We start from the raw sequence: 142,634 nt of genomic DNA, 5'->3' as shown, positions 1-142,634 counted from the left end.
ATTAACATACCTTGGGAAGAGAAGATGAATTAGAGTGAATCGGTGTGAAGAAAGGATGAGAGAATTTAGGGTTAAAGATGAATTGATTGTGACACATATGATTGCTCCAGCTGTCACCAAATCTACTGCAATGACACATTCAGAAGTCAGTAAAATAACTGCCAAAGGAATTCGTGTTGCACTTCAAAGCTATAATATTGCGACAGGTGGCAAGTCAATCAATGTCTTGCAATTTCCTTCTATTAAATATATACGTGCTTCTTATAAAAGCACAATTTTTACCTACATGTGACTAAAAATTATCAATATTAATGAGTCATAAGTGAAATCATCAAATAATAGACATAAAACTATATAAGTCTTAAAAACATTTTAATCTATAGTAGAACTATATATTAAAAATATATTAAAAAGGTAAAGGAAAACAGCTCAGACTAGCCAAAACTTACAATTTAGTACACTGATAAAGTGTTTGATTCAAATGCACAAAATTGACTCAACAAACTATTTATAGAATAAAAAATATGTGAATGAAAAAAAAATCACGACGGATTAATGAAATATTTAATGTTATAGTATTTGTTTTTTAATAAAAATGAAAATGAATATAGAGTATTTACAATATTTTATTCTTAAATATAAATTTATTATATATTTTTACTACCAGATTGAAACTTTAGACCTAAGTCATATATATATAATTTGGTGTGGACTTTCCTTGTTATTTGAAAATCTAGATTATGAATTTATTAATGATATTTTTGGTATTGTTTTTAATTATTATGTTAGTTAATATCAATTCGTCTAGTTGAATCATCAAAGGATTAACGAGTTTCGTAATAAGTTGAATCAATATGTCAGTTTTAACAATTTTAGTAAACATTTCTTTTCTAGCATGATTATTAATTTATATACAATTAATAATTCCTTTTAATAGATTTAATTTTCCATACATAAAAAAACTGTAAATAAATTTAGTAATTTTTAATAAATTGTAACAAAATTATTATCATAAAGATTAAACAAATTAATACTTTTCATTACCTTTCAAAAAAAAGAGAGCTAAAACAAAAATATTTTTTATCAATATAAATTAAAACAATTGAAGTAACAACACATCATTTCTAGAAAATTTGTGTGCTTAGTTTCCCATAGAAAAGTAGTTTTATTCTAAAACACATGACAAAAAAATAATTAAAAAAAGGTATATTATGCCTTCAAAATTTAATAGAATTTACTGTTAAGCTATATGGTAATTTTCAACAGATTTTTATTTAAAATAATAAAAAAAATTGCATAATTTTTTAAATACATTCAAATTACCACTTTATCTTATATATCTAACATAAATAGAAAACTAACTTTCCAACACATGTTTATTAAATAAATTCTTATTCTTAAAAAAATGCAAAGAAAAATGTGTCGTGGTGTTAAGGTATTAAACTATCTACTAAAACTAAAATTATTTGTTTCATTAGAATTTGAAAATGTTCTTATTTAAAAATAAAAATTGCCAAAGGGTTTAGGCATTAAATTATTTATTAATAACTACATAATTTATACATTTCTTATTTATGAGTGTACTGCCCACAGAAATTCTTCAAAACATCTTCCATGGAGAATCTATTCATCTTAATTTACTTTCAGTAAACAATTAACAGTTGGTTTAAATTTAAGAATTATAACAATTTTTCATTTCAAGAATAAATTTCTTTAAGTTCATACAATTTTTTCACACTGTACCTACATTTATATATATATATATATATATATATATATTCTTTTTTGTTAATTCTGAAAATAAGTTAATTTTTAAAAGTTTAAGAATTCATTTCTTATTTAAATAAGAATCTAATTTTTTATTATTATTAGAACTGTTTTATGTCATCAAATTAGAGGGGTGGAAACTCAAAAAACCAAAAGTTATAATAAGATTTTTCAGACCTTTTTTATTTTAAAATAATAAAGCTTAACCAAAAGAATAAAAAATAAAAAAATTATGAGTTCCATTTTATTATAAAATTGTTTTTCTGGTATGATTTCTTATCATCTCGTCCACACACGAACAAGATGTATATCGTGAGAAAGTAATTTTATAGTGAACGATATTGTAAAACAAATTTAGATTGTATTATACATTATCAAAATTAAAAAAACAATTACACGATAACATAATCAATTTAACTTCTTCAAAATTTAACCGAGTTATGTGTAAGAGAGAGATGGGAGGAGGATTGATTAATTTAACTTCTTCAAAATTGCCTATTTTTTTTGTATCCATATTTTCTATATTATTTGAAATTTTTAATTGGAATACAATGATGGTGTACACAAAATTTACATTTCAATCAAATCGTGAACTGTGACATAGTTAAAAAAATATTAGTTTATGTAATGTTTAAGTTAAAAACTAATTTGTGTCATACTATAAAATTTATACCAAAAGTATATAAAGCTAAATATAAGATGCATAAAAAAAATTCTGTTGTATATAATACCAATATGACTAAGGAATATTCTGTGCTTAATCGGCACAATAACCTGTGCTAAAGTTGAACGAAGAAAATAGTAACCAAAAGATAAACATAAGCAACTTGGTATTTTAATCAAAATGCTATTGAAACTTTATGAAAGAAAACTTAAACTATCCAAATTTGGAAACATGAATATCAACACAAAACCAAAACAGGCAACGAAGAGTTTCAGACGAACAAATGTTAGAATCATGAGCTCCATGAAATTTAAATATTGTATGTTTTCACAGTGAAACGATTCCTGCAATTAGTTTATGCAATAAGCAGTCTATATATTCCACTTTCTTTCAAATCATGATTTAGAAGAAGGAATATAAAACCAAAGTCTGGTAAATTAATTATACGTACGAAGCAATGGCACCACCAATTAGGGTTTATTTTTTTAGCCGGAACTAGAATATGTGATCAAACCCATTTCCCCAGCAAAAGAATTCAAAGAGGATTTGAATAACATGAGGAAAATGGTTTCTACAATAAGAAGGTCGACCTTCTCTTTTACCATTCTTGGAACTTGGTATGAATCTTAGTGAGAGTTAAATTTTATTCTGAAAAGACCTCATAGGCACTCACACATGATAGTCCCATAGGCATGTGTAGCCTCGAGCATTTATGGTGGAGCTCCTTTAATTATGCTCTCTTCCTCAAGAATCTTCCAACAAAATTTAAAGAAAGAACCAAAAATGGAGAATCATCACTCACACACCCACAAAAATAAATTTCTATTTTGTGTGCATGCAATTAAGGAAGGTTCTCTACGCAAGGCATACTGCAAAAACTTCTGCAAAAGTTCATGGAACTAATGCTAAAAATGCGGGTGTTGTTCAAGAAACTCAGAATTTTTCCTTTTTATGCTTTTAGTTTAATAATAGGGAAGAAGCTTGTCAACTTGCGAGGAAAAGGACCCACACACAGGATTACACATGATGCTTTTTCTGACTTGATCGAACTAGGAAGGGAAAAAAAATAACAGGAATTTTCTTTCTTTCGTATTTTTAACAACTGAGATATAGACAAGAAAGAGAAGAAAAATGCTTTATTGAGTGAGAAATCCATGCATCTGTGTACAGCCAATCAATTAAGAACCTATTCGAAGGGACCCATCTTCTGTGTTTATGAGCAGGGAAGAGAGAGAGTGAGAGAGGAAAAGGCAAAGGATAATTTGTCACGTTCATGAGTAATGTGATTTTTCAGCACAAATTATGAAATGTGCCAAATTAATATATGTTAAGAGTGATGCACGGATGCACCTGATTTATTAATAACCTTCTTTATTTTAGCTTTTTGTATTTTTCCTCTAAATTTAAATTGTGTATTGCAGCATATTTTAAAGGAGGGGGAAACACTCTAACCTTGGAAGACATTATAAATATGGAGCTAAGACTTGCTTTCTGAGCAGGACTATCAGCTTGTATTCCTCAGTTTCACTCTCTAAACTTTGTTCTCTTACCCTTATTTGTAATGGCAAGAATGCCTTTGGAACCTCTTATTGTGGGGAGAGTCATAGGAGAGGTTCTTGACTCTTTTACCACAACCACAAAAATGACTGTGAGTTATAACAAAAAGCAAGTCTACAATGGCCATGAGTTTTTCCCTTCATCTATCAACATCAAACCCAAGGTTGAGATTGAGGGTGATGATATGAGATCCTTTTTCACACTGGTATCTGTTTCTCTTCCTCTCTTCTTCTTCCTCTTTTTCTTTAAATCAGTTAAAAAATTAAAATGCTTCAGCTGTTATTTGTTGTTATATATATATATATATATCTTCAATCACGCTCACGCATTATGTCTCTTTTAATGAAAGTGTGCCCTTTACAAACACTGAATCATTAAACTAATGTCTCCCTTTTTACGCGCAGATCATGACAGACCCTGATGTTCCAGGCCCTAGTGACCCTTATCTGAGAGAACACTTGCACTGGTACTTAACAGAAAGATAAACTTTGTTTAAATACTTAGACTACCCAAATGGAAATTTTATGACATTTAACACTTTGAAAGTAAGGAACCGGTTTAACACCCGACATTCATCACATCAAACTACAGAGGTAACAAACATAAGTATACATACCTTTGTATTCTGTAAAAGTGGTAAGAAGTTGTCTGTTCTAGCTACCATCTTCGTCCACCCACCCTAAAACAAAAAACAGTCTTAAAGGGTGAATAAATCTCGATGTCTCAACAACAAACATAACAGAACTGCATACACACATATAAGGTAAAGTAGCCATTCTTAGGTATCTAACAGTCAATAATTTTGTTGTAAATATTCTTTTTGCAGGATAGTGACAGACATTCCAGGCACAACAGATGCTACATTTGGTAGGTTCATGTAAATGATTGATCTACTAGGAAAAATGTGTGTATATTATATATGTATATATATATGTGTGGGAACTTACTTGCTGTGTGTGCTGATCGATCGGATGATGAGAGAGACTGACAAACGAAAAATGATGTTTTTTTTGTAGGGAAAGAGTTGGTGAGCTATGAGATCCCAAAACCTAATATTGGGATCCATAGGTTTGTGTTTGTCCTGTTCAAGCAAAAGCGTAGGCAGTGTGTTACTCCACCAACTTCAAGGGATCAGTTCAACACACGCAATTTCGCAGCACAGAACGAGCTTGGGCTCCCAGTGGCTGCTGTCTACTTCAATGCACAGAGGGAAACGGCTGCAAGAAGACGCTAGCTAGCTTCCTAGCTATAGCTTCCTGCTCCTGCTTAGTCTTATTTACCACTGCAACCAAAGTAGTGTAGTATTGAATAAAGCGATGATAAGTACAAAGGAGTTTCAGTACTGCAGCTTAATCCTCCTCACATGTGCCTCAAATAACTCGCTGAACCAAGTTAATCATTTTCTAGTTTGACTAGTTTGTATGCTATGTTTTTACTTTCCCATCCAATGTGTACCTTCTGTATTATACTGTACTACGTGTATTATTATTACCTCCTGGATAATCCTATGAGGTCATCTTATATAAACCAATAAGAGGTTTGGTACACCATCTCGTTTCCTTTCCTTTATTAGTTTAGGGTTTCTCTTCCTTTCTTCTCACTTTCTCTTTCACAGGTGCCAAAACTTTCATCTTATTCTCACTTTGCTCCTCTTTTACATCTGCTTTTTCCTAACTTGATGGATTGACCCTTCACCAATACAGTGATTTTTACACCATCTCTATTCTTTTAAATGCTGATTAAACCTTCCAGAGTCTACTAAACACAGGGCGAGTTTCGATTAAACTTAAAAAATATAAATTTGAATTCAACTTTCAGTTCTATAAAACACAACTCAAGTCTCATTTCTCACAAGGTATTTTTTAAAATCATCAAATGTATATATATCAGAAAACCAAACCTGTCTTCTAAGTTGAGTTTGAAGGATTCCAAGACAGAAATCTAAGAAAGCCTTAAACCTACGAAGGATTAAATGACGCTACTTTGAAATAAATTAACATTAATTTACACACAAAAAATACATTTGTAAACACATTCATATATGTTTTGGGTTATCCATTAGCTATAATAAAAACAGAAATTATACTTTAAAATACATCTGTCAACACACTCATTTATACATTGGTTTATCCATTCATAATAATAAAACTGATAATTTTACATGCATAAGTTTTTTATATTCATTTAATATTATTTTTATTTTTATTTTTTATTTTTTTAAAATATAAAAATTTACTTTTTTTGTAATGATTTTATTCTTATAATATGTATAAATAAATATAAATATATGTACAAAATATACCCTACCATTACTCTAATAAAAATATTTGCACCATGTTAACTTGAAAGTAGTAATTGATATTAAAAAATATATATCTAATATCCGTATACTATGGTATGATAGGAGTAACGTCGTACTAAAATTAATTTTCGTGGTAATACATTAATTAAGAATATTTATATAATAGTGTTTTATTTTATGAAAATATTATATTAATGTATATGAGGTTTTCTTTATTATTGCTTAATTTTTTTCCTGAGTAAAGTAAGGTATCATCACTGGGGAGTTATCCTTAATCCTGAACTATGAAATGGAAAGAAATAAATACATAGAAGATATACATATGTTTGCTATCAAGAAGTGTATTGCATACGTATGTTATGCTGCAGTTCATGCATTCAGGTTGATTAAGTCAAAATCTGCGGCATAATTAAAAATCATTGTGCCACGGAATTGATTCAAATGGGTGATCTTTGAAAAACATGTTAATAAAACTAGATTATAAAAAGAAAGGGAAAAACCACAATAAGTTGCAAATATAATAGATTTTTTATAACTAAAAGAGATATCGGAGATTTTCTATTATTACTTAATTTGTCTCTTTATATGTTGAATCCGTTTATTTGAGATATATAAAAGTTATTTCTAATGGTGGCCCTATTTTCAAGTAAAATATTTTAGATAAACAAGTGAACTGTGTCAACAATTTTTGACATAAAAATCATATTTTAATTGGATGTGAGAAGGGATGCCTTGATTACACTTAAGCTGATTCTGAAGGAAAACATTTTATAGCTATACTGATCAAATAATACAAATCATAAAATTGAACCAAAAGCAATATTGGAACTGTTAGAAACATTGTAACTTGAATTTTTCGATTGGATTTAATTATATTTTTATATGATTTTGGAAACAATCTAATCCAAAAATGAATTTATGTGAATAATATAATTTTATTTACGGAATTGGAATATTATACATATTCGTACAAATATATATTTATAAAATTGTACTCTCAGTTTATTCTTCTATGTTATCGAAATTACCACATATTATTTAATGTATTTAATTATAAATTAATAAATATGATACAAAATGCATCATGTCTCGTTCTCTTACCCACTAGTACAAAAATATCTTATAACGTCGTTGGAGTAGGTTGACGTCATATCAGGAGACGTTAAATTAACGTCGAATTTAAAAAATTTGACGTTAATCAAATTGACATCGAATTTTGTTAATATTCGACATTAAGACATTTTTTTGCTTTTTTTAATTAATTGTAATTCTTTTTTACCATTCTATGAGACCTAAAAAGTATAAAAATAACAAATTTCAGTTTTTGGTATTTTATAAAGCATGAACTATGAATGTGTAGCATAGTATCAATAACAAACAACAAACAATAAAAAAGTTCAATCAAACAACAACAACAAAACAACAAATAAGTTCAACAACAAAACAACACCAAACAAGTTTAACAAATAAGTTCAACAAAACGAAAATGAAAACTAACCTTCAAAAGGTAGGTTCGCCGGAATAAAGTCACTAGTGCAGCGAGGGGCTTTTACCGCGGTTGATTTTCACTATACGTCGCGGTTCTCGAACCGCGGCATATTCAGCCGCGGTAGTAAGTCAGACACTTTATGCCGCGGTTCTAACCGCGGTATATAGGCTGCGGAATATGCCGCGGTTGTCTAGGGAACCGCTGCCTAAATTCATTTTTTTTAAAAAAAAAAATTAAAAAAAAAAATTAAAAAATGCACTATATGCCGCGGTTCAACCGCGGCATATAGGCCGACGAGTATGCCGCGGTTAGTGTCAAAACCGCGGCCATATGTCTCGTTTTTAAAAAAAAAAAGAAGCACTATATGCCGCGGTTGTGGTTAGAACCGCGGCATATTCCCCTGCAATTTTTTAAAATTGCAGGTCTGTTTTTGTGATATCCACTACCACAAAAACAGACCTGCATATAAAAACATTTACAGAAATTCAATTTCAACATAACAAACACATGTTCAAATGTATTTCAACATCAAATAAAGTAGAGAGTCTAAGAAAATTCTATCTAATCAAATGCATTGTTTAAATCTAAATCTAAGAGCTATTGTATAATCTAACTATATACTTCGCAGCAGCGTTCCTAATGAATAGTAGTGACTTCTCAGGAACTGGTGTAGTAGTCTTGAATCTCTGCAAAAGACAATTCATTTTAATTAGTGTATATGGATTCAACATTTGTTAAAAAATCAAAATTTGTTAAAGTTAAATATTACCGTTTCCCAGCTTGTTGTGATGTGAGAACGAACAATATGGGTCATCCAATACATTACATAGTATCCACACTGATATGACCCATTTTGTCTGTTACACTACAATATATCATCACAGTTGATAATAGTTAGTAAATAACATTTGTTATAAAACAATTATAACAAAGTATGACTTTAGCATATGTCAAACCTTGAGAGAAATCCAAGCAATCTTTCTACTCTTAACAATTGATCTCCCGTCCATCATCATACTTGCTGGAATAGAACTGTATATAAAAAAATGTTTTAGCATTCAGTTATATAACAAAGAAAGTCCAAACATTGAGGTTCTTACCAATCAATTGCTTGTCTGAGTTGTGTGGGAGGAGGCCTGTGCAATGAGCAGAACCACAAAGCATAGTTGTCTTGCACAGACATAACAAGAAGTTGCCAATGGCGCCTGAAATTCATAATAACGTAACTATTAAATATTAAAATCACATATGGAACATTATTATGTTAACAAAGTTCACTTACCCGGATATATAAGGCAAAAAGTATATTTTCTTGCCCCTTCGAAAACTGCTTATCATTCTCATGTTGATATGATCAAAATCATTTGATTCATGAATGTCTTGGGGATCAATGAATCCATAATCATCAGAACGCCCCAACTTATTAGTGACCCCAGACATATACCTGAAATCAAAAATTAACTTTGATATAAGGATACTTGATATATAAATCAATTTTATATATAAATAATTGGTCATAGACTTACATCGTCCATAGTTGAATAATTGAAATATTCAACTCTTGTGTTCCCGACGCAAGCTCACGGACATCTTGGCTATTAAGGTATATTGGGACCTCAGAGCCATGCCCAAATACATTAGCATCATACTGAACCTCCAAAGGCTTATCATCAAGGATGTCAGCAAGTAGATGCAATGAAGAAAGAGGGTCATCCTCAGATAGAGGAATCTTCTGTTGTTCCTGCGTCTGTTGTTACATGAAAAGATAAGATAAGTTTTGACATCAAAAACCTTTAAAATTGAGAAGTGTAAAGAAGAATTTCATACCGAGGGGTCAGAAACTGGTTTAACCAAAAATTTAGGCCAAGTGATAAACGACTTATATGCTTGTTCCACAGTGAAAATCTCTTCCGTGGACAGTGGAACCGAGGCATCTGGCATGATCATTTCATCCACTGAGACCTTCACCTCATCCTCTAATAGTTGCATACCATGACATACAGTCGCTGACCTAAACTCTGTTCCACGAGCTACCAGCACCATCTCATCTTCTTCTAAAATGTATAGCAGACATGGACTACCATCGTCCATGTCATCCTCTGGGATGGCTGATGCGGAACAACTTCCTTTGCCGCTTCTCCCTGTCAGAGTAAATGTTAGATTATACAAGAGATAGAAATAATTGCACATAAATGTTTATTAAGTTTACCTGTGGGAGGGGGAGGGACCACATGTTCCTCTATAGGAGACTGCATCGGGCGCATGCTCTGAAACTGCTCCTGGTAGAGCATCTGGAATTCAGCCCTCACCTCGGCCCTGATCTCCTGCATAAGGTCTTGTCGGACCTTTTTTGTGATCTCTTCTGTCATCCTTTGTGTATCGCTGTACGAATATGAAGGCTGACGAGAAGAGCTCCCAAAATAATCCGTAATGCCCACTCCAGGACCTGCAGCACGTACACGTCCAGGGTGCTCAGGTCGTCCAATTGCAGCAGCAAGAATATCCTGGCGACCCTCTGGAGTGAATTGGCCTTGGGAGCTCTGCTCAACCAAGGCGTCCTGTAACATTACAAAACACCATTATTCTTTAAATAGTTTAATGTAGTATGTATAATGACAATATTCATTATTTTAGGAACAGTGATAACTTACAATTTTTTCAGAAATCTCTCGTGCAGTGTCGGAAGAGTAGGTGCCCGATGGTCGCATACGGGCCAACTTCCATTTCTCATGTCTAGACGGTGGAGAAGGAGGCTGAGGAGGGCTACCACTCTGAGATGGTGGTATAGCATCTGCCTTTTGCTTGAGGATTTTCTCCTCAAGCTTCCTATACCCACCACGAGATAATAGGTGGGGGTTTTTGTTCTTAGCACTTGTTCCTTGTGCTTTGCTTCTAATTGCCTGTCACATACACATTAATTAATGAGTTCATATGATATATATTTGTTAATGAGGAATTGAATAATATGAACTACACTAACCTGCCATTCCTCTGTCATCCGACTCTCTTTAAAAACCCGCCAAGTCTCCTCATCAATGGACTTATATGCATTACATGGAGTTTTATGTTTAAGGTGTCCAAAGATGTACCTTGATGTCAACTTGCTTTTAAAGTTTCTGAAATTTTCTGCAACAATTGACAAACACTTATTTCTAAGTGTTGGGACATTTGGAATGTCAAATGTCATCTGAAAAAAACATAATAAAGTTGTATTAGTACAAAATTATCAATATAAACAAATTATAATTCAAATGCTATTAACTAACTTACCAATATATCTTGCCAAATAATGTTCCGATCACCCTCGGACACATGATCAAAAGATGGAATGAGAATGCTAATCTTATTACGTGCCACTACTCCAAGGTATGATCGGAAGTCATCTGCATGGGGGCCAGTTGCCACACCCGTGGTGACATTCACATTCACCGGAGTTCTTTCACCACTATTTTTCCTGATTAATAGTTGTTTCATCCTAGTGGGTCCTCTAATGGATCTGGGTGGGGGAGCCTCATCCCCTGAAGAATGTGGATGATCAGCCATATATCTGTCAAAATAAATAACAACATTAAATTTTCTTTCAAGACTTATGTAATATCATATAAATTAACAAAACATGTAATAGTACAGAAATTGAAAATTCATACATAAAGATATGGATTCATCATATGTATATTCCCTCATCATGATCTGACCGAATTGCATGTACATCATCGTCAACTACAGATTGGTCATCCAACTTTGTTGTAGTTTGAAATGAATGGTTGTCAGCAATATCAATATTAATTAGATTGTCTTCGTTAACTTCAATTTGTTTTTTGCCTTGAAGAGCAACATACCAATGGTCAGACGAAGGATCTTTGACATAAAAAACTTGAGATGGTTGATGTACCATGATAAACGGTTCGTCTCGATAACCCACCTTGCGAAAATCAACCAGTGTCATACCCGAGTCATCTATTTTCACACCACTCTTATTGTCAAACCACTTACACTTGAACAATGGAACGGAAAACTTGGTGTAATCAACCTCCCATATCTCTTCTATTATACCATAATATCTCATTGATCCAAGTACAGGAGATTGATCTTTTGATGTGGAAAATTGAAGTGACTCAGCTTCTAAACTGACTCCACTATTTTGTACTGTGCTTTTATCATCCAAAGTCTTCGTATAGAATGTGCAATTATTGACTTCATAACCTGTACAACACACGACATCAAACTTCAAACCATTTGCAAGCCACAATAAAGTTTCAGAAGAATGTGGCTCTTTGTCAATTTCAGATTTGAACCAAGACATAAATGTTTTGTTATGCTCCATCAATTGCCATTTCTCTGATTGTCTTGGATTTTTATTCTTAACAATGGCTTTGTGTGCTTCCAAAAAAGGGATCACCTCATCTGTGTTGTTCAATATATAAAGATGCGCTTGCAACAATTCTTCGCGATCTTTTGTCACCACATTGACACCTCGGATGCTTTTACTTGTAGAAAATTTATTCAACCATGCTGTGCGAGGAACTCCTATTGGATTCGTTGATGTCATGTAATCTGAACAAAACTCGATACTTTCTTCAGCAATATACCTTTCAATCATCGAACCTTCAGGATGATATGGATTTTTAACGTACCCTTTCAAAATCTTCATATAACGCTCAATAGGATACATCCATCTTAAGTATACCGGTCCGCACAACTTGATTTCTCTAACCAAATGAACAAGTAAATGTACCATGATGTCAAAAAAAGATGGAGGGAAAAACATCTCTAGTTGACACAAGATGATAACAATCTCGCCTTGAAGTTCATCTAACTTTGTAGGATCGATGGCTTTACTACATATTGACGAGAAAAATGAACACAACCTGTTTATGGTGTGCCTAACATTTTTGGGCAAAATTCCACGAATAGCCACCGGTAACAACTGTTGCATTAAGACGTGACAATCGTGAGACTTCATGCCAACAAGCTTTAAGTCCTGCATTGACACTAAACTCTTCATATTTGAAGAGTATACTTGTGGTACTTTGATACTCTTTAAACATACACAAAAACTTATCTTCTCTTGTCTAGACATTGTGTAACATGCAGGGGGCAAATAAGTACGTTTACCAATCTCCTTCGGTGCCAACTCTTCTCGGATATTCATGTCAACCAAATCCAAACGAGCATTCACTCCATCTTTTGTCTTTCCCTGAATGTTGAGTAATGTACCAATCAAGCTATCACACACATTCTTTTCTACATGCATCACATCTATGCAATGTCGAACATCTAACTTTGACCAATATGGAAGATCAAAGAATATTGATTTCTTCTTCCAAGGGGTCGTTACAGATGACTTCTTCGATGTTTTCCCAAATACATGATGTATTTTATTAACTTTTTGAAGAACTTCAAGGCCAGTAAGTGGATTTGGTGCTTCGTCCCTCTCTTGATCTCCATTGAATGCTTTTTTTAACCTTCGATATGGATGATTACGTTTTAGAAATCTCCGATGACGCAGATACACCGTCTTTCTTCCATGTTTCAATTGATGAGCTGCAGTGTTTTCTTCACATATAGGACACGCTTTATGACCCTTGACACTGTATCCTGACAAATTACCATAAGCAGGAAAGTCATTAATGGTGCAAAATAACATTGCACGCATCATAAAAGTCTCTGAAGCGAATGCATCAAATATTTCAACCCCGTCAACCCACAAAACCTTCAAGTCTTCAACTAGTGGGCTTAGATAAACATCTATGTCATTTCCAGGCTGCTTTGGACCAGATATCATCATAGACAACATCATGTACTTCCTCTTCATGCACAATGCAGGAGATAAGTTGTAAATTATCAATATAACTGGCCAACAACTGTGATTGGTACTCAGATTACCAAATGGGTTCATTCCATCAGTGGCTAAAGCAAGCCTAAGATGTTCCTGCATCAGTCGACATCGTCTCATACACATGAGCTTTGGCAAAATTTTCTGCTCCAACATCGCGGATCATGTCCTCCAATTTGTCTTCATCCGATCGATCTTCTTCCATGGTGGAATCAGTAACATTTACACTTTGAGAGTCAGTGGGAAAATCCATTTCTTCGCCGTGCCAGATCCATGTTGTATAGCATCTTAGAAAACCATCACATATAAGATGTTCTCTAATTTGAGTTGCGTTCAACTTTCTCCCATTCAAACAGTTCACACAAGGACATCTAAACTTCACTTCATCATCAGTTCTCCCCTCATTACGTTGCGCAAATTGTATAAATTTCTCTACACCTCTCTCGTACTCAGCACTAATACGTGGTAAATTAATCCAATTTCGATCCATATTCCTAAATATTACATAAATAATATTTTAAGGTTTATAAATAATACAAGAACTACAACACACATTACCAAAACTATAGCAAAAACCATATCATACATTACCAAAACTATAACAATTTCATGCACTATCAAAATTAAAGCAAAAATTATACCAAAACTATAGAAACTTCATACATTACCAAAACTATAGCATTATGCAAAAATTAATGAAGCAATCACGTTAAAAATGCAAATGGACATAAATACCTGGAAGAGGAACGGCGGCGGAGAGGGTGAAAAACGCAACACAACGGCGGCGGAGAGGGTGAAAAACGCCAGGAAATCACGATTTTGAACGGCTAAAACTCGTTTTTATCGTCAAAAACGAATAATGACCGAACAATTTTGAGTTTAAACGGTTAAAAACGCAAAATCTGAGATGAAGGGTGGTTCGGAGGAAGAAGAAACGCGAAAACAGAGAGAACGCGCGAGGAAGACGATGCACTGTTCCAAGTTTTGTTTTTTAACTCTGAACGGGGGAATCTACCGCGGTTCACTACTTAACCGCGGTATAAAAGGGTTATATGCCGCGGTTTAACCCCAACCGCGGCATATACTAATTTAAAAAATTATCAGAAATGGCATTTTTGAAATTATATTCAAACTATATGCCGCGGTTCAGCGGGCAACCGCGGCATATACCTCGAAATATTTCAAATGAACATTAAATTAATTTCATATAGGAGAATATGCCGCGGTTCCCCAGAGAACCGCGGCATATACCCCTGAAACGTGTTCAACACAACTGTCTCCCCAACTGCCTTTCAGAGAATTTGAAAAGTTGCAGGGGGTATATGCCGCGGTTCTCTGGGGAACCGCGGCATATACCCCCTGTAACTTCTGAAATTCTCTGACTGGCAGAGAAGTTGAGACGTTACAGGGGTATATGCCGCGGTTCCCCAGAGCACCACGGCATATACCCCCTGCAACTTTTCAAATTCTCTGACCCAGTCAGCACCTGCAATAAATTGGCAGGGTATATGCCGCGGTTGTGCAGAGAACCGCGGCATATACTCTGTTATTTAATTTTTTATTCCCAGTAGAACCGCGGCATATATGTTCGTTTTATTTACAAAACTGCCACCGCGCACCATTATGCTGCGGTTTTCGTTGAACCGTGGCATAATGTGCGCTGTAAAAACCCGATTTTTTACTAGTGAGTGTTTCCACTAGTGAGAGAGAAAGCATGACGCGCCTATGAAGGACAAGAACACAAAAATAATCGGTCAAAACAAACAAAAATTATACATAAAGTAGTTAATTAACATGCATTTATGTGATGGTCGTCAAACTTCGTTCGAGAAAAGTTTTAGAAGAGAAGAGGGTATCGCACGCTAAGATAAAGTGAATGAATTTTCAATCTCCCGCTCAAATTAAAAAGGAGAAACTTTTGACTGACAAATAATAGGTCGAAGCTCCTACAAAATTCGACGTATTATATGTGGTTTAAAAGAAAAAAAAAATTAAAAAGAGATTACTTTTTGGCTTCTGGCTGACAAACAATACTCGAAGCCCTTTCGGGGCGTATTATTTGTTGTTTAAAAGAAAAAAGCTCGAAGCGCTATAGAATTCAAGGTACTATTGGTGGTTTAAAAGAAAAAAGAAAGAGAATGGCGCGCTGATTTAAATAATTATCATCATAGAACGTCGAATTGAATGGAGCTTCGACGTTCTACAATTGCTTTTATTTACAAAAATGACATTGGTCGTTTTTAACGTCGGCTATTCAGTGGTTGGTGACGTTATACGTTGTTTTTACCCTAATGTTGTAATCTTTAATGTTTTAATTGAAGATAAATTCTATTATCACCCAATGAAAGATTGTTTAAGAAAAACTAATATCTTAAACTAAAAATTATAAAATTACTTAAATTTATTATTCTTATTATATGTTACGTACGACTATATTTACATTATGGATCATACCATTAATATTAACATTAATTAACTTAAGATAAAATGTTATTATTAGTAGTTGGGTTGTGAGTATGTCAATATTAATATAAAGTTCATTCCGAAAATATAAATACAAGTTTGAGATAGATAATTATAACGATTAAATTATCACAAACTTTGATATCAGAATACCTATTGTATAACTTCCAGCTTGACTAAACGAACATTCAAGACTAAAGACCACAAAGATTAAGACTTTGACGTAAAGATATATAATAAAACAGATAATCTCAACTTATAACCGAAATAATTTGTATTAGTCCTTCTTATTCATCAAGGTAAAATTTTCAATGTAATATTTAAACAGTGATAATCATCTAAAACTTTTTGCCAGTATTTATTTTACAATATACTTCTACTTAGACTATTTTTCTTATAGTATCTAGTATGTTGACTTGTTTAGACTCATTTTTTATAAGCTGTAGTCTGTGCATGTCAATAACAAGATAGGATGAACTAGTGTGTATAACCCCACAAAAATATACTATATTTTAATTTCTAAATAAAAAAAAACTCATTTATTTTATTTTGTTATTCTTTTACTTCATTTTATTTTGTTATTCCTTTACTTAATGAGTTTGAATCCTAGTTCTCTTGTTTGTATTTAACATTTATTAATTAATATAGTTTTTTTTAAAGCTAATAATTTATTTTTATAGTTCTTTATTCATAAAATGTTTGACTTTAACATATTTATTTGATATAGATTTTAATTTTATATTTAAATAGTTTATTTCAATTTTTTTGTCAACGATGCACTCATGGATACAACAGAAAAGTCAAACATTAAAACAAAATTATTATTACTATATTTGTATAAATTATTATTATAAAATTTTGTTCTTGCAAACTAGCTCGTAGAACACGTCAATTACTGTGTGGACGAGTCAAATGAAATTAGCTCATTATTCTTATACGACGCGGGGAAGTTCGATTTGTGTGGGCTAAAAATGCTAGATGGACAAAAATGAAGTGAGCCAACCGGCATTGTCATATTACAATGCCATATAGATTTAACTAGATGAGTGCTTAAATTAATTTTTCTTGTTTTTGCTTCATTAGGAATATATACACTCCTTCTCATAGGCAACAACTTTCATTTTCCTATTCTTCCTTACTCATACTTCTCTCTTTGTTTCTTTCCTAAACCTTTACACCCTTCATCAGACTCACATAGTGTTACCACCCATTGTTTTGTATTGGTAGCTATACTAATTCACTTTTGTTTTTTTTTCTATGCCTCTTTACATTTCTCTTTGTATCACTATATTCCAAAAACAACCTTTTTCAACTAATTTTAAAATTCGTTGAATTTTTTTAAAAAATTCTTTGACAAATTTCAATACATGTTAAAAAATTTTGAAATATATTGAAAGCTTTTTTTAAAAATTTCAACAAATTTCGAAATCTATAAAAAAAAAAGTGAGGTATGAGGTTTTTTGAGATACAGGAGATAGTTTTTGAAATTTTAAAAAAATAGAAATACTCTCCTTTCTATAGAGTTGCTCCCTCCACCATCCAACAACACCTGCACCTCTATCTTTTTATCAAAACCCTAAATCTTAACTTCATTTTCACTCACAGTGGCACAATCCCACCCCCTCCCTCCACCCTCCTCCACAAACTCTCACTTTCAAACTTTTCTCCTCCCCAGATTCGATTCTTCCAAATTCCTTTTCTCTTCTAGTTCTATTTTTTTTCAACCCTTTTTTTCTATAGCAGTTTTCATTTCATTTGTTATTTCTTCTTCGTTTCAATCTCCTGGTTGTGAGGTGGTGCTTCAATGTTGGTGCTTCGTGTGTGCGTCTACTGTACACATTTTTTCTTTGGTCCACGAGAGAGGTTGATCATGATAGACATTTGATTTTGATTTTAATGTAATGGAATATGTTGTGTGTTGGATATTTGGTAGTTGCCTATGCGTTTTCTATGTTTGGTAGTTGTGCGTTTGGCCTTGAACAGATATTGATATCCGTGTTTTAGGATGTTGACATCCATTTAAGACTCCAGCGAATATCTACATCCTTCTCCAGCAAATACCCACATCCATTACAGTGATAGGTTTATATATTCAAAAAATTTGTGAAAAACGTGGACCACCTTCAACTACAAGAACCTTCTTGCACCTTTTTTTTCTTGCATCACTCCAAAGCTTTTTTGCTACTTCCTCTAATCACTAGAGAACCTTCTTGTACAATCAATGCTATCTCCAACCAAACACATCACAATATCCCACGCTACACCACCACATTTTCAGCAAACAAAAATTAGAGGGAAAAAAGATCCAAAAGAATTTCATTTAGTGGAATCAGTGGAATGTTGTGGAAGTACATTGATACAGGAACATTAATGAAAGTGAATGGTTGTTGGGTAAAAAGATAAAACATAAATTAAATATAACTGAGGGCAAAAAGGAAATTGGGAGGTGGAGGGAGTGATGCGTGGTGGTGGTGATGGAGGGAGCAACTCCCTCCTTTCCAAGGCATACTGTAAATGGTTGGGCCCTTGCCTTCCTCTTTGGCCCACACAGCACACTTCTACGTATCATTGCATTAGGCTCCAACTCCAATTCTCTCGTACTCTTTTCTAAATCAAAGCTATGCATGTTAACTCCCTTCTTTCCTTTGTCAGTTGTGTCTTGCTCTTAACTTTCCAGCATCCCGTTATGTGCTTCAATTTTCTCAGATTCTTATTCACCAATATTCTTGCCAATTCCAATCTTGTCCCCTCCACTCTTCCTCCTCCTTTCTCTTTAGATACAACAACATAATTGAACATCCTACAAGGTTCGGAATACGTCGAATGTTCAAATCCTAAATTGCCTCTTGTTTAGATCAAGAATGACTCCGAAATTATCGAACATCCTTCTAAAGTCTGAATTTGATTTCATGTTAATTATAAGTGTTCATGGGCATCATGAATTCAAATTAATCCAACTAAAATAAGTTTAGATATTTTGAATGCTTAGGGTAAATTTAAACCAATTAAATCACACAAATTGCTGATTAGGTTTTTGTTTCAAATCAATGAACTCAATCCCACTCGCCTATTCTATAACACTTTATTTTAATTTATGATCTGTATGTTTTACAAAAAATAAGAATTGAGAACAATCATTTAGTTAAACATCATTTTCCTAGTCTCCTACCTAAATATCTAAAATCTTTAATGAAAATTTCACCAACGAACAACATTTTGTAAATTCTACGCTTTTATGTTATAATTAAGAATTAATCCATTTTTACTCTAATAATAAACTTAGTATAAACTCAACTTTCTTTCTAATTTATTATTTTTATAAAAAGAAAAAAATATATTAGTAAGAACATGTTCTAACAAACAATTCCTATAATCTGACAATCAGCCGCAAATGTTATAAACAAGTTTTTAGCTTACAGACTAAGTTTGATGCTCTTCCATCTTCTCACCTTTACATCAGTTTTTATTCTAATGTAAGATTCAATTTAGATTATATAAATACATTATTTAATCAAAATACATCTACATAGATTAGCAAAGGAAAATCCTTTTTAGGCACCCAATCCAACCCATTGATTACATTAATCAGCTTAGTTTGGTTTGGATTTGATAGAAAAGGGCCACAAATTCAACCCAACCTAAACTATTTTGACTCGATTGGATAACGGTTTTAATTAAACTATTTCAACTCTATCTATCAACATCCATGAAGTTAATCCACCATAGGTCCAAACAAGAGACAGTTCCAGTCCTATATCGCAGCACGTTAGTCATATAGATCTTAACTCCTTCTCGTTCTGATTCTGTGAACATTTTATGTTCCCAGAGGGAGGCCTTACACAATACAAATAAATGAGTGTTTTAATTAATTTATTCTAGAGAATAAAAACATATTTTAGCAATTCCCTGAATTTTTTAAGGGAAAAAACTATCTTTTATCTCTGGATTAAACTATAACGAAAAATAGCCTAAGAGCATTACAGTCTTGGATACTTTTTCCTACACCCTATAAAATTCTTGAAACACTTGTCATTTATTTCAAAATGTACTTTCCTGAAATGTAAAATACATTCGGGAAAGCATGTTGAGAAATGGATGGAGGTACCCATAGATTTTAAGGGTGTGTAGGAGGATTAATCCTACAATCTGTGGGAAAAAACAAACACTCAATAGGCTCGATTCTGAAGGAGTAACAGTTCAATAGGATTAACCAAAATCGTGACACAGTCAACGCGAAAATCATCAACTTCAACAGAATAGAAAAAGTTGCAGCGTCTCAACATGATAATGAAGGAACCCACTAGAAGAGGTTTATAAGAATTACCAAAACTTGGTGAAACTGGAATAAAGTAATAATCAAATATTCATTGTAATAAAAAATCAATAGTTCATATAAAAAATTCAGTCTACATATCTAATAAGCAGACTAATACGTAATGACTAAACTCAATTACAACTAAACCGGCAAAATCATCATTCTACTCGGTAATAACTCTGATTATTAATTACATCCATGAAATTAATCTCTCAGTCTGTATTATTAGTATTTAGGAATTTTAATTCAAAGCACGGAATCCAAATTCTAGATCAAATATGTGCTACTAAATAAGGGGGAAAGTATGGAAATCCACCTCAATTGCAGTTACACCTCCACCACCTTACCAGTGACCTCCTTTGGGGAGTTGTCTTAATTGCATCCTCAAGGGCGGTGAGTATTGATTAGATATATAACTTAATTAAAACTCAAAGTTTGGAGATTCCTCGTCTCAATTCTCAAAAGTCAATTTTACCATACTGAATTAAACTTTAAACCTAAATTCTAACATGATATTAAGAGCCAAACTTACAATTGGCACGCTACATACGAATAGCCCTAAACATGAGGAAGGTGTTGGAAAGTTTAGGTAGTCCTCTTGTAACAAGTTAGCTTTTTAAAATTGAACTATTTCTTAAACGAAATTCTAAGAGCTAAAAATGTGATATCCATGCTGCAAACAATTAAGTTTCATAGATAACATCCCAATCAAATTTGCTACCGGATTACAAAACATTGAGAACAAGATTTCAGTATGTTTCCGCAAGCTGGCAAATGAACATCAAAATGGAATTCGCACCTAAAGGTCACTTTGCACATGGAAAACTTTGATAGTGAAAGATTTATGACAATCCAAGTCTCAAGCTGCATTACCATACTCAAAGCTCCTTCAACACAATGGAAACACTCTACAGCGTTTCCAGATGCTACTTACGAAGTATATTCCATCCATCATAATCATGGCGAATTTTAAGGTATGTTGTCATAAATATTAATGTTGTCAAAACAATCTCTCAACGTAACAAGCCAATATCACCATCAAAGGAAAGAACTATATACCCCAGTTAAATAACGATAAGAAACACCAATACCCTATAGAGCAGTGTGCAGCGTGTCTGGCATGTTGTTAGACATGTCTTTGACAGACGCCTGACACCCATCAACATTGTCACGATTAAAATTATTCTTTTAGACCCAAACACTCAATACAACGCGGACACATTTCTAACATGGCTTGAGAATGAGTGAAACTAATACCTATTGTTGGGGGCTAAAGACTTTCGAGACACTCTTATCATAAAAATATCAACTTGCATTATAAATATTGCAGGCATAGCATTTTATAGTCAAGCTTGTTTTCACAGAACTTAATTAACTCTTGTAACTATTAAGAGATATGTTTTTTGGTATTTCATCTGAGAGTCGTCATTATATGAAAATTATAAAGCTTAACAACTATGTTTTTAGAATATGAATTATATAAATATAACTCCTAATATTAATTAGGATTTTTTTCATGTTAATTATATGTATGTATACATAGAGGTGTTGCCGTATCCTATATTTTGGACATTAGTAATTTCCTGTTGTCTGTGTCAAAGTTGATGTTTCATAGGTAATAAGCCCAAAAGATAAACATCGCAAGAATCAAAGCATTTTATAGTCAAGCTCATTTTCATAGAACTTAATTACTTCTTGTAACTATCAAGAGATATGTTTGGTTTGGTACTTTATCTGAGAGAGTCATCACTATATGAAAATTATAAAGCTTAATAACTTTGTTTTTAGAATGTGAGTTATATAAATATAAATATAAATCCTAATTCTTAATTAAGGTTTTTGCCGAGTTGATTATATGTATGTATACATAGATGTGTTCCCGTATCCTCTATTTTGGACATTAGCCATGTCTTGTTGTCTGTGTCAAAGCTGATATTTCATAGGTGATAACCAATGAAGGTGAGTCTTAGTAGAGAATGAAATAAAGGGTATCACTTCACAACAGCCAAGAAACACCCTTCCAAGGAAAATGCCCCTTAAAACTAAATACGGTTTTCTATTACAATACAATTGTCCCTTTGTCCAATATCTCCCTCGTATTTATACCCAACTTTCAATCAACTAATAGCTATCTTGTTCCTTCTAGTGTATACATTTATAACAGCCTCTTCCTGCTCCCAAACAAATAGTCATAACTCCAGCACACAAAATCATCTTACTTATTAGTTGAAATCCCCTTAGCCCAGCGGCATTGCTAGAAGCTACGGTCACTAAGCATTCATACTGAATCTCTAATTAAGGTAAATTGAAGAGCCCAAACTGTTTGACTAAGATGCACTTGTAAGAGTTTATTTACAGCTTATCTAGCTAGATTTATATTATAATAACATTAGTTGTGTAAGTATGTGAAAAAGGTTACAAAATCAGATCATAACATGTCTATAAGCTATTTTTTCAACTTACTGCAGTAAGTTCTTCAACTTTAAATTGTGAAACAGCTTACAACCTGAATGAAAAAAATTTGACCCTATTTCCTCTTTACAAAAATTAACTTATAAACAAGTACAAGTTGTTTACACCAAACAGCTCAACAGCTGCTGATTAAGCTATTTACCTAAAAGACAAAACTTAGATGTAGTACTATAGTATGGATAGTATCTTTATCTAGTTCAATTTGGAGTGTCACCTCGGTACAAAATCCTTTATTACGTGGATTACTTAAGCGAAACTCCAACTCTAATTCTAATTGGAGAATAATACTAGTAATATTGTATGAGTTTATCATTTACCTAAGCACACCCACCTCTAATTTAGATAAGCACACGATTCGCTTGCTAATAACTTGTGAGCTTCGTTCTAGCACCACTCAGTCACATACAAACACCGTGATTGCAAGAAGATTTACCAATAACCTTGCAAAATCAGAACAAAAAGGTAAATTAAATATATATTTATATATATGGCTCCACAACACGCACGCATGTAACCTAGGAAAACTTTTCAAACACAGACAATCAATCAAACTAATAATTCCATTTTCTATACCATAATACGACTGTACCAAAACAACTACAAGGTTCATAATGCAGGAAGAACTAAAATCATGGGAACAGGGATCCAAAAATCTCAGTGCCATCGACATCCCTAGAATATGACAAGCAACGAAAACAGAGTGTAAATCAAGAAAGACGCGTACGCAATCAATCCTCGATGTTCATCACCGCCATCAGCGAGCGACACGACGAGACCCGTGGAAGCCCTCGTGGCCCACAGCACGAAAATCGCAGCGACCGAAAGGCGAATGACCCCGTCGACCGGTAAGAAGAGCGAGAGCGCGGAGAAAATAACCACCGGCAACATACAGTAACCGACGACACTGGTGCAGGTGTGCAGGTCGAGATTACCTGTTCGACCGGCTAGCATATTGAAAACGAAATAAAGGAAAATGGAAGAGACAACGATCCAGCCCAGGATCACGCCAAATTGGATCTTTCCCGCGAGCAATTGGAAGAGGCAAAATGACATGTAGAGGAGGATTGGACCTGATAGATCCGAGTCTTTGTGAACCGTGTGGTTGACGCGAAACGGATTCAGAACAGATCTGATTTTGCTCCAGATTTGGTCCGGGTGGATCCCGAGCTCGTCGAGAAGGGGCTCCTCATCGTCGAAGTTGGCGGAGCCACCGCCCCCAATAGAGGGGCCGGTGTAGATTGGTCCCGAGGAGGTGGACGCCGTGGCGGAGCCTATGTCGAAGGACATGAATGGAATGCCGGAGTTCGGTTGGAAGGGCGGCGCGGGCATGCGCCGCTGCTGGATGTTTGGTGCCGCGCCGCCGGGATTTCCGGCGGAGGGGAAAGCCACCGGCGGGACTTTGAACTCTTTATTGGCCATGGGATTGAGATCTGGTTGAAGGAAAATAATTTCGCGGTGGAATTAGGGTTTTGAGAAGGTTCGATCTATGAATTTGGGGTTTGTCGTTGTTCTATTCTGAGTGCAGAAGCGACCACGGCGATATTGGAACCTTTTTCGTGGCTTCTTTCGATTCGGTGACGTTTACTTGATGGGATGGACCCTAAACGCTTAAAGGAATTGAAAACGTTAATGTTTAACTTAATCTACAAGAAAAATGTTACAATTATTAAGACCTGTTATCTGATTTTAAAATTTAATTTCTATATGAAAATGAGAATTCCTTTTCTTTACTTTAATTCCAATAAACGTTCATTTTTCAATGTAATACTGTTCAATAGAAAAAATCAAATCATTTCAACGAAATGAACAAAATTTGTTTCATGTGAGTTACCTATAAAATGAAATATTTTTTTATAAAATTTAAAAATAGTTAGTGAGTAGAGAAAGATAAAGGTTGAATTATTCCAAAAGAAATGAGTTATTCGTGAAAAAAATTGAATTGTACATATTTAAGGGTATTGAAATCAAAGACAACTAAAAATTAGAGATTTTAGTTTTTTTTCAACTTTTTATATTTGTACATCTTTATTTTTGTTCAATATAATTCAATTTGTATCCTAAGTTAGTTTACAAACTCTTCTATAATTTAGGTTTAATTATTTTTGTAGTTTACTTATGATGAGTTTTTTCAAATAAGATCATTTTTTTTTCAATTGGAAAATCTTAGTACCTACCATTAAATTACATTAAATGTGAAATCAAAAGATTACCAAATTAGGGTTCATTAAAAGAAAATTGGGAACGAAAGTATTCGAGATTGGAGACCCAACAGATTTAGGATTCATAGAGAGTTCAAGATTGGATAGGGTTTTAGCGAGGTTGTTTGTATTGTTCTTGTATGATGTTCTCGCGAAATTAGAGTTTCTAATAGACGTTGTATTGTTCATTTTTTTTTTCTAGTGTTGTGGTGTGAGTTGTTGAAGTATGTCTATGAGCCATTCTTGTTCCTCTTCTACATGTAATGAGTATCGAAAGTAATATTGTAGTGTCAATTATCGCGGTGATGGAGGATGGAAGAGTTTCAACATATCACTGATTTGTCATTGTGGAGAGAAATCTGTCTTGAGAACTGCAAAAACAAATAAGAATCAAGGTAAACAATTTTGGGGTTACCCTAACTAGAAGGTAAATTTGATGGAACTTTTTGTATTACTGATTGATTATGCTTGGTTGGTTGAAAATGGAGTACTAATTGGTTGTTCTTGAAAATTGAGTATTGATTGGTTGTTTTTTATGATTTTTTTAAATAGAATGAAAGTGAAAATGTTGGATTCAACTACTTCAGATGGTACAATGATTGTGCATTTGACGAAAGTGGTAGTTATGAGAAGTTGGAAGCAAAGAATTAGAGGTTGGTGAAGACTGAAGAAAATGAAGGTTATAAGAAGATCAAACTTTATTTGGAGAAAGTTGTGTTAGGTCTTCAAACGTGGACAAAATGGTTGATAAGAGTTGTTTTTGATGTATGTGTAATGAACATTATTGTAGTTGCAATGTTGATGGGAAGGGCATGAAATGTTGTAGGTCTAATGCAGACAAGTTGAATGTATTGTTGTTGAATGTAATTAAGATGTGTTGCAATGTATTGTAGGTGTTGCAGGTGTTTAATTAAATTAAAATTTGCATATGTTTAATGAAACTAAGATTTGCAAGCAATAAGATCAAATGCTCTCTTTGATTTGCTACATTATGCTTTTGTATTTTGAACAAGAAGTTGAAGCAATTTGCATTGCTTTTGTTAGTAATAAATACCTTGTTTTTTTTCCAGCCAATTCAAATTTAATAAAAGATCCAATTCAATCTCTATAACACTTAGTGGGTCATTTTTCTCATGTGTGAAAGACTTGTTTAGTCCTTGAGATAATAATACACAAAAGCATTCATGAACTGTTTTCTTTATGTGTAAAAGACTTATGCAATATCTAATATAACTGGAAAACTTGTAGATCTTTTTTCTCATGTGTATGTGATATTCAATATTGTTTTGAGTGCCTACATTTGTGTGTTAGTTATAAGTTTATAAAAAAATTTATTGACACATTATAAATCTTAAACACTACAAAAATTTATAAAATTATTGATGGAATTTCACCAACAAAAATAATTTTGTTGGTAAATATAAATTAAGATGGATTTTGCCCACGAATCTATTTTCAACGGAATTTTTTTGTTGGCAATTTTGTCAGTAATACATATTTCATTTATCGACTAAAAAATTTATTGATAAATCGTCGATAATTCATATTTTATTCATTCACAAAAAAAAAATCATCGATAATTCATATTTCATTTATTGACGAAAAAATCATTCGATAAATCTATTGGTAAAAAGAACGACAAATTTGTCGTCTAAATATCAAAATTGTATAACCTTACAATTCCTATGCTTCTTGGAAGTAGAACGCCAAAAAATAGGCCAAGAAAAACAAAGAAGCAACCTATTCGTCTCCATTGTAGCTTTATTAGAGCAAAACAAAGAGATATGAATGTGCCGAAAAAAATGCATATATTAGTGGAGAAGAAGAAGCAGCACGCCTTCACTGTCAACAATGCAGTCCACCACCACTCACTACCAAGGCTCTCCACCGTGACGACCACAAGTGTCAAATTTAGCCTTTGCATCATGCAAAAGGGTCAGAGAACCAGTCAGACCAATGTTGGACGCCATCATCTCTTTCGTCAATGCAGTCCACCACCGCTCACTACCAAGACTCTCCACTGTGACGACCACAAGCGTTAAATTTAGTCTTTGCATCATGCAAAAGGGCCAGAGAACCGGTCAGACCAATTGGACGTCATCATATCTTTCGTCAAGCACATAAAACCACCGCATGTGATAGAGGGAGAACATCTTTGTTGCGAAACACACAAGGAACTGCTTGGGAATGACAAAGGAGTAGCACATATCCTATATTACAACGTCCCTGGTTTTTGTAGAAATTGGGATTTTCCCAATTATTATGTAGCGTTTTGTCATGATCATGGTTTCGAAACTTGCAACGAAGAAGAAAAACCCATGACTGGAATTCTCTTGATTGGCATGACCGTGGTGTGATGTGCTGTTGGAGATGAAGAAAGAGTGGCAGTTTGAAAAACAAATTCAGAATTTTTCACAATTTTACGATTTTTAAAATAATTAGGATTTTTAGGTCGAGTTTTTCGCATTGGTTTTGGAATAAAGAATGGCACTAATAAAAAATGAAAAGCTAAGAAAGAAGATGAATGAAAGAAGAGAAAAAACATAAACTAGATCGCGATATTTACCAATAGAATTTATCAACGATTTTTTTCCGATAATTATCAAAAAAAATTTCTTTCAATAATTATCAATGAATTTTTCCTATGGATTATCGATGGATTTTTTCTTTTGATAATTTTCAACAAAATTTTTATAATTATCGATAATTTTTTTTATAATTAGTGATATATTTTTTATTGATAATTATCAACAAATATTAACTTATAAAAAATTTATTAAAAAATGTTATTATCAATAAATTTATGACGTTATTGATAGATTTGACAGTTAATATATATTTTTTTTAAATATGTAATGCTACAAACCAGAAAGTGTTCAATAGAAAAAAAAAATAATTGAAATTTAGTATAGTAAAAATGTAAGTTTGTTCTATCCTTGGCTTTTGGAATGATCCCTATCAAACATCTACCCACGATATTCTCCCTTTTGCAAATTGAATGGGGAACATAAATTCATTTGAATATTCTTTATTGAAGTTAGATAAGAACGATAACTAGTACATGTTGCTAAAGAAAAGCTGGTGACATACAAAAATGTATATGGACAGAACACCACATAAAAAATTATATTTATCATTTTTATTGACTATTTATTTATAATTTAGTGTCACATATATTTTTTAATAAAGAAATAGACTTTACAAATTCTTGAATGAAAGAAAAATAATTTAAATATTTTTATTTTATGATTTTTCAATTACATTTTATAATAAATGTCTATATTTAAACAGATTAATTATTAAGTGAAGATAACAAACATAAATAACTAAGAGAACAAACATTTATTTTGAAATTTGAGAATAAACTCTTTCCGTAATTTTTTTTATTGGAATAGTATTTATTAGAATATAGCACCGATTGCCTTTCATTACATAAGTATTTCAGTCTGATTATAATAAAATTCTATTTTTGTTGTTGTTGATATTTGCATCCTATATTTAGTTTTCCAGGATTAAATAGCTGGAAATCCTATTAGCATGATTGTTTGATCACTGTTTACAAGAAGGATTGGAGGAGAAACTCGTAAGCCAGATAGTATCACTAACAACAGCTTCATCGTTATCGTTCTTATGCCATGTCCACCGTGCGTGAGATGCATTAAATACTTCCAATATACCATGTCCAAAGCTAGCCTCCCTGAACATTGATATCGCTGGCTTAGGATCTATGTACCTGTTCAAGCAAAAAACACAGCGAATTGATTCATTGTAAATCAAACATCATGAATTTACACAAATTAATTATGGTGAAACATGAATTACTTATTAGCAAGGCCTTCACGGTTACCCCCGTCCCCGATTGTGATATGCACTGGACCACAATTGTTAGCTTTGTCTTTATAAACCCGTGTCTGATAAAACAAACAAATAGGTTAAATAAAACAAGAGAAACAAACAGATCAAATAGTAACAACAGTATGAGTAATAATATATTGTACTCACAAAGCGTTCATAAGCATGAACATGGCCTGCAAAAACAACATCCACACGGGCTTGGAAGAGCAAGTCTTCCATGGAAGCTTTCATTTCAAGGGATTCAGGCTCACCCTGATGAGCAGTGTTGGAGTTGTACCAAGGGGCGTGAATGAGCACCAGAACCCAGGGAGTTTTTCCCCTGTTAACCTTTTGCAGGTCAGATTTAAGCCAATTGTATTGCGGAGAAGAAGGTTGAAATTTGGCGTAGGAGCCAAGCATGATGACATGAACGCCAGCGACATTGAAAGAATAGTAGAGGTTAGAGTCTGATCCACTTTCTTCGAAGGGCATGTGCCATCTGGCGTTGTATGCCGTGAATGGCTCTGAGTGAACGAGAGGAATCTTCTCCTTTTCGTGGTTGCCTTGGGTGACCATCCAAGGACGCTGGCTAGCTAAAGGTTCTACCAATCGACCAAAGGAGTCCCATAGAGGTTGAATAAAGTCTGCGTAGGATAGGTCACCGGGTAGAATCAACATGTCGTAGTTTGATTTAGCTACATGCTGCAAGGTCGAAGTCGTCCAATCCGTTTGTCCAAGATCTCCTGCGACATCATTCGAAAACATTTACACATGTTGTAAGGAAAACACAGTGTAATTAACATTCTTCATTCACTAGGATATATATGAGGGGATACCAACTACTGCAAACTTGATGGGAAGTTGAGAAGGTGGAGTCTTGAAGTTGTATGTTAGGGAAGAGGGTGGATCACCCAAACGGTAGTAGTAGACAGTGTTGGGGTTGAGGGGACCAATTACAACGTCATGAATTTCACCGGACTTGTAAAAGAGATAACGGTAGGACGAGGTAGTCCCTGTGACAGATAATGCATTTGCTGAAGGAGATGGACCGTAGGAAACCTTTGGTGAAGTTGGGCTGTCTGTGATCCACGATATCCTCATCTTGTTTTCTCCCACTTGAGATATGTGTACCTGAGACAGAAAGATCCACCCATTGCCAACACATTCATTATTAAGACTTCGTCGGAGAAACTTGTTTAGAATAATTTATGAGAGAATAACCTGTGCCAACACTTTAGTTTAAGAATTTTCTCTTAGATAAACTAATAATTTAATTAGTGTTTCGATCAGACCTATGTAACCACTTGCATAAAATTACACGATTATCTATATTTTTCTAAAATTACAATAAATGTATATAAATTAAATCATTCAAATATTTAAATTAAACTGTGTTCTTAGTTGTCAAGATTTACAAAGAGAAAGAAATCAAATAGCTTTTTTTAGAGATACTAAACACAGAATCTATTGCAACACGTACATCTTTTTTAAATATTTATAAGTTATTTAAATTTTAAAAGTAATAATTAAAAGAGTAAAATTTAAAAAAATGTATACAATTATAGATATATAGTTATAAATATAATTATAAATAAAATAGATTCTAGTTATTGAAATAAAAATATTATAAGTAATATTATGTTACTAAAATATTAAAAATAATTAATTTTTAAATTTTAAAAAATAGTTTCTAAAACGATAAATAATTTTTTATAACGTGTAACTATTTAAATTAAAAAAAATAGTTATTAAAATTATAAAATTGGAAAATAGATTTTTTTATTATGAATATTTATTTAAGTTTAAAAAATAATAACTAAGAGAGTAAAATTAAAAAAAAAATAGACAAAAAAAAGCGTATTTTCGTAGATTATAGATAATAATTTTTTATTAAATATTTAAAAGAAATAAAATAAAAAATAGCAAATTCATCCCTTCTCTTCGATTCGCGAGAAGAGGAGTGAGAGGGAAAAAATATGAAAAAATGTGCAAAGATAAAAAGAAAATGAAAAAAAAAGGAAAAACAGTCTATATATTAGTATTTAAATTAGTTTTAAATTCAGAATACTATTTCAAGAAAAACAATCGTGATAATTTAATTTCGTACAAAGTTTCGTTAAAAATAAAATTGTAGGCAAGTTAAACAAATTTGAGGTCGTTATCTTATTTCTTTGATCGATGCAAGATGCCAAAAAGATGAGAAGACACACGCAACAACAAAGCGTTTGGTTTAACCATTTCGCGGTTTGGTACCAGATTAAGCCAATCCTCTCCTTCTGGTAATCAAACATGTTGCCTTCTTCACCCGACTATTCACATGAATTGAAAAACATAAATACTTAAAAATTGATGAAGATTACGGTAACATAATAATTTTTCAGTTAAAAATATATATATAAGGCCACAATAAAACAATCGCACACTCAATTTATCGATGAGAAATCTGAACCTCAAACATATGTTGTCAATAAGATGTTGATATATGTGTTGGCTGGCTCCAGTGTTCAGGAACATTAAATGCGCCATGAATGTGAATTTCAAAATTCAAGCAGTTACTCTATTGAATATCCACAAAATCAATAAGAAAACTCGAGTTTCTTGAACAGTTTTTCTTTCTCACTTCGCTAACTGGAAATGCAAATAAAGCATCGATGCAGAAAATCAAAAGTCAAATTTGCATAAGCGTAGTAGTTTGTTGTTACCTGTTGTGGCAAGTCGGAGTGATCCAAGTTTGGAATAAAGAGGTTTTGACGAGGTGGTGGTCGATTGTAACCATAAACGGCGTCGAGTTCGAAGATTCCGACGATTAGCAAGAACCCTAGCATGCACATTCTTTGCACCAACATCGTTTTGAAATTTCGGTGCTGAAAATGTTGTCACTAGAATCAAAGAAATTTGAGATTGAAAATGAAGAAAGAGGAGAAGGTGGTTGATGAAAATCAGTGAATGTGTGTATATATATATTTATTGCGTGATTTGAATATTCTACGACCCACAAGTTTCCTTGTGCGTTCACACTTCACAATTTGTAACCAATCCATATGTGTCGACATGTCTTGGAACTCCAGCTGTTGTATTCATACTTTAATTTCGATTATGGGATATTCTGATATTCCCTTTTTCAAAAAAATATTTAACCTTGTTGCAGTTACGGAACAGAATCAACGATGAGAAGACAGAAAATATTATATTTTTCTCTCCAGTTATTAAAAAAATCTAAAAAACCTGTTTGTTTGTTTTAGCCTGAGTTATGCCTTTTTTTGGTGAGTTTTAGGATAAAAGGAAAGAAACAATTCAAAAAATTGGAAAGGGAAAAAAAATATGTAAATGGAAAACCTTCAAAAGGTTAATGTATACAAAGGAAAATTAATTTCAGTAATAATAATAGTTTTACGATAAAATGAAAGGACACAATTCGAAAAATTGGAAAAGGAAAAAAAAATATATAAATGGAACAACTTCAAAAGGTTAATTTATACAAAGGAAAATCAATTTCAATAATAATAATAATAGTTAACAATGCAATTGGACGAGAGAAATTAATATTTATATTAAAAAAATTATTAAAACCTGACACATTTACTAAAGTATTTTTTGTCTAATTACATAAATTATTTGTGTGAGTTTTGGAAAATATAACGTTATTTGACAATAAAAGTGGCGTTTTATCTTTTTTGAAAAATTAGAGGCGGTCATAACAAAGAAGTCAATTTACTCATTATTACCGTTCTTTTGTTTCTAAATATAAAAATGATTTGTTATTAAAATATATCTATGAGATGACACTTTTTAAATGACATTTCTTGTAACAAACCAAAAATGGAAATTACTAGTGATTGATTTCCAGAGCTCCCAATTAAATATTGAATCGTAAAAAAAAATCCTAAAACAAAAGTGGCTTAATTAAGAGTTTGCACGAATTCTCCATGAAAACTTACGAGAAAGCATTCTTTGATGAAGAAATTTTATCACAACGATAACGATACGTTTTGCTTTCATTCGAGTTGCGATTTACTTTTCCTTTGTCTGGGCGAAGAGTATAAAGTTTATGATTGGAACTACGTGAAGGACATACAAATGCTATATAAGTGCTAATCCTGGTTAATGCCATAATGGGAATGTAGTCAAAAGTCAAAACAAGTTGTTCTCCTCATTAAATCTAACTTAAATGTTTTTTTTTAATGTGTGTTTAATTGACAAATGTCTTACTATGGGACTGACGAAATGCAAATTATTATAGTATAAATATTTCATCTTGAAATCTAAAAGAATTAAATAAAAAATAAGTAATAATTTGGTAATTATATGAATTAGAAGGTATGAAAATGTAATTACCCAATCTAATACATGTGTTAAAAATGAAGTTTAACCATGTTCAATAAGTTTCATCGTCTAGGAATAGTCTAAAATATTTTTATTGGAACAAATATTCATATATTAATGATAATTATAACAAATTTTGTCAATTTGATCACATCACAATATTGTTATTACTATTTGCGTTAAGATACTATATTATTGTTTTTATTATTACATATTTGAGATAAGTCCTTATTTTATTAATATTATTTATATCACTTTATCCGTTTTATAACATGAACTCAAAGGTCCAAAAATATCATAAATACATTTGTTATTCTTCAGGAAATACTCACTCCTACACCCATATTCATTCTCTTTTATGCATAAAGATCAAAACTCCTTTATAAATCTACAACAATAGTTATCATTCTAGCATCGAGATGACACCTTTTGAAGCTTTGTATGGAATAAGGTGTCGCACACTATTATGTTGCTTTCAGGATGGAGAATCAGTGACGGTAGGTCTAGAGTTGTTACAACAAACTACTGACAAGGTGAAAATGATTCATGAACGAATGAGGGCAACTCGTAGTAGGCGGAAGTCTTATGCTGACCAAAGAAAAACACCGTTGGAGTTTGAAGTTGGAGATCATGTGTTTATGCGAGTGACACCAACAGCGGGAGTTAAGGGTGTTATTAAGTCAAGGAAGTTGTCACCAAAGTTTATTGAGTCATATCAAATGCTTAAGAAGATTGGTCTGGTAGCTTATGAGATAACACTACCACCTCAGTTGGAAAACTTGCACAATGCTTTTGTCTTAGTTGAGGAAGTATGTGCCATATCCAAGTCATGTGTTAGAGGTGGATGATATTCAAGTTAAAGAAGACTTAACCATTGAAACAAGACCAATACAGGAGTTAGATGTACAAACTAAGACTTTGAGAGGGAAAAACATTCGTGCAGTGAAGGTGTTGTGGGATGAAACTACTCATGAAATGACTTGGGAGTTAAATGAGGTTATGAAGAAGGAGAATCCTCGTTTTTTTTAGTAACTAGAGCAATATTCCAGGACGAAAATTCTTTTGAGGAGGGATGAATGTAAGACCCTAGGAAAATGTGGTAATTAATGAATAATGTGGTTGTGAGACTTTAAGATGATTGTTTGATAATTGGTGTTTAATGGTTAGATGTTTTCTACAATTATAATTATTGTGTTTATTATTTGGTGTGTTGGATTCATGGTAGAAGGGTGATTTGGGATTGAATACATGTGGGCCAAATTTTAGAAAGAAAGAGAGTTAAAGTAAACTTTTGATTTTAATTTGTATTTTGGGCCCATGGGCAAAAGAGTCTTATACCCTCATTAAGTTAAGGGGGTGTAGAAAGAAAAGAATAAAAATGAGAATCTGAAAACAAAATAGAAAGATTACGTGAATCTTTGAAATATTTGGTGGTTGTTGATATTTTGAAATAATACACCAGATAAAATAAGAGAGGAAATCTTAGTGGTTTTATAGATTAAATGAAAGATATTATTTTAACTAAAAAGATATAGATAAAATAGAAAAAGATAAAAAGGAAGAGAGTAAAATGGGGCTAAATATTGCTACCTTAAAATCAAAAACGAAAATTAGAGAGTTAAGGGAGAGAAAAGACGTTTTCTAAGAGAGAGGAGTAAAAGCTAAAGAAAACCCCAGTGCAAGGAAGGACTTGATGTATTTTTAAAGTTAGATAAAGCCCTAAGATTGGCCAAAATATGGGAAGCTTACCTTTGTTTGATTGTTGTTGTATATCACACGTGTTCTTGATTATCTTATTGATAATCCTTGTTTTGATCCATATGAATATGATTATATGTGGTTAATGTTGGGCAAGGGTTTGTATATGCATGAGCATAAGGTTTATGTGATAATTATGTTTAGTTTTCCCTAGGCATGTATTATGTGTGTTTTGTTGAGTTATCCAAAAAAAAAATTGATGCTAAGGGAGAACAAAGTTATGATGCATGGGGATTTCCGTGCAAATATATGTTGTAAGTAGTGGGTTAAAGGAAGGAAAAGAAGTCATTCTCGCATAACATAAAACCTACGCTATTGTTTTCGTCATTGTGAAATCGTTCACCATTGGATCGAGCTTATCTTTTGACAATAGGTTCCAGACGTGTGGTTCTTTATTTTAACCTTTCGGATTGTCAATTGGCGGTCTACTTTGGGAGAAAACAACCAAAACGAAAAGAGAAAAGTATTCTCGCATAACACAAAACCTACACTTGTGTTTTCGTCGTTGCAAAGTCGTTTAACGTTACATCGAGCTGATTTTTTGACAGTAGGTTCTAAACGTATGGTTCTTTATTCTGACCGTTCGGATCATCAATCAGAAGTATAGTTTGGGAGAAAACAGTCTCTCATCAGGAGCTCTATTTTGGAAAAGTTGCAGAACGTGATGAGAATCATAGAATGAATTTTGGGGTTTTGTTTAAGGTCATGTTTGACTTGTGGATGAGATTGAAACATGTGTGAGTGTTGGGATGTACCTTAGTATGTGATTGATGAGCATGACAGTGGAAGATGAGGTGTACTTGCTATACCTAATAAATCCTGGTGTTATCTGCAAATAAGTGTTTCCTTTTGCCTTGTGTGCATTGGAGGTTATTCGGGTATTGAGCCTTCCTTGTGTGGGGGTGAATGTGTCTTCCTTGTCCTTGTGTGGCAGGATTACATGTTCCTTGCTAGATTGCGGGACTACTCGAATGTATCTGTATGGGGAATTTACAAATGAGACTGTAGGAGTGACTACAATCAGTGAGGTAGGGTACAATAGTGTAACTGATTCTTTTCATTGTGGTGTTTTATGGTATGATGATGCTCATGGTCTTTTTCATGACTGTGATATAGTCATGATGGTGGTGCATCTATGATGGTGATCATAGTGGTTGCGATGCTCCAAGTGATGCTATGTGATAGCGATGTTACTATAAGAGTATAGTAAGTAGTTAGCATAGGTGCTAAGGAGTGGATAAACCAAGAGTCTATGTGTGAGATATTAGTGATTACATCAAGGGTTGAAGATCGATGATCGAGGATCGATGATTAAGTAATTCGTTTGATTGATTTGTTATGTTAGAGGATTAAGAATCCTATTGTTATTACTGTTAGCAAAATGATGAAGATGAAGTTTTGATGATGTCCAAATCAAGTCAAGAAGAAATCAAGATGTTATGAAGACTTGTATTGCTATGGAAAAGCTTTTGTAATAATTGTAATTTAGTGTCTAGGACTTAGACATTTAGTGTTTTTTATTCCATGTAATTCCATACCATATAATCAAAAACCAGAGTCCAAAGTGCACTGTTTTAATCGATTAAAATGGGTATTAATCGATTAAAACGAGGCTGACACTGAAAACCAAATTGCCTCTGGATTAATCGATTAAAGCTTGTTTTAATCGATTATGTAATCGATTAATCCTGAGATTAATCGATTATGTAATCGATTAATCCTGAGATTAATCGATTAAAACAGTCCGTTGGAGGTTCCAGAGTTGAAGACTAGCCGTTGCACTGGAATAATCGATTAAAGCCTAAAATAATCGATTAGTTAATCGATTAAACCTGAGAATAAACGATTAACACTAGCCGTTAGGGGTTTCAGATTTGAAAAACTAGCCGTTGTATTTAGTTTAATCGATTAATACTTGATTTAATCGATTAAAACAGTCAGATGGCTCATTTTCGAAGAATGGAAGAGCCTTTGGATGAGTTTATAAATAGACTCTCATTTTCCTCTCAAGGGATCAACTACTACTCTTCCCTTGTGCTCAAATACTCAGAAACTCTTGAGAATTGTGTGCTCTTGCTCAGCTAAGGAAACTCTGTCTGTAGAGTTGGTGAAATACTGCTACGGTGATAGAGGAATAGTGATAAGTGTGAAAAACAGATGTTTTGACACTTATAAAGGATCTCAATTTTGTAATTATTCATGTTATTACTCAGTGAAAAGTCGTAATAGGAGGTAGATTGTGTTGTAAAATATTGTTCAGGAAAAGTTGTACAAAAGTGAATTTGTCAGCCAATTCTCGCATAGCAGAAGCAAAATTCGCAGAGCCAGGAGAATACATTCGCACAGCGCACCACCATTGGTTCGCTGAGCGAATCATGCCAGTTTGGAGATTTCAAGTCTTGAATTCGCACAGCGCACCAGAGGCTGTGCGCTTAGCGAGTTGGTGCAGTTGATTGCTGAATTAATTTTAATTCGCACAGCGAATCTGCTGCTGTGCGCTGAGCGAATGGAGCAGTTTTATGAGAAATAAACTGTCTTTTAAAAGACGTGCTTTGGAGGATAGAGGGGGATGAGACTGAAAGGGGCAAGAAGAATATTTTTTGGAGAACTGCTCTGGAGAAGGAGACCATCAGAAGTCTGAAGACATCAAGACTGCACATCATGCAAGGAATTGCAGAAATGAGTATGTTTGTGATGTCTAGGATAGGCTAAACTTTTATTCGTTGGAATTGACTGTAATGGCTGACATTTAATGTAATCTTTCCTGTTCAATTTAAATTGTATTCATATGCTTTTCCTGTTTACTTTTCATTTTATTTTACGGAAGTAAAATAAACTTGTTTTTATATTTAAATTATACTGGGAAGTAAATTTGAGTATTAACGCAAGAAAAGCAACCAGAAGGAAAGATGCTAGGGATAGTGTCAATTCTCCTGGTCATCAATAACATCGTTCTTAATGCAAAGTTTATGTTTAATTACTTAAGGAATTAATAATTGAACATAATTCTTTAGAACTTGTTTTAAGGAATTAAACCAAGATACTGTGATGTTGATGTTTGAACGCAAGTTATATTGCTCAGAATAGTTACTGTAATGTGGTCATGAAGTCAATTCCAATGAAGCTTTCTTTAAATTTTAATTTCAATTTTAAATTGTCATCTACTTTGAGACTAGTAATTCACTTATATTTTGTTGTTCAAATTGATTTTGATAAATAAATTTTAATTGAATAACGTAACACAAATTCCCTGAGGAGAACGATACTTTACTTATTACTGTATTACTTGTAACGATTTGGTATACTTGCCAAAAAGTTATCAAGTTTTTGGCGCCGCTGCCGGGGAATTTGATTGTTTTGTTATTTCAATTAGTTGTTTATCAGTTTCAATTTTGTTTGCATCTCCGTAAATTCATTGTTTTAGTTTTCTGTGTATCTGTATATATTGTGTTTTGTTCCTGTTGTTATTTCTTGGGTTGGTCATTGGAGATTTTTGTTCTGTATGCCACGCAGAACAAAGTCTGAGAATTTATTGTTTGATTATGAGATTGAAAGGACAGCCCGTAGAAATAATAGTAGGTGTAGAAAAGAAAATCGAAAAAAAGAAGCTAGAGAATCCAACTTATCCTCAAACGCTTGTTTTTCATCTGACCAAGAGGGTAAAAAGATGGAGGAAAACAGGGAAAATGAACAAAGAAGGCGTACGTTGGAAGATTATGCTTCAGTGACGGTACCTACATCTTTCAACAGTATAGCCAAACCTGTGATAATTGCGGCTAACATGGAAATGAAGCCAGCATTGATACATCTTGTTCAAAGTAATCAGTTTTCAGGATTGTCACACGAAAATCCCTACGATCATCTGGCAACTTTTAATGAATATTGCAACACTGTGAAAATGTTGAATGTGTCAGAGGAGGCAATCAGACTTAGTCTTTTTCCATTTTCCTTGGCAGGCAATGCCAAGAAATGGTTAAATTCTTTTCCTGAGAGAAGTCTGACAGGTTGGGATGACGTTGTGTCAAAGTTTTTGCAGAAGTATTTCCCTCAATCAAAAATAAACAAAGGCAAGCAAGAGATATCCTCTTTCCAACAGGAACCTGAAGAGACTTTGAGTCAGACATGGGATAGGTTTAAGGGATTGTTAAGAAAGACTCCCATACATGGATTTGATGTCCCCACTCAATTGAACCTGTTTTTAGGAGGTTTAAAATCTCACACAAAATTGATGCTAGATGCCTCAACAGGAGGTAACATTAGGTGGAAGACACCTGATGAAGCTCATGAAATTATTGAAAATATGGCATCAAGCGACAATGATGTTCAGGGTGAGAGAGGACAAAATCAAAAGAAGGGAATGTTTGAGTTGCAATCCCAAGATGCCTTATTAGCCCAAAATAAAATTATGACTCAACAGCTTGAGTCTCTGATGAAAAAGGTATCACAATTACAGATTCAAAATGTATCACAGGCACAACATACTGTGCAAGGGTGTGAACTGTGTGGTGGAGAGCACCAAAATGGACAGTGTGCTATTCTTACCAATGCTAAGGAAGAGGTCAATTACATGGGAAATCAAGGCCGTTCTGGTAATTATGGAAATTATAATCAAGGATGGAGACCTCATCCTAGCATGGGTCAGGCTAGTTCTAGTAGACCACCACAACAACAGTTTCAACAACAACCTACTCTTTCTGATAGGACATCCAAGCTTGAAGAAACTTTGCAACAATTTATGCAAGTATCCATCTCCAACCATAAAAGCACTGAAGCTTCTATTAGAAACTTGGAGACACAAGTGAGTCAACTTGCAAAGAAGCTGGATGAGACATCTGAAAAGAAATTTGTGGCTAAGAATGAAATTCACTCCAGGGAGGAATGTAATGTCATAATAACCAGAAGTGGAAAAGAAGTGGGGTTTGATTCCAAGGAGAAGCCGACAAATAAAGAGATTCAAGTACACAAAGAGGAGGATCAAAAGAAGGTGATTGAAGAAGAAGAAAGTAGAAACAGGAAGGAAGATGGAAGACAAAAAGAGAAAGTGTTGGTGAAGTAACTTCCTTATCCTAAAAATACTTCACAGAAGGATAAGGAAAGACAAATGGATCGGTTCAAGAAGATATTTAATCAACTTGAGATTACTTTGCCCTTGACTGAAGCACTGCAACAAATTCCTGCTTATGCAAAATATGTGAAGCAATTCCTCAGTAAAAAGAAGAAGTATTTAGATGAGGAAACAATTGAAGTGCATGGAAATTGCAGTGCAATTATGCAGAAATCTCTACCTCCAAAAGTCAAAGATCCAGGGAGTTTCACGATTCCTTGCACCATTGGAAATCATGATATAGGGAAGGCTCTTGTTGACTTAGGTGCTAGCATTAATTTGATGCCCCTATCTATGCTCAAAAAGATTGGTGACCTTGAAGTCAAGTCAACAAAAATGATCTTGCAAATGGCAGATAGGTCCATTAAGCATCCTTACGGTGTAGTGGAAGATGTGGTGATTAAAGTTGATAAACTAAAATTCCCTGTTGATTTTGTAGTAATGGAAATGGAGGAAGGTGTAGATATACCTCTCATTCTTGGAAGACCTTTCATGAAGACAACTAAGGTTGTCATTCATGTTGATGATGGAACTGTAAAATTAAAAGACCAAGATGAAGAGGTGATATTTAATGTCCTTGAAGATGTGAAGCAAAATCAAGAGGAAAAGACTAGTTCCAAAGTAAAAGATGAAGTTTTAGCAATTACTAGTCTTCCAAGGCAAGTTGCCAAGTTGGCCAAGAAGAATCTTAATTGTTTCAATCCAAAAGTGAAGGAAAGAGATGAAGATAAGGAGAAGCAAAGAGTTCACCAACAAATTGAAGTGAAAAGTGATGAACTCAAACCTGGAATACCTGTGAATCTTAAGAACAGGTTATGGGTCATCAAGGACATAAAGGCAAATGGAGTACTCGAAATTAAGGCTCCATATTCAAGAAGAATTAAGTTGGTGACAAGAAAGTTACTCAGAAAATGTTGGTGTCATGAAAGGAAAAAGAACACTAACATCAAGAATCCAACTTAACCATGAATTGTCTGGGTCAAGCTAGTGACGTTAAAGAAGCGCTTGCTAGGAGGCACCCTAGCACATGTTTGTATATATGTGTTTGTTGATTGTGTTTCTGTAATTGTGGAGATTGATTGTGGAGAGGAGGTGTTAATGAAGCTTAAGGATTGATTTCTGACGTTTTAGTCGCACAGCGCACAGCTGAGGTGCGCTATGCGACTAGATGATTTTATGAAGCAGTGATTTATTCACACAGCGAATTTTATGCGCTTTGCGAGAGAGAAAAAGAAATTGTTTTGAGTGTTTTAATTCGCATAGCGATTCCATTCGCTTTGCGATTTAAAGGTTTAATTTTTCTCTTTGCGGAAGTATTCGCATAGCGCATTTGATAAGCAAGGCGAATAAAATCACTAGAGAAATTTGAGTGATTTAATTCGCATAGCGCACACTTTGCGCTATGCTACTTAAAGTTGGGAGTGAGCTCTGTCAAAATTCGCACAGCGAATTAAATGAGAGTGATTTTAGTGTTTTAATTCGCATAGCGCATAGCTGAAATGCGCTCTGCGAATTTTATGTAAAAAAAAAAATTAAAAATAAGTCGCACAGCGCACAGTTGAGGTGCGCTCTGCGACTAAACAACAAAATTCAAAAAAATAATAAAATAATCAAAGGTGCAGAAAACGAGAGAAATTCGCACAGCGCACAGCTGTAGTGCGCTATGCGAATTGACTCGTTCAGTTATTTTTTTTTTAAAACATACTTCTTCTCCCATCTCATTTTACCATTCTTCATTCTTCATTTTACCCTAACCACCACTCTCTTCCATTTTCGCACAGCGAACGTATCCTTCCTCTCTGCCAATTTCTCCACTTTATCTCCATTGCCACCATTTCCCTTTCTGCTTTGCTTCAAGTGCCTCTTCACTCTCTGATCTTGTTCACTGATCTTGGTCACTCTCCACAGGTTTCATTTTCTACTCTCCATTTGCTTCTCTGTTTTTAATGTTCATAGGAGTATAATAGGATTTTCGGTCTGATTGGAATGCTATCTTGAACCACTGTGTGAATATACACTTTCAAGCAACATCTGTTTATGCATATTCATGACTGTCATTTGATCTCTACTGGGATCCTCTGCACTGACTCTCGTTAGGCGACACGTTCGCCAAGCGAATTAGAGGTCTGGTTACATGAAATTCGCCTGGCGAGAAAGTCGCAAAGCGAATTATAGGTTTTATATCTGATATGTAATTCGCACAGCGACTCTGGTCGCATAGCGAATGATCCATGAGTAAAAACACTTATTTCGCCTTTTTCGCATAGCGATACATTCGCATAGCGAATTAGTCTTCACAGCAGACACTGAAAATGCAAATTCGCATAGCGCACGCTGGCGCATAGCGAATGCCATCTGCCAGCATATGTGTTTTGAGTTATTCACTTGCTCTGACCAAATTTCTACAAATTGTGTGCACTGTTTATTAATTCTTGCAGATGGCACCTCCCAAGAGCACACAAGAAAAGAAGAGAAAGACCACCCGAGGGTCTTCTTCTAGATCCCAACCTTCAAAAACCCAAGAGGAGAACCTTGTCCTGAACTATGATCAGGACCGATTTATTTCCGAGGCACATTCTGATAGGTTTCATCAGGTCATCATGGGCAGGGCATTATTACCTGAGAGGAGGGTTGAATTGAAACCAGGCGAGTATGACCATATCTAGGAAGAACTGGAGAAGAGAAGATGGAATTTTGTTTTAGCCAGCCTTCCAGATGAGATTGATGAAGTCTTGGTTAAAGAATTTTATGCAAATGCTTGGGAACCTGACCACTCTCAGCCTCACTCTAGAGTTTCAAAAGTGAGAGGCAAGCTAGTACGCTATGATCGCAGATCACTGAACAGGATTCTGAATACACTGATGTTTCAGCCGTGCCCCCTAAGTGCTTTTATGTCTAGCTATCCTGATCATGACCTTATTGCCTCCACTTTATGCCTTCCTGGATATGGCTATCAGCTTGGCACTAGTGGGACACCAGTGAGAATATTAAGGAAACATTTGAATTCACTGGCCACTATCTGGAGTCTCTTCACATTCACCAACATTTGTCCCAATTCTCATACTTCCGACATCAATCTGGAAAGGTCTTATATGGTATATGGAATTATGACAGGGATTGACATGGATTTGGGAACTTATATCTCTCAGGAAATGGCACTGATTGCTGATAATGATACCTGTAAGCTTGGATTTCCTGCCTTGGTGACAGCATTGTGCAAGGCCAGTGGAGTCCCTGGAGTTTCTGATATCACTTTGAAACTTCAACCCCCTCTCAATAAGAAATTCTTTGATAGGAATTGCAGCAACAGGGAAGAGTTCTCTGCTATGAATGCTCCTCCTCCAGTCCCTCCTCCACGTCGGAATGTTAGAGCGGCTAGACCACCTGTAGCGCCATCTGTTCCTTCACCTGATATTTTCACTCGCTACATGCAGCAGAGTCTGGCTAGACAGGACGACATCCACGACTGGTGCACTACTATGCAGCAGGGTCAGGTGTCCTTACAGGAGAGCATGTATCATTTGTCATTGGGCATCCCTGATTTTCCTCCAGATTCACTGATGACTGGAGACCAGTTTGCAGCGCAGATTCCATGGCCTGAGGGCAGGCCAGAGTCTAGGTGGGGGAGTGCCTTTCCAGGAGCACCTGAGCTAGAGTTAGATGAGCAGGAGGACATGATGGCAGGTGATGGTGATGAGGAGGAAGAGGAGCCAGATCCCAGATGGGTACAGCAGAGTTATCATTCGCAGGAGAGCCAGTGGAGATCCAGGCCAGATGCGTCTTAGTAGAGTGCTGATGGACCGCTGTTATTGATGTGTTATTTATGTTTTTGTTATGTTGTTTTTAGATGTTTCAGTTTAGATGTTATTGTGGAACTCAGTTTATTTGTGATGTTGGTTGTGGTTGTAAAAACTTTGAGGTTTTGATTTAATGACTATGCATTGTCTGATTAAGTTATGTGATTCCTGATGATGATGACATGTATGTTTGTGGTTACTGTGCTTCAAAATTTTTATCTGTGTGTATGAATATGACCAGATTTGTGAGTGTTGAGCGCATATACTGATTGAGAGATATTGAATTGTCTGGATATGGACTTGGATTTTGCATGAGTATGATTCTAGGTACACACACTTTTTGGTTAAGGATGAAAAAGGCCCTGTTTGTATTGATTATATAGCTACTTGGCCAGATAGCTAACCTTTAGACACTGTGATACAGTTGTGAACCCTTTTGAGCCTTGGAAATTTTTTTTTTCCTTCCACCTTGAGCTTATTAGATGATATCCTACCTTACACCTTAGAAGAGAACATGTATTATGTTTTAAAAGAGGTTAAGGTTGAATTCAAGTTTGGGGGAAAGAAAAAAAAAATATATGAAAGAAAAAAAAAAAAGGAAGAAGCTCAAAAGGAAAGAAAAGGTTGAGCTGTGAAAGAAAATGGTATGTGATAAATGATATATTTTGGGTACTGTATTGGGAATTGAAGTTGTTCTCTTCTTAATAGGTGTCTTTGAATCCAAGAAAAACCATGATTCTTTTTCTAGCCAAGCCAAATCTTAACCTGAAAAGACCTTTTGACTTAACCAATAGTGTGTGAAGTGTGTGAATCAAATGAAATGCAAAAGCTGATGAAGTTCTAGGACAATTCTGCTGTGAGGACAAACACTGTGAGTGGTGAGAATGATAAATGCTGATCTGGTTTACATATTCTATACACAGGTGAATTTTTGAGTATTGTACTGTGCCATACCTGTTTGAATCTTTAGGAATGCATGTGATTTGTCTGATGTGTAAAGTCATTCTATCAAAACGTCACAGGTGTGTTATGAGTTGTTCATATGTTTCTGTTATTTCCTGAGGGCATGAAATAGTTCAAGTTTGGGGGAGTTGATAAGTGTGAAAAACAGATGTTTTGACACTTATAAAGGATCTCAATTTTGTAATTATTCATGTTATTACTCAGTGAAAAGTCGTAATAGGAGGTAGATTGTGTTGTAAAATATTGTTCAGGAAAAGTTGTACAAAAGTGAATTTGTCAGCCAATTCTCGCATAGCAGAAGCAAAATTCGCAGAGCCAGGAGAATACATTCGCACAGCGCACCACCATTGGTTCGCTGAGCGAATCATGCCAGTTTGGAGATTTCAAGTCTTGAATTCGCACAGCGCACCAGAGGCTGTGCGCTTAGCGAGTTGGTGCAGTTGATTGCTGAATTAATTTTAATTCGCACAGCGAATCTGCTGCTGTGCGCTGAGCGAATGGAGCAGTTTTATGAGAAATAAACTGTCTTTTAAAAGACGTGCTTTGGAGGATAGAGGGGGATGAGACTGAAAGGGGCAAGAAGAATATTTTTTGGAGAACTGCTCTGGAGAAGGAGACCATCAGAAGTCTGAAGACATCAAGACTGCACATCATGCAAGGAATTGCAGAAATGAGTATGTTTGTGATGTCTAGGATAGGCTAAACTTTTATTCGTTGGAATTGACTGTAATGGCTGACATTTAATGTAATCTTTCCTGTTCAATTTAAATTGTATTCATATGCTTTTCCTGTTTACTTTTCATTTTATTTTACGGAAGTAAAATAAACTTGTTTTTATATTTAAATTATACTGGGAAGTAAATTTGAGTATTAACGCAAGAAAAGCAACCAGAAGGAAAGATGCTAGGGATAGTGTCAATTCTCCTGGTCATCAATAACATCGTTCTTAATGCAAAGTTTATGTTTAATTACTTAAGGAATTAATAATTGAACATAATTCTTTAGAACTTGTTTTAAGGAATTAAACCAAGATACTGTGATGTTGATGTTTGAACGCAAGTTATATTGCTCAGAATAGTTACTGTAATGTGGTCATGAAGTCAATTCCAATGAAGCTTTCTTTAAATTTTAATTTCAATTTTAAATTGTCATCTACTTTGAGACTAGTAATTCACTTATATTTTGTTGTTCAAATTGATTTTGATAAATAAATTTTAATTGAATAACGTAACACAAATTCCCTGAGGAGAACGATACTTTACTTATCACTGTATTACTTGTAACGATTTGGTATACTTGCCAAAAAGTTATCAAATAGCTGGTTCATCCTTGGTGTATCTAAGGAAGTGTTCGGAAGAGAAAGTCATCCTTCGTGAAGTATTCGGAGGAAGTGTTTCATCCTTTGTGAAGATTCAAAGGAGGTGTTGTCTCATCTCTTGTGGCATCAAGAGAGGTGTTTTCTAAACTTTTACAAATTGTATCTTTGTGATTGTAGTTTGTAATTGTTTTGTGATTAGTGAATTGTTTATCTTGTTTTGAGATAAGCGACTGGACGTAGGATTGGTAAGATCCGAACCAGGATAAAATCATCTGTGCAAATTTCTCTCATCCTTACTCTATTTTATTGTTATTATTAATTGCTAAGTAAGTTTAATTGAGTAGAAATTTTTAAGGCACACGTTTTTAGTAAGAACCAATTCACCCCCCCTCTTGGTTTGTTATTCCACGCTAACCATTCCGCTGCAGCCGCTCTGACAATTACTATTATGTATGAGGTGTTTGATTATTGTTGATTTAAGGAGTATGTTCATATAATGTTATTATGATTGTTTTACCGGTAGCTTACCCATACATGTTTGTGTGTGTGCATGTTAATGCGATGATCGTATAATGTGTGATGTTATACGTGAGCAAATGATGTTGCAAATGGTGCTGAGACATGATAGATTCGAGAGATGACAGGGGACAAACTTAGATTTTTGTTTACAGTTATTACCTTTGAACTTTTAGACAATGTAATTGAAGTCATCTTATTTCCTTCGTTATTTTCATTGGAGAAATGTTTTTGAATTATTATGTTTTATGCACGTTTAAATGTTGATGTTTTGAAAATATGTTTTCGCGTTATAATAAAGTTTTGAATTTTATTGATTTTTGAATAATCCGTAACACTATGAATTTTGGAGCGTTACTTAAATCCATCTTTCCTAATTTCTTTGAATAGTATAATTGTATGACACGAAAGTTCTCTTCTATTTTAAAAATTTGCATAAAAAAATTAAAAAAAAGATAAGTAATATTCATGAGACCTTCTTAAAATTAATTTTCTTAATTTTTTAATAATTATTTATAGAAATATTTATGATTTTTTTAAACAATGATATTTTTTTATGTTTGTTAAAATTTAATTAAAACACACTAATATTATAAAAACATTTGACATCATGTAGTCTTCTTTGAACTATAATTTGATAAAATTATTTATTTTTAGTAATTATATTAAAATTCATGTTTCTTCTAACTTTCAACAAGTTGAGAGTGTAAATTTTAACGACGTACTAAAATTATAATTTCATTTCAAAAACTATATCCACACTGATTTCCTACTTATTGTTAATATAAAATAATAATTTGTCAAAACCAACTGCATTTATAATTTTTATTTATCAATATTTCATATTTAAATCATTCTTAATACACATGTTAAAAATCACGTATCATGATAAAGTCACGATTAAAATATGTATTATGATACTAAAATTACACCACTACAAAACAAGATGTTTTTATATTATTATTGTTTTTATTTTCACGACACTTTTCTTTTTTATATTTAATTTTAGACAATATGTATCTATTTCATGGTAGAGAGCTATATATTTGAATTTAAATGATATTGATTTAATGTAAATATTATTTATTTAGTCGTAAATTATTACACACATCTAATTGATTTTAAACTAAATACTTTTAAATTTGTTTGCAAGGTAATTTTAAGTAATTACTTAAAATTAAAAGTATAAAACACAAATATTGTAGGAAAGTAATTAAATTCGATATTTTTTTTATTGGATTAAGTTGAAGTCGAGGAATATGTATTTTAAAATAGAGCAGACCAAAGTTCAAGAGAAAGTGTAGAGAAGATACATAAAAAAAAGGTCAAAAGAAATATTAAATAACAATCTTAACATCATTATAATGATTAACTTTATTCATCCTTGAAAATAAAGTTGCATCATCGCCCTAGAAAAAAAGGTTCTAACAATATCAGTATGCTCCATGCATCGTAAAGCTGAGGATTCAAGCTTTTGACTCGTATTAAAAAAACACGTATTTGTATGATAAATAAATTACATTTAATATAACCAGACCAACTAATTTGGTTTAAGTTCAATGTCATTTTTTAATTCTAATCCTTTTTATAAGTATTTTGATTTTAAGTGTGGTGAGTAATATAGTCAAAACTAATCATTATATATAAGAAATATTATTCGTTTTAAAGACTATAATTTTATTTTAAAACATAAAATTCTGTTATTATTTTATTCTTAAAAAATGTTTCAAATAATGAAAATAAAAATATATATTTAAACTATGTTAAATCACAATTTCTAAATAATAAGAAACGATATATCAAAAATATTATGTAATTTTTTAAAGAAGTCATTAAATTTTAATAAACAACACTTCAACTTCTCATGTAATAATTATTTTTGATGAAAATATACATATGATTTTTAAAATTCTCGACCAACTGACACAAAATGATTTTAGCTTGATAAATAATTTTTAATCTGTGTTTGATATACAATTGCATTAATTATTTGCCATCCTGTTAGACTAAAGTTCGAACATAATTGTCATCAATGCGAGATATTTGTGGTCTATAATTTCAGCTTTTTTTTTTCTAAAAGGATTTACTCTCTTTATTTTTTCCATCAATATGTATAAAGAGAATTGCATGTAAATTGTGAATTTTTTTTAGTACACAGCACAGTTGAGTTTTATTATCTAAACGTATTTATTTCAATAATATAATTTATTATTTATGATCAAAATTTGACTTCCAAAAACTTGAATTCCAATTTTTATTTTAATCCATTTAGTTAAAGAAAAATGTTAAAATTCAGTTTCGGACCGAATTCTAAATTAACATTTAATAACATTTCTTTTGAACCGCACATTCCGCGCGGCAACGCGCGCTTTTGAATTTAATTTCATGACCATTTTGCCCTTCTCCTTTCCTAATATTCCCACTCACTGCTTCACTGCCCATGCTCTTCACACTCCTCATTCTTAATCATTAAATCTCAAGCAAGAGCATTTATTTCCCATTTCAATTCCATTTTTCAAATTCATTTTTCATACCAATCATATTTTCGGTTACAATTTCTCAGCCAAACCTTCGTTTCTGTGTGTAATTTTTCTAAAATCCACAATCAAAAACCTCTGCTTCCTTTCAATTTCGAATTGTTCTTCTGCGCAATCTTCTTCTTTTACCGTTTGAAATTCTGTGAGTTCCTCTCCCTCTGTATATATCTTTTGTTTGGGCAATTTTTTTTTCTTTTTGTTGAGTTTGTGTCTCCTGGGAAAGTCGATAAAGGACAATTGGAATGGAAAAGTTGGTTTCACTTTTTCTCCACCTCACTCACGTCACCAAAACCCTGAATTTCAGGTTTTATTTCTTTTAGGGTTATGCAATTCAGGTTTTGTGGAGCACGGAAACTGGGCACACCATTGTTTGCTTTCTGTTCTTTAGCTTTTCTTTTTTTCTTTTCCGAGTAATTTATGAGAAAATTGGATTATTTTAGGATGTGGGTCTGCGATAGTTCGTTTTCTTGTGTATGGTTGGTGTTGTTATTGTTTACTTGATGGAATTAATCAATAATCGGACCATGTTTGTCGTATGAATCCAAGAAACAGGGTTTTTGTGTGTAACGGGCGAGGTTTGGGTTGAGGATAATGTCGTCTTTTCGTTCACTGCATCAGCTTGGTTGTTGGCTGGATATATTCTTACTAATTAATTAATAATGCCTTGTCGTATCCGTTGGGTTTTGATATTCTTTGTTTAATTTTCATTTTGAAAAAGTGAACGTTCTTGAAATCAAATAATCGGTGTTTCTCTTTGGTGTAACGTGTTTCTGCTACTCCTTAGTGCGATCTTATTCTCTCTTCTTTCTTCTGTTTTATTTTCCTTTTCCAATTGGTTGGTTTGCGGCACTGGTTTGTATAATCTTGTTTTACTTTTTTATTTTTCTGTTTTGCTTTTCTGTAGCAGGTTGTCATCTGCCTTGGTCCTGGAAATTTCCGGAAGCTGAGATTTGATGAGCTTGTGGCAGTGATTGTAGGGAAGGTTTAACGCATGAAGAAACTATTCTTTTTCAAATCTTCTGCGTCTAGCAGTATAAATAACAACAATGCAACTCCGCCGAAATCAACAAATAAGCAAAAGGCATGGGATAGTGTTTCCGAGATTGGAATGAACAATCAAGCTTACGGTAAAGCTGATGATTATTTCCAGAGCTCCAAGGGCTTTTTCTCCAAAACTCGAAAAAATGTTTCTGATGATCAGAGTTCTTCTGGTGTTCCAGATCTTAGAAGGAGCAGGTCACTGTCGTCATCTGCTTGCTAGTTCAGAGATCCAACGAGGTCTCCTTCAAGTAGCATTGTTAGTGATCCATATCATCAATTTGAGCGTTCATCTCGGTGAGACTTGATAACCTAACTTTTGAAGCATATTGTTGACTGAACTGAAGCTTATTCCACGTTGTATTGGCTACATTTTGCACATATTTATTTTGGTTGAACTTTCTATGTGTATATATCAGTTGTCAGGCTCCTAACTATGAGAAACAAAAGCGAGACACGACAGCCCAAGTTTCTTCTGTCCAGAATTCGCACGGATATGAGAGACCTGGGTCTACCAGTTCTTCAAGATCCCATCACGAGTCATCTGGGAACTCATTCCAGCAACATTTCAAGTAAGGTTCTTGATCGTTACATTGATGGAGAGCAGCATCCGGAGGAAAGTAGGCCCAGGAACAATTCACAAAGAAATAATAGTAGACATGGGAGCTATGGTATTAAGCGTCCTCCAAAAGTTCAGCTTACAGCACCTAATTCACCAACTCATGGAATCAAAGACAAACCAAGGGTTCATTAATTTAGGGAAGCTAAAGTTACATGCCATCGGTTCTCATCCCGAGATTGGGCAGAAAATTGTGTTGGACCAGAGCCCCCGAGGATAACCTTTTTATATTTTAACATTTAAAGATTTTTCTAAAATAAAATAGAATAATTTGTAGTATTTGGTTTTACATAATAAAACACTTTATTTAATTTTATTTGTACTGTGTTTTAGTTTAGAAATCATAAGTGACGTTTAGTAACTTATTTGTGGTTAGTTTAGAAATAATAAGTGACGTTTAGGAACTTATTTGTGGTTAGTATAGAAATAATAAATTGTGGGGTAGAAATAATAAGTGACCTTTAGTAACTTAATTGGCCGTTATATTAACATCATTTCATATATTGTCTCTTCTTTTACTGTAGCTATTGTGGTTGATGATTTTCATTACTTTTGGGCTACAGGTTGGTTACACACCTCACAATCTCTTTTGCAAACAATTATTCGGACATATCCTCAGGTACGAGAGTGCACTATATAGTTCATTTGCACTATTTATGTTGAACTATTTCTTTCATTGTCTGCTACTATGTAGATAACTAATTATCAAATTATATATTTTCTGAATAGAATTTCTAGAACTTTATTTTATTTTTTTCATCTCAATTTATTGGGCTACAGGTTGGTTACACACCTCACAATCTCTTCCATTTGCAAACAATTATTCGAACATATCCTCAGGTACGAGAGTGTCCTATGTAGTTTATTTGCACTATTTATGTTGAGCTATTTCTTCCATTGTCTGCCACTTTGTAGATAACTGATTATCAAATTATATATTTTCTGAATAGAATTTCTAAAACTTTATTTTATTTTTTTCATCTTAATTTACTAATATTGGCAGTTATACTAACTAACTCAAACCACTCATTTTTTTTCCATTTTGGTTGGTAGGGTGCTGTTAATTTTGCATTAATGATGTCGCAAATGGAGGGAGGTTTCCCAGTTGATTACAACACCATAACTGATTCTTTTCTTAAGGTGTTTATCTACTATGATTAAGTGATAACGGTAATTTTTACCATTATCTGTGTTGCATTTTTTTACCAAATCAACTCTCTTGAAGCTTGAAACCTGTTTAATCCTTGTATCTAACTTTGTGAATAAGTTTAGTTTAGGTTACACTTAGGGATTTTCATCACTAATTCCCTCAATTTTGTAGGAAAATTGTGCGCACTGGATGAGCATAAAAACCATCAAGAATGAAGCTGTAAAAGCAAGTAATTAGAGGACTCACGAAGATAGTTCTCACGCCTGCGCGTCCCAGAAAGGGGGCTGAGCGCCAATCTTCGCGCATTCTGTGTGCAACTTTCACACCCGGGTGCCCCAGAAGGGGGCTGAGCGCGATACTTGCTGATGTGGCACCCTAACCCTATTTAAGGCTACCATGCAACGAGGGTGTGATCTTCTTGGTGGCTGAAGCACAAAAACACCATCTTGGACATCTGGTAGCTGGTTTTGGCCGTGGGAACTCTCCATTCTTCTTCCTTAGGTCTCCATCTCTTCCATTTTCTTCGTATCTCTTGGAAACCTAACAAGTTCATCTGCACTAAGAAATGAGGTTTAAGACAATTAAAGGTCCAAGTTCTATCCCTAGATACAATTTCCTTTAGGTGTTTAGTCCAGTTCATGTTTCACCCAATATTTCCCAACATTAAGCAAACCAGAGAATCATGCTAGGGTTGATCAAGTCACAACAAACTTTAATAAAAGGAAATAAACACTCACAATAAATGAAAGAAGCTTGTATTCATTCAAAACAAGTGCATTTACAAGATAGTTACATCATTCTCCAACAAAATGAACTTAGCTCTCCATTGTCATGAAGAGCTTGAACTTACAAGGGAAGAAAATGGAAGAGATGGAGACCCAAGGAAGAAGAATGGAGAGTTCCCACTGCCCAAAACCAGGTCCAAGATGGTGTTTTCGTGCTTCAGCCACCAAGAAGATCGCACCCTCGTTGTATGGTAGCCTTAAATAGGTCTAGGGTGCCACATCAGCAAGTATCGCGCTCAGCCCCCCTCCTGAGGCGCCCGGGCGTGAAAGCTGCGCGAAGATTGGCGTTCAGCCCCCTTTCTGGGGCGCCCGGGCGTGAGAACTGTCTTCGTGAGTCTTCTAATCACTTGCTTTTGCAGCTTCATTCTTGATGGTTTTTATGCTCATCCAATCCACACAATTTTCCTACAAAATTGAGGGAATTAGTGATGAAAATCCCTAAGTGTAAGCTAAACTAAACTTATTCACAAAGTTAGATAAAAGAGAGGATTAAGCAGGTTTCAAGCTTCAAGAGAGTTGATTTGGTAAAAAAAAAACACAGATAATGGTAAGAATTACCGTTATCATTAAGTCATTATTGTGGTGATTAGTAACATGATATTCATGCTTCATTATGTTGGTTAAATGTTTCTTTATGTGGCTTTTTGTTGATTTTTATGTACAAACACTCCCTTGGTCCTTTCCTCATTGTTTTAACTATTATTAATTGATAGTTCATGTATTACCTTCTTTTTGTCATGTTCACAGAAATCTGATCCGTGAGGTAACTGCCTTTCTCCTAGATTTTCTGTATCCACAGGTTTGTGTGCTCCATTGCTTTTATAGTTTATATATTGAAACATTGTGCTAATTTAAAAGGCACTAAGTGGTTTTTCGGTTCTTGCAGTCACTTGTTAAATTTTTGATGAACAACAAATAAGGCATATGGCCTAGTGCGCTACGCATAGGATATAGTGCCTAGGGAATAAGGTATAGTGGACAACATAGAGGACATATGGCATAGGGCATAGGGTATGAGGCATAGGTAAGGCTTAGATCAAAGTAAGGGTAGAATTTAGGGTTTAATGTACTAGGACTTACCACCTAGGCCATAAAGCTTAGGACTTGCTAAAGAATATTGCAAACAATTGTGCATTGATGCCTGCATATGGATTTTTGAGCAATTCAGGTCATATGAATGACTGTAATTTTTTTTTCTTGGATCATATTTGAGCTCCAGGTAATTATTTAACTTTTTGTAACGGTTTTGTCTGGTGGACAATGTATGCCTTCTGTAAAGGGGACAAGCTTGGATGCAGTGAGGAACTAGGAGATCTTGTAAAGGTAGGTTGCATTTGAAATTTTGAAATACTTTGAATTGATTGCTTTTTTTATTTTTTGCTTTTTGTTTCGTTCTATTTGTTGTATATTTAATATGAAATGAGATTTTTTTGTTAATTTTGGTAATGTGTTCTAATGTAGACTGCGGACAATGATCTTGTTTTAAAAATATTCATCAAAGTCTGAGCTATTCCAAAATTGTTGTTGCTTTTGCTGAGAGAACAAAATTTGACAAGATTCTAATATACTCTAAGCAGGTAGAGGCTTGTTTATATTATTGATTTCTATGTACAAGCACTCTCTAGTTCTTATCCTCTTTTTATTGATTACATGATTTTTGATGCAGTATTCCATTGCTTGTATAATTTATCTAATGAAACTTTGAGCTAATTTAAAAAAACTAATTGGTTTTTCGGTTCTTGTAGTCACTTGTTGAATTTTTTGGCAATCTATCAGGAGTATGGGCACTAGAGAGCATGAAAGACTTATTGTTGTTGAAACTCAGAGGCAACCTACAAATTACTGTGCAGGTATGAAACTATAATTTTCTTCTATAGCATGATATTATTAATATTTGATTGATAACTGAATGCTTATTTATATCTGTCTAGGTTGCTAAAGAATGTTGTGAACAGTTGGGCATTGATGCTTGCATAAGGATTTTTTAGCAATTCAGGTCATATGAAGGGCTGTCATTTTTCATGGGATCATATTTAAGCTCCAGGTAATTATTTCATTTTTATTTAACTGATTTTTTTTGGTGGACAATGGATGCCTTCTGTAAGGGGGAGAAGTTTGAATGCAGTGAGGAACTAGGAGATCTTGTAAAGGTAGGTTGCATTTGAAATTTTGAAATACTTTGAATTGATTGCTTTTTTTATTTATTTGTTTGGTTTTTCTTTCATTTTAATTGTTGTATATTTAATATGAAATGAGATTTGTTTCTTAATTTTGATTAATATGTTGTAATGTAGACTGTGGACAATGATCTGACTTTAGAAATAGACATCAAAGCCAGAGCTACTCCAAAAGTTGTTGTTGGTTTTGTTGAGAGAAGAGAATTTGACAAGATTCTAATATACTCTAAGCAGGTAGAGGCTTGTTTATTTATGAAATTCTATTGATTTTTGTTTATCAGATTATTTGATGCTTCTTTTGTTAATTTCATTGATATTCTTCTAGCCTAGAGTATTTTAATTGGCCGTTATATTAACATTATTTCATATCTTAGCTCCTCTTTTACTGCAACTATTTGTGGGTAATGATTTTCGTTACTTTTGGGCTACAGGTTGGTTACACACCTGACTATCTCTTCCTTTTGCAAACAATTCTCCAGTCAGATCCTCAAGTACGAGAGTGCACTATGTAGTTCATTTTCACTATTTTTGTTGAGCTATATCTTTGTATTTCTTTCATTGTCTGCCACTCTGTGAGATCCCAAAATATTATTATAGATATTTTATTTTTTCGTGAGTTCAATCAGTAAAAATTTATTATAGTGCTATTATAATCTGGTGTTCAAATATTGAGAGTATGATTCTAGTATTTTATTTATTCTGATAATTTCCAAGGCACGTATATATATTTTTAAGTCATAATACTTAATCCAATATAGTATATGTTTTTCTTTTCAATGCAAGTAATCCTTGTTTTTTTTAGCCAAGGAAAAACCGTAGCTTCCTTTTATTCTTCCTCTTTAACGTCTTTTGTCCTCTTTCCCATACAATTGCATTATTTCCTCCCTTTCCCCACACACAGAGTGTTGTCTTCTTCCATTGTAGCGTCCTTTGACACCTTTTACTTCATATCAAGACTTTCTTTGTATAAACCAAACGAAACAAAACTTGTACAGGACTTTGAAGTGAAACTACGGGAAACAATTAAGCTTAGATTAAGGAAATTTGTTCCTTCTTTGATTGAAAACGTCCAAACATAGGGGCTGCTAGCTTCAAGGATAAAACCTTAACTTGCCCTTAATGATAATTAACAAAAATAATAAGGAAAAGCAGAGGAGAGAAGGTTGGTCTGAGATAGGAAGAAGTAAGTAAAGAGGTTGGACAAACTCTGTAGATCTAGACAAGTAGGAGCTACCTTAGATCGTGTAGAAGAGTTGGAGCTGCTAATTTTCGTAGAGGAGAACCAAAGAATCTAGGTAGAAGAGCTAAGCTATACTTTAATTGTATGAATACTTGAAATTGTTGATCTGTGAAATGTGTTCTGATGATATAGTTGATGTAAGAATAGCATAGTTGCTTGGCTTGTGTGTATGCTCTGCTTCATGAGTTTGGTTGAAATGTATATTTTAACTTTGAGATGGATGAACTAGAAGGATGAATGACCGAATAATATGGCTTTTAAATACCTTATAACTCTGCGTTTGGAAAGAAAGGAGAGTTTGGTTGTCAGTATATTGTTTGTGGCTATTAGAACTCTCCGTTTGTTTCCCTCACATGCTCGAATGAGATTAAAATCTCTTGTATATGTCTTGAAGCCGTGTAGAATTATTGTGTTAGAGAATTAAAGGTGTTCAAAAGAAAGAATAAGAAAGGAGGGAAGGAGATACAGTAAAGAAGGCGGGAAACAGTAGGATATCAATTAGTTGATATCAGTTAGTTGTTAGTTAGGAGGAAAAAGGGGAGAGTATAAATAGAAGTTAGTTGAGAGGGGAAGGGATCGATTCTGTATTCTTTGAATTGTACTGGAACTTTGTCCAGTGGAGGAAGGTTCAGGCTTCCTTGAGAGAACCCATTGTACATTGAATTCTTGGATTAATTCAATAACACGAGAGTTATTCATTGTTTCTAATTTTTCTTGAGTATTATCGAGTGTGGATCGACTTCTTGATTAAAGAAGTCTATCATATTGCATAGGGCCCCTACATCCATTTATTCATGGCATGAATTTTATATCCTGAAGAATTATGGTTTCACATGGGTCACTAAGGTTGATTGTTAATCTTAATGGTTCTGCCACTCGATACTTATATTTTATTGTTATTTGACCATGCCTATCGGTGCAACATTACTCCCCATCTGCTGATTAACTCTTTGTTTTTTATCTTATGTATGTGAAAGGCCAAAAAGAGTGAAAACTTCTGATTCGTTTTATTAATAGTTTTGTAACTGTGCAGAATTTTACTGCTAGAAATAATTTCCTGTCCTCACTCATCTATGAGTGAACTGGCTGACTTTCTTTTCTTATGGCAAGTCTGAAGTCTGAATTGAGTCAGTGTGGGGCAATGGTATGTTGTTTTGTTGTTGTTTTGGTGTCTTTTATAAAATAAAAATAAAATAAAAATTTCCAAGCATGGTTGATATGTATATTGATAGGTTCTTTAATCTAGAACCTATGGAAAACACGCTCTATACACCCAAGTCACACAACACAGCATGCGGAATAACCTCTTCGTATTGACTTTCAATCAAAGAAATGAATCCAGAGAGCTTAACCTCCCCCTCTCAGGACAAGTTCCTGACAAAAATCTTATTCTCTCCCCCCAAAAGTCCCTCTACAATTAGACCCAAAACTATTTATACAAGTTTCTTCCCGCTCTCCCTAACTGCCTAGGCAGTTAGGCTAACTAATGTCTCTTCCTTCTCTCATACACTAATAACGGCCTAACATTACTCCCCCCTCCTTCAGCAACCTTGTCCCCAAGGTTGAACTCAGGGTATTGATCCTGCATGGTTTTCACGTCTTCCCACATAGCTCCCTCTCTCCCTCCGTCTTGCCACTCCACCAAGACTTGCTGCATTGTTTCTTTCCCCTGCTGCCTTGTTCTCTTCTCAAGAATCCTCACTGGCCAATAGTTGGGTCCTTCTGCCTGTAGCTCAGCTGGTAGCTCCTTTTCTATTCTCTTTTCCCCTACTGCTTTCTTTAATTGGGAAACATGAAAGACAGGATGTATCCTGGCTGTTTCTGGCAGCTGTAGGCGATAAGCAACCTTCCCAATTTGCTGAATCACCTGGAAGGGTCCATAATATCGAGCTGCTAGCTTGGGATGCAACCGCACGGGCATAGAAGCTTGTCTATGAGGTCTAATTTTTAAGTAGACCCAATCTCCTACTTTTATATCCACTTCTCTCCTCATTTTATTCGCTTGATTAGACATTACCTCCTGGGCCCTGCGTAGATGGAATTTTAATTGTCTCAGAGCCTTGTCTCTTGTTATTAAATCCTGTGCCACCGTTTCCACCGCTGTCTCCCCTGGAACGAACCTACTCAAGGACGGTACACCCACAAGATGTTGTACCAGTATTGCCGCCCCCTGATAACAGGTGTTGTACCAGTATTCCGCCCAAGGTAACATCGTCTTCCAGCTTTTGGGCTGCTCGGAGCAGAAACACCTCAAATATCCTTCTACAATGCGGTTCAAGACCTCCGTTTGACCATCAGTTTCTGGATGGTAGGCAATGCTCATTTTCAATTGGGTTCCCTGCATCTTAAAGAGTTCTTTCCAAAACATACTAAGAAATAGGGGATTCCTGTCACTTACAATTGACAAAGGGATGCCGTGCAACTTGACTATCTCCTGAACGAAAATCTCTGCTACCGTTCTCGCTGAGTAGGGATGTTTCAGCGCTATAAAATGGCCATATTTGCTTAATCTATCCACAACCACCAATATTGCATCAAAGCTCTGAGATTTAGGCAATTTTACGATGAAATCGATACTCACTTCTTCCCACACTGCCTGCGGAATAGGGAGGGGCTGTAATAGACCTTGGGGAGACGCATCCATATATTTATGCTGCTGGCATATCACACATCCAGCCACAAACTCTGTTACCGTGTTCTTCATTCCCACCCAATAGAATGACTGCTCTATCCTTCTATAAGTTCGAAACACCCCTGAATGCCCACCTGTGCTTGTTACATGGAACTCCGCTAACAATTTGGGGATCCAAATAGATTTAGCCGAAAGCACTATCCTTCCTTTGTAGTGGAGCCGGTCATTCTCTAACGTATACGACGCGTGGCAATTCGGGTCCTTCTTAAGGTCATCAACTATTTTCTTGAGTGCCTCATCCTCTCCTACTTCTTCCAATATTTCTCGAAAATCATGCCAATACGGTCTAGAGATAGCATGCAACTCGAGTTCATCCATACCTCCTTCCCCCTTTCTCGAAAGGGCGTCAACAACCTTATTCGAGCTTCCTGTTTTGTATACAATGTCAAAGTCGTACCCCATGAGTTTGGCTATCCAGTTTTGTTGACTGTGCGTGGTAATTCTCTGTTCCAACAAATACTTCAAGCTACGTTGCTCGATATGCACCACAAATCGCTGTCCCAGGAGATATGGCCTCCAATGTTGAATGGCCATTACCACGACCATAGGCTCTTTTCATATATGGATTTACTTAACGACCCCTCCGATAGAGCTTTGCTAAAAAAAGCAATGGGTTTCTTGTTCTGCATGAGCACCTCCCCCACACCAACTCTCGATGCGTCGCATTCCAAATGAAACTTCTGCTTGAAATATGGTAGAGTCAATACCGGTGCTGTTGTAATGGCTATCTTGAGTGCTTCCATCACTGTTCTGGCTGCTTTCGACCACTCAAACTTCCCTTTCTTAAGCAATTCGGTAAGAGGCTTGGCTATTTTCCCATATCCTTGCACAAACCTTCGATAGTAACCGGTTAAGCCCAAAAACCCCCTCAAGGCCTTCAGAATTTTCGGTTCTCCCCACTCCAACACTGCCTGGATCTTCTCCTTGTCCATCTCAACACCCCTTCCAGATATTATGTGGCCTAGATATCCAATCTGCTGCCTTCCAAATTCACATTTGCTTTGATTAGCTACCCACCTCTGTTGCCTTAATAACTGCAACACCTGTCCCAGCTGTTCCATATGATCCTTCCACGTAGGACTGTACACTAAAATGTCATCGAAGAAGACTAGTACACACCTCCTAAGGAAGGGCTGCATCAGATTATTCATCGCATTTTGGAACGTTGAAGCTGCGTTAGTGAGCCCAAAGGGCATCACTAGAAACTCAAAGTGGCCTTGGTGTGTGCGGAACGCCGTTTTAGGAACATCTTCCTCTTCCATCCGTATTTGATGATACCCAGCCTTCAGGTCGATCTTGGAGAAGTATTTGGCACCATGCAGTTCGTCTAATAGCTCCTCTATCACGGGAATGGGGTATTTATCGGGAACGGTTGCTTTGTTCAGGGCTGGTAATCAACACAAAAGCGCCAACTTCCGTTTTTCTTCTTTACCAATATCACCGGGCTGGAGTATGAGCTCTTGCTTGGCCTGATGATCCCAGCTTTCAACATATCAGCCACTTGTTTTTCTATTTCTTCCTTCATCAAATAGGGGTATCTATAGGGCCGGATGTTGACGGGGTTCACTCCTTCTTTAAGGGTGATGCGGTGCTCCATTTCTCGAGACCGGGGTAGACCTTCTCTTTCCTGAAATACCCCATAGTGCGCCTGCAACACTGCCCTCAAGTCAGCCTGCTGTTCCCCTGTCAGTTTATTACCACTTCCCAAGGCTGTGCCAGCCAAACGATTCCCAATATAATATCTACGCCTCCAAGCTCGAACACGTACAGATCCTCCACCACCGTAGCTTCCCCTAAGCATATTCGAACCTTCTCGCAGCGTCCCCTCGACATTCTCCGATGTCCGTCCCCAAGGCTCACTGCGTAAGGTGGTGTGTCGGTCACTGGCAACTCCAATTCCTCTGCCACCCTTCGACTAACAAAATTATGGCTGGCCCTACTGTCGATGAGAACCACTACTCTCCTATCGCCGATCATCCCCGTCAGTTTCATGGTCTTGGGTGGTGTCAGCCCCTCCGGTGAACACGCTGATAGTTCCAGGGGCTTCTCCTCTGGATTCCCTCCTTCGGTCACTTCGTCCTCCTCGTCTTCCGCCAAGAGCAGTACTCGCAAGCTCTTCTCCGAACAACGGTGACCTGGGGCGAAAGGGCCCCCGCAACGAAAACAGCGTCCCTCCTCTCGTCTTTTAAGGAATTCGGGATAAGGCAAATTCCTCACCATCCTTCTGCGGTTATCACCCCCTCCGGCTGTTTCCCCTCTGTTGTTATTCGCCGTCAATGAGACCTCCCTTCGATTCAACCCACTTCCCTCCATTCCTCCAGAACGGTTCAGCGGCTATCGGTGAACCTCCCCTCGAACAACAGTGGTCGAAGTTCGCGGACCCACGGCGTTTAGCTTTACGCTGTTCCAACCTCCTCCTCTCGCTCTAGATATCGCGTCCTCCACATCACGTGCAATCCTTATCGCACCCTCTAATTCTTTGGGATCTTGAATACGTACTTGGCCCTTAATGTCATCCCGTAATCCTGCCAAGAAAAAACCTAATGAAAGTTCCTCCGACAAGCCTTGCGTCTGTCCCAATAACATCTCGTAGCTTCTGGTAAATTCCTCCACCGATCCTTCTTGACGCAGAGTCGCTAATTGTTCATACACCGTCCCACGACATCCCCTCTGAAACGATTTATCAATGCTGCCTTCAAACCCCGCCAAGAACGGTTCTTGGTTTTATCTTTCCAGATTTTGAACCAATAAGTTGCACTACCCTCCATACTAATATAAGCAAGCTCCACCTTATCCTCCTCTGGCACCTTTTGTATGTCAAAGAAGCGCTCTGCCCTGTTGATCCAGCCGTGTGGTTCTTGTCCCTCAAACCCCGGTAAGTCTACTCTCTTTCGCCAATTATGTTGTATCCCCTCATTATCGCGTCTCTCGTGGTTATCATTCACCGAGCTACTACTCCTTTCAGAACCTCCGTCCTAATTATTCTGCCCTCCGCTCATCAATCTCATCATTTGCTGTAAGTCGCGTCGTATAGCCGCTGTCTCCTCTTTTATTCCCTCCACGGTGATCTCAAGATTATCTAGTCTCCCCTCCGTTTCACTCCCTATCGCTGATTCCTGCCCTTTTTTTGAAATCCGACAGGTCGGACCAAATGATAGGTTCTTTAATCTAGAACCTATGGAAAACACGCTCTATACACCCAAGTCACACAACACAGAATGCGGAATAACCTCTTCGTATTGACTTTCAATCAAAGAAACGAATACAGAGAGCTTAACCTCCCCCTCTCAGGACAACAAGTTCCTGACAAAACTCTTATTCTCTCCCCCAAAAGTCCCTCTACAATTAGACCCAAAACTATTTCTTCCCGCTCTCCCTAACTGCCTAGGTAGTTAGGCTAACTAATATCTCTTCCTTCTCTCATACACTAATAATGGTGGAAATGGAAGGAAGAAGACCCAAGGAAGAATATGGACTGTTCCCACAGCTCCTAGCTCGCCTCCAAGAGCTCCAAATGAGAGAAATCGTGTCTGGGTGCCAAAAGATCCAAATCCCTTCGAGTTTCAGCCTTAAATATATAATATTTTCCACATCAGCATTCCAGAGAGCATGCGCTCAGCTGCACCCCAGCGACAGCATTCCAAAGAGCTGGTGCTCAGCTGCGCGCCAGCTGCACCTCAGCTACAGCAAGCCAGGATGAATGAGGCTCAGCTGCACGCCAGCTGCACCCTAGCCACAACATTTATGTTCAATGTTCTTCTTTTCACATTTCTTCTTGCTTCTATGGTTCTTTGATTGTTTGGATTGGCACACAAGCTTCATGTCAATGATCTAAACATAGTAAAAAGTGGGGATTAGTGATGAAATTAAATCAATACAACTCAAGATGTAACTACTTAGAAACACAACAAATTGAGGCATAAAGAAGATAGAAAGCTAAGAAAGAGTTGATTTTGTTTACTTATTCATAAAAGAAATATAAGTAAAATTCAACATTATCAAGCTACTCTAAAGTTGTTGTTGCTTTTACTGAGAGAAGGGAGTTTGACAAGATTCTAATATACTCTAAAGCAGGTAGAGGCTTGTTTACTTATCATATTATACTAATTTTTGTTCATCAGCTTATTTGGTGCTTCTTTTGTTAATTTCTTAAATATTGTTCTAGACTAGACTATTTTAATTGGTCGTTTTTACTGGAGCTATTCGTGGCTAATGATTCTCATTACTTTTGGACTACAGGTTGGCTCGACTCCTGACTATCTCCTTCTTTGGCAAACAGTTCTCTAGACAAATCCTCAGGTACGAGACTGCCTTATGTAATTCATTTTCACTATTTATGTTGAGCTTTATCTTTGTATTTCTTTCATTATCTGCCACTCTGTTAGATAAATGATTATCAAATTATATAATTTATGAATAGCATTTCTAGAACTTTATTTTATTTCATCACATGGGGTTATGGAAGCAATTCATCAACATATTCAAAGACACTGAGTGTATATATATAAGTTATATGTTGAGCTTTATCTTTGTATTTCTTTCATTATCTACCACTATGTTAGATAAATGATTATCAAATTATATAATTTATGAATAGCATTTAGTTGAAAATGAGACTAATTTATTATTCTCAATCATTAAAATACATTCTCATATCCTCTATTTGTAATAATCTAATTCTCCAATAAAGAGAGTAGGGAAACTAGGAAAACAAAATAAAATAAAAGATTATATATCTATATCTTCTAATTAAGAAGATTCTAAAGATATTTTCTCCAATTACAACACATTTCTAGAACTTTATTTTATTTCATCACATGGGGTTATGGAAGCAATTCATCAACATATTCAAAGACACTGAGTATATGTGTGTGTGTATATATATATATATATATATATATATATATATATATATATATATATATATATATATATATATATATATATATATATATATATATATAAATAAGTTATTGATATCAAGAAACTAGGCATTTTGTTTTTTTTGCTTTTCTTTTTTGGACTTTTGCCTTGTCCTTCACTATTAATAATGACTCATGGATAGTGTCCAGGACAATAAAAGCCACAAGATTCAATTGTCCTCTATTTTCTTTTTCCTGTACAAACTGTCCTTAAATAAATCTTCCTGTTTCTTGCATTTAGTAAGAATACACTCAATTAACTATGCAGTAATATTTTTTTATTTAATAATTACACATATAATAATTTTGCCTATATTTATTCTATATATAATTATAAATTAAACTTATAAAAAAAAACGTATATATATATATATATATATTATGTTAAGGTTTTCTTTTGAATTAAAAGTAATATTATGTTAGTTGAATTCATGTTTTATTGTGTTAAATTAACCTATAAATCTCATCCCATGACCGATAATTGTAGTAGTAATCCAGTTAGTGATTGTAAGAAGCTAAGAATTATATTAATATTATCTAGAATTGAAAAGTCTTCTTTACTACATCTTAAAGATCCGTAACACAAGTACACTTGTGTGTTTTATATGAATAATTATTAGATCACATGTTTCTTTATTAACACCTATCGAAAAAGGCCAAGCATGGTATGAACTTGCTGAGGAGTTTTGTTATCAACGCTCACTTTCTGGAGAGTTTTATTGTGAGTGAGGTCAATATAGTGTAACATTTCTCTCTACGTGCTTATGCAGGGAAAGAAAGAATGCTTTGCCTCGTGTCTATTTGAAATTGAAAATAAAAATAAAAAAAATTATAAACTAATGCAAATCCACACTTTCTCAAATGCCCACCAGTACCAAGAGAGTTTCTCATAGGATGACACTTGTTAATAATAAATACACTTCTCAAGGCATCAGATCATATTTACCATTGCAAATTTCTGGTGGTTTAATGACGACTGAGCAAGTTGGAGTTCCAGTTGAGACTTCAAGAGTTCATAGAATTAGTAAGAGCTGAGAACAATTTGAGAGCTATTACGTATGCTAGGAAATATCTTGCGCCACGGGGAGACACCCACATGAAAGAATTGCAGCGGGTCCTTGCAACACTAGCTTTTAAAAAGGATACTGAATGTGCCACATACAAGGTGAGTATACCTTGTCTTCGAGTGCTTTTGTGCGTTAGCGATACTGGTGTCTTTAGTTTTATTATCTTTTGAATGCAATGGTGTTAGGATTGTATTCATGTTCCCTGTTGTTAGAATTCTACAATTTGTAATTAGAATTACAATTTGATACCCTTTAGTATCACCCCAAGTTTGTTTTGCATTTCCCCCTTACCCACTTTTCGTCCGAGGATTCAAAAGTCTTCAATTGTTATGTGAAGGGAATAGAAAGGGCGCTAATGGAGTTCATGATTTCCTCTAGCAATGTGACATTTAAGAACGAATTAGTGACTTCTGAGTAATTTAGGTTTGTGCTTGTATGTTTAAGTTTTTATCATACATTGTGATTCTCCCCATTCATGATTGAAAAGTTGAACGACTGATTCATGATGTGGTTTGGGACCTGATAACTATGTAAATGTCATTAACACAGTACAAGATAGAGTTGTTTCATTTTTTTTTTCTGTTAAAAACATTACAAGTTAATTATATATACTTTACTCTGAGGAAAAGAAAGGAATGATAGCCAATATGCTAATTGATGTAAACTGTAAATGTTTGTAGTTGTTAATAATTGTAGTCAACAAATAGAACTGTCGTAAACCTGTAAGTTGTTCTATATTCTCTAGTTGCAATAATTGATTGAACTTTTACCTAGCACATGTCTTATGTAATTCACACGGCCAATCTACCTGATGACCCCCAGACTGGCTCAAGACAGAACACAGGGGACGATCGACACTCGAGTATCTAGACCGGACGGTCATGACAGGTAGGTCTGCAGAGGTGATTAAGGTAAAGCATTTATTAGAGCGTTGGGCTCTGGATTGGGCCATGATTAAGGCCTTGCTAATCCTAGGCCCATGACCAAAACCATAAATACAGGACAAAGGTAAGAGGTAGGCAGATTCATTAATTACGCATTTATTGCAGTACCTAAACAACCGATCAAACGTTTACTGACTTAAGCTTCGGAGCACCTTTAACAGGTACCCTCCCAGGCGTACAGACGGACGGGCGTCGACCTACAGAAGGAAGGATAGCGAGGAGACCAGACAGACATAGCGGAGAGCGTGCGGATTCAGGTAACTCGATCCCATATAGAAACATTTTGGCGCCCACCGTGGGGTCGAGTGACTAAACCCAATGGTGACCACGAGAAACATGAGCAGCGAGGACCCAATAGAGATGATACGAATGTTACAACAGCAGATGGAGGAGTTGCAGCAGCAACATGAGGCGGAGATGGCGGCCGTGCGGGCTGAGTGCTTAGCTTGCATAGCACAGGAGAGAAGATCCAAGGCGGGAGGAAACACCAAAGAAGAGCGCGGCAAAGCCGCTCGGGAAGGTGCTTCAGAGCACAGCAGCATGCATGATCCTACCTGGAAACCACCCGGGTCAGAGGTCGAGAGGAGCAAGGTTAAGGCCGACCAGGATGAGAGCGCAATCCTGAGCAAACAACTGGTGGTGAAGGTCGAGGACACCTCGGATCACCTACCATTCGTCCAAGCTATTATGGACGTCCACATATCCGAGCACTTTGTCCCACCGCAACTCAGCATTTACGATGGGACGACTGACCTTGATGATCATGTGAAGGCGTTTACTACTCAGATGGCGTTTCGGACAGGGGACCGGACAATCTGGTGTCAGGCGTTTTCTTTGTCCTTGGAAGGGGAAGCCCTGGAATGGCTTAACTCCCTACCTCCAAATTCTATAGCAAGCTTCAACGGCCTAAAGGCCATGTTTGGATGACAATTCGTCAGCTGTCGCTCCCAGGACTTAACCATCTTTGAACTATCGAGCCTCAGATAGGGGAAAGAAGAAACATTAAAAGTGTTCATGGACCGTTACCAGAAAATGGTTCGGCGAGTGAAAGGTCTCAACTCCAAGTTGGCCCTTCAGTATGTCTTACCGGCACTTAAACTCGGACCGTTCAAAGAGAGCGGCCAGAAGACTTTGCCCTTACTTCCAAAGTCACCTGGTGGTGGTTCGAACAGACCATCCCATATCATAGATTTTGAAGAAGCCCGATCTGGCCGGGTGGATGGTCAGCTGGGCGGTGGAGTTGTCAGAGTTCAGATTAAGGTTTGAGCTCCGAAGATCGGTCAAAGGTCAGCACCTGGCCGACTTCGCCGTAGAGTTACCACAAACTCCCGACCTGGGCGAATGGAATTTATACGGCGACGGAGCCTCCGGAAGAGCAGGAGGGGGTGCGGGCGTGGTCCTAGAAGGGCCGGACGACTTCCTACTGGAACACTCCCTCATATTTAAGTTTAAGGTGTCCAATAACCAAGCTGAATATGAGGCCCTGATAGTCGGCCTTGCCCTGGCTCACGATATGGGGGCACGCAGACTGACCTGCCGCACAGACTACCAGCTTGTTGTAGGTCAAATGAAGGGCGAATTTCAGGTGAAGGACGCACACCTCCTCCGGTACTTCCATTAAGCCCAGCCGTTGCTTGAAAGGTTTGAAAAGGTGGACATTAAACATATCCCGCGGGAAGAGAACGTCCGGGCGGAATGCTGTCGAAGCTCAGCAGTGCTCAACAGCGGGAAGGAAAAGGGAATTAACGACCGTAATCCGGCAGGTGCTGTCAAAGCCTTCAGTGGTTGTTGAATATAGTGAAAAACTATATTTATAATAGAAGAAATTTGGGCTAAGCCCAACATACAAATGAGAAATAATAACAAACCAACTAAAAGATAAAAGATAATATATCTAACACTCCCCCTCAAGCTGGAGCATACAAATTGTATGAACTAAACTTGGAATAGATGAACTCAATGTTAAACTAGATAATTTGTCTTCAAGAGTGTGAGGCAAACATAGATGAACTAACAACAACTTGTGAAACTTCATCTTCAAAAGTGGATGAAGGAAAGCAGTGGTGGACAATGACAATCTGCAAGGACTGATTCCCAATCAATGATGGATGAGTGACGGGATCAACAGTGTACAAAACTGCAGTGACTACACTAAATTCTCATCAATGATGGATGGGTGACGGGATCAACAGTAGTAGCTAAAATCTACAAAACTGCAGGGACTACACCCATATATATGTGACTTGACTTGCAGTGTCTTGGAAACGTACTCCCCCTCAGTGTGAACGGCGGAAATGTGGAATATCACAGTTGCTGGACCACTAAAACAAAACAAAATATTAAGCTACAATGCTGAAACAAAGACATCAAAGATCCAAAGATGCGTTGGAGGTCCAAAATTCTTTGCTGGACAACTCCCAAGTGGTGATACTTAGCCGTGTATCACAAGAAGATCGGGCTAAACTCTAGCCCAAGAAGAACTGACGCAGTTGCGTCTGTCTGAGGCGGTAGCGACTGTAGCGACGGTTGACTGCTATAAATTGCCATCACTGACTGATGGGGCCTGTAGTGGCTGGAAGTGACAAAACTACAGGGACTGTCATCACTAACTGACGAGGTGATGGGGGCCTACAGTGGTTGGAAGCATACGGTGCCTGGACAGCGGCAAACGGCGCGGGACAGCGACAAACGGCGCGGGACAGCGACAAACGGCGCGGGACAGCGGAAAACGGTGCTGGAACGGCATCAGCAGCTGAGACGAAGAACACAACGCAGAAAGGAAGGTCCGACAATGCGGAACGTGCGGTGAGATGAAGATGCTTTGAAGACAGACGAAGATGGCAGCAATGGTTGCTCTGGAAGGTCTGAACAGAGAGAGGGAGGTCCGGCGAGACAACCGGAAGCGTCGCGGTTTGATGCCGATGCTGGGAAGGCGGCGCGTGACAAGCACGCACCCGAGATCTGACGGAGAAGAAGCGGCGCGTGACGGAGCGTGGGAAAGAGTCAGACGCCGGCACCGGTGGGGTTGGTCGTCGCGTGAAGAGGCGAACAAGATCCAGTGGTCGCCGGATGGAATTGTGACGGTGGCCGGCGACAAGGCGGCGGCGGACTGGCCGGAAAGAAGCGCTGCGTGGCGGCACATGATTGAGAGGTGGCTCTTGAAACCGGCGTGGTTGGCCGTCGCTCGAAGAGACGGTCCAGATCCGCAGGTCACCCGTCGAATCTGTGACGGTGGCCGGAGTTAGCAGTGACGGCAGTGGAAAGTGGCACACTGGGTCTGGACTGGTGCTGACTGTGGCAGAGATTTAAGAAGAAAAATGGACTGCCCACTGAGATTTTAGGAGCTGCCGGCGGCCATGACGGCCGGCCGCCGGCAGACAGCAGAGACCACCAAAAGAGGATCAGAGAACTTGCTCTGATACCATGTTGAATATAGTAAAAAACTATATTTAGATTAATCTTTCTTGTGTAAAATACACACATAGGGTTCTCTGTTTATAATAGAAGAAATATGGGCTAAGCCCAAAATACAAATGAGAAATAATAACAATCCAACTAAAAGATAAAAGATAATATATCTAACAGTGGTATACCTAGCTATCGGAAGGGACGGTGAGGAGGATTGGCGAAACGAAATTCGCAAATTGATGCAAGAACAAGACAACAGACGCCCGGTTTGACCAACGGACGCCTGCAAAATTTCAAGATATGTCGTCATAGGGGACAACCTCTACAAAAGGGGATTTTTAACTCCTCTTCTCAAATGTCTGGATCGCTCGGAGGCGTTGTACGTGTTGGACGAACTCCACAATGGCATATGCGGCTTTCACACCGGCCACCGCACCCTGAAGGCCCGCGTCGTCCGAGCAAGCTATTACTGGCCAACGAAGACGCCAGGGACTTTGTTCATAAGTGTAGGAAATGCCAGGCCCATGCTAATATCCCCCAGGCTCCCCCAAGCAAGTTGCATACTCTAGTCTCACCATGGTCGTTCGTCCAGTGGGGAATGGACATCGTAGGACCTTTCCCACCCGGACGAGCACAGAAGAAATTCATCTTAGTCGCCATCGACTATTTCACCAAGTGGGTAGAGGCCGAGGCCCTCGCGAGAATAACGGCCCAGCAAGTTCAAAAATTTGTATGGAAGATAGTGTGCCGGTTCGGCCTCCCACCAACGGTAGTGTCCGACAATGGTAGGCAATTTATTGACAGAAAGCTAGGATCGTTTTACCAAGGTCTGGGGATTAAACATGTTACGAGTTCGGTGGAACATCTCCAGGCGAACGGTCAGGCAGTGGCTATAAATAAGACAATAGTGGCTGAGCTTAAAAAGAGATTGGGAGAGAAAAAGGGCGCATGGGTGGACGAACTCCCTGAAGTCTTGTGGGTGTACCGGTGCACCTCACACGGGACCACCGACGACACCCCGTTTGCCCTCACTTACGGCACTGACGCCATGTTACCAGTAGAATTGGGGGAACTCTCCTTGCGGCGACAGCCCCAAGACCCTCTACTCAACGACGAAGAACTTAGAGTAGAGCTGGATACTCTGGAAGAACGTCGCGACCGAGCAGTCCTTAGGGCAGAAGCCTGCAGACGAATGGTGGAGAGAAAATACAACACTAAGGTACGGCCCCGAAGCTTCAAGGAAGGCGACCTGGTCTAGAGGAAGACGGGAGACGCACGAAGAGCGCCAACCCATGGCAAGCTTGCAGCAAAGTGGGAGGGGCCCTTTAGGGTAACTAAAGACCTTCAGAATGGAGCATACCGTCTTTCCCACCCGAACGGCAAGACCGTCCCTAATACGTGGAACCCCTCGCACTTAAAATTTTACTTCAGTTGAATTTGTCTTTGTAATAATATCTTTTTCATTTCAGATATATAATGCAATGCTCCAGGTTTTCACTACTCGCACTACTTAACTATCGGCGCATTAACTAGAAACTGGGCGGTTCATAAAAAGAACCCCTGTCGTCCAGCACGAAAATTGGTAATTGGGTGGTGAATGGCGAGTTTATAAATAGAACCACTGCCACCCAAAAGCTAATAAACCGAACGGGTGGTGAATGGCGAGTTCATAAATAGAACCACTGCCACCCAAAAGCTAATAAACCAAACGAGTGGAGAATGACGAGTTCATAAATAGAACCACTGCCACCCGAATCCAGAACTAACAAAATGATCAAGAGGCGAACGACTAGTTCATAAAAAGAACCCCTGTCGTCCGACGTGCAGAATGGCGAATCCAATCATGGAGTCAGTACACTTAAGAAAAATAAGTTCATAAAATGAACTCCCATACCGAACGGTCGAAACCCAACAAAGCCTCTTAGCAGCATAACTTTCAAAAAGCATAAAATGCTCAATTTGAGCATTGGTGTTCAAAGTGGCAATGGCCTCGTTGGCCCTTTCCACCTCTTCGATTAGGCGGTCCACCTTACTCTGCAGCTCTTTCTCCCTTTCCGCCAGCTGCCTTGCCTCCAGCTTAAGTCGCCCAGCTTCCTCAACTATCCGGTCGCTCCTTGACCGAGTGTCCTTCAGTTGTTGGGCGGTCGTGCTCAGCTCGCCACGTACCTCGTCCATTTCCTCTTGCAATTTGGACTGCTGCTTCCCACAGTCTTTATTCTCAAGAGTGAGAGCTTCCAGTTGAGCGCGGAGGTCCTTGACGACCTTCTTCTTGGCGGCCAACGCCGCTTGGACATCCATGGCGTTTCGCCGATTGGCGAATTCGCGTAGGTACCAGACCAGCATGGCCCCCTGGCTTGCGATTTCCAATGCAGCCTTGGTGATGTCCTTCTTTAACATAGGTTCAATCACCGCTCATTGGGAAGAGCTCGTGTGGAAGCTTACTCGGCCCCCCACGTTAAAGGTCGGGTTGAAGAGGCCGCCTGGGAGAGGATGGGGGGCGCTATTCTCTTGGCGACTCCGCTTTGAGGACAACTTCTCTTCCTTAGACTTTCTCTTCTTATCTAAAGCGGTGGTAGGGGGGACGGCCGCCGCCTCAGACGACTCCAGGTTCACCACAGGAGCCGGTTGCGCCACCACGACCATCACTGGGGGATCAGTCACCATCCTCGATTGCGCGGCCGTCAATCCATGACTGGAACCTCTCGATCGGGGATCCCTCTTCCGGGACGACAAAACGTAGCTAGTCTTGCGGGGCTGTGGAAGAGACATGATATCTGAAAAGGAAACATAAATTTAGCTAAGTTAATATGAAAATAATATGCAGATATTGGCAAATGCTGCATCGAACACCATTTGGTCAAAATCCTCATGCCCAAGGCATTTGACTAGATTTTGGGTAGGGAGACGGCGGGATAAGGCGTCAATGGTCTTAACCGCCTCTATCTCAACGGGGGTCATGGAGCCGACCGGCACAACATTTATCTTGGCAGGGTCCCTCGTCCAGTAAAAGGGGAATAGGGGACCACCCGCTGCAATGTGAAACTGGGAACGACTGCCTTCTTTGATTATTACTTTGAAGTAGCGGTGTTTGAAATTTTTCAAGGACTCAGAGTACGGCTTGAATAGACAACAATCGTGGACGAAGGTTAGAGAGACCCAGTCCCGCTTGGCGATCGGTCGGACATTAAAGTAGTGGAGAAAGACAGAAACAGTGGGAGTAATCGCTAGGGCCGAACACATTGTCACAAACGCTTGAATACAGGCCCAACCGTTCGGATGTAGTTGAGAGGGAGCGACGTTCAGCCTTCGAAGCACGGCCGATTGGAACGCTGTGAACGGCACCCGAACGAACATCTGGTTGAACAAATAAGTATATACAAAGAAAAAGTTGTCAGTATGAGCCCCCTTTCCGTGAAAGACTAGCTCGTTAGGATGACTAACGCCGAGGCGGATCAAACAGGCGTCTTCTACATCCCTCGCTATGTACCATCGTTCCGCCCACAATCGCAGTTCCTCCCGGGTAGAAAAGTCAAACTCATAGGACCCCACTTCGTCAGAAGCCCAGTCGTATCCCCCGATCACGGGCCACCCGCCGGCCAGTTCCGCCCGTTCAGTGTCTATGACGATGCCCCCCCTGAAGATGGAAGAGCGATATCCCGTTTATAACCCTCTCGCCACCACCAACAGGAGACTTCGGCCCTGATCCCCCCTCCTGCTCGAGCCTTTCCAGATAAGACGGAGACACTGAGCTGGGAGACGATGACCTGCTCCTGTCAGATGATTCCCCGCCTTCCCTGCCCGTTGAACCATTGGAAGAAGATACGCAAACAGTAGCCATTTATTATTTACCTTAGAAAAAGAATTTTCAGTCGAACGACAGCAACAGAGGAAAAAGAAAGTGTGTGAAAGTGACTGAGCCCTGCGCCCCTATTTATAGCAAAATTTTTGAAATTGCTGATCCGTATCCACCGTCCAAATCTGGCACGATCAACGGTTCATATCAAGCGACGATCCCACTACTCAAGACAGACGGCCTATGATAACGTGACATGTGTTTTCCCGCCCAAACTCAATTCAAAAAAGTGTCGACCAGTCACTCGTTACTATAAAACCCCACGACAACTAGTTGTCTAGGGCTTGGGGGGCCTGATGTTCCTGATGACTCCTGGACGGCTCAAGACAAAACACAGGGGACGATCGGCACTCGAGTACCCAGACCGGACGGTCATGACAGGTAGGTCTGTAGAGGTGATTAAGGTAAAGCACCGATTAGAGGGTTGGGCTCTGGATTGAGCCATGATTAAGGCCTTGCTAATCCTAGGCCCATGACCAAAATTATAAATACAGGTCAAAGGTAAAAAGTAGGCAAATTCATTAATTACGCATTTATTGCAGTACCTAAACAACCGATCGGACCTTTACTGATTTAAGCTTCAGGAGACCAGACAGACGCAGCTGAAAGCGCGCGGATTCAAGTGACTCGACCCCATACAGAAACAACCAAGAAAAAAAAATCCCTCTATTGATTAGGTTAACAACAAGAAATATTATTTGCACGGGTTATTATGTTCCACTGATCACTTGTTGACGAAGATTTTTATGCCTGTAGTATTTCATACAAAGTCTGAAAACATTATATTGTTGAAACTGTAATTCTTTGCCAGAAATTTTGCTTCATACTGCATTATTGTCTTGAGGAGCTGACATTTCAGCACTAATATGTTTACAATTTTCTCTTGCATGTTCTTTTACAGGTTTTATTTGAAGATAAGCAATGGGATTTTCTAGTGGACCCTTACAGGAGTTCTGCAAGTTATATGGCATGACGTTAGAACCCTTGCTCAATATCTATCTGCAAGCTGGGCTTTCCGCTCTCAAGACACCGTATCCATTGACAACTTGAACTGTTGATTGATTATCATCTGGAAACACTTATTTTCATGCTAGATGCTTCTATGCTCTGTGTGGATAGCCATGTTTGCATACATATAACTGAAACACCCCCGCCATCCTTCCAAAAAAATATTAAAAACACTTACTTTCCTTATCCTTTTGAGGGAATTAATGGTATTAAATGTGTTAGATGTTAAGATGTGTATTTATGTTAATTGGGTTCAGCCCATTTTGTATTAAGGACCTTGGCCATATCTTACATTATAAATAAACTATCCTGTGCAAAATACACAAGGAAGATTTCTCCCAATCCTCTCCATTATTCACAAAATGGTGTCCCTATTAAAGAAAATTCCTTTTGATTGGAGTGGTTCGGTTCCCTTTTCATGCAGTTGTTTTAAAACCCATATATATTAAAGTTGAAAAGCATTCTTTGTATGAAATTTCATACTTGACACTGATAATCTGTCTTGAGCCATTATGGATCAATTCATGATAATGACCCGTGTTGTTAATTTGTTGTGAATGATTTCAAGGCTCATACTTGTATTACTAAAGCCTCTTGTAAATTTGATTGGTTAGTGTTAGTGTATGCATTGCTAAAGCTGAGATATGTCCCTTGACTTGATAAAGATATTGTTTCGAGGATGATTGCACAAAAGAAGATCCGCTATCACAGGAAGCTTTCCGCACATTAGCCCTTCCATTGCCGTACTCAAAGCAGCATCACTCTAAGCTTCTTTGCTATATAACTAAGGAGTTAATGGACACTGCGAACCCACCGCAAGTCTTGCCCAATGGATGAGGAATATGGAACCCTTTTAAATGTTGGGACGGCAAAAGGATTGCAATTTTTGCCCAAAAGGACTGTAACTGCAGGATTTATTCATATTTATGTTTGTAGAGGATGGAAGATCTCTTGAACTTCTTCATAAAACACGGGTAGAAGGTGTTCCTCTTGCTCTTTCAGTTTCAAGGAATATTACTTGCAGGGATAGGACCTGTGCTCAGGTTATATGATCACGAAGAAAGCGAAAGGAAAAACGAAGCACAAGAATGAAGCAACGAAGAACTTGGGGTACAGGAAGAATAAATACATACTTAACATTAAGTGACAATTTACTACTTACCTAAATGGAAAATGTTTTTTTTCACAATTTTTTTACATCAGTTTGTATAATAACTCGTGATTTATCAGTTTCAAATATACAAACTAATGACATAGTCTATAATAAAAAAATTGTTAACATATTATACTGTTACCTAAATTTCCTTTATAGTCGTAGCAAAATTTCCTTTACATTTATTGAAGACTAAAATTGTCCACTTGATATGTAGGGAAAAGGATTGGAAGTCACGAAGAAACACTCTTAACGTCCTTATATATTTTAAAAGTACCATTCGGTAGTTATAGTTGTAGTAGATTACCCAAATTTAAACCTTATTTGTTATATTATTCGTTATATAATTATAAAGTGTAATAAATAATATTATATATTAATAATATATTGGAAAATGAATACTGTGTACTAAAAATGAATTTAAAAATGATTATTGTGTACTAAAATCGATACAACGAGAGCGGGCTTGGAGGGTTCTTATGTTCTTTTGTTGCTTGAAAAAACCGTTTAAGGTCAATATAATTAATATTTCTCTGCAGTCATGTTCACTGTACCGAAAGTTTTTCAAACTTGAAACTAATAGAGAGGAATAGCGTGTTTGTATTGACTTCAAATTTGAGCCATGCGTGATGTTCAGATGCGCCATTTTTATGTAAGTCGGCTTCTATTATTTGCTCTAAGTGCCAAACTGCGTATTCTTTTCCATACAATTCTATTTTCTTACTCAATGGAAGGAGGCACGCGTGTACAAGAAGGCAGAGAGAAACAGAACTACAAAGCAAGGAGTTTTGAAGAAAAATCTATCTTAAATGTTCTTTCCATCTCATGCAGTGTTTTTTCCGCAACCCCATTATATAAATAACTCAAAAGAGTTCCCTTTACTAATATACTTCATGAATCAACAAGAACAACCACAAGAACATGATGGGAAGAAAATGCAGCAGACGGTCTCTTATGGAGTTCCCAATCCTCCTCATACACACCCTGTTCCTCCTTTTGTTCCCACTGCCTCTATTCTCCGAACACGACAATTTCGTTCGTCAGCCAGCTGGTCAACTCATCATCACACCACACCAACGCTCCCATTCTGATCCGCAACAGGTTCATGACGACTTATGATGCATGCATAGATCGATTATGTTAATGTTTACTTACGTTCGCAATTTGGTTACTGTAGGTGCACATTTCATTGGTGGGGAAAGAGAAGATGAGGGTGTCGTGGATAACGGAAGCGAAGCATGCAGAATCCGTGGTGGAGTACGGAACAGAGTCAGGGGAATATAGCGCAAAATCAACGGGGGAGCATACCTCGTACCGATATTTTTTGTACAATTCCGGCAAGATTCACAACGTTGTTATTGGTCCTTTGAAACCAGGCACCACTTACTTCTACAGGTGTGGAGGGTCGGGCCCAGAGTTTTGTCTCAAGACACCTCCACACAACTTCCCTCTTGAATTTGTCGTCGTTGGTAAGTCATTGTCGTTGGGATTTGATATCAGTCTTTTGCTTCACCATTTGGTTTGCTTCTGTCTGGGTTCTACTTTGGCATATAAACCATTACGGTTTTATAGTTGGGTTAATTTTCAAGTTAATGTGAGTTTATGTGTTGTTGAAGCAACGCAAAGATGGCGAGGGACACTAATATAATTAAGGATAAGGTATCTTTTAAGGATTGAAGCGTGGCGTAAGTTTACACCATTTGTTTGGCAGTTCCCTAACTTGCCTAGAAAAAAAATCAATGAATCACTTATATTTGTCGTTTTACCATTTGTATAAGATGTGGAAGCAAGAGATGTGTATGGATAATGTTTTCCATAAAGATATGTGATTGTGTTGTTTATGATTGAATGCAGGGGACTTAGGACAAACAGAATGGAGTGCATCAACCTTGAAACATGTCGAAAGCAGGGAGTACGACGTTGCGTTGTTACCAGGAGATCTATCCTACGCAGACTCCCAACAACCCTTGTGGGACTCCTTTGGTCGTTTGGTGGAACCCTATGCCAGTAAAAGGCCATGGATGGTTACCGAAGGCAACCACGAGATCGAGATTTTCCCCATTATTTACCCACAACCCTTCCAGGCCTACAATGCTCGTTGGCCTATGCCCTTCCAACAAAGTGCTTCCACCTCAAACCTCTATTACTCCTTCCAGCTTGTTGCCACCCATGTCATCATGCTAGGTTCCTACACTGACTTTCACGCCCAATCACAACAATACAACTGGCTCCGATCTGATATCGCCAACATTGACAGGGCCAAGACACCTTGGCTCATTGTGTTGTTGCATGCACCTTGGTATAACACTAATGAGGCACACCAAGGTGAAGGTGAATCCATGAGACAAGCCATGGAAAAATTGCTTTATAATGCCCGTGTTGACTTGGTTTTTGCTGGCCATGTTCATGCCTATGAACGCTTCGTACGTCACACTTTCATTTCTTTTGTAAACTTAATCATCGGTTGTTTTGTTTTTACTAAGTGGTTAAATTCATTGCAGACTCGAATTTACGATAACAAGGTTGACTCATGTGGACCCATGTACGTGACCATTGGAGACGGAGGAAATCGAGAGGGGCTTGCGTTAATGTGAGATGTACTTATGTTTTAATTTGCAATTTTCATTTTTTTTTCTTTCATAGATTTGTATTGTTGTATATCTATTGTTGATAACAGGTTTAAGAACCCTCCAAGCCCGCTCTCGTTGTATCGAGAACCAAGCTTCGGACATGGAAGGTTGAGAATAGTAAATGAAACACACGCACACTGGTCGTGGCACCGAAACAACGACACTGATGCTGTCATAGCTGATGGCGTTTGGATAGAGAGTTTAAGCAGCTCCCAAGCATGTTCGATACAACAAGATGCTCCCAACGAAGAGCTATAAAATTTACTGGGAGAGCTCATTTTTCCTATTGCACGTTATAATATTGTGTTTGAGCTCAATGCACGATTCAAATTTATGCCACATGAACCCTCTATTTTGATAACCTGGTATGAAAAATTTAGAAAATTATTCATCGGGGATTCCAATGTGAGTTTTTAAAATTATATTGGAGTGGAGTCGTCTATTTTGAACAATTTTGGTCTCGCAAGAAAAAGTCTATAGTGCAACGGCAGAAAATGAAATACAATGCAGAAGATAATTTGGCGCAGAAAAAATATTAAACTACAGTGCTACTAGTTTTTTACATTTCAATTTCAAATGGGACCTCAAATTCCGAACGTGGGTGGACCTAGCAATTTCCATTTTTAATGAACACAAAAGCAAAGCCACCAAACATGACTTATTCAACCCTTCCAATGTCGTCATAATAATAGATATATTTTTTACACACGCTCATCCCCTATCATCAGTCCACCACGGACGGTCCTGATCAACTCAATCAAATCACATCATCCAATCAACGGCGCAGATTAAATCCTCCGTAGCTTCTCCCCTTTGATCACCGGATTCGCCCGAGCTATCTCCTCTCTCCCAACCGCCTTGAAATCGAAGCCACAGGCGTGTTTCTCGGGGTACCTGTGGGTCCCACAGAACGTGATGCCACACCGGCACTTGAACCCGGTCAACCCCACGCGCTTCCGACACGCGCCACACCGATTCGCCTGAAGCGGTGCGCACGCGTCCGGCGCGGTCACGACCGCCGGTTGAGGGAGGGATTCAACCGGCGCAGGCGAGGAAACCACAGCGGTGACGGAGGCGACGGTTGCTGTTGCTGCGGCGGAGGATGAAGACAGAGCAGTTTCGATGGTGGATTTGGTTTTGGCTTGTTCTTCTTCCTTGAGTCGGATGTCTCTGTAGCATTTAGAACAGAGATTCATGGTGGCGGGGCTGCCGAAGAAGCCGCAGTTGTTGGCGCAGAGTCTGTGACCCTCGGGAGCTTGGCATCGGTGTTCTTCGGCCATGTCTGGATCTGTGAGAAAAAAATCTACAAGGATGCACAATACTTGAATGATGGGATTGATGATTGGGCGAAAATCGGAGGAATAATTGAAAAAGTGATGAATCTGGCGTTTGGAATTATTACGTATAAATAGAGAAATCACAGATTAGAAATTGAAGAAAGGAGTGCCGAAAATAGGGGATTTTAGTTTTGTACAACGAAAGTTACAAGAAAACGATTCTTTTAATTTAAATTGTTGAAAAGAAGATAGAAAAATAAGGGTTGTTGATATGGGAGAAGAAGGAGAGAGAGTCAGTACCTGATTTATAAGGAGTGATTGTGGGTTGGGGAAGAAGAAGTGGAAGAAGAAGAAGATAAGAACGAAAGTGGGTAGAGGAAACACCAAAGAATCTTAACGGAGAATGATTAACAGAGTCGGAACTGTGAAAGGATATTAAAGAAAGGAAAAGAGGAAGCCACCGCGAAAGGAGACAAATTAGTGTTAATCATTTTCAAATGCACCTTCTAAAATGATATTATTAATTAATTATTAATTAATTAATTAATGGAACGGAAGAAAGTTACATGGTGGAGATTTGGGAGGAGAAAATTATGCATTATGGTTAATTAGATTTGTGATAAATTGCTTTTAAGTAACGTGAGAATGAAAAACAGACAGGCTGGCTCTGACGGCAGTGTTGTGGTGGAGAAGAAGGCAACCGGCAGATAAAGTTCAACGAACCTCGCCATATATTTAGAGACAAATACTTAAAACTACGTCACGATGTTCAGATTATAAATAATAATTAGGTCGCTAATTACGAGTCAAATAAATTATTTATGGACGCGGAAATGCCTTAATTGAAAGAAAAAATGCGTTTAATCGAAAACGCGGTAGAAAGATAAAAAAAATAAAATAAAAAATAGGGTGATTAAGTTGAAGCGTGTTTGGTGAGAGAATGCGTTAGACTCAGATTAGACCCACCCCGATTAATTTTAAAATAAGAAATAATAATGAAAAAAAGAATATGCTCATATCATAATTTAACCAACGTGCCGAATTCATTTTTCAAGAAAAATAAAGATATTAAGCAACGTGGCTGTCTTCTGCATTGTAAATTCTAAATGACCCACGCAGCCATATGTGCAGTCACACAGGCTGTAACACAAGCCTTAATTTACTTTCTTGTCTACAGATAAAGGACTCCTGTCTTAACTAATATTCTTTTTTTTTTTACAAATTATTCTCTCTTAAAACTATTTATATAATTTTTTTATTAAAAAAATCTATATCAACTTTTATTAAAGGTGTCTAAATTAGTTTGGTCCGATGACCTGTCCGCACAACCCAAGAAAAGAGGTTGGTCCAGACTATATAAAAAGTTTCACAAAAATTGATTCCAACAAAATATGCCCTAATTCATAGATTTTTTTTTTTTGTGTCGACTCCTTTTAATACAAAACAATTGTATTTTCTAAAATTGAAAATAATATTATTTCATTAAAATTTTAATATATTTTAGAATTCATATGTTAACGGTAACAAATACTATTAACTTAATTGATGTGAATTAATTTTTTTTTAGATTTATATTTTTTTAAAAGCCGGCAAGATGTCATTTGTTGGTCAAAATAAAGTCCGATTGAACCTAAAAAATTATAACATCAAATAGGATCTTTCTATTTCCTTCTTGGTAAACACACACCTGAATCTCTTTATATCAATTACAAATTCAAAACGTTAGTCAACTCTCACAATGATCTAATGTAAAAAAATATAACTAAAATATAACTATAATAAATTAAACTATAAATATTAAAGTTATTTCCATAAGATATGTTAATGCAATGATTAAGACAGTTTTTACATCATATATTATATTCTCTTACTTTAATATATTACCTCAAAATTAAAAAAAAAAACTTATAAAACATAAATATTATGTGACAGTCATTAAGTATAACAATTTATACCATTTTTTATTCATTCAATCACAATCAAATAATAATTATAAAAAGAGTAAAAAGATAAACTACAACTTTTATAAAAACACTTCAAATTCTAAAAAAGGAAAAACATTTACTTAACTTAAAATTTAAAAATTCTATTATAATGAAAGTGTAAGTGTTTTCTTTGGGGGTTCTAAATTCTATTTACACCCCTGTGCTTAGCTAGTTAACTCCCTATTATATTTATTTCCATATTAAACCCAAAGCAGAAGCGGAAACAAGTCTAAACCCGCATGGTTTTATTTCAACCTCATTCCTTAAGTTATTCGTACCCCCTCACAATCAAACATCCAAATGTGTAGTAACATAGATTCTAAAACAACATTTAAAAAGAAATAAAAATTTTAAATTGTCTTTTATGTAGAAATTTAGTGTGTATATATATATATATATATATATATATATATATATATATATATGTATGTGCGCGCGCCCGCCCGCGTGTGTGTCTAAATATCAACCGTGTCTCGCACACATAATATTTGAGAGATTGAAAATTAAAAATAAAACCACATAAAATAATTCTTTCTTAAGGAACAAAGAAACCAAAGATAAAAAGGTACATTAACTAAAAATTGTTTATCGATGTAAATAAATATTTGTTTTAATTACGATTTATACAATTAATTGATAAATTTATAATTTTTCATTTATGGATTCATGGTAATTACGTCGTTTTCTATCTTTAATTATTTATATTGATTGTGAGATAAATGACAATGAGATTATAATAAGACATCAGGAAGAGGAAAGAGAAAAATAATCTTGAAAAAGGTGGGATCCATTTTTTTGTTTTTGAATTATTTTCATTTTATTTTTTTAAAATCAAATACCTATAAATAATTTTTTAATATGCTTTAGATACTCTGAAGAAAACGATTTCCAATTGCCTACAACAATAATTCTTAAGAAGGAGATGAATTTGTACAAGTTTTTAGAGGACTAACTTCAAAGGACAGAACATGTGAATAAATAAAAAGTTTCAACAATCTCAATTTCCAGTTCCATCATAGTTTTTTTTTTTTTAAATATATGGAGTTCCTTAACAGAAAAAAAAACACCCCAACTATTGCATTTGCGCTTTAATGTGTAAAAGAATGGGAAGTACAAATAAGATAAGTATGTCATGTGTTTGCACATGTTGAGAGTAGTTGTTGTTGTATAGGTTTTAGACAAAACACTTAATTTAATAAGTAAATTATACACATTTTTAGTAAGATTAGATATTGATAGATGTTTTGATAATATTTCCATAGTTAGTGATATAATAAATCTAATAAATAAAAAATATCATTAAAATAAATTAATAGTTTACTAAGTTATTACAGTAGTTTACACTCATATGATACTCATAAGGTGAATGTATTGCTGATGAACAACAACTTATAAGGTGAGTGTGTACCTCCAACAATATCGAAAATATACATTAATTGATTTAAAATTATGCAACAACGGTGGCATTTTGGACATAGTGCCTTGCAGCATGTGGAATTATGCAGCCGCAACAATTGTTGTGTAAATTATGCAACTTATATTCTGAGTATGACCCTTTTTTTATTAATTAGGAGAGTTTATAATCTTTTTACGTACATCCTTTGGAAAGATTGATAATTGATTATCCGATAACTGAGTTATGTTTATCTTATAAAAACTTGTTGTTTTCAATATTTATAAAGGTGTTTAAGTTTTTTTTTTCACTAGTGTAATTTATGAAAAATTAAAAGTAATTTAACTACGAAAAATTGCTTCAGATCAGTTAGGTCACACGTTGGTCACGTGAGGCTTTTAGTAATTAACTTTGGTATATTAGTACACATAAAAATAATTATAATTAAAGCAGATATTATCTAATATATTGTAATAGGAGCATGATTTTACTATTATATTGTAATATTGTGACATAAACGTGGTGGCATGAGAACCTATTAATATATAGCTCATTTAAAATAATATATCTTCAACTTCATAACACGGAACCGATCACACATTGGTTCTTAGTCTTATCCTCCATGTCATTCTTAGCTGGTAATGGAAGGGGAAAAAAATGGATTATTTTTTAATTCGCAAAAGTTAAAATTTATTGACTCCTTATACTGGTAATGGGATGGCTTAACATTTTTATTATTTTCTCATGATAAGTAAGTAATTCTTTTCTGCAATTTTTAATTCAACGTCTTTCAATTTTCTGTTTACTACGAACAACTAAAACAAGATCTTCCTGAGTTTATTTGTATATAAAATTATCAAATTATTTTTTCTGTAAACAATTTAGGGAATTTAAATACAGATTATTTAAAAGGTAACAACCATTATAAAACTCAACAGATATTATAAAACATGGGATCTGGTGAGATATTATAAAATACAGATTATTAAGATTTTTAAAATGGAGATTTTTCGTACAAAAAAATTATTTTTAATAAAATTTGATATTTTGATCTATTAGTTTTGAATATAATGGAATTCATAACATTTTAAATAATCCTACACCGAGATTTAAAAATGAAAAACTGTTCAAATTAAAATAAAAAATAAAAGATACTAATATATCAAGAAACTAAACCATTTAATGGTATGTTAATTTTTTTAACATGGAAAATAATTTCTACCAATGAAATATTATTAGTTCCATATTAAATTAAAAATAGTATTATTTTTTTAGAATGTAATGCAGGAGTTCACTTTAAAAATGGAACGTGGCGATATTTTATTTGTTGTTTTAATTTGTGAGTAAGAAATTAATTAGCCATAAACCTCGCTTTCTGTTGCTTTCGTGTTGTTCTTGTTGGGTTGCATTTGACAACAAAACATTCTTTGTAGAAAATTTTATTATCTTTTAAAAGAAAAGAAAGGTTGAAAATGACGAACATGTAAAGTAAAATAATTATTTGTGTGTTTGAAAACATTAAATTAAAAAAGTTGATTTTTCTGACAGAGATTGGTCTTTATAAAGTTACAAAAGATTTTAATTTCAATTGGAATTTTCATACAGGTGAGTTGAGCTTTTGTACAAACTTTTTCGGAAGAAGTTAAACTTCAACTTAATAAAATAATATAAATGATGGTTTTCTTGGACATTTCTATTTATGGAAAATAAAGTACAACCTTTTTTTACATCCATAATTTGTTATAGTTTTTATTTTTGTTTTTATATTTTAGAAATTTAATTTTTAATCCGTAGGGTTAATTTGTATTGCCAAATTTTTAAAGACAAACAAACAAAAAATATATATTTAGAGTATAAAAATAAGAAACTAAATACAAAAATTCAAAATTTATTAAATATAGACCATAGAAAGAACTATTTTATCTGGTGTCTTTTTAAAAATATTAAAATTAACTTACGGGCCATTTAAAAAAAATGTAAAGTCAATTTCAATAATAAAATTTATTCTTCTTTCCTAATTTGTAGAGGACGATTATGATTTTTTTTTTAAATAATATAAATTAATCTAAGTTACAATTTTCTCTAACGAGCTTCATTTCATGTGTTAATAAAATATTATCTCAATATAATAAAACACAACACTGTAAATATTTGTATTAAACATTATTTATTCTTCCCAATTACATTAATAAAATAATTTATTAAAGATAATGTCCTTCTATCGGACAAAACACTAAGTCAAAAAAATGGAACGAAAGATGGTTACATTGACTGGAAGAAACGTAAGGGTTTTTTTTTTTTCTGTCTCTCAAAAGTATCGAAATTTAAAATAATTTAATAATGTCTTTTCATTTGGTTTAGTTTTTCCAATTTTATACATCTAAATTTGAATTCAACGACATCAAATCTATCTTCTTCAAATTCTTATATCATCTGTTCGAAAGTTAATTTATGAACTATGAAAATTATCAAGATTTCTCTAATTATAAACGTTAACATTTACCATAAACATATTTACATTTTTCAATAAAAAAAGTTAACAATTGAAAATTATTTCACGCTTAATAATTAAAATAAATTATATCTACACAAATTATAACTTATCTAACTTATATTAAATACAATATATTTAATAAATAAATTGTTAAACTTGTGGTAAATTTTATTTTATTTCATAATTAATTTAACACTTATTTAATCATTTCAATTTTTTTGTACTTATCTTAACACCAAAATTTTCAAGAATAACTTATAAACTATTTCAAATTCGTAAATTTATAAATTCAAAACTGGTTATTAATACTATTATTTAAAATTTCTAACCATTATTTTAATATTACATTTACTAATTAGAAATTACTTTATTTTTTCTAATTATACTAATATTATATTATTTTAAAAATAAAAAATGATTGACTACTTTAATTATTTAACAACACCCTAAATTTTTTACAAAATGCATTTGAATTTTTTAAAAAATTTGGATATAAGCATTTTTTTTTAATTGAATACCATGTTTTTTTTTATATGTATGTGGTTTAAAAGGTGTTACTTTGCTAAAAATGATGCACTTATATTATTTATTATTGGGGAAATAATAAATTAATTTATATTATTTATTTAAAGAAAAGTTTGAGAATAGAATCATCTCATTATGAGTACAGCACATGCAAATCTACCTTTCGAATTATTCCAAGTACACTCTACTCTAAGGAGAATAAACATGAACAAAAAGGACCCGAAAAGGTCACAACTTTTTTCATAACATCAATTTTAAGATCATGTCTAAAGTAAATAAATGCATTAAGGTATATTCATAAGCTATAAAATTAAGTATCCCCAATAAACAAACATTAAAAAAGGATTAATCTATTAATATAATCATAACTCATTAATGCGAACCAAAATATCTGTAAGAAAAAGGTTCATTGAAATGGGACACATCAATGAACTTTGTCTCTGTTGAATGGAATATTTATTTTCGGTGTGTTTTTTTAGGTTCTAATAAAAAAAAAAAAAATAAACGTAATAATAAATGAGAAAAAAAAAGTTTATTTGAAGATGGCATGTTTTTAAGGAAAATATATTATTATGAGTATTTAATTTTGTATGATCTGTAGCTTAAAGCATTGGGAATTGTGTCTGAGGATGCGGATTCTAAAAAATGCGATTTGGATGCGATACGTGGCAGGATTTGATTGGATAGAATTGCATAGACGTGAAAAGTTTGGTTGCACTCGAGGCTAGCCAAGACATTATATATTATAATCCTGAATCTATCTTTTATTTCATCCTTCAAAACTTCGCTTCAGCTTCTTCATCTTCCTAATCCTCTTCCTGCATTTTCCCCGCGTGTGTATGTGTGTATGCTCCTTCCACTACCCACATACATACATACACACATACGTGTATTCTCATACTATACGTACATAAATTCCTAAGTCTCTCCATTTTTCCTATTCCTCTTCGTCGCCGGTAATTCGCTCAATCCCTAGCTCTTCTCCGATCAGATCATGGCCTCGCAGGTTAACGACGCAAACGGTGCCGTCAACGGTGCCCTCGGAAACGCCGAGAAGCTTATTATCGATACCGACCCTGGGATCGGTTAGTTTTTCGCTTTTCACCTGACACTGCTTTTAATAATTTCGTTATTTAGTAATTTGCTTCCCTGAAGAAAACTCCGTCACCGCTGGAGAAAATCCCAGCCTGATGTTTCTGCACTGTTTCCTTCCTTATAACACGTAAAAAGCTGTGTGAAATTTGAGTTTTAATTTGCTGTGTTTTGGATTTGAGAGAGTTTTGATGGGAACCGATGTAGGAAATTCCTTGTGTTGGTATCTGGATGGTGGATTTTCATTGATTTTTGAAAGGTGGTTTTTTTATTTACTTGTTTTTTTATTGAAATAGGACTGGCATTTTTGTGATTCTGCAGATGATAGCATGGCCATTTTGATGGCTTTTCAAAGTTCCGAGGTTGACGTTCTGGGTTTGACAAGTGTCTTTGGCAATACAACTACGGAACTTTCGACACGCAATGCTTTGCTGTTGGTACGTGTTCATTGTCAATTTTGTTTTTTTACTGCCTTGTTCGGATAAACTTTTTCGGGAACATTTCCGAGCTAAAATTTGTGCTTTTAATTTTTGGAGAAGATAAATGAAAAATAATTTATATCGATGCTACATGCTTAAAATGACTTAGCTTGTTAGAGAACCTCAATTTGTTTTATCTTTTGATTTTATTTTTTTCCTGTATAGGTGTTTATGCAGTTGTTTATAGAAGCTTTTCATTTCTTTAGTGTCTGTGGAAAGGTGTTTTTGATTGTTGTTTTAATATGCAAAAAGGATAGTGTGAGATCGCAGGCCGTGAAGATGTTCCAGTTGCAGAGGGCAGCTCTGGGCCATTGAAGGTATTTTAATATGTACTTTTGAGCTTCTCTTCTAATGTGGATTCGGTCAGGTTCTGTTTTAATTGATTTGGGTTTATTTTGTGCTACATCCCTTTTTTGAGCTTCTCCTTTTGCTGGTATTAATTATGATTTATTTTCTGTAAAAGGGTGGAACGCCTCGTGTTGCTGATTTTGTTCATGGTAAAGACGGTCTAGGGAACACACTCCTACCTTCACCTAAAGGTAAGAAAATTGAGAAGAGCGCTTGTGAGTTTTTGGTAGAGAAAGTCTCTGAATATCCTGGCGAAGTATCTGTGCTAGCACTTGGACCACTAACAAATTTGGCTTTGGTAAGTTCTACACTAATGTCTTGTACTCTATGGTTGTGTCCTTTAATGATTTCAAATTTTGTTGTTGTCTATATTTGTTGATTTGCTAGTGTCACTTCCATTATTAGGCAATCAAAAGTGATTCATCGTTTGCAAGCAAAGTGAAGAGAATAGTTATACTCGGTGGTTCATTCTTTGCCTTGGGCAATGTGAACCCTGCTGCAGAAGCAAATGTAAGTGGTGATTTCTGTTTGTTATGCTTCTTCGAATAAGAAAGAAAAAGGACTAATTTGCTAAGGGCATTTCCGTTTTTTTTTTTAATTTTTATTTTGAAAGCTTCATGTGTTTGAAAAATTACGGAGCAGAAATCTTATAAATCCATTATTAATGCAATTCTGTATCTAAATAATAGTATCATCAATTTATCGGTTTAAAACTGAGCCTTAATTTCTTTGTAAACGTTTCCTGAAATTCTACTTTTCCTTATTTTACATTATTTTCTTTACAGTTACAGTAAAATAGCTTGCCACTGTTCTAATTAAAATAACATTGCTTGCAATTAATGGACATAACAGCCAATAAATGGATTCCAATTTATTCTAATACGAAAATGGATTTCATCTTAATCCATTGTGACTATTCTACTTGCAGATCTATGGAGACCCAGAAGCCGCAGACGTTGTGTTTACCTCTGGTGCAAATATTGTTGTTGTCGGAATAAACATTACAACCCAAGTCCAATTCACAGGTGGGATTGTAATCCAATATTGTTTCAATTTCCGGGCTATCTTGAGTCATTTACTTTTGTTCTAGGTCAGGCACCATAAGTTGAACACTGTCTTCTGATTTCAGATGCTGATCTCCTTCAATTGAAAGAATCTCAAGGAAAGTATGCTCCCTTCTTGAGTGAGATATGCAAATTCTACCGGGACTGGCATGTAAAATCTGATGGTGTCCATGGTAATTTTTCATTCTACTTCGATGCCGAAAGTTATGATCGCTACATATATAGTCAATTATTGAAGTTGCCTTGGGAATGATGATTTGGCTTCTTCTTTCAGGAATTTTCCTCCACGATCCCGTCAGTTTTGTGGCACTTGTGCGTCCAGATCTTTTTACATACCAGAAAGGGGTTGTGAGGGTAGAGACACAAGGCATCTGTGTTGGGCATACACTTCTAGACCAAGGATTGAAAATGTTTGTCCGAATTAAATCTTACTATTTTTCAATATTTTCTTTTGCCAATATTAATTTGTGCTCACCGTAATTGGATTCATTTATGCAGCTGGAATACGAGCAACCCATGGACAGGTTATTCTCCTGTTTCAGTTGCTTGGACCGTGAATGTCGAGGGAGTTGTTGATTATATCAAGGAGCTGCTGATGAAAACCTGAAGTATAGGCATTTGTACTAGTACCCTTCTCACAGCTTTCAAAGCTTTGGAAATTCATAACAGTATAGCTTCTTAATTGCAAAATTATGTATAAGGTCATTTTCTTTATTCCATTCTATGTCAATCAAAACTGAATATTAGAATTCACAATGTTTCCAATTTCCACCTTCAAAGCTGATAAATTCTAATCCCATTCAGATAAAAATTTCATGTACCAATGAAATTCTCTTCGCATGAAGTTATTTGCATTTGAATGGAAACACTCATTCTTTACTTTTCCTACTTCTGAGCAGTCATTGTTTACTTTTCCTATTTCTGAACTCACGTGCTGCTTCTAACTGTGGTATTATAGAATTTCGGTTTGAATATCGCTCGAAAGACGACTTTGCTCGCGTGGAAAGAAAATTTCGTAATTCATTGCTTAGTAACAAAAAGGACACGAAACATGTAACTTCGGCTTTGCGCATACCATCATTTTCATATGGCTATGCAAGATTCTTTAGAATTTGATGAACTGTACGTTTGTCTATGAAGTTAAAATATTCGAATATCCCTCTTTCAAGAAACAAAAAGAAAAAAGAATACAAGTTGTTTGACAATATAAAATTCCCTGTCCTAGAATTCCAATTTAACATAATATTTTTACTTAAATTTTCCTCATATTAGTTAGTTAACCTTAAGTATTAGTGATTTTCAATTTCTTAATTTTCCGTCTTCCCTAACTAATCCCCTCACGGCTTATGGGGGCCTCCAACGAACCCAAGTGATAGGTAGTTTAAGACACTAAAAGAGTCTTTTACAGCGTATTACAATTTTTTTTATAAATATTTCTTAAAACATTACTATAAGAATAAGAATTTATAACAATTAAAAGTGAGAATTTATAAAATTACAAGTGGTAATTTTTACATAGTTTTTTTCTATAAATTAATTTTAGCTTAATTTTGTTAATTTTATTCGTTCTTAACTTTATTTATTTTTATTCAATATTTAGATTTCTCAGCAAACTTGCTTTGAAAGGTTTTGGATTTTAAAAAGTAAATTCTAAGTATAATCTAACCTTACAAAACAAAATTTTAATTATTTTTATACACATGACTTTTTCGTATTCTTTTTTACATTATTTTAGTTCATCATAAAGATACAATATAAATGTATGTAAATATTGTGTAATGAAAATAAAAATCAATTAATCACATCTTTATATTTGTTTGTGAAAGATTAAAAGTAATTATAATGTATTTTTTCTTTTTTCTCAAATTTTAAATTATGACTTCCTTTTTTCTTTTTTTTATTGTTTTTTTCCTATTTATAATAATAATTATTATTAACGTTGTTAATTTGATCCAACTCATAAGGCTTGGTCTTGCTCTACATGGGTCAGGGCAAAACAAGTCTACAAAAAAAAAAGTTCACAAGGCCAAATTAGTAATAAAAACTCTACATGTTAGGGTAAACTCATGAGTTTTTTTAGTCACTCTCAAGTAAAAAAGGATAGGGTTGAGCTAGGTCTAGGATAACTCGGCTTTATGTTTCAGGTCATGCCAACTCAGCTTCATCTTTGGTTTGGGTTAACTCGTGTCTACTAGTGGTCCAAATAGAATCAATTTGACTTTTGGTCTAGATTGACTCATCTTATCTTTCAACATAGGACAACACATCACAAACTTTGACTAGTACTAATTTGGCACAACCTTCGGCTTGGATCAACTTGACTCCACATTCAACCTGAACTAACTAAGCATGAACTTCGACCCATGTCAACTTATCTCGAACTTTATCTAAGGCTGATTTGACTTCACCTTCATCATAGAATAACTCAACTTGATCACCAAATTAGGGTACTTATCCTAACCTTCAACATGAGTCGACTATTTTTCCAAGTCAACTTTTGATTCAAGTCAACTTGACTCAACCTTTTTGCCTAAGCTTACTTTACAAGACCCTTTTGTCAAGGTTTACTCATCTTGATCTTTGGTTTAAGTTGTCTTGGCTCAATCCTTTAGTAGGGTTTACTTATGTCTCCTTTCAGCCAAGACCAACTTGTCTTGACATTCAATTTAGATTGACTTGGCTCGACTTTCAGTCCTTATTGACTCAACACAATCATCAACCTGTTTCGACTTATCTTGAGCTTCGGCCTAGGTTGACTGGACACGAGTGTGGATCCAAATCGACTCATCTTGACCTTTGGCCATGTTAATTAGGCTCAACCCTTAACCTTGTCTATCTCAACTTGACCTTTAGCTTAGATTAACTAGACTTAATCTTCAATCCTAGCCTACTTGTGTCGACCTTTGGTTCAGATTGACTTGATTTGACCTTTGATCCAAGCCGACTCGGCTCTTCCTTCGATCCCTTACAACTTGGTTGAGTTTTCAATTTGAATCGACTTGGTTTGACCTTCTACTCTAACGAAAAGTCTTGTATCTAGTAGATATTTAAAATCTTGTGGTAGAGTCAAACTCATTTTAACCCTAATTCTATTTCACTTTAAGAGAGGACTTTTGGACTATGATTTTTTTAGATTCCTCGTTTGGTTGATCAATAAAAAATCTTATTTAAAAATAAATTAAGGCTAATCCATTAATCATGAATGAAATAGATACATCTATGTGAGACTTCCAACACACTCACCTCACGCTAAAGATATGATACTATGTTAAGAAGTAGATTTTAAGCCTCACTCAATCACACAAAACCGACTTGTAAGGTGAGATTTGTACCCACTTATATATTATAAATTAGTCTTATCTCTAGTCGATGTGAGACTTTCAACATGTTTTAAAAATATATTTGATTGAAGATTATTTTTCAGAGTTATATATAGAATTAAAAAAATTAGACTGTTTAAAATTTAACTTATTTTTTAAACATTAATTCAGTTATTTATATTTACTTTAAAAACAGAAACAACAAATGTATTAATGGTGAGTGAAATTGGAATAATTGATACTATTTAGTTTAAAAGAATATTAAGAATATGTCTCTTTAATATTAGAAGTAATGTTAATATATAATTTAATACTATTAACCAACCTAGCTATTTTCTTTTAATTATAACTAATTCAACATGTGCAGTACCGTTGTAGGTCAAAATTTTTGTATGATAATGAAATATAATTAATATAATTAATTTTTTATAGAAGTGTCATTAAACAAAAAATATTACTAATATATATAAAAAAAATTAGAATGAAATATGTTTAATTGTCCTTTCCTCTTCATCTGTTCCTTCTCCTGAAAACACCAATGGAAGTAATGACTTCCGAATTCCAAATCCTGTTACGTGCAGATAGAAACTGCAGGGGTGCAACAAGTAACTGCGTAATCTTTATGGTGAAGCCCAACATCAAATGTCACTGTTAAGGGAGCGCACATGGGTCCTATCTTTTAAAAAAATCAATCCAAATTCTATTAAATCCATTGGATTTAAAATCTGTATTTATTTAATTTGGCATGAAATTTTTGGAATTTTCCTCAAAATCAATTTGTGTTTAAATTTTTTTTACGTTTACATTAATAATAATAATAAAGAACATAAAAAATATCAATAATTTATATATAAATGAAAATATTAATTATTCACCTGTATATTAAAGTCTAAGTTTATCTTTGAAAACCTGTCTTCTTATATGGCTTTTGACCATTATACTTTTTAAACATTCAAATAGTTAATTGTTTTAATTCTTTTCTCCAATTGAATTATTAAAACCCAACTTTAACTACTTTTATATTGAAATTTCCCTTCACACCCTAGTCTTAAATATTTTCCAAAAGACTTGTTAGTACAATTAATCTGTGTATTATAACGTTAAATGACAATAAAAAGTAAGAACAATATTTCAAGAACAGTCAACATATCTTATTAAATATTTGATATGTATATTTAAAGGAAACATTGTGAATGATTTTATATTTTTTATATAGAAATAATTTTATTAAAATATACGAAGAAACTAATATCATAATTTCAACAAAATAATTTTATTAAATTCAGTTTTTTGATTAAAAACATATAATAATTAATTTTTATTATATATATTTTTTAATTCATACGTAAACATTTTAAAATATAAAAATACTTAAGAACTTGAAATATAATATAGAATATAACTTTTAACTATTTTATATTTTAAAAATTTTCTACAATATAAAAAAATAAATTGCATGAAAAAAGTAAAAACTCATCTTAAAAATATAAAACTAATATTTCATTTTCAAATAGATTAACAAAAGAATTATCTTTCTTTTGAAAATGAAATAGAGCAGATGGAAAATGAGTAAAGATAATATGTCTGTATTTTATATTCCCTTTTAAAAATGATACAGAACAAGTAATAAATTGAGAAGAAAGAATAAATTTGTGTTTCGCTGTTACTAACTCAACAAATAAGGAAAGAAAATTAAAATCTTAATTTTCTTATCTTAACATCTGATTGTTTTTTTACTCTTTATTACATTTAATTTTATATTTCAATATTTATTAAAGTTAAATGATATATGTGATAAAATAAAATAATTTTTTCCTAATTTAGTTCTCGTTATTAAACAATTTATAAACACGAAAGTTTATTCCATAAAATACAATTTTATTTCCTGTTTTTGAAAGTGCTTAAACAAAAACAAGCACATAATATTTCCAAAGGGCTTTAACTCAAATATATCATAATTTAACTACAAATGATCATATATTAATTTACAGATATATTATCTTTAAGATTAAATATATTTTTAAATTTACGTATAAAATTAAAATTCATTCGTATTATTAATATGATCTACATCATTCAGAACTTACGTATAAAATTAAAATTCATTCGTATTATTAATATGATCTACATCATTCAGAAGGAAGGAATGTTTGCAAAACATGACTAACACATCATTAAAGTGAAAAAATTACTTTTTATGTTTTGTGTAGGATAAGATATATTTACATTCATTTAATATATATTACGAGAATAAAATAGTTATAAAAAAAGTAAATTTTTGTATTTTAGAAAAAATAAAAAAAGTAATATTAAATAAATATAAAAGATTATGTGTATCAAAAAAATCATTTCTCTTTGTTTCTAAACTGCATTCCTTCTTCTCTCTGATCGTTGTTGTCCTTTTTCGAAAACTGGATGTTGGTTGGTGATGGGTCTATGTTCGATGCCATCCAAGTCAATGAATTAACCCAAACAAGCGATTAAAAAGACCTTTAATTAATTCTGAATTTTATAAAATGTCTCCCACTTTGTTTTGTGTTGGATGTAGAAGCATTATGGGTTAAAGTTATCATTTAAAATTATCTTATTTACACAATTTCATAACCCACTCCAAGAATTCAATCTTTTGTACACATCATTTGACTTTTCCAGAACCAAGAGACAAGACACATGCTAGTTTCAACGTGAAGTATTATCAGAACTAAAAACCAAAACACAAGTTGGATTCAATGTGAGCTGTGTTATCAAATGTCTGCACTAGAATCTGTAGTTCAAACAGATTTCCTCCTCTGCAGGTTAGTCACTCACTGACAATAGAAAGTGATCATTCCTTCATCAAGAATCTGGGAATTCCTGTCATGGTCAAAACACATTAAAAAAACTTCTTAAGTTATAATGATTATTAGTTCAATAGCTAAACCGATTTTAAGTGCATATGAAAATATAATGTGTAAGTTTCAAACTCTTACTGATAGTGCACATTACTTGTTATTTGGCTACCAGTAACATTTTATGGCAAAAAGAAAAAGAAAATTCAAACAGGAAATGCACTCAGAAACAGGAAATTCAATCTAAAATATGACAAAAAAATATACAACAATTTTAAATCAAGAAACACGAGAACATCCATTCAAATTATGAAAGCAAAATGAGAGAATCTGTTTTTTTTAAATGACACATCTCAGACTTGTGTTAGCCATGTCTGAAGATATTTTAATTATCCAACATCGACCACAAGTTAATGTTATTAATTTTAGAGAATGTATCAGTTTTATATGAATTTTTTGAGGAGTACAAATTTCAATATTTTTATAAGTAAATACTAAAAATATCACCTAACATTTTAAGTTCACTTAAAAAAAGAAAGAAAGTATTTTATTAGTTGACTACCAAATTTTTTCCACTACCCATAAACGAAAATTAATTTTTGCATAAAACATAATTAGACACATATAGACAATATTTTAAGAAGTTATAACTCGATAATTATAAAATTAATTGTGGACAAAAAAGAAGAAAAAAAAAGTTTGATTACGCCTGGCCTCACTCCTATAAAATACAAGCGCATGTCTTGTTTTCTCTTCACTTTCTTCGCGCATTTCATAGTTATAGTAGATACCATAGACTAAGCTTTTCTCTTCAAATTTTCTCACACTTCTTCATCATGAACTTCAACAAGCAGCTTTTTCTTCTTCTCAATCTTTTCTCGGTTCTACTTCTTTCAGGTATAACAACATAATATCCGCAGCAAAAGATGTTCCTCCTTTTTTCTTCGTGGGTATTTCTTAACCGATTGATGAGAAACTCAAAATTGATTATTTCAGGAGAAAGAGTGTTGCAAGCAGAGGCTGGCCATCGTCATCATCACCATCACCATCATGGTCCAACAAAGTTGTTCGTTTTCGGAGACTCATATGCTGACACAGGCAACATTCAGAAAGCTGTTTCAAGCTCATGGAAAGACCCTTATGGCATCACCTTTCCCGGCAAGCCCGCCGGCAGATTTTCCGACGGTAGAGTCCTCACCGATTACATTGGTATGTGGAACTCAACACTTCTCAACTCTCATCAACTCCTATACCCTTTTCTTTATCTTTAGCTTTTTTCTACAAAAGTTTCTGCTTTTGGACCTACTTTGTTTCGTTTCAAATCAAATTATTATATACTATTGTATGATATAACATTAGTATATGCTTGACCAAACTATTGTTTATAGAAGATGAATTGGTGGGGTTCATTTCTCTGCTGGCCTCTCTCTTTTCTTTTTGTCGTGCTAATTGTCTATCTATTGATTCTGACCTTTCCTCTTCTTTTTTGCCATTAAAATGTTGCATTTTATTGTGTTTATGTTATGGTGCAACTTGTCACTTTATATCAATGCCTTTTTTTACTCTCTTTGCCATCTGTATGTCGCGTTGGAACTGCGTTTTATCTCGCTTTTTCATCCCAGAATATTTTGTGCCATGTTCTTTACTCTCTCGCGTGACACCATGCTTTCGATGCAGACACTTTTGTCCTTATCATTACCGATAGTAATCATTGCTTTAAACATTCAGTGCTCCACTATAAGTAATAGTCACTTATATGGTAATTGCTTTTTAAATTGAGTTTCTCCTTCATCTTCCTAATTTCATGTATGTATTTATTTATGGATGTTTGAAGCATAGAAATAAAACTGAATATTGATACTCTGTGTGGTATGTAAGTAGCATATTCCATCATCATTTCCTTTTTCAAATATCAAAGCCTTTCATCACCTGTGGTTATGATCTAAACTTCAGCGGCTTTGTCAAGAAAAAAGTAAAAGCATTGTGTTACTTTACCAGAATTACACTGTATTTGCTGCTAAAGTACTGATTAATCTTTCATTTATTTAATTATCAGCAGTTGTAATTGGCTCAGCCAATTAAGAAAAGAATCTTGAGTTTAAAAGTGTGTTGTCAATACATTATCATAAGTTTTAATAAAAAAGATTTACAACCTTTTAAACGTTCATTTAACAAAGAAAAAACATAATAACATTAAATTAATCGATGTGCATCAACATGCACTGGATCGAGATTCCATCGTCATAACAGACCTTTTCTTTTCAGTTTATGTATTGAACTTTATAACTTTATATTGGAATTCGTAAAAAACATTTGTATAAACCTAAACCAAACATATTATAACAAAAGTAGGTGTGGTTGTGTTGCAGCTAAGTATTTGAAAGTGAAATCACCAATTCCCTACAGATATAGAAAACTGATGCCACAACATGTAAAATATGGGATGAACTTTGCTTTTGGAGGTACCGGTGTTTTCAACACGTCGGTTCCACTTCCAAACATGACAAACCAGATAGATTTCTTGCAACAGCTCATCAAAGACAAAGTCTACTCTGCCTTAGATCTCACCAACTCAGTTGCCCTTGTTTCTGTCGCTGGAAATGACTACAGTCATTTCTTGCAAACAAATGGTTCTGAGGTAAACAAATTCATTTATTACTTTTTCTATTTCTTCTAGTTAATAGGTTTCACGCACTTTTCATTGTATATTTTTGTAGTGTTTCATGTGAGTTAGAATAGAAGTTTTGGGTAGCTAATATATCATTGTGGGAAAAGTTGGTTTGTTGCTTTCGAAATTTCATTGAAAATTTTCAAATTTAAGAGACCATCTTTAAAAAAAGCTTAAACTGTTACTCATAAATGAAAATAATCAATAAATGTCATTAAAATTAAGTAAATTCACTATATTTTAAAAACATAAAAGAAGGCCCAATCTGTTAAGGTTTTTTTTGGGTCCAAAATACAACTTTAGGTGGGTTAGGTATGTACTATTTTGAGAATAAAATGGATCTATACTTTAGGCTCAATGATGTAAAATTGTAACAACAGCCTAAGTAGAAACAAAAATGCATTGAATCAAAGCCACACCGAACAGTTCTGTTTGTGATGAATGAGACTAACAATGATGTTTGATCCGGTGAGAGTTGTTACACAAGGCACTTTCTAACACACCTTATGAAGATACTATTCTGAACATAGTCTGTATCAGAAAGTATGTTGTTAGTGTTTCTGATTATTTGACAAGGAGCAGTCTTAATTTGCATGAATGTCTGTAGGGTTTATCATCTTTCGTGGCTTCAGTGATTAATCAAACAACGACGAATCTGATTCGCATAAGAGAGCTGGGAGTGAAGAAAGTAGTGGTGGGTGCTCTGCAACCCATTGGATGCCTTCCACAGATCACAGTCTCAATCTCATTCCAACGTTGCAATGAAACCCCCAACGCCCTCGTGCTTCTCCACAACACACTCTTGAACGAAGCAGTGACCACGTTAAACCAACAAACCAAGGAGCGTTCCACGTTCCGAATTCTTAACCTCTTCGACAGCTTCATGTCGGTGTTGAACCACCCTTCCACACACAACATTCGGGACAGGTTGAAGCCATGTTGTGTTGGTGTGAGCAGTAACTACTCGTGCGGGAGTGTGGACAACAATGTTAAGAAATATAGGGTATGCGATGATCCCAAATCTGCTTTCTTTTGGGATTTTGTGCACCCTACACAAGCTGGATGGCATGCAGTGTACAACAAGTTGCGAACCATGAATGAACTTCAACGGATTCTTTACTAGCTTCTCCCATGGAGGAACTGCTTCATAATGTTGTTGGCTAGGTTTAGTTCTTTTGTTTGTGTGAAAATAATACATGTCTTTTTCTTAACTAAATTGTTTCACAGATTGTGGTTTGTTTATTCCAATGTTGTTCGACTATGGGTGGCTGCAACGTGCAACTACAATGTTCTTTCTTTTTCATCCATGCAACGTATTCATTCCAAACAAATTTTCATTTAAGGTTATTGGTTATAGTGCCAACGTCTAATACAAATTTGAAAATGACAGAAAAACAAAGGATCAGACAAATTAAGTAATCCAAAATGGCTACTCACAAAAACAGATGAATTGAAGAGTTTGACATGTCTGTCTCTCTCTTCTTTTGGCCACCATGTCTCAGTCCACAATGATATGATATTTTCTGTATTTATTTTTGACACTCAAAATTATTTTACAACTGTAATTTGTTAATTGAAAGTTAACGTTAGATATATTATCTTTATTTATCTTTTATTTTTATCTTTTATCTTAGTTTGTTATTATTTTTTATTTTTATTTTGGGCTTATTCTATATTTCTTCTATTATAAATAGAGAACCCTATGTGTATTTAATACAAGAGAGATTAATCCCATGTATAATTTTCACTATATTCAATATGGTATCAGAGTTTAAGGTTCTTTTTTGAGAAAAAAGTTTCTGGTGCCTTTGCCACTACATCCGCTGCTGGCAGCAGCGCCATCTACTGCCGCCGGCGGTGCCATCGTCTACCGTTGTCACTATCGGAGTTCTAATTTCGACTAATGATCACATTGTTTTCATCTTCTCGGCCAAGCGACTATCATGCCTTTAACGATGCCTTCATTGGAGTTCCTTTTAAAGTTATAGATTTGCTCCCTCGTGCATTGTGGCATGTTTGGTAGTTGTTTAGAGCATCGAGGTTGCTCTTTTTTCTTTTTCAGGTGTCTTGATTAGAGAATTTTGGATTTTTTATGGTTTCTCTCTTATTCATCCATGGCTTCTTCCGCTGGTGTCTCTTCTGACCTCATTTTTTTTGTCACCATTGTGTTTGACCCATCTATATATGTTTTTTTTCCATGGAAAAGATGGTTCTTGTTAGTTTATTTATAGCCATGATGGCTCTTCAACAATTACATCTTTATCCACTGGTGGCATTCTTCAACGGTGATTTGCAATAAGAGATTTACATGGAGCCCAGATTTGTTGCTCAGGGGAATCTTTGGGTTGGTATTTCGTCTTCTATGTCGTCTTGTAAATCATTAACAATTTGGTATCACTCGAGTGCAGAAGCAGATATTTTCACTAAGTTTTGATGAATTATATTAGTAACAAGTTTGGTACATAGTATGTACACTGTTAGATATATTATATTTATTTATCTTTTATCTTTTAGTTAATTTGTTATTATTTCTTATTTATATTTTGGACTTAGCTCATATTTTTTCTATTATAAATAGAGAACCTATGTGTATTTAACACAAAGGAGATTAATCTCATATATAATTTTCACTATATTCAACAACATTTTCTCCCTAATTATATATTATCATACATTTTTATTATTAAAATATCATTTCTCACCATGTATTAAATGATACCCAACCATATACTTTCCTTTTTGTTATAAACCAAATTCGCCCAACGTGGTACTTTCACTAATTGGCCACCTCACTAACTCTTCCCCTAAACATTGTTATGACATTCATTTTTACATATGTTTGAATAATTATTTTATAACTATTTTACAAAAAGTAGGAAGAAAATGAATTTGTGTAACTTAAAAATAGTTTATGTATAAATTAATTTATAGTAATTCTCTTGTTTAAACTTTTTAAAATTATATTTTTTTCCAAAAATTTATGTATAAACTAATTTTATGTTATAAAAGAATCATTTTATTTTATATTTTATATTTTATTTCAATTATTAATGGAAAAACTTACCTATATAGATATTAACTATAATTAAACTTAGAGGAGGTAAAGAAAATATACGGGAAAAACATATAGGTTTATATGTAATTACCCATCATGTTAAATAACATTACGATTGATTTTAAATAAAAATTGAGGAAGTTTATTTATTGTATGGCCATATATTAAGAGCTAAAAAATTGAATAAAAATAGATAATTACAACTTGTTATTTTTACAGATACTTTACAAATGCCGTTATTGAAGGTGAAATTTCTGCCGACATTATATAAACCTATGATTGTTTAATTGGTCTTTAAAGTTTTTGTATTCGATTTATTGCCAATTAAAATTATTGAAGCTAAAGATACTTTACACAATAACTTTCTGAAAAGTGGAAACAGAAAAATATATAAAACTAAAAACTAGTTCAAATAAGGTTTGAAACAACTTACAATTTTAACTTTTACTAATTTAAATATATTTTTAGTTATCTTTGTTTTAAACAAATATTTTAAATCTTAACATTTTCTAACAATTCTTTCTTGTCCTTGATATAACTAGTTTAATAATATCAATAAAGCTACTAATAATATTTAATGCAATTAAGATAATACAAATATTTCAAAATTAAAATAATTGTACTTTTAATATGTAATTGAATCGAGTACTATATTTTGATTTAATGTAAACAGAAAAGTATTTATAATTTATGTTCACTCTTATAAATTATTGTCTATATATTAATTTGTATATCATAATTTTGAATAATTGAAAATTTATTTATGTTCTAATACTATAAATAGAAATTTTATCTTTGAAGACAAAAATAATCATTCATATTTTCAAATGATTGATTATAGATTTAAATATATTACTTATATATGTTGGAAGTCCCACTAAAGATAAGACCAAATTATAATATATAAGTGAGATGCAAACCTCATCTTACAAGTCGGTTTTGTGGAGTTGAGTGAGGTTTTAAACTCATTTTCTAATATTTTGAACAAAAGAAGTAGTAGTAGTAATGAAGAGTAATGCAATATATCATTGAATTAAAAGGTAGTAATATAGATCAAACAATTAGTTTTTATATATAAATATATAAAAAAATTAAAGCAAAATACTCAATCCAGATTAACGAGTTATCATATTTCGTATATATACTAAACAAAAGGTTATAGTATTAATATAAATATATAAATTTATAAGATAATTAAAATTGAATTAATTATAATAAAAATATAGGCACGTGCTAGTATTTAATTCCATGTCGTATTTTTGTTGGAAGCACACTTGCACACTCTTATATATATATATATATATATATATATATATATATATATATATATATATATATATATATATATATATATATATATATATATCCTGAGTTCCTCTTACATGTATATATCCTCTGTCTCTCTCAGTGAAGAACGGAGTTTCAATCTTTTGCTGTGCTCTTCTCTGCCATCTTCGGGGAGGAGTCTTCAACGTGGACGAGTGCTTTCAGACATATCAGATGAAAACAGAAATGTCCAAATAAATTTCGTTAGGATAGGTTCTGATATCATATTAGAAAATGAATTCTAAGTTTAATTTAATCCCACAAAACTGATTTCTAGGATGAAGTTTGCGTCCCACTTATATATTTATAATTTTGTTTTATCTCTAGTCGAACGTGACACTTCTGACACAGCACTGACTCCGCCCTCTCCTTGCTCTCTTCAAACAAAACGATGGTTTCTGGATTTGCACGATGTCTCATGAGATTCTCCTTCGACAGAATTTGTAAATTCTCCTTCGGGTTGGATCCTATGTGCCTTGAGCAAATTTTTGCCAATATCGAACGTTGATTATTGGGTGACTTCTAGAAGTACACGTTGTAATCAAATGTAATATTGTTTTTTTTTGTTTAATTTGTCCAATGGCTTTGATTAGTGGTAACATGTGGATGTGCATAGCTATGAATTGTGCTTGATGACGAGGGAGAACAAACATTTTGAATTTAAGGTCATTTTCACAAAACCATTAAACATAAACTTGACTATTGAGATCATAGGAAAAATGTATATAGAGGAGGGAAAGTTGAGTAGGATGAAATTATTTTAAGCATAATTTTAAAATATTTATTTCTAATATTTTTATATTTAATAGTTATATATAAGTTATTCTTTAAAACTTTATTAAATTATAAGAAGTGAAGAAGAGAGATGAAAATTATATAGTTTTTTTTTGTTTGACAAAGAATTTTGTTAAAATACATTGGTTGGGTAAAAGCTTTCAACATAGGATAAGATTATTATTTTTTATACTTTTTTAAGATCATATTTATAGTCATGTTAATTAGTTGATAATGTAAAATCTTATTTGATACATGAAAATTAAATTTAAAAACGAGGGGTATCGATACAATTTTTGATAAAATCCATTTAATTTGTAAGAGGATTTTATGTTAGTAAATTAGCGTGTCTATAGGTACTAATATGTTATGTAATTGTTAACTTCTTTCATTGATTTATGTATTTAATAATGTTGGTTATTATTATTATTTTTATTATAATTTTATAGGTATAAAATATCTATCAATCTTGTCAATAATTAATTTTCAATTAAAAAACTGTAGGAATTTTTATAAAGTCTTTTAGTTTTTTTTTGTACGATTCAAACACGATACCTTATAAAACATGCATCAAAATATGGATCAAAATAGTGATATGATTTTGGTAATCACATTGTTCATATTTTTTTTAATAGTGAGCATATCAAAATTGTTAAAACGAATCCGATGCTGTACTGTGTGGATGATGATATCACATTGGAGGAGACAAGCTTAAGTGGATATACGTTGGGGAGAGAAAAAAGTCCATGAAAATGGCTTTGAAAATATAAAGATAAAATCGTCTTTTTCATTCCGACAAGACATTGTCAATATAAAGAATACAAAAAGCCTTTCTCCACATTTGGGAATGGATTTGGAAGATATAATTACTTTAAAATTCTATTATGTATGTCAAAGAAGTCCTAATTCTTTTGGGTGTATTTGGAGGAGATGATTTGGGGAAGATGATTTGAATGGATTTGAGTGGATTTGAGGGTAATTTTTTAGTTGTTTATTTGAGTGGATTTGTGGTTAATTGAGAGTGGATTTGGAAGTAAAGTTTGTGGGAATTAGTGTAGGATTTGATTGATGTGATAGATTTTAAAAATTAGTTTAATTGGTAGAAAATAAAGATGACCAAAAGCCCCTAGTTATAAAAGTATTATAAAATGTTATTTTGTAATGTTATATTTAATTGTAGATATGTTTATAAAGAGAAAAAAATTATGAATAATTTATAAAATTAATGTTTCAAAATTATAAAAGTTATAATGTAGTAAAATAAATGTATTTTAAAATGTAGTATTAAATTGTAATATAATTTAGTACGAATATGGAGAAGTCATTGTGCAACGCAATACGCATCTGGAATAAGCTGTAACCGGTTACGTGAACCTGTAACCGAATACGCCATTAAGGCAAATTCTTCATGAAGTTGTAACCGGTTACGCCTCCGTGTAACCGAATACGTGCAGGGCATATCAGTCTTTCTATGTCATTTTATTGTAAATCCGCGCACCTAAGGCGAGATAACTTGAATAGTGTATTCTCGCAAATCAGCGCTTTTACATCCGATCAAATCCTCGCAAATCGGCTCAAAAGAACAACGCTGTTCTTCTAAATCAATCCTCACTAATGCACGTGAACAGAGAAATCAGTCCAAACGAACACAGCCTAAAAGTCATGAAAAAGTTTCATAAATCCTTGAAATAACTTTAGAAAAATCCTAAAAATAAAAAATGTCTTAACAATTTTAATATATACCAATACAATTAAGATAATAGATTTTGGTTCTTGAAAGATATCCAAACGAGATAAAAAAGAATAAATTTTTTTAAGACATCTTTCTTATATAAAGTATATATAGTGGGATGACCCATAAACTAGAATTCAAAATAATCATATTACGAATTATAAAAAAAAAAGTAAATAATGCAACATACATCAAGCGTACAAAAAATACATTAAACATAAAAAATATTTTAATATAAATATATAAAAAATATTAAAAACATATAAAAAAAATTAAAATCTTTTATGAACCTCAAAACTAATTGTAATCAGACATTCAAATGTTTATAGTAGAAAGTGAGGAATCAAGAAACCTAAACAAAAATACTAAAACAATGAATTAGATACCAAGAATTAAGAAAAAAAAATGAAGAATTAAGAAAAAAGTGAGAAATTAAGAAACCTAAACAAAAATACAAAAATAATACATTAGATACAAGAATTAAGAAAAAAAAAAAGTCATACGCACCGCACACTTTCACAATAGAAAGACAAGGGCACACTTTCACAATAAAAAGACAAGGAGAGAAAGAAGAGTGACACTGTGACACTAACATTAGAAAAGTCGAAATTATAAATAAATAATTTTAACTTAAATTTCCATTATGTTACGTAATATAGCTTTAAAAAGATAAACATTTATAAATAATAATAATAAGTTGATTTACTATTTATTTATGACTTTTTCAAATAAAATTTATATTCTTCATTTAATTTAATTAAAGTATTTTTTTTCAACTTATAAAAAAAATGTTCAGAATTTATATAAAAAATGTAAATTAAATATGTATATAATTTTAAATTTATATAAAGTAATAACTTCATAATTTTTAAGCGCACGCATATATATTTATATAATTACAGTATATAGCATAAATAATTACATTACAATTTAAATTTAAAAGCAAGTACTTTTTCAATATTGTCAAGTTATGATTTATATTTAAATTACTCAAAAATATGCTTAGTTATTTTTAATTTTTTTGTATTTGAATATTTTTAATTTTCTGTTAGATTATATAAAAGTGAAATTTTAATGTATTAAATCGAAATCTGATTTATTTTAATTTCTATTTATTAAAAGGAAAATTTTAGTTAAATTATCAATACATAGCTTAATATTATACAAGAGATGTCTTAATAAAAGATAAGTACATGCTAAATATTATTCTAACAATTTCTTAATATGTAAAAATTAAATTAAAAAAATTATACGTTTAATATAGATATTTTGTCCTTATATTTATTAAATTCAACAATTATATTACAATTATATTGCATTTAATAAATATAGGTGATAGTATGTAGTAAAATATTTATATTTGTATATAGTTATATAAATAATATATTACTAAAGTTAAATAATGTATTTCACGTAATTAAAAGCAAAAGAAAATGCAATAGATTTCATTTTCATAACTATTAACATTTTGGTAATTAATATGTTTAATAAATAACATTAATGATTAATTAATATGTTTAATAAATAGTATTAATGACTAATTAATATGTTTAATAATCACATCAAGGATAGATATATGGCATTTATGAGTCATTAACAGGTTACTTGATACAAAATTATACGGTATTAATGAGTGATTAATGGGCTGGTCATTTGTAAAGCCTATAAATACAAGATTAAGGTTCAGGTACATGCAACTGACTAAAAAGTATACCAAAACTATGCTAAAGCGTTATTTTGACTTGAGCGTCGGAGTGTTTTGTACACCCTCAATCAGGGTAAAGAGAGGCGAAAATAAGTGTAGGATTGGAGAGAGTGAAGCGAAGTACAGAACAAAGAGCGGTGCAACAAACTCGGTCCTTTCATACCGAAACATAATAATTTTTTGTTATGTTTCCTCAATTTAATAGACCAGAACGACTAATTAAAAAACAAAAATAAAATTAAAGTAGATTAAAAATATTATTGTCTGTTTGTTTTGTTTTTGTTGAACATAAGAAAAATGATTTAATAATAACTGGAAGAACGTGTGAAGGAGTGGTGTCACGCCATTTAAGTGAAGCGTTGGGAAATAAGAGATACGTTTTGGGCTTTGATTTAGTCTTTTTATCCAAAGGAGTGTTGGGCTGAACAATCACACTGCCCTTTCTTACATTTCTAATAAACTGTTACGGTTGAATACATTGATTAATTCATGACTAAGATCCAAAATCCAAGCCACCAAATACTGATTCCTTCACACTCTTTCGCTCCCTTCACTTCTGCACTTATAATGACACTTTTTTCGCATTCCTGCATAATCTACACCCCTTAATAACAAATTATCACTATATAAACTCTTCCTTTCTTCCTCATACAATCCAATATACCTTTTTCTTTTTCAAATTAGACTGTTCCTTGGAAAATGAATAATGCAATAAACATGTTACAAAATTTGCTACTGTCACTACTGCTACTATTACCCTTTTTCTGTCCTTTGCCCGTTCAAGGATTTAATCAACATGAAAGAAAGGTATGCCCAACTTATTGCAACTATTTTTCACTATGCTTCTTTTATTACACTTTTCTCAATTGCATGAATTTTGTGGAAAAATAAAAAACAAAACAGCCATATATTGTATACATGGGAAATCTACCAGCGGATACAAACTATGCAGTGAAAGCCCACCACCACAACTTGCTAGAGACTGCGATGGGAAAGTAAGGATCTCTGTTGTCAAATAGGAATGCATTTGATTGCACTGTTTTTTTTTTACGATGAATGGCTCTTTTTATTTGTTTTACTTCAGCGAGCAGTTAGCCAGAACGTCCAAAATACATAGTTATGGAAAGAGCTTCAACGGATTTGTTGCACGACTTCTGCCACACGAAGCAGAGAGACTCCAAGGTTGGCATGGTGAAGTGATGCATTAAGTTAAAACACAGATGTTCTTTTAAGAATCATGCAATGGTATTTGATTTTTTGCAGAGGAGGAGAGTGTGGTTTCTGTGTTTCCAAATACAGTTCGTCAACCACACACGACAAGGTCGTGGGATTTCCTAGGAATGCCCTTAAACGTGAAGAGAAATTCCATGATAGAAAGTCATATTATTGTGGGGCTGTTGGATACAGGTATGAAGAAAACATCTGTGTGAAATTAACAGTGAAAACATATAATAAATTGGTTTTCTATCGAAACAGGCATTTCGATTGATAGCCCCAGTTTCGACGATACGGGGTATGGACCTCCCCCACGTAGATGGAAAGGCAAATGTGTAACTGGAGCAAACTTTACCGGCTGTAACAAGTACTGTTCTATGCATCACTTACATTTCCTCAGTCAAGAAAAACATAATATTATGTTAATCTAACATCATATGTTACAACAAATGTAAATAATTGTCGCATGTAAGTTAGTCACGCATGTTCATACACATGTTCATGCAAGGTTGATTAGATTTGGTGTGGAATGAATGAATCGCAGCAAGGTGATCGGAGCCACCTACTTCAATCTGGCCCAGAGCAACTCAAGCTACGACAGCGTGAGTCCGGCGGACGACCAGGGTCACGGTACTCACACGTCGTCGATCGTGGCGGGCTCGGTGGTGGAGGGGGCGAGTCTGTTCGGCGTTGGCACAGGCACGGCGAGGGGTGGCGTCCCATCAGCCCGTCTGGCTATGTACAAAGTTTGCTGGACTGCAGGCTGCAGCGACATGGACATGCTCGCGGGCTTCGACCAGGCCATTGTGGACGGCGTCAACTTCATCTCCGTTTCCATCGGAGGCCCCGCACATAACTTCCTCAGGGACCCAATTGCCATCGGAGCATTCCATGCTATGAGCAAAGGGATTCTCACTTCTTGCTCCGCCGGCAACAATGGCCCTCGCTACATGTCCGTCGAGAATGTCGCGCCCTGGATTTTGACGGTAGCTGCTTCCTCCACTGATAGACAGTTCTTTACAGCTGCTGCTTTCGGTGATGGAAACAACGTCACAGTAAGTATGGTAGTTTCATGTGTAACCATAATTTAACTCTCTTACCTTCTGTGCTGATATTCTTGATATCTAGTATAAAATAGTTAACAGTGTAAAGTTCTGGTATTTGATTGAATGATACGTAAGTAAAAATTTATGGTATTTGATTTGTACATGGTAGGGAATGTCGATTAATACCTTTTCGCCCAAGAAAAAGATGTATCCATTGACCAGTGGGCTCCTTGCTTCTAACGGTACCGACGATGGCTTTGGCAGTCCTAGGTATCGTTCTTCGTAATTAATCCTGATTTGCTTGCAAAACTTGTTCATTAGAAACATTATGATCGGTTTGAGAATACTAATGTCAATTATTATTGTTATTATTATTATAATTATGGTTTAGGGGTTGTGACTATGGGACTATGAGCAAGGAGAAGGTGAAGGGCAGGATAGTGTACTGTGTCGGGGGAACGGGAACACAGGACTTAACCATCAAAGATCTAGAGGGAGAAGGAACTATCGTAGTCGTTGACGACGTAATAGACGCCTCCTTCTCCACTGTTATTCCAGCTACCTTTGTTGAAGCCAATGCTGTGGACGAAACCATTGATGTCTACATCAATTCCACAAAGTACGTTTTTTCTTTCGCCATGCTCTTCAAATGGGTAATCACATAACTATTTCAAGTTAAATAACCCAAAGAAAATATCTTGATTGCATTGGAATTTAGGAATCCTGTAGCCGTTATTTACAAGACAACATCTAAACAAGTCCCTGCTCCAATGGTTGTTTCTTTTTCATCAAGAGGTCCTCAAACGGTCACCCCAAATATCTTCAAGGTGATAACTCTCTCTATCTCTCCCTTTTCTTCCATTTGGTTTTGCTTCTAAATTTCTATTTGTTGTATATGAAGCCTGACTTGACTGCTCCGGGAGTGGACATACTAGCTGCTTATTCCAAACTGGAATCAATAACAGGGTACCGTGAAGACAATCGTTTTGCTGTTTTTAATATATTATCAGGAACATCTATGTCGTGTCCACATGTCGCTGCAACAGCTGCCTATGTCAAATCCTTCCACCCTGACTGGAGTCCTGCTGCAATTAAATCTGCTCTAATGACCACTGGTGAGAAAATTAGAATATTCAATGTGCTAAAATTGTGAGTTGACAACAAAATTTTCACTTTCAAATCTAACATCTTTGTCTCTACTATTTAGCCACTCCCGTCACGATCGGTGACAACTTCACGGTACTGGGATCTGGATCAGGACAGATTAATCCTGTGAAAGCATTACATCCTGGTCTGGTCTACGACATCGGAGTGCAATCCTATGTCTCCTTCCTTTGTAAGGAAGGCTTCAACAAAACCAACATTGGTATACTACTTGGCATGAAAAATTTCAATTGCTCAAGCATTAAGATTGAGCCAGGAACGGACGGGATCAACTACCCCAGCATACATATCCAACTTGCCACTCCCCTTGATAGAATTTCTGGAGTTTTCTATCGGACTGTTACTAATGTAGGATTTGGAAATTCAACTTACAAGGCTAAAGTTACAGCCCCTGAAGGTCTTTCAGTGAAGGTCATCCCAGATACATTGCGTTTTATCCAATTGCACCAAAAACTGTCATTTAAGGTTGTTCTGAAGGGCCCCCCAATGTCCTTGGACACGTATCTAAAATCTGCATCACTTGAATGGGACGACTCTAGACACACTGTCAGAAGTCCGATAATTGTCTATAAACCAATGTCATTCTATTGAATGTATTGAACCGTAGTGGACAGTAGCATAATCTAGAAAATTGGCTGCGTGAGTTTTTTGGATTCAAGGAAAAAGAAAATGAGAAATTTATTTAACAAAAAAAGATAGTTGAGGACTTCTCTATTTTTTCCCTCATTTTTATACATCTTAGTTATTTGGTTTAGCTGAATGAAAAGAAATTTGACTGCACGAGCGACCATTTTATTCATCGCCTGCATCTTATAATCTCAGTTTTTCTTCTCTTAATAACTCACACTCCCTCCATAATATAAACTATTTGATAAAATCAAAAGAAGATTAAAGATAGATTTGAAAAAACATTAGAATAACATAGGATAACAAATTGCATGTTCGAATATACAAATTTAAAATGAAAATGTTAAATAAAGTTGAAATTGAACTACGTAGATGAAATTGAAATCCATACACAACGGAAAATCTACCTAGTTCACATGCATAGAAAAAGCACCGTGTTCAGACTTATGATATGCTTATAAAAATGTAGAAGCTATTGCATTCATGTCATTCACCCGAGGGACCAGCCAAATTTGAACCTAATAATAAACAGTAAACAGATATCCCCACACCGAAATTAATTGATACACACACAAGGAATAGAGGCCATTGTGCGCAAGGCATGATTAAATGTCACTACTTCAGTTTAAAGATTATCTCAGTTCTCAAATAAGGATGTAAAAGTACAAAGTCTAAATTTCTCTTTGTTCTGACCATTAAAGCGGTAACAAATTTCTGATTTTTGATGTTTACAGTCAGAAGTTGAAAGTTGAAGATTCCGATATAACTACCAATGAAAAATTTGGTCAGTTTCCGCTTAAGAAACCAACTTCCCTCTGTCTCTTTTTCTCCTCAGTGGGGGCAAAAACTCCTGATAAGTAAATTAAAAATAAACAAGCAAGACTTATGAAAAAAAATTAAACCTTCACCAAAGACAGCTCTTTACATGAGTTGTTGTTCAGTTATTTTCCTCCAAAGTTCCCCAATAGATATAGTTGACCTGTGTGGAGGAACTTGCACCCTTGGAATATATTCCACAGTCAACACTGCATTCGAGACTGGCGGCTATGGATGCTTTTCTGCTTGGTTAGTTCCTTTCTCCTCTTTCTTGCTTCTGCCGCAGCAACTGCATCAGCTAGACTTTTCCCCTGGCAAATGAACTGTTTTTGTTTCTTTTCAACTGAAGATGCACCAATATAAGCCGTTGAAGATGCTTTATTGTTTGGACTAGAATGTAATTGAAGCTCGTTTTCTTGTTCGGAAGCACAAGCTTGACCATTACAACCAAGAGAGGGTCCATGATAATTTTCTATAATGTGACATCCTGTTTTCTTCTCACCTCCATCCAATGAAAATCTTGAAGGGTCATTAACGAGCCTGGCTTCTGTCCAGGCTCGATAATCCACATTTGCCAGTGTATTCAAAGATGAACTAGAACTACAAGGTTTGCCCAGAGAAAGATTATTTTGTTTATCTTTCAGGCTACAAGAAGGTGATGATTGTCCATTTCCAAACTGCGGACATGGGAATATCCAAGGGCATGGAAACATGTAAAATGGATTTGGTGTTTGCTTATCATTTATAAGGTTATTTTGCTTGTGATATAATTCAGACTCGGAAGAACATGGAACATTAGCAATAGATGGAATGATGACGGGATTAAATGATGCATTTGGTAAATGGACTGGATAAGTAGGCTGAAGGGGCGAAGGCCAAAATACATGTTGAACAGGAAAAGGGTTATAAAGGAACCATGGACCACTACCAGACGAAGGTGTTACCTCAGCCACAGATGACTCGGGCTCAACGGGAGTTTTCTCTTCTTCAGTGTTTGTTGACTTGGCGATCTGCAAAATGGAAGATGACATTGATTTTCCTGGATTAATATACTTCCTACGCAAACAAGAGTTACACAAAAGCTTAAAGATTTATATAACATCAAACCAACTTACTTGTGCCTTTAAGTACTTATTTGTAGTCTCCAAAGACTGATACTCTTTCAAAGCCAAATCTTTCTCCTTTTTGTCAGAAAGTGTGGAAGAAATATGAATTTTCAGATAAAACATCCACTGGGGTAAATAGATTAGGATAAAGAAAGGGAAGACAATAAAAGTGCCTCAATAAAAATATAGAATAAGGGATAGTACGTACCTTCTTTAGACTTTCATTCTCCACCACCAAAGTGGCAGCTTTTTTTGTTAATTCCTCACACAGAGCCTGAAACATTTTTACATACACATACATATAAAGAAGAAATTTGTAAATATTTCAGTGACAAATCAATCAACCAGAAATAAATATACAACTAAAATAAAATAGAGTTTTTCTTTCACAATAGTTCATTTTAAAAATCATATTATTGAAGTTTGCAATAACACGATTACATATACATTCACAACCCAACTATAGATTTGGGAGTCTTTTGATCTAATAGAAAATATGATGTTATAAAGAACAATATACTGAAAAGATCTCGTTAATAGAAAAGATCGATTTGACATCTTCTTGATGTAGTTACTTTGATCGGGACAGAAAAATTTAGAGTAACATACCACCGATAGCTAGGGAAGTCATCAATTACAGAAAACACTAAATAAAAAATAATCCTCATGGCATTTATCAAAGAAGGCGCACATCAATACAGATGGTATCCATACTTAGGTCACAAATGGAAGAATTGAGGCTTTAGATCATTGTTATCAATCTAGAATAGCAACATATACCAGCTAACTTTGAAAATGATATAGCAGAGAGAAAAAGAGACATGTTATTTTAAATATAATAATACAAAAAAAAAATTGAAGTCTATATCATGACAGTGCCACCATAGCACATGAAAAGCAGCTACGTGACTGCTATCGAAAACCATTTCACTGGTTCAATCCTATAGTGGCTATAGTGGCCTAGAGCCTCCCCTCTCCACCCTCAAACTATTGTTGCTAAGCACTCCTTGTCAACTTTTCTATTTTGGAAAAGGGGAGGAGGCATCATGTCATTTAAAACTAAACTTTGGATCTAGCCGTCTAATTCTTAACACAATCAAAATATAGCATATTAAAGTTATCATGCATTAAAAGAAACATGCTGAACCGAAATAGCACACTATTGATACTAGTCTACTTCTGTATTTGGAACACTGAAGAAGAGCAAAGTTATTTAAAACTAACTTTTTGTTCTGACACCTAATTCTTAATGCAATCAAAAAAGTGTTTGTTATAGTTATTATGCACTATATAAAAAAGGTTAACCATATTAGCTTCTGGTACAAAACTGCTTGCATCCTGTAGTTACAGATCCAAAAATTTTATGTGTAGTAATACTTATTTACACACAAGTCTGAGGGAGCAATACTCATAATATGGATTGGTTTTATATTTTATTTCAATTTATGAAGATTAATTATAGTTACACTATACCTTATATTAAGAAAACTTAAAAGTTAGTGGGAGAAATTGTCCCCAAAGTTCACAAAGTAGAACATTTCTTGCATCTTGCTTCATAAGGTGTGTTTGGTTTAGATTTAACAAGACATAAGCAAATCTAACAATGGTGAATTGATTTGCCTATGTATATACCTGCCTACGTCGAATTGTCTGCCTGGCTGACTCTCTATTTGCCAATATCCTGCGCATCCTCCTTGCTTCTTTTTCTTCCTGAACAGAAAGTCCAGTAAATTATAAGGTTCTACTATACCCAGAAATTGCTGTACAAATTCACTCCCATACCTCAGTTAAATTTTTCCTTGACCTGTTATAACGACCTAAAAGGTTATTTGATTTATGTGTTACATTTACATTGGAATCCTGCTCCTTTGATTTATGTGATACATTGGAATCCTGCTCCTGCTCCACCTCCGTATGACTTGAGTCATGTATTAAATTGGCATCCTGTTCCACCTCGGTATGACTTGAGTTAGGGATTAAATTGGCATCCTGCTGTACCTCCATGGGTTCGGAACAGTTATTCTGCTGAGTCCTCTCTGCTTCTACAGACGCAGTAGTGTGTACTTTTTCATCTTGCTGCTGATCTGCAATAGCTTGGTCCTGCCATAAAGAAACCATTTATAAATTCCTGTATCAAATGCTACAACTGGGTGATGGTATCTTAGTTATTGCATGTGATCTTTAATTAATTGACTTATTCATCTTAAAAAAGGAAAAAGAAGAAGAAGCTGACTAGGTTTAAATTCTTTCATGAAGTAAAAGTTAATCATTGGTGCTAAGTGAGAAAATAAAAAAAAAAAAGGGAAAAAAAAATTCTTAGACATGGATGTCACATTAAGAAAGTCTCAATCACCAACCAGGTAATCTGAATACCAACACATGTAAAAAAATCAATTGTTAATATTCCAACACATAATTTGTAATGCATATGCCCATAACATTAACTGTTTGTTTTATATAATATCAGTAGATCTCTCATTGTATTACTTACTTTCCATGTGATAAATATTTTCTTTCAGAAACAAAAAATTGTTTGTAGTGACTCTGAGTTCTTATAGTTGGTGCTAACAATGTGGGACTTTCTTTCTCTATTTCTAAAAAAAAAATACAAAATGCAACCCAGACCATGGATGAGTCTCAAATAGAAAAAAACATGGATCCATACAATTGAGCTCTGGCTGAAATTTAAATTGCCGAAGAATAGTTACCATTTTGTTTACTGTTCTGTCAATTGCAGAAAACTTATTTTATTCAATTCGATTCCCCTATTTCTAGTTTTAAAAGTTAAAAATAGTTATCTGAATCACTTCTTCCGCACCTAAATAAAATAAATATATAAATCTTGTTATCCCGCCTAACTGTAGACTCCTGTGTGTGTTTACATAAAAACATAACATAATTCAACAGCATTAGTGAGAAATACTAATACTATTTGTGAGAATGAAGTTGAAATTGACTGGACCCAAATTATATAATTAAATTAGGAAAGAACAGTAAGAAACGAACCGCAGTCCCAAGAGAGGAATCAGAGTGAAGAGTCGGTGAAGGATGAACTTCAGGAATGGCACATAGTTTGGTGCACCATTTGTCAGTAGAGTGAGAATCACGCATTGCCAACTGTGCGAGAGTCTCTGCCGCTTCCATCTCCTCCTTGTCAACAAGCCGATCCATACCTTCACAGGAAGAGGACCTAGAAACGGAAGTGGAGGTGAATGCGCGCTTCTCCGATTCAGCATCCATGGCGAGGATGTTCACGCCTGTTGCAACAGGCAGAAAGAGAATAAGAGAGAATATAAGAGAAGAGAGAGTCTTTTGTAATGTAACGTAACGGTGAGAGTGGGAACCGAACAGAGGGAGAGAGGGTATCACATCACTCACTGGTTAGGAGAAGAAGGAGAGATAGTAGATTATTGCCACGTGTCATGCCAGTTCACAAGTGGACATTTGTGATAATAAGCAACAAGCTATGTTGTCTCGCCACGTATCCCAAATTTTACCACGTAGGCGATTTGCCGCACTGCAAAAGTTGCCCCTTCAATATTCCATCATGATTGTTACCCTAATTAAGAGTTTCAATGTATAACCAAAATGTCAATAGCAACTCAAACAAAATAATGAGTTAAAAAAAACATAAATAATTTGTTTCTTTATTTATTATATAATTAACCTAATCTGCACAATTTGGTGTTTTTCTGCACCATTTTATGACAAAAATATATATGTTTTTCAATTATTTTATCCTATTAACATACAGTTATCTTTTAAAAAAGTTATATATATTATAAATTGATTGATGTTTTCCTCTTGTGTTTTAATAAGAAGTGAATAATAGCAAAGTTAATATAAATTGTTTTCAGATAATGAATTGAAAAGTGATGCTAAAATATGTTTAGTTAAGTATAAAAAATAATCTTGGAATTTGTTCTGTTTTAAATAATTATACAAATGCATTCAAATTTAGTACATGATTCTAAAGCAGTAGTATTAATATAGAGTATTATGGGTATGAATGTGATAGGTTTACATATGAGTGTATAGATATTTGAGTATATCGATGACATCCTTTCAGAATCGGCGTGACAGCGGGAGTCGAATGAAGAGGAAATAACTTCACGTCAGGCGGTGGAGTTTGACATCGTCTGTGGAAGAATTTATGAGCTGTTATTCATGTAGTTATGTTGAAGGTTTTTTTATACACGTGTTAAGTGTACGTGTCACTCAGATAAATCTTACTTAGATGAATAATAACACTCTTTTTTCAAAAAATTTAAGATATTTTATTAATATATATTGAAGATTCTTATAATATTCTATTATTTTATATTTTTTTACTAAAAGGTTTTAGAAAATACTTAAAATAAATGAATTAAAGTTTTATACAGTATTGTCAAAACGAGTCATTTAATCCAACTTCATTCAGTCTATCATGAGTTAGTCATTTATTGAATCAACCTAACCTGACTCATTTATTAATGAGTCAAAAAAATTCGAATTTGACAGACTCACCACAAGTTGATGGGTTAAGAGGTTGTCTCGGTAATTTATTGACAATTTTTTTTTAATTAAAAAGAATAAAATACAAATTTCTAATTTAAATATAAATAAATTTTAATATAAAATGATATTAAATCTCAAGGACAGTTCAAAATAAAAACTATATAATACAACTCAGAATCATCTTAAATTCTAAATATAATTCAAAAATAAACACAAAAAACAAAATTAGGTGGATTGACTAGTCAACCCAGCTCATCACGGGTTCATCTCAGATAAGTAGAGTTAGCTTAGATTAAAATTTTAATTTTTTTTCAATCCAACTTGGTTTAAACCCCTAATGATTGGATTAGTTCATAAATTTCAACCCATTTTTACAATACTATTCAAAATACTTATGAATCAAAGATTAAACACTTTAATGTTAAATAGTAAATAGTAAAACACAATTTTAAAACATCCATTTTTAATTTTTGATTTTTAATTAATTTATGTAACTTTATTAAGAAATCAAAATTAGTGTAAAGATGTTATATAATATGTCTTTTATATATTTAGTCCTTAATAGCTTTTAAATATTTATCTAGTTAAATTGTCTCTTGTAATATACTATTAACAAATTTTTATATATTAAATAAAAAAAATTATTCTTATTAATTAACTAAGATCAATTTTTTTAATTTAATTATTATTTAATAAAATATATAATATATTATACATAAATTTATAATAACATGACATAACAAGACGATATAATAGAATATAATAAATTTTATTTACAATTTATCTCAAATTTAGCACAAGTAATTAAATTAAACATAATAAAATATAACCTATATTTAAATGATGTTTTTTCCATCAAAATTACAATATGATTTACTAAATTTTGAATTTAAATTTTTTGTTTATTGAATTATCAAAAACTATAATTTATTTATATACCAGTTTTTATATTAGAAAAATTATATGATATTTCAATTTTTAAATAAAAATTATTTAATCATAATATTTTAATAAATGATAATATAATCAAAACTTATATTTATGAACATAAATAAATACAAAAATTTGTGTTTAATATAATTACGAAATGTGCTATTATATAAACTAACATTATCACAATTAAAAAAAATATTTATACACTTATTGTATCTTGATATTATAAAACATTATATAAAATTAATTATAAATTTTTTTAACAATAAAAATTAAATTTAAATTCATATACTATGGATATAAAAATTATTTATCATTTGAATCTAACTAACTACTTACTAAGATAATATTATATGATAGAATAATAATATATTAAGTTATAATATTTCATGACAATCAATTAATAATAAAAAAAATACATTAGAAATTATGTTAAATGTTAATTTTGTATTAAAATTGTATATTTTTTTCTAAACTTAAATTTTAAATTATTTTTTATCAAATATAAAAAATTTAAAAATATTTTATTTATCTAATTATTTTTTATATTATAAATTTTATATTATATTTTAAAATTATATTTAATATCTTAAAATAGATAATATTATTATTTCATTTTAATATCATAATAATCATATAATTTAAATTCATATGTCACATTAATTATAAATATAAATGCATATAAGAAAATATGTTAAATAAAAAACTATGATATATATTAGCATTTAAATTAGTATCAACACTTATACAAGTTTTATTTATACTTAATGTTTATTAAAATTATGAAAACACATGTATGTTATTTGTTTTTACTGATAACAGAATATAATGAAATTATAATTATAAAAGTGAATATAAATATTTTTTTTTATAATTTTATTGTAGATAGTTTTGTTTATTTTATAGGTAATATTATTACAAATAGTTATTTTAATTTAAAAAATGATTAAATTTAAAAAATATTGAATTTAAAAAAGGTTGAATTTTGGAAAAAAATATTAAATTTTAAAAGAAGGTCATTTAAAAAATAAAACTGTATATAAAATTGATAAACAGTTACTTATTAAATGATAAACTTAAAAAGAGATGTGTACACCAAAGATGAACCCTCATTATATATAATAAATAATATAGTGTAGTATATATTAAATATAAATTACTTATATAATTTTGTTGTAAATTATTTTTATTTATTTTATGGGGAATTTTTAATTAAAAAATGATTAAGTTCAAAAAATATAAAATAAAAAATTAAATTTAAATAAACTATCACTTAAAGAATAAAATTAAGAAAAATTATTTTTATTTAGAAAACTTTTATTTTGAAGGTAAATTTAAAAAAAAATGTTGAATGGAATATTTTTTTATATATAGGTATAAATAAATAAATTATATAAGTTTTATAAATATCATATTATTGATTCAAATATTTTTTTAATGAAAATATTTAAATAAAAAAAGTATCTCTTATATATTATTTATTGTTGTAATTTAAATTTATTTGAGTATATTATATATAAAAAAAAGTGAGAAAGAAAGTATATCATACTTATTAAGATGGGGAATAGAATAGAATAAAGGATGGGATACATATTAAAATAACATTATTACACTATAATATTACAATATCACAACTAATAAGATAATTCTGTGGCTAAATCTTAGCTAAAAAAACTACTAATTACAATATTATTCTATTATATATTTTAATTACTAAATGGATCCTTCATTTATAGAAAAAAAAAATCCATAAATATTTATGGTAAAAATTGTGTAAACACAGTAAAAAATATATTTGTAAAATATTGTCAGGTCTCGTTAAATATACCTAAACCCCACCTGTCTAATCTCATTTAATTACACCCAAAATCTGTCTCAGAACCATTAAAACGCACTCACAAACTCTCTGCGCTGACGCCAAGTGTCAAAATGGAAGATTCGGAAGTCAGTAAGTGGAGTGCAGGTGTCAGCAGAAGAACGCACGACCGTTTGGTCGTGGGCAAATGAAAATGATTTCTGAAAAACCTGCCCACTCTCTTCTGCATGCACCTTCTTCCTTCCAAACTCTGACTTTCCATTTCCTCCTCCTTCTCTCTAGAAATTTCCCTTCTTTCTACTGTAACTCACTATCCTCTTCTCCGTTCATCATTCAGAGACCGTAGACTTATTCCCGGCGTAGTAAGCTTCAATCTGGACCGAACAGTTCCAGATTCTGAAACTGGTAAGTTTCTCGACCTTAACCGTTCGTTCTTGGGTTACATGCAAAACCAAGTTCTGGTTGCATGCAGGGATATAGTCTAAGTTATTCTTGATATTTTATGTGGATAGATTTAGTGGCAAGAGTTAAGTGACCTTGAGGGTATAAAGCTGTAGACGGACGAACCCAAAGTCTTACGTTAGAACGTTTCACTCACTGATCCAGGTAAGGGAAGCTTATTTAATTTAATTGACATTGTATGTTGTTTTACTGGATGAACATCCGTTGTTTGGAGGAATGAATATGATGCATGCTGCCTGATATATATATATATATATATATATATATATATATATATATATATATATATATATATGATGATGGTTAATATGTATGGATGTGAATATGAGTAATCGTTTTGGAGTATGAATTATTAATGTGAAACTCTATCAAGTATGTAAATTGATACTGGATATGAATTTATGAGGTATGATCTGATATGTTGAAAACTTGAGTTGAAAATAGATGAAATTCTGAAATATGAAATTATCATTATGATAAAGTACGTTCGTTATCGAACGGTCCTCTACCGTTCGTTTTGTTCTAGTAAACTGTTTAAAATCGGAATTCTTTCATTTGGAGAGAATTCTAATCGAGGACGAGCGTCCTCATGTGGAACACTATGTTTGAGCGTTCGTTCAAGCATAGTTGTACCCGGATATCCGAAATAAAGTAATACATATATACACCCCCATACTTTAAGACTAGTAGTGCTCGGTCTTATACCTAGCGCTCGTAATAAGTGGCGCTCGATCTTACACCTAGCGTCCGTACTAATTAGTGTTCGGTCTTATATCGGACGCTCATACTTGTCTTTAATTATCAAGCTTGTTGAAATAGCGTTCGTCCAACTTCAGTAATATTTCCCTTTACCATGTTCGGTCATTTACTGACATTGGATTTCCGTATGTGAACTATTCTAAATATAATTTCTTAACCTCTTGATTAGTCTCCTTTTTTTGGTCCGGCCTAAGGCCTCCATATTTGACTTATTCCTTTAATATTGGTTTGAACTCAAGAGAGTTAGTTCATTCAACTGACTCACGTGGTAAATACCGTTCGTCATATATATTGCTCCATTTTACTCGGTTCATTTCGTAAATCCAAAAGTAACTCTCTTCTCCTTATTCTATTCTGAACAAGAGAATCATCGATCTTTTTCTTATCGTTCGTCCTCATTCTGAAGAGGACTGAACGTTCGTTATTTTGGGTTCTTGTAACTAATGATGAAATTGATAATGAAGTGGAAGATTATAAAGGAGGAACAGTATATGAGATGAATAAATGGTTGTAGTTTTTGAACGAGCGTTCCAGGGAGGAACGACTCATGTATTAAATATTGGATTTTTGTAAAGTATGACTGTGGGCATGCTAATGCTGGCAGTTCATCCTGATGTTCCGTGAGTACTCATCCTCACGTAGAGGAGGGTAGGTCATGTGTGGGAACGGCAGGAGGTCCTAATCCTTAGGGGTACTTTGGATAGGGCTAACCTCGGGTGGCAGCTGTTGAGTGTATCCCAGTTACTACATCACCCGGATGCGTGAACGCCTGTAGCTACACAGATTCATATAGTCCGGACGGTCAGTCTAGTGTTAGTTTTAGTATCGTTATATATATGTTGAACTGTTCTTGTGGTATTGGAATGTTTAATATTATATGTTGATGTGTGAATTAAATTACATAAGCTTACCCTGTGTTTTCTTGTGTTGTCTCGTACTTGTACGTCCGTCTTGTCATTGCAATGATCATCTGTGTGAATGTGAGCAGAAGGAGAAGCATTGTTGGAAATATTATATGGTATTTATTGTATTTTTGGGATGTTACAAATATTCATGGAGATGTGTTTTCGTCAATATAGTTTGTCGTATTTGTTAAATGGATTGATATATGAAAGTATCCAATATCTAAATGATTTTTTCTTGTTTTTAAAAATTAAATAGTCAAATTTCCTATTTTATAACCAATCAAGATGAAATCACACTATTTGACTATCTAACTTTCAGGAATTATCTTAATTAATGGTTGATTTGTGAAATTTTATTCATCTCATTCCTATATAAATTCAAAATATCACTTAAATATAAATATGTCACTAAAAAAAAGTTATATTTCTATTTTATTTTTTCAAATCTTGATATATCTTTTATATAACAAATAAATTAGTAATAAGGATTTGTCTTATGTGATATGCTATGTGGATATTTAAACAAATTTTTCTATGTTATTCTCAATTTGTTATGATGAAATAAATTAAATATGACATTTGGATTATGAAAATAAAATCCTATCTCAAACATTTGAGTTGTCAAAATAAAATTTAACCTAAGACGTTGTGAAAGATTTTATGTTTAATGAGTGATAGATATAACGAGGATGTTTCACCTGCACCTCCAAAATACTCGTCTGCACCTCCAAAATACTCGTCTTCTCAATATCTGCACAGCTGTACGCTTAAAAGAAATAGAAAGAATTTTTTTACTAAGATTTTGTTTCAAAATTTACAACCTAATAAATTAGATATCATAATGTTGTTGTGTTAGCTCTTCTTACATAAAATGATTGGTTCATGGCTCTTGAATGAATATTTGAATTTTTTTTGCTAAACAACTAGAAGGTTTTCCCATTGAAGAATAATACAAAAGATGTATAAATATGTAAAACTGTAATTTCTTTTTTTATTACACTAAAAATGAAATATATCAGTTTTTATTATACTTATAATACTAATTTGACTATTTATCCTTAAACATATTTTATTGAATTATATATATATATAAATGTCAATATTAACTATAAAAGTTATATATATGTTTTTCTTTCAGACTAATTTATTGCCAAATGTTAGTAATTATTATCATTTCAAACACTGTTACAGATATCTTTTGGCTCGTAACATTTTAGGATATAATATTTTTCCTAACTAAGCCAAAACTATAATGTGACTTACAAAAGAAAATATTTTTTCACATATAATGAAATAAACAACTCTTTTATAATAATATGATAACAACCATGTTTTAAAAATTAATTAAATAAATAACTTTCAACTAATTATGTGCCTAAGATTAATTATTACTATATCAGTACATTTATGTTCATGTAATACTTTCAATTGAGTGTGTATATACAATGGATTGAAAAATATATTTAAATATAACTATTTAAATAAAAATAAGATTTGACCTACTTAAAAAATGGTTCTCCACTAATTTTTTCAATAATGGATTATTCTACACAATCAAAAACACATTTTATCCTATTAAGTCTAAAACATTTTGGATCATAAAAAGTATCTTACATTAATTAAGCATTTCCTGATGAGCTGATCATGATAACTAGCAGTCCAATGATTCTCTCTCACTTTTCTATCATTAGCAGGGGATCTTCAAACCCTCATTGACTTGTGTCTTTCGGACAAAAATCCATTTACAGATCATCTAATTATTGTTTGTGCTGATGACACAATAGTGGTCACAAGAAACACGTTGTCTCTTGGAATTATTGATATTGCACGGTTTCCAAGTCCGTAAATAATATAATAATATTCTTGCATTTCTTTCTTCTTCTACTTTTAACTTTACTTTCTGTCATGTCGTTTTGTAGAGTTATCATGATTGCATCTCCATTTTCCTAACCACTTGTTCTATTCCGAATTATATTTTAAAGTGACCATGCAGCTGGAGAAGTCTAGGTCCACCAAAACATTTCAAGATATGAAATGAACTTATCTCTAAGAGTTAAATATCTTTTTAACAGTGTTTGATTTTTTTATTTGAAATTAGATTTCCTTTATATTTTAAATATTTTTATTTGTCATGTTTCCTGTTGGTATTTAAATATTTTATACCGTTTTAAACTTTTTCTTAATATTAATTGTAAAACATGTTTAAATATATAACAAAATTTAATTTAATTTAATTAGATTAAATGCAATAATAAAAAATAAAATATTAGAGTTTATATGTGGTTTAAAATAATAAAACCGATTAAAAAAATATAAAAAATTTTATAAACACATCTTATTATAAAAAACATATACTATTTTCAGAACCCTTTTTTTAGACTTCCTTCCTTATTTTTTTAAGATTTCTAACCCATCCTTTGACAATTAGGAGGTACCAGGTGATCACGGCAGTGAGTTCATTCGAATAATTTTTCTTATGAGTAAGTTAACTTCTACTCATTTTTTCTTGATTTTCTATTTAAGTCAATGCAAGTAGGTTAAAGCATGTATCATTCAATCTTTTTTTATAGTTTATTGTCGATCAGTGTTTCTGAGGACCTATTTTGATCATCATTTTGTAGTTTATAGGTACCGCTAGAGTGATTTGAGTTGAGGCAGGATTTTTGGGTTTTTAAAATTGTTTAAGCTTTTCATCAAGTAAGGGAAGCTAACTATTATCTTTTATTTTTGGTCTAGAGATTTTGAGTTCCTGTTCATGGATGAAATGTAGTGTAATTGGTATTTAATTTGATGAGTCATTGATAGCATGTCCTAATTTTGGTTATTGGATGATTTATAGATGGAAATTTGATATTTATGTGATAATATATACTTATTGATTGATGTTTTTCTTAAGGAATGTTGGTATGAATGCTTGTGTTTGGTTTGTACTCGTTTAGATCACTTGTGGCTACTGTATTGGGGTATAATTTAGTGGAAATATGATGTTTTTTTAGATTAGTAAATAGATAGAGTTTAGAGTTGGTTTTGAATCAAAAAGGGGTTTTTGATAGGCTGAATTTTGAAATAATGGTTGAATAGAAAAAACTGGGATTTAAGGTATGTTCTTATGCGATCTAAGACTTGTTTAGACCTTGAGTCAAGTAAAATCTGATGTTGAATTTGGTCAGTATTTGATAAGATTAGTTTTGTACTATTTTTTGTTTATTTTTAAAGGTTTTAAGGGGTGAAAATCTAAAGGAGAGAGTTTGTGATGAAAATGAAGGTTCGAGGTCTGTTTTTGGGTCAATTGTGACTTGTTCAAACCCTTAGTTTGTAAATTTCTGGTTTAGAATGTGTAGAATTGACCTTAGATTCTTTTGAGTTGGTTTGATGCATCTAGTTTGTAATCAAATAAGCAAAATGGTACTTAATTTTAACCATAAACATATTTTAGTATCAATCCTAGTGTGTAAGAAACCAATTTTATTTGTTGAATAGGTCACATGTGCATCAAAAGTAGAAAAACAAGTTGTTGTCATCTGGTATGACGTTGAGCGGTCTTGTGTGACGTTGATTGATGTCAAACCCGAGAGTCCCTAGGCTTTAGGACGTTGAGCGCCACGAAATCAGTGAACTCTCTAACTTTAGGGCGTTAAGCGGTGAGTTTAAAAGTTGAGCGCCACATGGTACTGTAGGTCTGGCACTGAGTGCAGGGTTCTGGCATTCAATGCGTTATTTAATATGTTTAGTTTTTGTTTCTTTTCTTATGTTTCTTATGAATATGAGATATATTGATATTGCAATGTTTGTTTGCTGATAAATATTGAATGTTATGATGGTTGAGGCAGAAAGTTGTGTATGTATTGAAGTATTGTTTGAAAAGAGTTTCTAATGTGAAATTCTTGACGGTGGTTCCAAGTAGAGTGATGTATTGATGCAGGGACTCAACCTTAGAAGTTATCCTAATACTTCAATAATCGTTACATCTTAGATAGAGAATGAGATTATGTGGTGAAGAGTAGCAAGAGATCCTAATCTATGGTCTCGTTCCGTAAGAGATTAACAAATTAATCTTGTGTGGTAGTTTGAAGGGCAGTTGTTCCACCACTAGAAGTGTACAACTTGTCATAGTCTGACATCAATACATATATTCAGATTGGTCAAGTCTAGAACTTATTTGTATGCTTAGGTTTGATTATGAAATGAGTTGTGTTATATGAGGCTTTGTAATTGCATGAAGTGATTCTTTTATAATATTAGTTTACCCTTCTTATTTTTCTTGTTTGTTTGTGTTTTTTTGTATGATTTAAAATGATCACCTGATGGGTGTGACCAAAGAGAAATAATCAATATGCAGTAGGCCCTAGGCGGTGAGGACTCAAATGTATGGTCTACTTAGTGTAACTAATGTTACCTTTTGAGTTGTAATACTGGTATCTTAGTAAATAGTTTTTAGAATAGAGTTATGTATACAAAGAGCAAGGGTAGCATGACATACATTGACATTCATTTGACACACCTAACAAGGGTAAAATGGTCTTAAAAGAATGAACTTTTGTAGTTTTTCAAAAAAGAAAAAAATAAAAAGTAAAGAAAGATAGTATCAAATGAATGTAAGAGAATTATGTGTGTCAAGTATCATTTTTCGTATATAAACTTGACTTAAAGTTATAGTTATGTTGTGGATAACTATGCATACATTTTATATATCTTTCATAAGTTAACTATTCTAGTTTTATTGAATATATGATATTTTCTTAATAGTATTTAAACTATTTAAATGATATATTGCATTAAATAAACTATATCGGTTATTTTTAAGTTTAAGAAATAGAATGTATCAAAGTTTCAAGTGATAGAATTTTTGTGTAAAGTTCACTACTAAAAATATATTTAACTTTTTTTTTAATAATAAAAGGTGAACAAATATATATTATGGAGCTTTAGTTATCAAGTCAAGTTTTTCCTTACACATCAATGCTAGTTGATACATAATATTTGGTGCATATTCCTAGTTAAACAGTAGCCTCTCACTCGAACACGTTTAGTTGAACAGTTCAATCAATACACGTTAAACACTTTTTTATGGAATCATACCTTATCCAGAAGTTTAAAGAAGTTATTTCTGACAAGCTTTCATCTGAATATTCTAATGTTATAAACTTCTTTTGTTAATCCAAACCAGGTCACCTAGCATAAAAAGCTTCACAAATGGTAGTCATACCAAACATCTTCAAGTTTAGTGGGAAAAAGAAAAGCATGAGGTGAGAGATCATGACAACGATTGGACCTTATTATTAAGATCACGCTCAAGTCCTTGAGAAAGTTTGCATGAGGTAAAGAACGGTATTTTCGTTATTAAATAACGAAATCACCTTTAGCCTTCACTTTTAAACCTAAAGCAACATGGACCTTCACTTTAAAGATCCTGACATTACATTATATACATTAATTGACACAAGTCCCATCAATGTTACAGCAAGAGCTACTAGGAGGTGAAGACAAAACAAGCCCACCCAATTGCATGTATGAAGGTGTAGGGGGAAGTTTTGGAGAAAGGTGAAGCATTTCCAAGGCCTGTGTTCTAAGTTCTATAGGGTAGTCAGCAACACACCCAATTCTAGGTCCAGCTCCTGTTGACCACTTAAGAGAAAGTCGGTGTCCTAATTGGTAGGACTTCGAACCCATCTTGGAATTGATTCTTTGCAATATTGCAGTCTTGGGCACCACAGCTCTCGGACTCTGAAGACCACCTGATAAAGTCCTTGCATAAGTAACAGATTCAGATTGAGGATTTCCCTTAACTAAGGATGGAGCATTGGTGGTTCCTTCAGAGATTTCAGGCAGATGCAGTTCTCCAATGCTTTCAAGTGTTTCTGCTCCTTCACAAATGTTATTGTTGTCCTCGTATATATCAGAATCTTCATTTGGCTTTCGCAACTGAAAACATGAATCATAATTAAGTGATTCCAACCTAGTTTTCACTTTAGTTATTAGATGTTTCGGCCTTGTATACACATGACCATAAACACTATCTACTATATAACAAAAAGATTATGATATAACCCATATTAAAATCAGAAAATACTAAATGATCAAGGTATTAAATAACCATCTTTCGGCTTGAATATTTTCTACAAACAACATTTTGACAATATCTGTAACTATAGTGTACTACAGTTTTTAGTCTAACTTAAAATATCCTGATGCAGATCACTTACCTCAACTTCCTCAAGCTTGACGCCATTTTCCTTTAGATATGATAAGAAACCGTCAAGAGTGTCATCTTTTGGCCGGTAATGTCCACTATAAGCAGAGATGGACTGAAAAGTCAAAGTCATAGTTCAATATAATCAGACATTTGCAATGCACATAAAATTGGAGCTGTCAAATTCCTTAGTTATATGAGTCCATGGACATTTATGCAAACAATAGTAGTCCCCTATCTCCTTGTCACTATAAAATCTAGCAGGCAAATATCAGAACTTCCACTGGCTATCACAAAAATTGAATCATACAACCTACGAATCTGATTCACCTTAAGAATTCCATGCTCGGCCACAAGCCTTCCAGCAGCTAACGTAGCTCCTCCAGCCAAAAAACTAGAATGGTGAAATAATCCCTTCTTTTTCTGTAAGGTTAATGCAATGTATTAGTGGCACGGTCAAGGATATTGAAGGTTGTACTTAAAGAAAATATGTAACCGAACTTGAACTGTTACCTTGCCAGCATAAAGTTTCTTAGAGGTACTCATTACGAATATCCACTTTGCATCATCACCGTTTTCATTTGTATGAAGTGCGTCTCCATATTGCTTGTTGATAATTTTACCCTCAAGCACAATGTATTCATACTGTTCTCTCTCTTGCTAAATTTGAAAAATAAGAACGAGTCGACAAAGGAAAATAAAGTTAGATGAACGTGTCAAAAAGCAAGAATGCCAACCTTAACCACATTTAAAAAATATGTATACACACACACACATCCAAATCAGATATGCACATACAGGTCCCAGATATTTAATACAGTCCTTTTGTAGCTTTGATCGGGAGCATTGTTCAAGATCAAGATTCTTCCCGTTTCCCAAATCCAACCTGCAGGAGAAGAAACAAATATTTAAGTGACAAAAACCAAGAAATGTGCTGAGTTCTCCCATTTTCATCTTACTCTGTATCTTAACGCCACTATGATAAAGCCGAGTGTTAAGATAAGAGACAAGGAACAAAGCTACAAAGCCTTATTATAACCATAGACAGGATATAAAATTTATTCCAATTTCCAATTCCACAATAGTAATTTGCATATGAAGCACTGTCATATTTGAATATAAAAGCATAATCAGTGATAGTACGGAGAAACTTGAGGGGTGTCTCTGATCACAAGAAGATTCCCATGTTCCCACAATGGAAACACCAAAACAACAACATACTTATGAGTTACATATTCCAAGTTGATGACGTTGTTTGTCGGAATAAAGCTTGTAACTACCAAGATACCGGCCAAAGGATTCAACTTTTTACCGAAACGGGCACATGCAGGTGAAAATACTTGTGCACATAAAACACACTGTCAATAAAAAATTGTGCCTACTCAATTTTCACCCATATCCCAGGTTAATTTTAACCAGAGGTAAGAATAGCAACCTTTCTTTCACTCAATAAGAACATCTTACCAATAGAAAAATGGCTGACCAGCGTCAGATTTACACCATTCTTTATAGTAGTATTGCAAGTTGTGCCCATAGCGATGTCGTGGATCAATCTACTTACACAACCAAAATTCAAATATACAACCATGATTCTTCAAGCACAGAAAAACATCAACAGTATTTCAACAGAGGAAAAAAAACTCATTGGTCAAGAAGTATATAGTAACATTAATACACTCACAGCTTCAATCCAATGTTGAAAAGCCAACTTTTGTGCTTTGGAGTCCCTGGACAAACCTTTACCCACCTGCGCAAATAATTGAAGCTAAAAGCATTAGACCCGCAGCAGCATATATATTATTAATTTGGACTTTAGCTACTGTGAACCAAAATCATTAGTAACATATAGAAGACGGTGTTAAGACAGAAGCAATGAGATACCTTGGCAGCGTTCAACTTAACTCGGCTCCAGCGCGACGCAGCAGTTTCAGGCAAATTAAAGAAGGAAATGGTGCTATGGTTTAACCTAACATAGTCTATGGCTTGCCACCTGCAAAAATTATACACATAAATTATAAGTTGTTCTCGGACCATCATCACGTATGATATTCATCCATCATGTGACACCTGATCAAATTTTGTTCAGTCATATATGTTAAGATAATAATATTTTGTAGTAGAAGAAGTATAAATCAGAGTGCGTGCATGGATGCAGACCATAGCTCTTCCGCAACAACGGCTGAGTCGGCCAACCTGCGGCGGGTGCGGTAACTCCGGTAGACCTTTTGCAGCTTGAGTGCGGCAGTGGCATGTCGGAGAGATGAGTGGTTGAGAGGGGCATTATTGGGAGGGAAGTAGGTGTCGGTGGATTGGGAGAGAAGGTGGAATTGAAAAGTCGGGGAGAGGGAGTGAGTTTGAATCTCCATGGATGATGGGAAGGAAGAAGCCACTGAAACAAGTGCTTGTTTGAGTGTTTTAAGGAGAGTAACTGTATCAATGATTGTAGGGGTGACCCCTCTCACTTCTCACTGGACATGGTCTTCCCTACGCTTTCAAACAAAGCTGGACAAGGGACACTTCATTTTATGTCCATTCAAATCAACCACTTATGCCTTTTATTTTTCTTAAATAAATATACGTGGTGTTATCAAATTTATGTGGTTAAAATTATTAAATATACATTAAGTAACTCATTTACATAGTTAAGTATTAATTAATTTGTGAGCACGTGTTTTTCTTCAATAAATATGAGAAACAAATATTGTAACAAAATAAATATATATTAAAATATTTTCAAATAAAATATTATTGTGAATTTTTACGTATTTATTAGATATCATTATGAACTTTAATCTTTCAACTATATTGAAATTCTAAAATTCATGAATCATTTTGATATTACATAAAAAATTATTAAAAAATAAATAAAATAATACAAAATATGAGGAATATAAAAGCAAATTATACTTATTATGAAAAATAATTAAATAAATATATGGAGTAAAACATTAAACTAACTACATGTTCTCTATAAATGAAAAATAAATTAACTAACTTATCACTGCAATAGTTCCTTTACTAAAAGTGTGAGAAACTTTAAAGTAAATATTTATACAGAAATGAACACCAGCGTTACCTCCTTTTGAGACTCAAAGAAATTATCTGTTGATCTAAAAAATCATGATAGACTATGAATTATTTTCCAACCAAAACCTCTAGAAGTCCCCTCCTCGAAAGTATAAATGATCCTCATAAACTTAGCATAAATAGAAGTGTGTACTCCTTAAAAAGGTGAAAAACTATCCATATATTTATTCAAACTTCTTCTATAAATATCAACAGATAAAACCAAACCAGGACAATCCATAAAAGTACCATCAATATCTATCTTAATCTAATTAACAAATGAAACTTGTCATATTTTATCCATAAATGAAATCACCCTACTTTTTCTAGTTTGAATATTAAAATTTTTTAGTATAAAAAAATTAGAGACAATATTACTCATATACTTCTTAGATTTATTTTCAGTCATATGCAACTCTTTAATTTGAAAAACAACATGAAAAACACAATTGATTCCTAAATTCTACTATAATTTCTCATCCTACAAATAATCCAAATAATTACAGTAATGAAAATCACTTTAATTAATTTAAGTAAAAGGCTATAAGGTCATAAACTGAACAAACAAATCTAAAGATGAAAATTGCAAATTTTGAAAAACTTATTTTAATCATTGCCACCACTGTATATCAATAGAACAATGAAAGAATAAATGAGAGAAGTATTCAACATTATTAGCACACAAATAACATAAAACATAAAATAACATAAAACATAAAATCACTCCTTATTTAACCATTATATCAATAGGTAAACAGTCATACAACAATTTTCAAAAAAATCAGAGTTTTAGCTCGTAACACTTCATTCAACTAAATCAAGTTTCCATATTCCACATGTTTCATACCAAAAAAGTAAAACTTTTTTACAGTTTTATCATAAAGTACACTAGTATCATCAAGAATCCAATTAAGTACATCATCATCTTCATTAACCATTAAAGAAAAAAAAAACACATAAATTGACAACAAAAGAAGGAAAATTATAGTGAGTACTTGTATAGGCCAAACTAACAACAAAATATAATCATACTATGTAAAAATAAGGAGTTTTAGCTAACTTAGATATACAAACATCATAACATCAATAATTATTCCAAAAATTAAGAAAATTATTTTTTAATAATCTCCAAAAAGTATTTTTTTTCAAAACAATATCATATGCATCCTTAATATCATGTCAAATTGATAATGATTTAAAAAATATATATTTATGATTAGACTTAAGAAATCAAACATACATAACTTTAATCTAATGTTATCATAAAAAAACTCCTAAACTAAACGTAATAGATAAATTTTATTCTCCAACTAAATATTAGTATTATACAAACTATTATTTAACTTAAAACCACACAAAATCAACCATTTGAATTGAATAGTTCATATGCTATGTATTTACAGTTCAAACAAATTTTCAAATATATGGTTATATCTCGATAATAAATTTAATAGAGTTTTTGTAAACCAGCTATAAAACATATGTTAAAAAATTTCAATATCTTCTAAGCTACCACACTGGATTACGCAAGCACAAAAATAATTTTTATTTTAATAAACTAATGAGTACTTAAATATTATAATTTTTTATCACTTAGTTTTATTTTAACTGTTTGAAGTATTGAATAACTTGATGGAAAATGTGATCTTTTAGAAAAGCTCTATTAGTTTTATTTTTCGCATTGTCTTATTTGTTTAAAATTGCGGTGGTTCAACCTTCCCATTTTTTTAGTCGCTGTAGATCGAGCCATATCAGAATTTTAATAATTTATTATACAATACAATATTGTGTTTTACACCTCTTAGATTTATTAATATATCTCAATTTCATATTCTTTTCCCAAAATATATTTTTTCTAGAAAGTGCATCATACGAAAGTGTTAGAAAATTCGAAAATTTAGGTAACTAATTTCCAAAATTATTAAAATAAATCAAAATTTTGAAGGTATTTTAAGAAAAAAATATTTTTAAAAACATAAAATAGAAATATAATGTTAAATATGTGAGGTGTAAATAACATTTGTTTTGGTTGTAAGGTGACATGAGTACATCCAAAGACCTACACATGGACTCATACGTGGAAAAGCTCCGGGCTTTTCTTTCTGCACGTCCATCTCTTGTGCCTTTTTACACCGGTGGTTCTTGAAATTCCATTTCTTGTGTCTTTGTGCTCTCTCTTTGATCTTGATTCTCGCTGCACAAGTATACCAGATCCAAAAAATGCATTTTGGATTACTCAATATGGAACATATTTCGCAACAAACTAAAATATTCCGAAACAAATTTTCCAAAAATCCAAACTCACCTTCTTCCATGGAGTGAGAGGGGTTAATAGAAAAAAATAGAGGGAGGTGAAGAGAGAATGGAGGGAGAGAGGTCAGCTGTGCGGCACAGGAGGGAGGGATAAAAAATAATTAGGGTTTTTTTAATGAGGGGTAAAATTGGGTTATTAAGTTTTACAAGGGTGCAGGAGGAAATGGCCATTTCGTTTAGGGGAAAGGCCCGTAATAACATTTGTTGGGTTTATTTCAATACGGGCCCATCGTGCGCAAACCCTAAACCCTATTTATGTAATTACGTAATCTATAACCATTCATCCTTCTTCACTCTAAATCGCGCATTCTGTTTTTCTGTACACGCATTCCGGCGCAAAATGAAGGTCATCGCCGCCTATTTGCTCGCCGTCTTGGGAGGCAATGCTGCTCCTTCCGCCGATGACTTGAGGCTCATCCTTGGATCTGGTACACATTTTCTTCTTTCTCATTATTTTCTTCACATTTATTTTAAGTCATGTATTTTAAAATCTCATTCGATTTGTTCTTGCTTTGAATTGTCAATGTTCAGTTGGAGCAGACGCAAATGACGATAATATTAGTAACTTCTTGTCCGAAGTCAAGGGCAAAGACATCGCCGAACTTATCGCCGCCGGTAGGGAAAAGTTAGCTTCAGTGCCTTCCGGCGGTGGCGCTGCCGTTGCCGTGACCGCCGCTCCCGGAGGTGGCGCTTCTGCTCCGGCAGCAGCCGAATCTAAGAAGGAGGAAAAGGTGGAAGAGAAGGAGGAATCAGATGACGTAATATTTTCTTTCTCGTGCTTTTGCTAACCTATCATATGCGTTGTATTTTTCTAGGTTTATATTGAGGACAATTATTCCGATGCCGATTTCGTTATTTTTCAATTAAATTTTGTTAGTTTGAGTGGTATCTGATTGTTTTTTGTTGTTGGTTTGTTTTGCGATGCAGGATATGGGCTTCAGTCTTTTTGATTAATTGGTAGGCATCTCAACCAGTGTTCGGATCATATTATCGACTTAGAGTTACTTAGCTTTGTTTTTTTGTTGTTTAAGTAGATTTCAAGTCAATGAATTGCGTTGCTGAATTATTTGGGTACTATATTGATGATCTTAATGAATTTTCTTCAATGAATTACTTTATATATTTTATCCTTCATGCACTTTCGTTTTTTAGAAATTCAGTATGTATCTATGTACCAAAATTAAATATCATATCATTAAAAATTGTGATCAAGATTTTGAAGTACATTGCTGCGTATAATACTACTACTCCTGCAGAGTGTTTGTAATGCAATCTTTTTGTGCTGTTTTCAGTAAAACACATTTTTTTAATCTTTCTTTCACTATTATAGGAAGGAGGGATTGATATTTGTTTGCATGTTTTCGTTGTTTGTACCTTCAGTGCTATTGCTAAAACAAAATTCTATTTGTAATGGAGATCTACTCTCTGCAAGTACCTCATCTTTAGAATCTACAATGACTGGTTAAACATGTCCCAAACACTTAGGCTTTTGGTGAGTCTGGAATGTTGGCTCCAGATATCACTGCCTCACTTAAGTTGTCGCCAGTGACACTGTAAATGCACAAAAAGAGGCTTGTGATGAATGAACACAATAAGTAACAATGTAGAAGCTTTCACTAGGAGCAATTAGCAAAGAAGTGAGGATATATCTACTAAGTAGCTTGATATTTCTTGTTAAACTAGAATCACGTCAATTCAGTTGGAAAAAAATTGGAAGCTGGCGTATCTTACCCATGTAGCACACCTTTTTTAAGGTTAGCATTTGGTCACCCCCTTGTTCGGAATTCAGTTCCCTTAAACTGAATCCTGAAATGTTTTTATCCTTTTCTTCTTTTTAAGTATATACATTTTAAATTGATTTGAGATTATTATGTTTTTTGAATTCGTGCATAGTTGTATATTTTATTTTTGTTAAAATTTAACTGATTATCATTGAAATGATAGGAAGGAAATATGAGCATTAAATCAAAGAATGTTTAATAAAAATGTTAATTTTATTACAATGAATTTTGAGATGGTTGTTATTATTACTAAGTTGAATGATACCATAACAATAACATTTAAAATGTTAAAAAACATTGACAAATAATAATGGAAAATACTTCTCTCTTTCTCATTTCTAGCTTTTGAATTGTACAATTCTAAAAGGACAAAATGAAAAAAATATTTATGGGGGTGCAGGAAGAAAGGTACGGAGGTGGAGGAAGAAACTGTCATCCATCTATGTTTATCCATACCATTTTCGGTTTCATACTTTATTTTTTCCTAAACCCTAAAAGGTAAAAAAAGTATTATAGCAAAAGTTTATCACTTAAACAACTCACTTTTTTTTTTATCTTTTTGAACCATAGAAGATGTAATTAATTCGAACCATAGCTGTTATCTTTAGTATTTACACGTAATTCAGTAGTTTTATTTTTGGGTCCAAAATTAGTTTCCGTGATCATGTAAACATGTGTGAAATTAAGTTAGTCACATAGTCAAGTTACTCTAGTTATTGGAATTATGGAAGACCAAATTATATTAATGAATATAACAATATTATTTTCATGTTCATAATTCTATTGCATAAGCATGTCAACGACGTATAAAAACTAGAAAAAATAAGGTTTATAAAAGTTCGTTTGCCTTTTGTTCATACGTATTAGAGGCTTTGATAAGAAGACAAAGATTACATATAATACAGAAAATATTTAGTTAGTTGAACTGGAAATCTGCAACTAAAGATTTATCCGTTACTTTTTTGTGTGTGACCAAGTGTGTTATTCTAAGAACGATAGACGACTTTATTTTTTTTATGTATCTCGGTTTTTATGTGATTCGATTTTGGAACTCCTTTTTATTAGGTGATTGAAATAAATTTGTGGAATATTTGTAAAAAAAACTGCATTACCTTAATAATTGAAATTGTGATGAGATTTTTGCATGCATAAATAAGTGTGATAATCTAGAAAATGAATCACGAGAAGTGATGACTTAAAAAAAAAACACTACAATATTTTAATATCAAATGGTTTATATTATATAAAGATTTTGTTAAAAGTTATAAAATGATTGAAAATAAAGAGTATACAAATGAGTGCAAATTTCATTTTACAAACAACTTTTATAAGGTTGAGTTTGTCTTAAAGTCTAGTTCTTAAACATAATATATCAAAAGCTTAGGTTCTTTTGATTTTTTTCGTCACCTCGTTGTCACCAAATTTATAGTTGAGACTGGTATCCACATGGTTATGCTCATCTCGGTTAGAAAAGACAAAAATACTCATACATGTAGACATCCATGGATAAAATCCAACATATAGATATTTCAAATGGGTACTTACCGGGTAACAAAAATTTAATTTATATTTTATTAAGTTAAATTTGATTTAAATTATAATTTAACATATTTAATTTAATTTACATTATATTTTATATTTTTTATCATTTTATTTAGATTTTATTTTAAAAGTCTATTTTTTTTAAATATCCATGAGTATCCATGGATATCCGCGAGTTTTAAAAAATTTGTTAGCATTCACTGAGTAATGGGGTGGGTAATGAATTGAATTTTCTGTTGTGAGTCGAGTAGTGGGTAAGCGCTTTCGTGTCCGACTCGATCCCTTTCCACCACCATGCTGCAAAAATCACCACTATTGGAGTAGCTCCCTCACGCATCATTCAAAGTTACACTATTCATTATGCTGTCGTGCATGGTTGCGCGTCACAATGGGCTTGCTAACTTTGTCGAAGCTCTTTGGTTGTTTTAGGGATTTTGTCTTTCTCTTATCCTCTATGGATTTTTTTGTTGCCTCTTCTGAGTGATGTCATTAATTATAATACCAAGAGTCGTATTGTTGGTAACAAATGACATTACTGATAACACATTACTCATGTGCCACGTATCACTTTATTGGCAATAAATCTTTGTTTTCTTCTTTATCCTCTTTTGATAATTTACATACGGTTACAATGAATTGTTCTTTATGTCTTAAAGGGACCGTTGACTGCCCCCACAGACCACCACCAGGCTTTCCAGTGTGCTTTGTCCTCACTCGCACACTTTCTGGGAAAACTTCCCAGAAGGTCACCCATCCCAAAATTACTCCAGGCTAAGCACGCTTAACCATGGAGTTCTTATGAGTCAGGCTACCAAAAAGTAAATGCATTTTGGTGATATGAGTAGTCAAATCAATTCTTTTAAGCTATCCTTCAACTGTATAGTCTCATACCTATACAGTCTCCAGATCCCTCTCATTCCGGTGTATGTTCGATTCATCCATGTACCCCTTCCACCCGAAGCTGCCAGGAGCCGCTCCTTGTCTGTGCCCCCTGCACCATGCTTCTTGCACCGGCGTCACTCCCCGCCCTCGTCTCCGTGCCCGGGTGTCACAATCCCAATCTTTCCAAATTGCAATAGTTTGTTCCCACTTTGTCCAATTAATCTAATTTCTTGTGTGAGCCATGTCAATTAGGGAAACATAGTTGTAGTTTCTTTCATTGTAGTGTCTCACAATGTGTTTTGTCACATTTTGCATTAGTTCATTCTCATAATTGGGAACCTAGTCATGTTAAGTCTAATTTAGGTTTATAGTATTTTGGTACTTTTATTGACGATTATTCCATATGCACTTGGTTGTTTTTAGTGAAAAATTGTTCTGAGTTATTTTCTATACTTTAATCCATTTATAATGAAATTAAAACCAAGTTTGACATTTCTATTTGAACTTTGCGAAGTGATAATGATCGTGAATATCTTTCCCACTCTTTTAAACATTTTATGACTTCTCATGACATTCTTCGTCAAAATTCATGTGCTTATACACTTCAACAAAATAAGGTAGCTGAGCACAAAAATAGACATCTTATTGAAACAACTCACACATTTTTAATTCATGGTGAAGTTCCTCAACGGTTTTAGGGTGATGTTATTCTTATTGCATGTTATATTATTAACTGTGTATCATCTTCGATTTTAAATAAAAACATTCGTCATTCTATTTTATTTTCTCATGCACCTTCACATCCCTTACCTCTTAAAGTTTTTAGGTTTACATGTTTTGTTCATAACTTTAGGTCTTGATAAGTTATATCATACATCACACAAATGTGTTTTTTTAGGATTTACTCAATCACAAAAAGGATATAAATGTTTCTCTCATTCTCTTAATCACTATATTATTTCAACATATGTCACCTTCAATGAGTCTTTTTTTTTTTTAATTTAAGTGTCCTTCTTCTCCTCGCGTGTCTCTCTGTCAACTACAATAAGTATTCTTGTTGTTTGTGATCCTCTTGTTGTGCTTAGTCCACTGCCAAATTCTCCTCTTCCTTCACTACTCCAAGTTTATAGTTGAAGACAATGTTCCTAACAACCACCAAATGACTCACTTCTAGTGTCAACTCTTTTGTCTCGTTTGACTTCGACATCTGAGTCTTATCTTCCAATTGTCTTTTGTGAAGGTATACATTCTACCCGTAATCTTTCTCTTCATTATAATGCTTTGAGTTACCATAGATTATTTCCACCTTTTCATACCTATCTTTCGTCTATTTCTTCTGTCAATTTCCAAATATGTAGGTGATGCCTTAGCCCATCTTGGTCAGTGTTAGGCCATGCTTAATAAATTGAATGCTCTTCAGAATAGAGGAACTTGGGAGCTCGTCTCGTTACCGTCTAAGAAATCTGTTGTTGGTTGCATATGAGTTTCTGTTATCAAAGTTGGTCCTGATGGTATTATTGACCGTCTCAAAGTTGGTCTTGTGACTAAAAGTTACACACAAATTTTTAGTTTGAATTATGGTGATACTTTTTCTCCAATGACAAATATGGCTTTTTTTTGCTTATTTATAGTCATGACTACTCTTCAACAGTGGTCTCTTTACTAATTGGATATCAAAAATGTTTTTCACAATGGAGATTTGTAAGAAGAAATTTATATGGAGCATCCCCTAAGATTTGTTGCTTAGAAGGAGTCTTCTAAATTGGTATGTCATTTTCACAAATCTTTATATGGCTTAAAATAGTCTGCTAGGGTTTGGTTTGAAAAGTTTAGCAGTGTTGTTCAACAATTTGGCATGACTCACAGTGAGACAAATCATTTTTTCTTTTATCGTCACTCAAGTGTTAGATGTGTCTATTTAATAATATATGTTGATGACATTGTTCTTGTAGGAAGTGACTATCATGACATCTCCTAGATGAAACATTTTTTCAACATTTTCAAATGAAAGATCTCGACAAACTCAAATATTTCTTAAATATTAAGTTAACACAATCCAACAATGATATTATATCTCAAAAGAAATATAAGTTGAATATTTTAAAAGAAACTAAATAATTAATTCTAAATCCGATGACACATTCATAAAACCTAATATCAAAATTCTACTTAGAGAGACTTTTCTCTTATAATATAGAATATTAGTTGAAAAATTAAATTATTTTGTTATTACATGTAAGTGAAAATTGAATTATTTTATAGAATATTTAGTTATAGGTGTCAATTCCTTTATTCTTGAGTTAAAGACGGAAAGGTGAACAAGAAAAGACAGAAAAGTTTTTGGTTATTTTGGAAACTAAATTGAATAAAATCGATTGTTATGTGTTTCTAATATATTTTCTTATCCCATCCAAGTATTTACTTGTTTATAATAATTTCATGAATCTACTTCAGCACTTGTAGTGGTAGAAACTAGACGAAAATAAAAGTATGGAAAGTCGAGAATATTAGACCAAAATAGCAACATCAAATAAGAATTATTAAAGGTTGATTATTTATGATTTAAAGAGTAGCCCTAAAATTAGCCCTTTCAGTAGGGATATGTGAAGGTTTCCTTGCCGACCATACCACACCACATATCCATGTGATACATATACGTACTACATTTGTTTTTATTCCATATATAAGTCTAAGTTGTCCCTTATGTTTCATCAATTACATGAGAAACAAAGCAAATTGAAGAAAACAAACGAGATGGAGAAAAAAGTGAAGGTATTATATAAATATATGAATATTATTGTTTGTGAAAACGTAAGGGGTTTGTTTTTCTGTGAATTTATTTCAATAATTTTTTTTCTTGATTTCATAATACTATATAAAATTATACTTTTAAAATTAATAAAACACATGTTCATTGTACTGCATCTGAATTCAAACTATAAAAACCTTACAATGTATCTTACTTGCTAGGTTACTCCATTATTGTGTCAAGCTCAATGGCCCACCTTTCATTACTGCATATGCCTCTTCTCTTCTTTCCGATAGCCTTCTTGGCCCATCACTTACTCCAACTTTTATATAGAAAAAATTAAATAAAATTTGTAATTTAATTTTAAATTAAATTGATTGGAATGTTTTGTAAGGAATTAATTTACCGTTGAAATATTTTCTTAAAGTGTTTTCGATAAATAAAACATATCATTGTTATTTTTTTATCACTAATATATTTTTGGTTGAAATTAAGAATCTAACGTTAAGTAGTTTAATGTCTAATCATGAAATTCTAATCTTCTTATAACCCATTGTTTAAACACTTTGGAGACTATGTGTAAAATATAATTCAAACATTAATGGTGGAGTAAATATAAATCACCTACATCGTTATTTTAAACTTATATTTATAGATTTGATTAACAATAGTTTAATTATAATCTAATTAAACATTACTTTTAAGTTAGTCAATATTAAAATTAATTATTTTAACCATTAAAGTGATCAATTTAATTATTTAACTATTTGGTTGAGTTGATGGCCTGCTCATGGATTTGAATACAGGTTAACTATTTAATCTATAACTGACCAAAATGTTATAAAGTAAAACCAATATTTTCTTATCATGCTCTCATTTTATCAACGAATGAATTTTGTAACTCCAAATTAATATCTATGTGATACAATTAATCACAATCATCGGCAACAATTACGACGTATCTTTATAAAAAAAAAGAACGTGATTCAAAATTTGGATTTCCCTCCATTTGTGTGGCTGGGGACAGAAATAGCAGAGGATGCCAAATTCAATTTTGCATTTGGTAAAAATCCTGCTCTCACTTACCACAATTATTGGGTTATGACTAAAGATAAATATTTTCTCTTTTTTCTGATTGCTATCTTTTCTAGAAAGGCTCACATCATCACTCATATTATCTTCATGTCCTTCTGTTCTCTTCTGTCAAAGGCTTTCGCCGCTATTCCATAGCAGAAGCAAAAAATTAAAAAAATGATTGATAGATAACATTGCTCCACTTTTTATTTAAGTTTATGAATTTGTTATTTAAGGTCCGAAATTTTGAAGATTTCATAAATTTGTTCTGCTACATTACGACAAATATAATTAATAAGCAAGGTCATATCTAAAGTTTAGGTGTAACACACCACTTTTAAATAGAGTCTGTTTAAGAATAGCGTAACAGTATTAATTTAAAGATAACGTTTTAATGACCAGTTTTCTTATTCATGGTACCCACTCTTCTTAACCGATTACATTAAAGTAATTTTGTTCACAATATGATACTGAATAAATTTTAATAATGAGATTATAACCAATGTTAGAATAAACTTAGACACAAAAATAACCCTCCTTCTTCTACTTTTACTTATTATATAAATATATAAATTAGTATTACTAAAATAGGTTGGAACCCGCGATTCAACCCTTATCACGGATTTGAGTTTAAAAAAAATGTAATTTTTTTTATGCGGGTTAATTTTCAACCGAGCCCACTTAGAACCTAACTCACCGGGTTGAATCCATGGTGAGCTGGGTTTCGGTGAGCCAGGTTGGCTCACTAACCCACCTAATTTAATTTAATTATTTATTGTTTTGTGTTTCAATATTATTAGTTAGCATTTTTTTATTATATTGTAGATGGTGATAAAGAAGAAGATGTTTCATAGAGAAAAATATTATAGATTTATCTATTCATCACTCTAATATTATAAATGGTCAAGTGATACAAAAATTATCAATATTAAAAACTTATTTGTTCGCCTTTGTACATATTTTTGGATTAGGCTTGGATTGTATGATAATTTTTTTATTTATTTTAAATTATCTTTGGAGTTTAATATCATTTTAGTACGATGGTTATTTATATTTGAATTTAAAAAATTGTAATTTTTATACTTTAAAAAAACTTATAATTAAATGAGTCAGTAAGGCAGACCGTTTAACCCACCAACCCATGGTGGGTCGAACCGGGTTCGAATTTTTTCAGCTCGATAATAAGTGAGCCGGATTGGGTTGACTCACTAAGTAACTAATCCGTGGTGGGCCGGACCGGATCGAGCCGGATTACCCGCTTTGACAGCTCTAATATATATTGTCATTAATATTTAATTGACTTTTAACCTCTTTGACAGGTATACAATCATTTATTTTTTTAATTTTATTTTTTAAGTAACCGTTATTTTAAATTAAAATAATTATATTTTTATTTTTATCCTTTAAATAATTATTATCTAAATTTAATTATTTTAAAAATTTAAATAATTATGACAACAAAAACTATTTAATAATAAGAAATATATCAATTATTTATTTTTATAATGATTTCTAATAAAAATATATTTATAATTTAATAAATTTTTGTTTTGCAATTAAAAAATACACGAGCACGTGTGTTTTCACATATCTAATAAAATCAATTTCATTCTCTTATGTTGCGTCTGAAATTTATAATTAAAATAATTATTATCTAAATTTAATTATTTTATTAATTAAAATAATTATTTTACTATTTTATTCTTTAAAAAATTTAAATAATTATT

At 33.7% G+C, this 142,634-nt stretch overlaps 15 protein-coding genes across 20 annotated transcripts; 9 read left to right on the top strand and 6 right to left on the bottom strand.

The window, feature by feature from the left end:
- Positions 1 to 3,946: 3,946 nt before the first annotated feature.
- Positions 3,947 to 5,533, top strand: LOC108328397 (protein TERMINAL FLOWER 1). Its single transcript, XM_052873386.1, has 4 exons — positions 3,947 to 4,193; positions 4,393 to 4,454; positions 4,815 to 4,855; positions 5,005 to 5,533. The coding sequence occupies exons 1-4, from the start codon at positions 3,993 to 3,995 to the stop codon at positions 5,220 to 5,222; spliced, it is 522 nt and encodes a 173-aa protein (XP_052729346.1). The 5' UTR covers positions 3,947 to 3,992; the 3' UTR covers positions 5,223 to 5,533.
- A 4,451-nt stretch (positions 5,534 to 9,984) lies between these two features.
- On the bottom strand, positions 9,985 to 11,260 carry LOC128195373 (uncharacterized). The gene is made up of 3 exons (XM_052872651.1): positions 11,050 to 11,260; positions 10,834 to 10,966; positions 9,985 to 10,070 (listed from the first exon to the last, which is right to left on the bottom strand). The coding sequence occupies exons 1-3, from the start codon at positions 11,251 to 11,253 to the stop codon at positions 9,985 to 9,987; spliced, it is 423 nt and encodes a 140-aa protein (XP_052728611.1). The 5' UTR covers positions 11,254 to 11,260.
- An 11,644-nt stretch (positions 11,261 to 22,904) lies between these two features.
- On the bottom strand, positions 22,905 to 24,492 carry LOC108326968 (uncharacterized). 2 transcript variants are annotated; one of them, XM_052872971.1, is made up of 2 exons: positions 23,590 to 24,492; positions 22,905 to 23,305 (listed from the first exon to the last, which is right to left on the bottom strand). In XM_052872971.1, exons 1-2 carry the CDS (start codon positions 24,282 to 24,284, stop codon positions 23,260 to 23,262), a joined length of 741 nt encoding a protein of 246 aa, XP_052728931.1. In that variant the 5' UTR covers positions 24,285 to 24,492; the 3' UTR covers positions 22,905 to 23,259. The 2 variants fall into 2 exon arrangements, with proteins under 2 accessions (XP_052728931.1, XP_017416093.1); XM_017560604.2 differs by lacking the exon at positions 22,905 to 23,305 and having other exon boundaries at positions 23,318 to 24,490.
- A 3,948-nt stretch (positions 24,493 to 28,440) lies between these two features.
- Positions 28,441 to 31,897, bottom strand: LOC108328119 (probable purple acid phosphatase 20). The gene is made up of 5 exons (XM_017561926.2): positions 31,600 to 31,897; positions 29,734 to 30,028; positions 29,066 to 29,640; positions 28,886 to 28,974; positions 28,441 to 28,796 (listed from the first exon to the last, which is right to left on the bottom strand). Exons 1-5 carry the CDS (start codon positions 31,741 to 31,743, stop codon positions 28,613 to 28,615), a joined length of 1,287 nt encoding a protein of 428 aa, XP_017417415.1. The 5' UTR covers positions 31,744 to 31,897; the 3' UTR covers positions 28,441 to 28,612.
- Positions 31,898 to 38,645: 6,748 nt separating this feature from the next.
- Positions 38,646 to 40,034, top strand: LOC128195372 (uncharacterized). Its single transcript, XM_052872649.1, has one exon. The coding sequence runs from the start codon at positions 38,646 to 38,648 to the stop codon at positions 40,032 to 40,034; it is 1,389 nt and encodes a 462-aa protein (XP_052728609.1).
- A 10,371-nt stretch (positions 40,035 to 50,405) lies between these two features.
- On the top strand, positions 50,406 to 54,567 carry LOC108328790 (uncharacterized). Its single transcript, XM_017562681.2, has 8 exons — positions 50,406 to 50,548; positions 50,671 to 50,922; positions 51,434 to 51,489; positions 51,651 to 51,710; positions 51,924 to 52,010; positions 53,553 to 53,604; positions 54,085 to 54,128; positions 54,551 to 54,567. Exons 1-6 carry the CDS (start codon positions 50,407 to 50,409, stop codon positions 53,565 to 53,567), a joined length of 612 nt encoding a protein of 203 aa, XP_017418170.2. The 5' UTR covers position 50,406; the 3' UTR covers positions 53,568 to 53,604; positions 54,085 to 54,128; positions 54,551 to 54,567.
- An 8,427-nt stretch (positions 54,568 to 62,994) lies between these two features.
- On the top strand, positions 62,995 to 75,372 carry LOC108328792 (protein MAEA homolog). Its single transcript, XM_052872969.1, is given in 5 exon segments — positions 62,995 to 63,213; positions 64,607 to 65,001; positions 74,010 to 74,049; positions 74,052 to 74,139; positions 74,782 to 75,372. Coding segments are annotated over 4 exon segments (369 nt in total). The 5' UTR covers positions 62,995 to 63,213; positions 64,607 to 64,932; the 3' UTR covers positions 74,954 to 75,372.
- A 584-nt stretch (positions 75,373 to 75,956) lies between these two features.
- Positions 75,957 to 79,449, top strand: LOC108329351 (purple acid phosphatase 22). The gene is made up of 5 exons (XM_017563524.2): positions 75,957 to 76,370; positions 76,447 to 76,738; positions 77,124 to 77,692; positions 77,771 to 77,859; positions 77,947 to 79,449. Exons 1-5 carry the CDS (start codon positions 76,191 to 76,193, stop codon positions 78,155 to 78,157), a joined length of 1,341 nt encoding a protein of 446 aa, XP_017419013.1. The 5' UTR covers positions 75,957 to 76,190; the 3' UTR covers positions 78,158 to 79,449.
- On the bottom strand, positions 78,417 to 79,179 carry LOC108329352 (zinc finger A20 and AN1 domain-containing stress-associated protein 4-like). Its single transcript, XM_017563525.2, has one exon. It carries the CDS (start codon positions 79,177 to 79,179, stop codon positions 78,688 to 78,690), a length of 492 nt encoding a protein of 163 aa, XP_017419014.1. The 3' UTR covers positions 78,417 to 78,687.
- A 6,891-nt stretch (positions 79,450 to 86,340) lies between the features above and the next one.
- LOC108327756 (uridine nucleosidase 1) lies at positions 86,341 to 89,400 on the top strand. 2 transcript variants are annotated; one of them, XM_017561453.2, is made up of 9 exons: positions 86,341 to 86,658; positions 86,987 to 87,102; positions 87,402 to 87,461; positions 87,608 to 87,790; positions 87,898 to 88,002; positions 88,421 to 88,517; positions 88,622 to 88,729; positions 88,831 to 88,966; positions 89,055 to 89,400. In XM_017561453.2, the coding sequence occupies exons 1-9, from the start codon at positions 86,568 to 86,570 to the stop codon at positions 89,161 to 89,163; spliced, it is 1,005 nt and encodes a 334-aa protein (XP_017416942.1). In that variant the 5' UTR covers positions 86,341 to 86,567; the 3' UTR covers positions 89,164 to 89,400. The 2 variants fall into 2 exon arrangements, with proteins under 2 accessions (XP_017416942.1, XP_017416943.1); XM_017561454.2 differs by having other exon boundaries at positions 86,962 to 87,102.
- A 6,051-nt stretch (positions 89,401 to 95,451) lies between these two features.
- Positions 95,452 to 98,675, top strand: LOC108327577 (GDSL esterase/lipase At5g03610). The gene is made up of 4 exons (XM_017561266.2): positions 95,452 to 95,601; positions 95,701 to 95,913; positions 97,074 to 97,342; positions 97,980 to 98,675. The coding sequence occupies exons 1-4, from the start codon at positions 95,541 to 95,543 to the stop codon at positions 98,493 to 98,495; spliced, it is 1,059 nt and encodes a 352-aa protein (XP_017416755.2). The 5' UTR covers positions 95,452 to 95,540; the 3' UTR covers positions 98,496 to 98,675.
- Positions 98,676 to 105,968: 7,293 nt separating this feature from the next.
- On the top strand, positions 105,969 to 109,985 carry LOC108329448 (subtilisin-like protease SBT4.15). The gene is made up of 11 exons (XM_017563652.2): positions 105,969 to 106,771; positions 106,868 to 106,959; positions 107,049 to 107,146; positions 107,228 to 107,371; positions 107,441 to 107,546; positions 107,724 to 108,234; positions 108,395 to 108,495; positions 108,617 to 108,844; positions 108,944 to 109,052; positions 109,127 to 109,340; positions 109,433 to 109,985. The coding sequence occupies exons 1-11, from the start codon at positions 106,664 to 106,666 to the stop codon at positions 109,978 to 109,980; spliced, it is 2,259 nt and encodes a 752-aa protein (XP_017419141.1). The 5' UTR covers positions 105,969 to 106,663; the 3' UTR covers positions 109,981 to 109,985.
- On the bottom strand, positions 108,004 to 115,285 carry LOC108329449 (uncharacterized). 4 transcript variants are annotated; one of them, XR_008247063.1, is made up of 9 exons: positions 114,945 to 115,285; positions 113,721 to 114,038; positions 113,571 to 113,648; positions 112,147 to 112,212; positions 111,948 to 112,013; positions 111,777 to 111,842; positions 108,412 to 108,517; positions 108,280 to 108,303; positions 108,004 to 108,205 (listed from the first exon to the last, which is right to left on the bottom strand). XR_008247063.1 is itself a non-coding variant. In XM_017563653.1 (6 exons), exons 1-6 carry the CDS (start codon positions 115,176 to 115,178, stop codon positions 111,036 to 111,038), a joined length of 1,569 nt encoding a protein of 522 aa, XP_017419142.1. In that variant the 5' UTR covers positions 115,179 to 115,285; the 3' UTR covers positions 110,619 to 111,035. The 4 variants fall into 4 exon arrangements, 1 of the variants encoding a protein (XP_017419142.1); XR_008247064.1 differs by lacking the exon at positions 108,280 to 108,303; XR_008247062.1 differs by lacking the exons at positions 108,004 to 108,205; positions 108,280 to 108,303; positions 108,412 to 108,517 and adding an exon at positions 110,619 to 110,866 and having other exon boundaries at positions 110,942 to 111,842.
- Positions 115,286 to 126,564: 11,279 nt separating this feature from the next.
- On the bottom strand, positions 126,565 to 129,996 carry LOC108327099 (IQ domain-containing protein IQM3). The gene is made up of 9 exons (XM_017560818.2): positions 129,658 to 129,996; positions 129,382 to 129,490; positions 129,182 to 129,247; positions 128,965 to 129,053; positions 128,299 to 128,386; positions 128,014 to 128,160; positions 127,831 to 127,923; positions 127,514 to 127,615; positions 126,565 to 127,232 (listed from the first exon to the last, which is right to left on the bottom strand). The coding sequence occupies exons 1-9, from the start codon at positions 129,864 to 129,866 to the stop codon at positions 126,741 to 126,743; spliced, it is 1,395 nt and encodes a 464-aa protein (XP_017416307.1). The 5' UTR covers positions 129,867 to 129,996; the 3' UTR covers positions 126,565 to 126,740.
- A 3,151-nt stretch (positions 129,997 to 133,147) lies between these two features.
- LOC108328275 (60S acidic ribosomal protein P2-2) lies at positions 133,148 to 134,013 on the top strand. The gene is made up of 3 exons (XM_017562109.2): positions 133,148 to 133,307; positions 133,411 to 133,637; positions 133,807 to 134,013. Exons 1-3 carry the CDS (start codon positions 133,220 to 133,222, stop codon positions 133,831 to 133,833), a joined length of 342 nt encoding a protein of 113 aa, XP_017417598.1. The 5' UTR covers positions 133,148 to 133,219; the 3' UTR covers positions 133,834 to 134,013.
- The last annotated feature ends 8,621 nt before the right edge of the window (positions 134,014 to 142,634 follow it).

The sequence above is a fragment of the Vigna angularis genome, chromosome 2, assembly GCF_016808095.1.
Source record: "Vigna angularis cultivar LongXiaoDou No.4 chromosome 2, ASM1680809v1, whole genome shotgun sequence".
Classification (NCBI taxonomy): Eukaryota; Viridiplantae; Streptophyta; class Magnoliopsida; order Fabales; family Fabaceae; genus Vigna; species Vigna angularis.
This window is presented reverse-complemented; position numbering and strand designations above follow the sequence as displayed.

What these genes read in the sequence shown, in the direction of transcription:
- LOC108328790 (XM_017562681.2), top strand. Translation starts at nt 50,407, where the DNA reads ATGATCAGAGTTCTTCTGGTGTTCCAGATCTTAGAAGGAGCAGGTCAC. An exon ending in CAATTTGAGCGTTCATCTCG is followed by an intron (nt 50,549 to 50,670) that starts GTGAGACTTGAT and finishes TGTATATATCAG; the next exon opens with TTGTCAGGCTCCTAACTATG. An exon ending in TTATTCGAACATATCCTCAG is followed by an intron (nt 51,711 to 51,923) that starts GTACGAGAGTGT and finishes TTTGGTTGGTAG; the next exon opens with GGTGCTGTTAATTTTGCATT.
- LOC108329448 (XM_017563652.2), top strand. Translation starts at nt 106,664, where the DNA reads ATGAATAATGCAATAAACATGTTACAAAATTTGCTACTGTCACTACTG. An exon ending in CGAAGCAGAGAGACTCCAAG is followed by an intron (nt 107,147 to 107,227) that starts GTTGGCATGGTG and finishes GATTTTTTGCAG; the next exon opens with AGGAGGAGAGTGTGGTTTCT. An exon ending in GATGGCTTTGGCAGTCCTAG is followed by an intron (nt 108,496 to 108,616) that starts GTATCGTTCTTC and finishes ATTATGGTTTAG; the next exon opens with GGGTTGTGACTATGGGACTA.
- LOC108327756 (XM_017561453.2), top strand. Translation starts at nt 86,568, where the DNA reads ATGGCCTCGCAGGTTAACGACGCAAACGGTGCCGTCAACGGTGCCCTC. An exon ending in GCAGCTCTGGGCCATTGAAG is followed by an intron (nt 87,462 to 87,607) that starts GTATTTTAATAT and finishes TTTCTGTAAAAG; the next exon opens with GGTGGAACGCCTCGTGTTGC. An exon ending in CACTAACAAATTTGGCTTTG is followed by an intron (nt 87,791 to 87,897) that starts GTAAGTTCTACA and finishes TTCCATTATTAG; the next exon opens with GCAATCAAAAGTGATTCATC.
- LOC128195372 (XM_052872649.1), top strand. Translation starts at nt 38,646, where the DNA reads ATGGAGGAAAACAGGGAAAATGAACAAAGAAGGCGTACGTTGGAAGAT.
- LOC108329449 (XM_017563653.1), bottom strand. Translation starts at nt 115,178, where the DNA reads ATGGATGCTGAATCGGAGAAGCGCGCATTCACCTCCACTTCCGTTTCT. An exon ending in AGAATGAAAGTCTAAAGAAG is followed by an intron (nt 112,014 to 112,146) that starts GTACGTACTATC and finishes TCTGACAAAAAG; the next exon opens with GAGAAAGATTTGGCTTTGAA. An exon ending in ATAAGTACTTAAAGGCACAA is followed by an intron (nt 111,843 to 111,947) that starts GTAAGTTGGTTT and finishes TCCATTTTGCAG; the next exon opens with ATCGCCAAGTCAACAAACAC.
- LOC108328397 (XM_052873386.1), top strand. Translation starts at nt 3,993, where the DNA reads ATGGCAAGAATGCCTTTGGAACCTCTTATTGTGGGGAGAGTCATAGGA. An exon ending in CTGAGAGAACACTTGCACTG is followed by an intron (nt 4,455 to 4,814) that starts GTACTTAACAGA and finishes TTCTTTTTGCAG; the next exon opens with GATAGTGACAGACATTCCAG. An exon ending in CACAACAGATGCTACATTTG is followed by an intron (nt 4,856 to 5,004) that starts GTAGGTTCATGT and finishes TTTTTTTTGTAG; the next exon opens with GGAAAGAGTTGGTGAGCTAT.
- LOC108327577 (XM_017561266.2), top strand. Translation starts at nt 95,541, where the DNA reads ATGAACTTCAACAAGCAGCTTTTTCTTCTTCTCAATCTTTTCTCGGTT. An exon ending in CTCGGTTCTACTTCTTTCAG is followed by an intron (nt 95,602 to 95,700) that starts GTATAACAACAT and finishes TGATTATTTCAG; the next exon opens with GAGAAAGAGTGTTGCAAGCA. An exon ending in AGTCCTCACCGATTACATTG is followed by an intron (nt 95,914 to 97,073) that starts GTATGTGGAACT and finishes GTTGTGTTGCAG; the next exon opens with CTAAGTATTTGAAAGTGAAA.
- LOC108329351 (XM_017563524.2), top strand. Translation starts at nt 76,191, where the DNA reads ATGATGGGAAGAAAATGCAGCAGACGGTCTCTTATGGAGTTCCCAATC. An exon ending in CCCATTCTGATCCGCAACAG is followed by an intron (nt 76,371 to 76,446) that starts GTTCATGACGAC and finishes TGGTTACTGTAG; the next exon opens with GTGCACATTTCATTGGTGGG. An exon ending in CGAGAGGGGCTTGCGTTAAT is followed by an intron (nt 77,860 to 77,946) that starts GTGAGATGTACT and finishes TGTTGATAACAG; the next exon opens with GTTTAAGAACCCTCCAAGCC.
- LOC108326968 (XM_017560604.2), bottom strand. Translation starts at nt 24,284, where the DNA reads ATGGCCAATAAAGAGTTCAAAGTCCCGCCGGTGGCTTTCCCCTCCGCC.
- LOC108328275 (XM_017562109.2), top strand. Translation starts at nt 133,220, where the DNA reads ATGAAGGTCATCGCCGCCTATTTGCTCGCCGTCTTGGGAGGCAATGCT. An exon ending in GAGGCTCATCCTTGGATCTG is followed by an intron (nt 133,308 to 133,410) that starts GTACACATTTTC and finishes GTCAATGTTCAG; the next exon opens with TTGGAGCAGACGCAAATGAC. An exon ending in AGAAGGAGGAATCAGATGAC is followed by an intron (nt 133,638 to 133,806) that starts GTAATATTTTCT and finishes TTTGCGATGCAG; the next exon opens with GATATGGGCTTCAGTCTTTT.
- LOC108328119 (XM_017561926.2), bottom strand. Translation starts at nt 31,743, where the DNA reads ATGTTGGTGCAAAGAATGTGCATGCTAGGGTTCTTGCTAATCGTCGGA. An exon ending in CATCAAGTTTGCAGTAGTTG is followed by an intron (nt 29,641 to 29,733) that starts GTATCCCCTCAT and finishes ATGATGTCGCAG; the next exon opens with GAGATCTTGGACAAACGGAT. An exon ending in TTCATGCTTATGAACGCTTT is followed by an intron (nt 28,975 to 29,065) that starts GTGAGTACAATA and finishes TTGTTTTATCAG; the next exon opens with ACACGGGTTTATAAAGACAA.
- LOC108327099 (XM_017560818.2), bottom strand. Translation starts at nt 129,866, where the DNA reads ATGGAGATTCAAACTCACTCCCTCTCCCCGACTTTTCAATTCCACCTT. An exon ending in GTTGTTGCGGAAGAGCTATG is followed by an intron (nt 129,491 to 129,657) that starts GTCTGCATCCAT and finishes TAATTTTTGCAG; the next exon opens with GTGGCAAGCCATAGACTATG. An exon ending in AGAAACTTTATGCTGGCAAG is followed by an intron (nt 127,924 to 128,013) that starts GTAACAGTTCAA and finishes TTAACCTTACAG; the next exon opens with AAAAAGAAGGGATTATTTCA.
- LOC128195373 (XM_052872651.1), bottom strand. Translation starts at nt 11,253, where the DNA reads ATGAAACAACTATTAATCAGGAAAAATAGTGGTGAAAGAACTCCGGTG. An exon ending in TTATTTGGCAAGATATATTG is followed by an intron (nt 10,967 to 11,049) that starts GTAAGTTAGTTA and finishes TGTTTTTTTCAG; the next exon opens with ATGACATTTGACATTCCAAA. An exon ending in CCTTAAACATAAAACTCCAT is followed by an intron (nt 10,071 to 10,833) that starts GTAATGCATATA and finishes GCTGAATTCCAG; the next exon opens with ATGCTCTACCAGGAGCAGTT.
- LOC108329352 (XM_017563525.2), bottom strand. Translation starts at nt 79,179, where the DNA reads ATGGCCGAAGAACACCGATGCCAAGCTCCCGAGGGTCACAGACTCTGC.